General features: G+C 40.6%; 11 protein-coding genes, 1 long non-coding RNA gene and 1 pseudogene across 12 annotated transcripts; 5 read left to right on the forward strand and 8 right to left on the reverse strand.

Moving 5' to 3' along the window:
- Nucleotides 1-42,674: 42,674 nt before the first annotated feature.
- Nucleotides 42,675-43,485, reverse strand: LOC127753998 (dirigent protein 22-like). The gene has a single exon (XM_052279452.1). It carries the CDS (start codon nucleotides 43,324-43,326, stop codon nucleotides 42,796-42,798), a length of 531 nt encoding a protein of 176 aa, XP_052135412.1. The 5' UTR covers nucleotides 43,327-43,485; the 3' UTR covers nucleotides 42,675-42,795.
- A 2,343-nt stretch (nucleotides 43,486-45,828) lies between these two features.
- LOC127755069 (dirigent protein 22-like) lies at nucleotides 45,829-46,663 on the reverse strand. Its single transcript, XM_052280705.1, has one exon. The coding sequence runs from the start codon at nucleotides 46,506-46,508 to the stop codon at nucleotides 45,972-45,974; it is 537 nt and encodes a 178-aa protein (XP_052136665.1). The 5' UTR covers nucleotides 46,509-46,663; the 3' UTR covers nucleotides 45,829-45,971.
- A 5,084-nt stretch (nucleotides 46,664-51,747) lies between these two features.
- LOC127755307 (dirigent protein 22-like) lies at nucleotides 51,748-52,686 on the reverse strand. Its single transcript, XM_052280961.1, has one exon. The coding sequence runs from the start codon at nucleotides 52,570-52,572 to the stop codon at nucleotides 52,039-52,041; it is 534 nt and encodes a 177-aa protein (XP_052136921.1). The 5' UTR covers nucleotides 52,573-52,686; the 3' UTR covers nucleotides 51,748-52,038.
- Nucleotides 52,687-56,215: 3,529 nt separating this feature from the next.
- On the reverse strand, nucleotides 56,216-56,899 carry LOC127754645 (NAC domain-containing protein 77-like). The gene has a single exon (XM_052280217.1). The coding sequence runs from the start codon at nucleotides 56,897-56,899 to the stop codon at nucleotides 56,216-56,218; it is 684 nt and encodes a 227-aa protein (XP_052136177.1).
- Nucleotides 56,900-59,976: 3,077 nt separating this feature from the next.
- LOC127755538 (dirigent protein 23-like) lies at nucleotides 59,977-60,670 on the reverse strand. Its single transcript, XM_052281212.1, has one exon. It carries the CDS (start codon nucleotides 60,653-60,655, stop codon nucleotides 60,119-60,121), a length of 537 nt encoding a protein of 178 aa, XP_052137172.1. The 5' UTR covers nucleotides 60,656-60,670; the 3' UTR covers nucleotides 59,977-60,118.
- Nucleotides 60,671-66,685: 6,015 nt separating this feature from the next.
- On the forward strand, nucleotides 66,686-67,327 carry LOC127755605 (dirigent protein 2-like; annotated as a pseudogene).
- Nucleotides 67,328-79,479: 12,152 nt separating this feature from the next.
- On the forward strand, nucleotides 79,480-80,533 carry LOC127755404 (dirigent protein 2-like). Its single transcript, XM_052281079.1, has one exon. It carries the CDS (start codon nucleotides 79,504-79,506, stop codon nucleotides 80,056-80,058), a length of 555 nt encoding a protein of 184 aa, XP_052137039.1. The 5' UTR covers nucleotides 79,480-79,503; the 3' UTR covers nucleotides 80,059-80,533.
- A 914-nt stretch (nucleotides 80,534-81,447) lies between these two features.
- Nucleotides 81,448-81,936, forward strand: LOC127754646 (dirigent protein 21-like). Its single transcript, XM_052280218.1, has one exon. It carries the CDS (start codon nucleotides 81,448-81,450, stop codon nucleotides 81,934-81,936), a length of 489 nt encoding a protein of 162 aa, XP_052136178.1.
- Nucleotides 81,937-98,827: 16,891 nt separating this feature from the next.
- On the forward strand, nucleotides 98,828-99,690 carry LOC127754472 (dirigent protein 22-like). Its single transcript, XM_052280020.1, has one exon. It carries the CDS (start codon nucleotides 98,917-98,919, stop codon nucleotides 99,472-99,474), a length of 558 nt encoding a protein of 185 aa, XP_052135980.1. The 5' UTR covers nucleotides 98,828-98,916; the 3' UTR covers nucleotides 99,475-99,690.
- Nucleotides 99,691-101,634: 1,944 nt separating this feature from the next.
- Nucleotides 101,635-102,450, reverse strand: LOC127754473 (uncharacterized). The gene is made up of 4 exons (XM_052280022.1): nucleotides 102,298-102,450; nucleotides 102,125-102,191; nucleotides 101,929-102,026; nucleotides 101,635-101,835 (listed from the first exon to the last, which is right to left on the reverse strand). Exons 1-4 carry the CDS (start codon nucleotides 102,448-102,450, stop codon nucleotides 101,635-101,637), a joined length of 519 nt encoding a protein of 172 aa, XP_052135982.1.
- Nucleotides 102,451-108,414: 5,964 nt separating this feature from the next.
- LOC127754471 (protein-tyrosine-phosphatase PTP1-like) lies at nucleotides 108,415-114,958 on the reverse strand. Its single transcript, XM_052280019.1, has 9 exons — nucleotides 114,686-114,958; nucleotides 112,932-113,022; nucleotides 112,754-112,836; nucleotides 112,462-112,602; nucleotides 111,304-111,429; nucleotides 109,779-109,921; nucleotides 109,555-109,696; nucleotides 109,043-109,126; nucleotides 108,415-108,901 (listed from the first exon to the last, which is right to left on the reverse strand). Exons 2-8 carry the CDS (start codon nucleotides 112,936-112,938, stop codon nucleotides 109,055-109,057), a joined length of 714 nt encoding a protein of 237 aa, XP_052135979.1. The 5' UTR covers nucleotides 112,939-113,022; nucleotides 114,686-114,958; the 3' UTR covers nucleotides 108,415-108,901; nucleotides 109,043-109,054.
- A 10,261-nt stretch (nucleotides 114,959-125,219) lies between these two features.
- Nucleotides 125,220-137,225, forward strand: LOC127754931 (DEAD-box ATP-dependent RNA helicase FANCM). Its single transcript, XM_052280540.1, has 22 exons — nucleotides 125,220-125,348; nucleotides 125,437-125,866; nucleotides 126,373-126,516; nucleotides 126,623-126,705; nucleotides 126,810-126,924; nucleotides 127,458-127,549; nucleotides 127,707-127,761; nucleotides 127,838-127,959; nucleotides 128,037-128,150; nucleotides 128,298-128,491; nucleotides 129,133-129,260; nucleotides 130,672-130,729; nucleotides 131,945-132,021; nucleotides 132,359-132,408; nucleotides 132,481-132,646; nucleotides 132,754-132,875; nucleotides 132,960-133,277; nucleotides 133,365-133,425; nucleotides 133,839-134,927; nucleotides 135,097-135,151; nucleotides 135,279-135,437; nucleotides 136,069-137,225. The coding sequence occupies exons 1-22, from the start codon at nucleotides 125,286-125,288 to the stop codon at nucleotides 136,586-136,588; spliced, it is 4,215 nt and encodes a 1,404-aa protein (XP_052136500.1). The 5' UTR covers nucleotides 125,220-125,285; the 3' UTR covers nucleotides 136,589-137,225.
- A 2,897-nt stretch (nucleotides 137,226-140,122) lies between these two features.
- Nucleotides 140,123-140,551, reverse strand: LOC127754152 (uncharacterized). Its single transcript, XR_008012776.1, has 2 exons — nucleotides 140,512-140,551; nucleotides 140,123-140,383 (listed from the first exon to the last, which is right to left on the reverse strand). It is a non-coding gene; the product is annotated as an uncharacterized LOC127754152 (long non-coding RNA).
- Between the last annotated feature and the right edge of the window lie 3,628 nt (nucleotides 140,552-144,179).

Here is a 144,179-nt window from a genome sequence, read left to right on the forward strand (position 1 = left end):
TTCTTGAATACTTTTCTTTAAAATAATAGGATTAAATCTGGCCATTGCTTCAAAGAAACTACAACCAATTATATTCTCTCAAAAAGAGCAAACATTCAGGCAACAAAATAACTTAGATAATAAAGCCAAATATAAGGAGTAAACAATTATTGAAATCTATTTGTGAATCTCCCTCCGTAGTCGGCGAAAATATGCATGACTGTAACTTCTAAGTTTCGACATGTAGAATATAGGAGCTCCTTGTTCTCTTCACACTTTTAAAGTTGTGACTAGAACCGGAGCCAGTAAGTTGCCCTGCAGAACACCTGCATATAAGATTTAGTTGGAGATTTATCAAAAACATCATTAATTTCTACTTAACCATAGAGCCCAACATAAAGCAGAAACTTCAACAAATATGAGATTCTTAGTTTTTGACTCAACACCACTAAGCCAATTTCCAACCATATTAGATATACTATCAGGGGGTTTCAGTCCAAAGGAAATATAAACTATTCTCCAAAGAAATTTTTGCAATATGACATTAAAAAAAATGATGAATAGTCTCATTATACAGACAAAAATATCTTTGACTCCCATTCCAAATTCTTCTCGCTAAATTATCCTTGGTTAGATCACAACTTTTTGAACAAAAACCACAAAAGTTATTAATCTTAATTGGAACCTTTAATTTCCATATAAACTTGCTCCTCTCAATAAAACCATTATTAATCAAAGATAAATATATTGATCTAACAGAAAATTATCTATTCTGATGAAGATTCCATTTGAAAGAATCATTAGATCCATTCAAACTAGTATACAAAATCAAGACAATTAAATTATACCAGTTAATTCAGTTCTGACCAACCAACGTTCTCCTAAAAGAAACATTAAGCGGAACAAAATTTATAACAGTTGCGATCGAGACATTTCTCTTACGAAAAATGATATATAGAGTTGGAAATTCCCAACCCAAACATCCCCCAAGATCTTACTTATTCGCCCCTATTTACTACCCAATTTCCAGAAGTAAGGATTTATCTTTAACTTTCATAAGACCCGACAAAAAAAATGAGAATCTCCTTGTTTTGACCCTACTTGAGTAATTGAGTGTTTTTTCAAATATTTTCTTTTCTTGCCAAACAACCTGTTCAGTAATCAGTTTGAAGAACCATTTGCTTAGTAGACACTGAAATACATAGTATTGATTTCTTATTAGTAAGATATATTTAGTAATTGAAATTAAGGTAATTTCCAGGGAGCTTTATATGTGTTGAGGGGATGATTGGTCAGATTATTTGGATTTTGGATCTAATGGATCAAATTGTGTATCCAATACCAATAAGAAAAAAAACCAACTACACCTAGATACCTTCAAATTATATTAATGGCCAGTACAAGTGTTCAATGGAGGAGACCAAAGTCAGATGTGCCTTTTTAATGTATATGCTTAGCAAACAGAGGGACCAGGGCATATGTACGTATAATTAAGCTAACCTAGTTGATCCTTCAGAACCCTAGAGGAATAGAACTTATATGATCTCCTATATATGCATGGAGTAGAACAATCGGACGGTGTCTTTCTCTATCTTAGCCTCTTTTTTTGAAGATCAATGCTTTCTTAGCTTTCATATATATGCCACTTTATTCCCCAAAGATGGAAGCTTCTTACTAGAAACTAATTAAACACACCACCATCAATGATGATGTACTAAAGACAACTAGAAATTAACACACATGCAACACATATTAGGGGGTGTTTAGCTCCAGGGGTGTAAAGTTTTGGCGTGTCATATAAGGTATTATATAGGGTGTCGCATGGGTGTTCAGGCACTAATAAAAAAACTAATTATAGAATCCGTCAGTAAACCGCGAGACGAATTTATTAAGCCTAATTAATCCGTCACTAGCAAATGTTTACTGTAGCACCACATTGTCAAATAATAGAGCAATTAGGCTTAAAAGATTCATCTTGCAAATTAGTCGTAATCTGTGTAATTAGTTATTTTTTTAGTATATATTTAATACTTCATGTAGGTGTTCAAACGTTCGATGTGACATGGTGAAAAATTTTGAGGTGAGATTTAAATAGGGCCTTAATTAAAGCATGCCATTAGAAAAAGTAACTGAAGCTAGCACAGGACAAAGCCATGGGCATATATAAACAAAGGAAACATGCATGTATTGGTACTATATATTTTGTGCCTATATGATGCTCATGATCATTTTGAAAATGATGATCACCAAGAAATATATAATTACACAGAGCATTAGCTAGCTACAACCTAGGCATATATATGTTTGGATTAATGGTCAAGCAAGAACATGATTCCATAACGAGTTGGAAGGACAGATCGAAGATGATCTGCCTACTAGGACACTTTGCTGTCATATATGCATGCATGGCCATCCATCCCAAATATACGTTTGCAACTTTTGTCTACAAAAAAAACTTGGTTGCTGCTGGCCTCTCCTTGATCTGCATCCTCTTTGGATGGGACCAATGATCTACTATTCTTTAACTTAGACACCCACTAACAAATTATCGCTTTGTACAAATTAAGCTAGAATTGTGATATATATATATATATATATATATATATATATATATATATATATATATATATATATATATATATATATATATATATATATATATATATATATATATATATATATATATATATCTGGTCCCGGCACAGGAACAAAATATTTGTGTGTACTCTCGTTGTAAAAGAAAAATTTTAATTTATATGCATCAACATTTTCCATCCATCCAGGTGCTGTATTTCAGAAGCACTATATCGCCAAAAAAAGATATCACAAGGAAAGTAGCAAATTAAATTAAGTTCATTTGTGCTCTCAGTGACCATATATATACATATATGATTATAGGAGAAACGGTGGGCGATGCTTCATTTTATACAAACACACACGATGACGAGAACTTCATCCATAGTAAGAAATTACTCTCTCCATTCTATAATATAAGGCACAACCACTTTTTTAAATGTTCCATAATATAAGGTATGCACGCATGTAGGCCATTAACTATGACCTCTTATCCATTAAATTATTACTTTTTAAATCCTCCATTCTCATGTTCTCCAATTCTATTAGATGCATGCATTGTATCTGTTAGGATGATCCAAACTACAAGATGACATTAATTATTTTCTTGGTATTTGGGTTAAGAGTGGTTATGCTTTATATTTTGGAATGGAGGGAGTATCCACCAACACGTGATTGTATACTTCTTTAGAAGGAGGTACTTTTTTTTTTAAAAAAAAAATGATATCTATCATCAGTACCTCAGGTATCAGATGTCTTACCTCTTAAAAACTGTAAAATGTCTTTAATACCACCACAAATGTTCCAATTCATTCTGTTCTATCATTGCAGATAACGTTAATTGATGCATCCAGGATTTAATCATACCAGTTCCAAACCATTAGCTCTGTTCTATATATTAGTGCAAATATTTATTTATTCTGATTATAGTAACAATGATAGGTTTTTTAAAAACACAGTACAAACACAGACATTCATAATATGCGTACGCTCGTCTCTATAAATACACACGCACACCTGCCCCTATGAGCACCTCCACAAAACTGTGCCGGCATATTTTAAGATTGATGAAGTCATCACACACGCACATCCTATCTCTGTGAGCATCTCGAGAAGATTATGCCGGTATATCTTGAGATTGACGAAGTCATCATAGGCGTCTCACTGTTGACGAGTATGTCGTCTACCACTGAAATATAGTTAACCTTAAATACGAGCACCCGTGTTAAATATAGAACTTGAGTCTTGGTGCTAGTTCCACCACAAGGAAAACCATGCAAACCAGTTAAGCTACGCTCACTTCGTACAAATGATAGATATTGTTTGCCCATGGCATTGGGTTGTAGAATTCTTCAGCTCATAACTGGCTTGAACCAGCAGTACTGATGCTTCAAAATCGATCACCATATATTCATTCAGCTGGTTAATTCAATCTAAAGCCAACAATTTAACCTGATGGCGATTTATATGAACCGACAGTGATAGACCGGTTTGGATTATTGATGTTTTTTTTTACAAGTGTCTTTAGGCCCGCCCATATGTACAAACATCTTTAATTTCTTTTCTAGATGGATGATCAGGATATACCAGAATCCAAATCAAAAGCAGACTGATCATCATCAGCAAATCAACATTCCAAATGTCAAATTCATTTCATCTAAATGTCAAATTCATTTCATCTCAATCGGCATCAATCATATGCATGCACACGCCTGATCGATTTGATCGGACTACTGTGCAACGTGTAGGTTCTTTTTTTGTTCAATATTGTATTGTACACGTGTCAACTGTCAACAAGTGATCGATCATCTATGATCTGATCATCAGGAAGCTGCTGGGCTAGAACAAATGTACAGATGTATGGCTGCCGGCCATGGACGCGTCCAATCTTGCTAAAGAGGGGAGAAGCTGGGACACATAGCCCATGCTTGTGGTTGTGTTAGCAACGTACTGCTGCTTACTACAGTAGTAGCTTTAATTTTGATCTCGCCTGATCTCGATGGATCATCTGAACATGCTGTCATGCATATCCATCAGCTAAATAGCTTTAATTAGTTCATTATTACACCAGTTAATTATTTGGTTAAGTCAGAATGAAATGTTTATGGTAACTCGATCTTCTATTAATAAATCATATATATTACTCTCTACAGGGGAACATATTAGATTTGATTCTAAGCCCTATTGTAAAAGTGTGAAGAGTACAGATACAACACGCATGCAAGTCGTTGTCCTTGGTGGCTGTGTATTATAGAAGTTGGAGACGATGTAATCCATTTTCATTATTAAAAAAATGAAAGTGGTCTTTAAAACAATGGTCACGAAACATTTTACGAATGAAGATTTGGCAATATTATTTATTTTAATAATGTCTTGTCATTCGAATTATTCGAATTATGCTGAACTTAATTTGTTTTAGTGATGTAGACGAAAGTTTTGCTAACTTTGAAATAATTTGGCTCTAATTTCTGATGAAGTAAATGCTAGGAACCCTTTCCCATTATCTTAAAAAAAAAGTTACACCAATTATCTTTTATGTCTCGATGATCTTTATCGATACTAGTACTAGCTAGCTAAATGCACGCAAAAATTAAAAGATGCGCAGCTAGCTTTTGTGTCATCTAGATCTCGATCGATCGAAAATGCATGCACTGATGATATGCACGCAACAACAAATGCCCAATTAGTAGTACCCAAGTTCATGCATGAATGAGCTACATAGCTACATGCCGACAGATCGATCTAGCTTGATTTAGTGTTCCTCCTTTTTTTTAATGGTGCCATGAAAATGTAAAGATTAAGGAGACTGAATCTGATCACCTTCCAACCCAAAGCACAGAGAGAGAGAGGGACAAAGTTCAGAAATGAAAAAGGAAGTGATGTACATGTACTCCATGCAGGGAAGAAAGCATAACAATGTCACTGCAACTACGCTGACACCTTAGCTGAAACAATGAACTGGAACGAATCGACAGAACACGATAGATATCCATGTCAAAATACTTTAGCACGCAAGAAGTCAAGACGAAAAACAACTGCTGCTTTGTGATTACCTTAAGAAGTCGCCTCTAGAAGTTTATTTTAATTTGCATACAAGTTTTGTTTTCCACCATTGAAAATAGAACATTTTCAGTCATTTCGGTTACAGGCAGTTGCAAATACGCCTGCGCGAATGCCCTTTTAGTCACGCGTACAAATTTTAATTACCACACTACGTTAGATCGATCCGTACTTAATGACAATGAACAAGCATTAATAGAAATATATTTTCTCCGTCCCTCCCATAAAAATTCAATCTAAAACGAGTTACGACGTTTTCTAGTACAACGAATATCTCGTCTTAGGTTGAATTTTTATGGGACGGAGGGAGTGTGACTGTACGAGGCAACAACCTATATGTAAGTGCAAGCGATTTGCTTGCCGACCATATGGAGAATCGACATATACACATGAAAGATGATTGGCCAGCTCGTGTGGGGAAGGATGACCACCGGTTCCCAGTGCCTCCTTCGCTCCTTTGTCTACATCGTGAAGGGACAATGTCTAAGAGCCCACAATATATTGATATGAGATTCTAGCTAGGGTATTAGTATCTTCGACTTTTCTCATCAAATATATAGTTCAGATTCTCAAATGTAGCTACAGAATCTAGAAAAAAATTCATAGCCAAAAACTAAAAAATCAGGCTTATCTAGATTCTTGCCCAAAACTTCTTAGAATTCTCATATCTCCCAGTGGCAGAAGCAGCGTGGGGGCTGGGGATCTTTAGACCCCCTACCCCTAATAAACCATTAGAGCCCCATTAAGACCCCTCTAAAATTTAAATCCATATATCTATTGTAAGAGGGCTAAAATAGACTTTGTTTGAGATTGTTATAAGGCCCAAAAGATTGAGGAGCCACCACTATAATTTTATCCTCGCTCTGCCACTGCTCTCTCCTAAATAGGCCGCTAGTCTACACATCTCCACACCTTCCTATCAAATTACTTTAATGAAGAAGGTTGGGCATTGCAATGCGTAGCCGCAACTACGTGAAATCTATTAACTACAGGGACATGAGGAAAACTAAGGCTGTGTTCGAATGGACATCTTGCCTAAAACTTTCAATGACACGTAAAAGGAGACTAGTCATTAGCACATTATTAATTGAATATTAATCATTTCAAATTTAAAAAATAAGTTTGTTTGATTTTTAAGAACACTTTTATATAAAAAATATTTATAAAAATCATACTGTTTAGTTTGGGAAACGTGATTACGATAAACGAAGGGGTAGTTTAGCCTATTGTAGAATTTTCTGCGTGGAAGATTGGTAATTGGACACTTTTACACATCAGCCAAAGATCCAAATGCCCGATAAAATGGACAAAACATGACAATGCATGCGAATTACAAAGAAACACAAAAACGATGACTTAGCTTATACAGAGAAAGATCGTTGCTATTAAGCCTAAGTAAGACAAGCACATCCAGACGCTCGCGTATATATTTTGATTGAATTCTATTATCGACAAAAAAGAAAACTTGCATATTCGAGATATGAACCAATCGGAACGATGATAGAGGCTGATAATGGAGCCCACATGTTAGGGTACACGTGCCAAATTAAGTTGGTCCCAGATAAGAATATTTCAAGCAACTAAAATCTTGTTATTCATTTCCTTCAAACAGGTAGTACTACCGTGTAAGTAGACCAACATGTCCCAACATTTTCTAGAACTAAGATATGCATATGGTCTAACTTTTGTTCATAACTAACTTGCACTCGAAGGTTTCCTGCTAGATCTTTTAGATGTTTGTGTATTTATTTCTTGGGAAAATTATATATTTACATTTTTTATGCTCCAAATTCAGGTTTACCCTCAGAAAGAATTAAGGAGCTCTAAGCCAGGGTTCCATTATTGCAGGAATTTTGTGGGATTAGTTTAATTATTTTAGGAATCAAGAAGAATTCCCTCAGCAAAAATATTATTTAGTATGAGCGATGCTTATCCATGTTTTTCTTTCCAAACATTGGGGCGGAATCAAAATGTCACGGATTATGCAATCAGCTAATAAGTAAATGTTTAGTTTTACAAGATCGTCTTAAGGTGAAAAAGGACACAGTGAACACCATGAACATGATCTTGATATTTCCTTAATTAATTAATTAATACAGCACAGCTAGCCCTTATCTTACGGTTTACACTATCCCGAGTTCCAAAGGCTAATTGGAACATTATTGCAATCAGCAAGATCTAGCTAGCCAGCTCTCTGCAGAACTGTAGTGTACTCTACTGTAGATGCTAGATATCCTATGAAACAAGTTCCAAAGACACAAGTCAAAAATAACAGTATATGACTGTGTTTAGAGTTAGGGGTGTAAAGTTTTGATGTGTCACTTCGGATATACGGACACACATTTGAAATATTAAACGTAGACTAATAATAAAACAAATTACAGAATCCGTCTGTAAACTGCGAGACGAATTTATTAAGCCTAATTAATCCGTCATTAGTAAATATTTACTATAACACCACATTATCAGATCATGAAGCAATTAGGCTTAAAATTAAAGATCTGTTTTGTAATTTACACGCAATCTGTGTAATTAGTTATTTTTTCGTTTATATTTAATACTCTATGCATGTATCCAAATATTTGAAAGTCACCAGGCAAAAATTTTTTTGTCAGGGGATCTAAACAGGGCCTATGGATTGCATAGATTGTACCCATTTTGCAGCATATATAATTGACTTTGAATACATCCAAACATTTCTCATAGATTGTACCACCATTTTGCAGTATATATAATTGACTTTGAATTTTTTTTTTGGTTTTTCGCTAAAGCAGGGAGCAGCAGCTAGATAGCTAGCACACGTCCCATCCATTTCTTTTTGCATCGCTGTTTCTTTCTTTAGGTAAAGCTAAAGACGTACCAAAGCTGTGGCGACAGCTCAAAGGATCGTATCTCTGGCCGAATCTTTAATTTTCTGCTGGTATATATATATATATATATATATATATATATATATATATATATATATATATATATATATATATATATATATATATATATATATATATATATATATATATATATATATATATATATGAATATATGCCTAGTAGAATATGAGGTGAAACTTGGTTGGTATAAGCTAAGGATTTTACTAATCGGTGTTAAATAAAGGTCCATATATATATATACATAATATATCTAGGTAGTAAAATAAACAGTACTTCACCGAGTAGTCAACCAGTTTAAAGAAAACCCTAGTTAACTCCTTAAACCTTATCGTCCTTCCCTCCCTCCCTCCCTCCCTCCCTCCCACTTGGTCCACCCATCCCTTCAATTCCTAGCCGCTTTCATGCACTTGATGTGGGACGGCGACACCGGTCGCCGACAACACCGATTCGTGGCTCATCCCACCTCCATAAACTCCCCGTGCCACCCCATTTCTTACTTGGACTCTAGAGAGCCACTACGCGTCGTGTGGGCGGTGCCTGGCGGTTAATTTGGCACCTCATCAGTCTCAACTCGAGTCACCGGTTCATCGCTCTCCTCCTTAGCTCTAGTCCTCCTCCTCCCACTCTTCGGTGACACAGATTGAAACTCTAGGCCTCCCTCCCTATGCCATCCGCGTCGCCGCCATCCAAGGGTCGCGAGCTGGCTCGATCAAGCATGTCAACAAACCGAGCTAAACCTTAATTTTAATTAGCTTGTTCCCCATATCAATCCTAGCCAACCGAATGCCCCTTATTTCTACCAGAAACTGGCTAGAGAGATGAGGGTTAGATAAGGCTATTTTGCATAAGCACCCTTATACTTATCATGTTTACAACGTAATCCCTAGAAACAGAATTTTGTCTTCCATGCATTATATTTTGTAAAAAAAACGAGGGCCATTCCAGATAAAACACCACAGGCTGTCAGGTAGTGGAAGGGTCTGTTTAAAATTCTATATATGCATGAGGAGTTTTTTTTTTCAAAATAACCAGGCTGCGCGCGGCATGTGTGTAAGTTGAAACCGGGTACACACGGTTGGCCAAACCGGACACTATGCAAAGCATATGCAAATGTAAACATGTTCTTGACCGTATCAACCGTTTCTAGGTAGTCTGCTGGCCCAAACAAGGAGCCTGCAACTTATCTTTTCACGTTGCACGTAGTGCGAGTAGCAAAAAATAGTTGAAAAGAACGGAGAAAAATAAAATGGGAGCCGCTGTTATCAGCTGATGATTACTGCAAAAGTTGATACTCCCTCCGTCTCAAGATATAAATATTTTTAATATAGTGTCAAGTTAAATATTTGTAACTTTGACTATTAATAAAAAAATAAAAATGATTAATCTTATAAATTTAATGTTACTGGATTTATCATTAAACAAACTATCACAATATGCAACTCTTTTACTGAAAACATCATACTTTTATAGATATCATTGTTAAAATAGCATCTCGAGGACCGTATGTATCGAAGTTCAAAAGTGCTTACATTTTGGAACGAATGGAGTACTTATTAATTAAATGCATGCAATGCAACACGACATAAATTTGATTTAGATACGCGTAAATCTTAGCGTGGTTAAATACAACTAGCTATAGCTAGCATACACATTGCTATTGGCGTTTAATTTCTAAGTGGATCTAAGAGACACTTGTCAGTGCTCTTATGTATTTATTTATTTATATATGTTTTCTACAGCATGATATGAGCTAGGGAATGGTACACATGTGTCAATCTCAGATGCAAGCCACTAAAATTAATGAAAGGTACGCATAACTTAACTATAGCTAGCTAGCTAGTCCAGTTAGTGTCAAGGAAGATTTATTTAATTGTTGAATGAAAAGAAGCACCAACACTACTACGCATCGGGAATTTATTAATTAGTCAACATTATTCAAATCGCAGTTTTATATTCAGCAGTACGTATATACTTCCTTTGGTTAAAAATATTTAATGTTTAGCACAAGATATGTATAGTCAAAATTTTAAAGTCATGACAATCAATATTCTCAAATACTTATCAGTTACTTTAAAGAAAATGGTATTTAGATTTGCCTTTAAAAATATTGTCAGGATATCATAAATTTATTAGATTTCATAAACTTATATATTCTACTATACATTGATTGCTATATTTGAAAAGGTTAAATAAATCTTGTTCTAGACAATAATTATTTATGAAAAGGAGAGAATAATTAATTAATTTGGAAAAAAGCTAGCTAAGGTCAATGCGGTAGCTAGCTGAAAAGTTATGTGAATTATCTCAGCTACGTAGACCATTTGATAGTGAAGCTGCATTCTAATTAGGTATCATCTTGAGATTCTAGAACAAACATAGTCCTTTACATGCTAGTAATTAATTAAATTTAACCAAGATCATTCAATAATTGCGGAACAGGGACCACAATATGATTGGTCACAATCGATGGTCTTCACCAGAATTCAACACACTTAAGATACTCTACGACATTCTTAAGCTAGCTAAATGCATGCATTATGCATCTACTTGTCAAGACTTGCACGAGCCAATCACTTGATCCACAATGAGTAGTTGTGTCAAAAGTGTAGTAGTCTTCCTCTTCAATTCAGGCTAGATCATGGAATCATTAGAGTAAGGTTAGGCCAAAGGCATTTGCACATTTGGACCGTCCAAAATAGTTGCTAGCTAAATTACAAGTGCCACAATTTCAATGGCACAAGAAAAGGCCCGGATAATTCTGTACTCAGTATTTCATAGATAATGTAGAATAAAGGTCGATGTGTTGGTAGGGGATATTTATCTTTTGCAGTCGAAGAAGGAAATAAAATTCCCATCCAGCTGCTCTAGCTGTAAAGGGATCTTTCCAAAATGTGCATTATTGCATGCCGTATATTTGGCTTTTCCAGAAAAACAAAAAAGACAGAACTATACTATAAGAAATATTCTTCTCACTCCCACTTTTCTTGCATGGAGAAGAAAATATTTTGTACTTTAATTAGATGTAGAAGTAATGTATCTAACACAGACATTCAACCACACGTACGTTAATTAGAATTTCACAAAGTAGTAAATTTACTTCAGTCTTTTTACTTATGGATTTAACTACTAGAAAGTATTAATTATCTTTCGCATCGATCTCGGACCTTTATAAAAATAAATTAATTTCACTTATAAGAACTTATGACAATGAACGCTCATGAAAAGCCAACTTAGATGTTGTACAATACTATATATGAAATGATAAACAAAATAAGAGAAACATGAAAAATTAATACTACACAACATATTTGTTCCCATTGTATATGTATGTAGCATATCTGCTTATATGTTGCTCCCACACGGTAACAATTAATGACAACCTCCAGTTGCAATTATACTCACATATAATATATAATGCACAAGAGATCAGTCATGCATCGACAGCATCATTCTGCAAACGTTATCCAATAGCTAGATAGCACCTAGCATGTATGACACAGATGTTGAGATGGAATTGGACTCGATCCAGAGAATATAATTCAGGACATGATCGATCGATCGATCGCCACCAGTTCGAACAAGAATAAAACAAACCGCATACAGTACTGTGCTAACTCTCATCTCATGCTGACGAAAACTAAACAGGAAGAGAGAGAATATTATCTCACATATATCATGCAATGCATCGATCAGTGCATATGATAATTAAGAAACAAATTAATCAGAGTATATGCCTAGCTAGGGTCTCTCTCTCTCTGCAGGTGTTGTAGTACTGATCAATCAATCACATATATATCATATCTGAGCACAGCATATAGTATGTGTCAAGAATTATATATATACTCTTCATATCAGGAATCGATCGAGAGCTTGTCATGCTTAGACGCTAAGTGCTCTCTCTACCAAGCGTTCGTTGGTCTTAATCATTGGTCGATGCAATGCAAATATTTATATGTGTTTCTAATGTGTAGATGCTACCTGGCTAGCTAGCTTACACGTTACATGCACATATATGCATGCGTTGATACTCTCAAGTTTGTTGAGTTTGTCTTTCTTTTGAAGGTGAATGACATGTAGCCATCCTCCAAAAAGCAGCTTTTTTTTCCCTCTCCTCCCTTTCATCTCTATCTGTCTTAATTTCTGCACTATGCACATGCTAGCATAGCTGCAAGATATTGTAGTCAGTGATGATCGATCTTAATTTGGATGGACAACAGGTTGGCTGCCAAAATATTGGAGGTCAGATGTCTACATATTTCTCATAAGTTAAAGTGTATGTACTTTTCACTAATAAGGTTTGTGCTCAAAATTGCAAAGTTGACAAAAAGCAAACGGTCATACTCCAAATTCTCAGTAATATAGAATTAACTGAGATTTTTTTTTCAAATAGTACTAATTTAATAAAAAAAATTGCAAAGATTGTGTCCGATTTCGCCAATGAGAGAAGACACCTGTTTGCAAACCATTTGCCACAAGAAACCCGTCACAAATGAAATACGGATAGGTCGGTTGCGTTACCCGTGCACTAGCTGCCCCATATAGGCATGTCACAATCAAATTGCCGACAACTCCCTTATATCGGCAGTATTGAGTACTACTTCAGTATAATTATTATATTATTGAAATAATATTATCTAAACATAAATCAAGCACCGAATAATAATCAACCGATCGAAACATAATTATCAGGCCACATTTTCTCTTCTTTTGGAAAAAAAGAAGGAAATAGCTTGCATCTGCTAGCTAGCTAGAATGCTAGATGTTGGAAGCCAACACCGGATCGATCATAGATCAGGTGCTCCATAACATGCTGCACGCATGATCGATGCAGGTAGCCAACCAGCAACAATCCAGCAAAAAAAAAAATCTGCCTTTTTTTTTCTGCTGCTTTTCAGCGGCATCCTAGCTTGCGTCGCTGCACCTGGCCTCCGATCCTTGGTGCCAACTTTTCTGTGGCCGTAGCTTTGCACGTGGAAGGCCGGCCGGCGAAGCCCTGCCCCACCTAGTTGCCGGACAATTCTCGGTGGGAAGAACCGATCAAAGCATCCATAGACGGTCAGGATGCGTGCACGTTTCCAGCCTAGTGGACTATCGATCTCCATGTTCATTCTCACCGTCTGATTGTTGCGCGGAAAATGCATATGTATAAATTAAAGTTATATACAGCCCCCGTTTATAAATACGTGTGACGTTGTTTACTTTTAGACATTATGTTTAATGATATAGCAAGTTATAACAAACTAAACAATAGTTAACTATTTATTTTTCAAGAAGATGAATAGTAAAAACTCATGTACAAAAGTCGATAATGTCATATAGTTAATTTTTATTAAATTAAAGCTAAAAAACACGAATAATAGTGAATGACCTAATATCAAATAAATAGAAGGGGTGAGGCTTCGAACTCAGGCCGGTTAGCCCATCACCTTAATTATGGAGCTAGCTGGAAGACCCGTGTGTTTCTCTATATTAAAGCTACACAATGAGTAAAATTAACTCGATCCAGTAGACGAGTACAGATTTACTTCAACTTTGTTGTGCACCCTTATGTAGTTATGTAGATGTTGACGAAAAAAATCGAGTTACTATATTTTATATATTGACAAGGATCAACATAAAATTAAATACAATTTTTAAAATGTCAAAGTTGTGAACACATCATTTGTTTCACTCCCGAAAGAAAACAAATGACATATAGCATGCCTTGGATTTAGTTAGATATCGATGACCTACATAATGGTTGCAAAAAAGATTGATAGATAAGGGGCTTGCTTTTACTGAAATAGTTCTTTTATTAATCAGAGAAAAAAAAATCCGTACACTCCAAACGGAGTCGTTTAAATTTATAGTTACTTGTTTACACAAGCATATAAAATATATGCACAACTAGTGACGGTGTACATTTATATATTTCAATCGTGCTGGGACCGGGCCTGACGTTTCGGCATCATATCACAAGCAGAGAAAAGGTGTGAAAGAAAAAGCTAAAATCATGCAAAACTTTAGTAAAAAGAGTAGATTAATTCCCATGGTGGAGGACCCTCTTCCTCTCACTCTCTCTTTCTCTCCATTGTAAAAATTAGGATATACCAAATCAATAAGGGTAAATTAAATGACATGCGCAATGATGTCATTTTCATGACCCTTCTTCCAAGCAGATTCCATGGTGGGGATCAAAATCGATTTTGTTATCACATACACAACAAATAATATTCAATATATATATGGGGGACAAAAGCTCAATTAAAGGCAAAGTCATGCTCTTTTTCTCTTTAGTATTTTCCAGAGATTATGCCCTTGAATCTCCTGTGTGCTTGACCACAACCAATGGGTGATTAGTTTAATCAAATAACCAGGAATTAAGTGGAGTAGTAATTATTAATTTTACCACCAAGCCTTTGTCCCATTGGAGATGTCAAAGCTATAATTTGGGCATATATGATATAGTAGCTAGGAAGATATAGGTTATCATGTATATAACCACCAGCTGCACATAATATTAGTTGCAGAGTTTGACGACATATCACTTTCACCTCTCTCTCGCCCATTTGTTAATCTTTTTGTGTCCTTGATGGCTTGACCACACACATTGTCATAGGCTGATGACATGCTATATCTAATTAATTAACTGTTCATCTGAGATTGACTGCTCGCACTTTACCTACAGTATTACACTTAATTAATATAACTACCACGACGAAGGCACCATAGAAATATGTTTTCACAGTGGGGTCGAGCTCGTGCGCTTGGTGACGTGGATAATTAAATGCAAGTTAATTAATTTAAAGCAGCGCACAAGATAGTCGTAATGGTGAAAGATGTAGTTACCTCTAAACAGAAAGGCTAGAAAGAGAAACTTAATTAATTAATTTTGTTTCTACACTTCTGGTTTATTTGGATCTTGCATGGATTCCTTTTTCTTATTTATGCAAAGTGGTTTATTGCAGCAAGCTGTAGATCGGGGAACACCATTTTGGATGTGTTCAGCTCTCATGAGTGAAGGTCTGGCAACAGCAATTGTGAAAATTGAAAATTGGCATTACTTCATCTTGTTGGCAACTTGTTACTTTATTTATATTAATTTCATTTATTGTGTAGCATTTGCAAAAATGTATCCACCACTAAAAAAAACCAATTTTCACAACACCCCTTTTTATTTTTGCAGACGGCATAAAAAATACACACATATAGAAGTCGATCTTTATAGGTGGTTAGGCTAGGAGAGTTGTCTGCAAAAATAACTATATTTTTATAGGCGCTCACTACTACAGGAATGATTTTTCGTACGGGAGTCATTTTAGATTGCAGATGGACCGTAAGTGGTCGCGTCTGTAAAAATCGTGTTCCATTTTCGCGTGCGGCTGTTTAAAATGACCGCACGGAAAAATCAATTTTCGCAGGCGGGCCACTTAACAGGTCCACACGCAAAAATAGGCTTATTTTCGCGTGTGGACATATCAAGTGACTTGCACACAAAAATAGCCACCCACCTTTTAATCCCGCCGTCGCCGCCCCACACCCACTCCTCCCATCTCCCTCTCAGATCCCATCGCCCTCTCCGTCCCACACCCACTCCTCCCATATCCCTCTACGCCCCACACCCACCTCCTCCCTCTCCCTTTCGCCCTCCTCCTCCCATCTCCCGGCAACGGCAGCGGTGGCGGCCTCGGCTAGGGCGGCGGAGGCGGCGGCATCGGGTTAGAGCAGCGGAGGCAGCGGCGGAGGCGAGTGCGGCATCAGCCATGGTGGAGACAGCGGAGCGGATCCGTCGCCGGCTACCGCGGGGAGGCTAGATCCGTCGCTGGCCACCACAGGGAGGCCGGATCCGTCACCGGCAATCACCGGGACGACGACGGCGGGCCTCGGGCAAGGCGGCGATGACGACGGTGGTGACGGCAACGACAGTGGTGACGGCGACGATGGCAGTGACGGCGTTTTTGATTTTTTTTTTTGTTTTGATTTTTTATTTTTCCCATGCAGACGACTTAAGTGCCCGCACGTAAAAATCGTGATTTTTGCGCGCGGGTGCGTCACCCACATGCGAAAATCGCGATTTTGCAGACACCTCGTTCCAGACGGGTGGAAGATCCGCATGTAAAAACCGATTCCGACTACACAGAAAAATCGTTATTGTACTAGTGGCTCCTCTCAAAGTAAAACAAGGATTTTTGTAGGCGTTCCTTTAAGATGGTTGCCTGTAAGAATATTGTTACGTTTTGCAGGCAGGTCTTCTAACCCAACCGTCTGGAAAAAGAGATGTGCATTGTGAAAACAATAGTCCCTCACCCATGACCTCTCACCATCCCCCTTCCTCTCTCCATCACCTCTGGTACGTGCTCCAAGCCTCCCACTAGGAGTAGGGTGGGGGTGGTGAAGGGGAGGGGAGGGGTTGTGGTTGAGGAGGCGGATCTAGCGTGGCGGTGAGGCGACGTTCGTGAGTGTCAAATCCGGCGACTCCAAAGGGCATGAAGGGGCAACAATAGCGGCAAAGGGGTGTGGCTCAATCCCTCTCTCGACGATTAGGTCCAAGGTGGCGGTGTTGGAAACTGGGTGAGGGGAGAATGGGGCAGCCATGACGAGGACCCTGACGACCGCGCTGGCCCGATCAAGGCCACTAGATTCGGTGGAGAGGGCTCAACAACTGCGGCGAGTGCAAAGGGGAGGAGCGCGGTCGAGTCAAAGGGGAGAGGCAATCTCATCCAGCTGGAGCTCGGGAAGGAGATGGCAACCGCTTCGGGGCGTCTAAGAGGGTGGCGAGGGCTATAGCTTGGTGGCGGGCACCAGATCTGCCGAAGGTCATATAGCTCAATGCTAACACGTTGGCTGTTGTTAGTGGTGTGACCTAAATCCACCGGCGGGAAGGCCGGGTCGGTGCATGCCACCACCAATATATGGGGCTTGATGGGCTGGTCATCGTCTCTCGCCCCTACCTACAGCATTGGTTCTAGCAGGCCCACGCATGTACAACCTCCACTTCTCTATGATGTATTCTCTCTGTTGTCAAGACATTGTGAATTTGTGATATGATCGATGATTTAGAAATCCATGATGAAATTGTGATGTATTCTCTCTGTTTGTTATGGAACTGCATATGTTTTTTTTTCAATTGTATTTTTATTTTTTCTAGCTAAAATAAATCACTGTGGATGGTCAACTTAACCTACCTGTTTTCTCAGGCGGGTGAAGCCTGCCATGTGAAGATCATCGATTTTCACATGCTTTTGGTCATAGGTGAGTCGTCTAGTCACTTACAGAAACTTGTTTTGGCATCCTACAAAAACTTGTTTCATAGTAGTGATCTTTGGTCTTTCTGTCTTTGAGTAGCCGCTTTGTCTACAGGAATCAAGTTAATTGGCTCATATGAAAATATGCCAAAATTCAATTGTTACGGAGGCTTTCACTTTTTGTTAAGCTAATTGGCTAAGCCATTTATATATATGCTACTAATTCTTCTTAATTGAATATGAACAGCTATTTGTCTATTCTCTTTTTCAAGAAAAACGAATCCAAACTAATATTTTCTTATTTATTTAATAAAAATTAGAGAAATCTAGACAAGTTAGCTTAAGCGCCTTTAATTTGCTGCCATCTAAAAATTTGGTTGTTTTTTAAAAGAAGTTCTGTTTCACTGCATGAATAGAAGGATCCTTGTTAAAGTATATATACTCCCCTCCGTCTAAAAAAGAAACCAATATAGAATTGAGATGTAACATAATCTAGCCCAACAAATATAGATATAAGCAGTCTGTCTAGATTCGTTATACTAGATTATGTATCATCATAATTCTAGATTGAGTTTTTATGGGACGGAGGGAGTAGCTAGGATCGTTACAATAATTAAGGAGATGAGGAATATGGCATATATGCATATATACATGCATGAATGAAGATTTAGCATGATTTTACCAAGTCACTTCAATATATTATCAACTGGCATCTTATTATCCCTTGCAACCAAATTTTGTGGTGCATCATACATAGAAAGATGGAAAAAATTCCTATTTCCAAAACTGCACTGCTTACATATTCCTGGGGCCGGCAAAATTAAACATATGTGATGTGTACAGTTCATTTTCATCATGCATGCATGCTGGGATAAAGCAAAGATGCTCACAAATCCAGCAAGCACTGTACACAACTAATCAACATACAAAAAAGGCTATAATACATGTACATCTCCTGACATCCTGTACATAGAGTACCTAGCTCTTTTGTAGGATGAGGCTAATGCAGGTTCCAGGGCTAAGGGGGCAAGGTCTCATTGTTGGCCCCCCAAAGATACTGGTGCTAGATCATATATATAAATATTCATTTCACACTATTACCCAAAACATCTTTCCATACAGCTAAAACTAATTTTACAGACGGCCAAGCCAACCATCTCACTCTAATCATTTGTAAAAATCACTATTTTCACGTGTGGATCATGTCACAACCACACGCGAAAATAACTTTTCACAAGTGGCCTCCATGGAGGCCACCTGCGGAAAGCGATTTTTCAAGTGGGCATATTAAAACACCCGACAACAAACTTTTTTCTGAAAAATAAAAAAAAATAAAGAAACGCTATCCCAATGTCTTGAAGAAGCTGCCACTACATTATGCCGCCTTTGTCATAGCTAGTAGCCCGCAAGTCGTGGTCGTTGTAGTAGCCCACATTGCAAAGCCGCGGCAAGATCCATGATCGGTCTTGGATCCGCCTAGGCTCCACCACCGCTGGATCCGCCGCTCTCCACCGTTGGAAGTCTCCCACGCCGCACCATCCCTCCCAAGGCATCTATCGGCGGATCCATCACTCTTGAGGCCATAGGTGACAGATCTGCTGCTCCCGTCACTGCTCATGGGTAGATCCGCCTGGCTCATGGTTGTCGCTGTCGTGGCCACCGTCGCTCCAGAAGACTCCTGCGCGGCCGCGCTGCTGGGCTTTCCTCTGTTGGCATGGCTGCTGCCACTCTCGAAGCGCGCTGTGCTACCGCCTGAGCCTCCCGTCGCCATCCGGAGAAGTGTGGAGATAGGCTGGGAGTGGGAGATCGAGGGAGAGACAAGAGTAGGAAGTGAGAGAGATGAGGAGTCCAGGAGTGAGAATTAGGAGACAGTTCGCACATTATCCTCGTTTTTGTATCGTTCTCTACTTTTCAAGCAGTAGTGTTGAGAGCTCCGCTTGTAAAATAGCCATATTTTTACGGGTGAGCCTCTTACTACCCACTTAAAAATTAAAAAATAAGGATTTTCACAGACGAACTCAAAATAGGTTCTCTTATAAAAAATGGCATTCTATAAAAACCAATGTTCAAGTGCGAGCCTCGACCTTTCACAGGTGACTCTTCTTTTTATCGCCCTATGAAAATAGAGGGGGTGTATGGGAAAATGATTTTTTAAGTGTTTATGCCTCCAAAACGACATTAATCCGTTCCAATAATGTAAGGCTCAACCATGTAGGTATAACATCTGGCTTACGCATTTATTCTCGCTTTGTGTAAAATGTTTAATCCAAGGTTACTACTATATGTTTGATGCACAGGATTTTGACATATTAACCAATTTACTGAAAAGCTAGCTAGTAATTGAGCCTATATATACAAGCCTAACCTCATCATTTTTGAAATATATACGGAGCATAAAAGTATAATGTTATTGATCTGCACGCGCACAACATTCTGCTTCTAGACTGAGACATATTGCGACCAAACTCTCATGATCAATATATAGCCCTAGATAATTCATACATATATCGCCCAGTGGGCTTAATAATTTGGAATCGATGGATGCCAATTTCATTCGTACGACATTTCTATCACTTCATTGACATATAGATACAGTGGTTTAGGTATATATACTTGGGCTAGCTAGTAATAAGCTAGCTTTTGTTGCTTTGAACTTGTCACAAAAGTGTGCGTGCATGCGTAAAATAATAGGCCCACGATGATGTTTATCACACATAAAAAGAGGACAATTTCTAGCATACACATTTGATATAATTCCTTGATACTTTTCCTCAATCGATATCATGGATTGATATTATGTAACTTTTCTTTCTGTACATAATTATATGTATATATTTTTAATATACCGTGGGATGCCGCACTGTTTTCAGGTTAAAAAAATACCTTGATAATCTTGCGACAGTAAAATATTTACATTTTATATTAGTATATTTCAGTCGTTTTTAGTGGTTAAATCTCTAGTGCGATGTATAACCTCTTCTTACTATGCATTTACTACCTTTTTAGCCTTCGAATTTTAGTTTATTTTTTACCATAACATACAAAACCACCCTCACTTTTGAACCTGAAGAAAAAACTCATTGGTACCTTTTTTAGTGGTTTTGTTTGAAATATGGGTGATTTTGTTTCATAATTAAGAAAGGTTCGATCGGAGACAAACACTTCTCATAAATCGATCAGTACTGATCCACAAGCCGGCCAAGCTTTGGCAAGAAAAGTTAACCATGGAAATTGAAGACAATGATTTGTACTGGCAGCTGGCTGAGTCATCCCAGCACACACATATATAAACTAAAATTTATCTGCCATAATTTTGTAGTATTTTTTAGTTAGCATGTCTGAAGATTAAGCACGTACGGCAAGTGATCGATGGCATAGGGGTAACAGTGCAAGTTCCCTAGAATTTCCTGTCCACAAATGCTTAACTCCACATATCCCCGAATCTTCTCGTATACTCCCTCCGTATTTTAATGTATAACACCGTTGACTTTTTAACAAACATTTGACCTTTCGTCTTATTCAAAAAATTTATGTAATTATTATTTATTTTATTGTGATTTGATTTATCATCAAATATTCTTTAAGCATGACATAAGCATTTTTGTATTTGCATAAAAAATTAAATAAGACGAATAGTCAAACGTTGGTTAAAAAGTCAACTGCGTCATATATTAAAATACGGAGGGAGTATCATTTTATCAGAAATTAAAGCACATTAATTGTTCTTTTCTCCAATAGATTGACAATGAGATTGTACCGAGGTTGTAACCACACATGCAATCGGAGTTAGCCAGCTAACTAATCAGAGTCACAAAACCAAAGTGTGCATCAGATAAATCATTCAATGTTGTACACATAAAGCTCGACCTCATTGCTTTTGGTTACATCTTACATGTCAATTGTCATATCTGCAATGAATGGATAAATACATAGAGCCGTACATAATTGGATTTATTAGCATGTGTTTTGTTGAGACGCCACATCTGTTCCGACATGCTTTATCATACACTAGGTTGAATTTGATTTGTCGATAGATAGAGGCGTACACAATTGGATTTATCATGCATGTTAATGAGAACGTCTAATCTGTTCCGACAAGCCTATACGTGAGGTTGAGTTTGATTTTTGGGTAGATTATTGAGTCTGATTTTTTACAACAGGTTCTCACACGTACTGCCTTCCTCCATCTCTTAAAAAACAACCTAGTACCGCATATGATACATGTTGTATTACGAATCTAGACATACATATCTTGAGATTCATTGTAATAGGATCTGTCACATCTGATTTTAAATTTATTTTTTATGGGACGCAGATAGTAGGTTGGTAAAATATGTTTTTCTCCTTACGGTTTTCATGTTCACAAAATCTGGTAGTGAATGTATCGCCATATCCTTGGAACAACTTCCTGTTACCGGCCGTTTCAAACCCTAGCTAAATTTAATATCTCTTTTTTTTTTGCACGCGGGGACACTTATTACTTGTATTTTCAATAAACTGCCGGTTAATTAATTAGTGTCATGGATTTTTTTTCTTTCTTTTTTCACATTAAAAATTACATTTGTCTCTATCTCTTGGTTATCTTTTTCAATTTTATAGCAGGACCCACACACACCTACACAATCTAGAGGTGAGTGGCCTAGCTATATAGCATTCTTATTGATTTGGACTCTTGCAAAAGACAAAATTAAACAAACGGAGAAATGAATTGTGATGCCGACCGGGCAAGCACCAAGCTTGCTAAGCCACCAATTAACCGTTTGATCTCAGATAAATCCACGTACTGCATGCGTGGCCACCCTGCATTACTTGACAACCTGAAATAATATCTCACTTTCACTGCCCAGTCACTCTCCTGTTATCAAAGTAGCCCATGGAATAATTAACTTTAATCCTTTTCCTCTTCTTTTTTCCTCACCGTAATTTATGTATGCTAGCTAGCTAGGTCGATCTGGAGCGACTACTGATCAATCGAATCTTTTATTGGATCATGATCTCTATCAGTTTTGTTGATCAGTGACACAAAAGGGATTGATCAAGTAGCAGTGTACCACTGCAAGTGTGTGAATGCCTCTCATATTCTGTCCAGATAAAATTAAAGATATTCATCAATTCACATCAAATAATGTGAGAGTATATATACTACTCCCTCCGTATTTTAATGTATGACGCCGTTGACTTTTTGGCCAACGTTTGACCATTCGTTTTATTCAAAAATTTTGTGCAAATATGAAAACATTTATGTCATGCTTAAAGAACATATGATGATGAATCAAGTCACAATAAAATAAATGATAATTACATAAATTTTTTGAATACGACGAATGATCAAACGTTGGATAAAAAGTCAACGGCATCATACATTAAAATATGGAGGTAGTAATATGAACACTTGTTTTTAGAAACATAAAGAAATGGCTCACAATTTCCAGAGTTGCGAGTAGAAGTGGCTTTTGTTGATATATCGATCGACAGAGTACTTTGATCCAATCCGGACCAGAAAAATATCAGAAACTTGGCCTCTCGTGTCGATCCACGGACAACGTTGCTATCTATCTGTTCATCCTGTTGCATTGTGCTAATTAACTACTGTAACTATCTACAGATACGATCGATTGCAGAGTGATGAGTAATAATTTATGTGCGCGCGTGTTCATAGATCGTGCAGGCTCACTAAACCATGCGTAATTCATATCTTGCATTATTGTTAATATCTGAATCGATGGCATAGTAGTGCGACATCTTTCCGATGTAATCAGTGCTTGCATTGGCGGCTGCTTTTATTTAATTTGCATGCAACATATATATGAACGGCTGCACTTCTAGCTAGGTAGCACCATGACCGATCAGCATGCAAATATATGTAAACTATGACTTATATGAATTAATATATGCATACCGATAATTAGAGCAATAGCTAGCTGACCATAGATTTGGTCTATGATCGTGCTCTCTGAGCATCCATGTTATTAGAATTGAGGGAAAAAAATTACACAAACAAAACACTATGATCGATAAAAGGCAGTTAGGTTGGTTATACACTAGATTGTACATCAAGGAACCACGCACATGCACCAACCACACATACACATGCCATGGAGAGGGGAGCCTAACACCTAGCCAGTGCACTATGTGTTGCCTATATCAGCACCCGGTTTACAACAACACCACAAAGCGGAGTCTTAAAAAACGATACATCCACGAAGGTTGCAACGCCAAGGACACTATCGCCGCCCGTCCAAGGAAATGGACATGATTTTCACCTAGATATTCTCGCCTAGAGAGGGAGGAAAGAGTTATCTTGACAATGTCCCCGGGTGGGTTGACGTGCTCGAAAGCGTAGCCGCTATCAGCCTAGTGAATTGTTATGCTAGGCTTTGTCCTGGAACTCTTGCAACCCAGTTGCCGCGATCCGTTGCCCATCATCTTAGGTACCACACCAACAAAACATTGGTAGTGCATGGCCTACCACACCGGACCAACACCTCTCCGTCAGCCGACTTCCAGTTCTGTGTACGACTAGACTGCCATTTGCACCCCGGGCACTGTCTCAAGCCTCCTCTGCCTCACCGCCCACGAGGCTACTTGATGGATCTGACCAAGGAGAGCCTGGAATTGGGTGATATCATCTCGGCAGCCCAAGCCTTCCCTTAATAATTGATTGTTGCCTTCACTCTACCAATGGATCTCCCTATAGAAAGAGGGGAAGAGCTCCTCAAAGGGAGAGGGTGCTAAGCCGATGGGAAGTCTGATGCTCATTGGTCTTCCAACAGGCTGTTTTGGATAGCGGAGTAGGAAGAGGGATGGAGAAACGACAGTGGTAGAGGTTAGGGGGCTGGGTGCCACCCATGCTGCCCCTATCTCTCATCCATTTCTCGTGTTTTTTCTATGGTCTAATCAGACGTGTTTTTCCTGTGTTCTACAATCTTCTGCTTTGCACTTGCATTCCTATCAGAATCCTACATTTTTTATATTTCTCTATTTTTTTCATTCCTGCAATTCAAAATGGCCCTTAAATTTTCTAATACCATAACCTGTGTAACGTGCGTAGGCCACACAGCTCCTGATTCATAATATTTTGATGAATCATTTTGTTCTTATTTTAGATAAATATGAAACTAATGTTTAGGTGCTTGAATACCATAACCTGTGTGTACATGCGTGAATCTCGGATGCAAAGTGCTGCGGGGACTTATGTGGTGTTTGCATCTATGGACTAAATTTTAGTCCATATCACATCGGATGTTTGTACACTAATTAGAAGCACTAAACGTAGACTAATAATAAAACTTATTGTATAAATGAGAGCTAGTTCACGAGACATATTTTTTAAGCTTAATTAATCCATAATTAGCACATGTTTATTGTAGCGTCACATAGGCTAATCATGGATTAATTAGGCTCAATTGATTTGTCTTACGAATTAGTTCAGGGTTATGGAATGGGTTTGTTATTAGTCTACGTTTAATACTTCTAATAACTAATTAGTGTCCAAATATTCGATGTCCAGGGATTAAAATTTAGTCCCTGAATCCCAACACCACCTTACTAATCTTTGCTTCTTTTTTTTTCAGAACTTACTAATTAGTCTTGCTATAACGACATTTCTGCGAGGCTGCATATATATGTTTCAGCTGGGTGTAGTGGACCTGTGGTTGGTAGTGTGGAAGATGCATATATACATATGGCCGGCCGTGACCACACCGGCAGCTCCAAATGCCGGCGGGGACGACACGCGGAAAGCACCGCACTGACCAGACCACCCGCCGCCGCCGCCGTGGACAGCTGGCGCCGTGGCGGCTCCGGATCCACCGGCGCCGGCAGCCGCTTCTTCGTCTCGGATGAATTTAATTGGATGCTGACGTAGGCGTACGTTAATTCCTACATTTCGTATATATACTCCAGCTGTGTGGTGGCCGCTGCGTTGTCGCATACGTACACTAGTCGTACAACTTTCTTCAATATATAATACTAACAAAGTGCAGGGTCGTAGAGGTAGGCCCAGTGTACACGCATGTACATTGTGGACGATTTGTATATGTATACTGCCGAATTTAGTGGGTGCGTCTTTAATTAAGTTTCGAACTTTCCGTGCAACACGATCGATCGACTGTATATATATATTTGCTTCTTTTTTTTTCTTTTGGCTTAGCTATAGCTTTTTCATGTTTTAGATAATAAAATAATAAATAATAAATTTAAATTTTTTTAATAAGACGAGTGGTCAAATGTTGCAAATAAAAACTCAAAATCCCTTGTATTATGGGACAGAGGGAGTATATATGTAGCATCTGTCGCTGTTAGAAGTAGTGGAGGAGTTTTTGCTTGCCATAGTAATTAATATATAGGAGATCAAAAAATATATATAGATATATGGATAGATAGATCGATAGATCCCAAAAGATAATGATAATGCTGCAATTTGACAGCCTACTCCCCCAGCGTGTGTAGCTAAAGTGAGCGTTGAATTTTCAGCTGCGGTTTTGTTTTAGCTTTTATATATACATCTTTCAGGATAGGCTTACATACCATCACTACCTACGGCTGGCTGCATATTAAGTACTATATATACTAACCTTTTCATTTTAAAATAAACAAATTTATTATGAAAGTGACATATTATAGTATTATGAATATAGACAGAGAATATATCATATTTTATTTATTTTAGAACTGATAGAGTACTTCATATAATTTCGTTGTTTCTGTTAGGGATCAAATGCGTATGAAGCACACTACAAGATAATTGAGCTATTGCCACCAAATTATTGCAACAAAAAATAATTCGTAGCAATATATTATACTATTGCAATGATAATTTTTCTGTGGCAAATAATTATTTTTTATTGCAACGATCTATAATCGTTGTTTTATTTAGTACTTTTGTTGCAATAGAAAATGAGATATCGCCACAAAAAATCGTACTGTTGCAAAAAAAATGTTCTATCGCCACAATTTTAATTTTTGTGGCAATTTATATAGTACATGGTACTTTTCACTATTTTTTGTTGAAACGATCAACAAATTCGTTGCAATAAAAATGTTGTCTCATAATTTAACTTAATTTTTTCATATGGACACGGATTGAGACAAATTTTATATGGAAATTATAGTTCTCGACGAGATCTACAATTTTATAGGTGATAACTTTTTCATTTGAAATCTTTTAGATATTCAAATCTATGATTCAAATCTCATTTAGCTAGGCTCAAATGGAACGATATGCATTTTCCAACAAAATTGATGCGTAGATGAGTTGGTAAAGGAGAGCACGCGTGAAGGATAGGTCTTGGGTTTGAATCTTAGCCAAGACACAAAATCAAAAAAATAAGTAGATAAATAGATAGGATGATAGATTAATATTTAAACATTTAATTTGGTACGTAAAACTAATGCCACATATAGAGTGGTGGCAATAATTTTTATTACAACGATGTGAAGTGTTGCAATATGACTTTTTGCCACATCCATTCCGTGGCAACATCTAAATTTATTACCACAAAATAAAAATCGTTGCAATAACCTATTACCACGTTGTTTATTACCACGGCTAGCAATGATTTTACAATTGTGGCAACATGTATCTATTGCCACAATTTTAATATTGATCCACGATTTCTTTCGTGGCAACAAATGATTTTTCTAGTAGTGGCAACAACATCATAATTAGCCATAGTAAATGTAGGAGTATCCTATATATTTATATAGTTCATCCCCACTAAGTGTATTTAATGTTATTTCTCTCTTCTCTCATTAAGCCACATCACCATAATTATTTCTAGCCTTTGAATGATAGATCTATGGTCCAAATTGTCTCTTCTTTCTTCTCTCTTAAAACCATGCAATCTTAATCTTTTTTTGCTCAAAATTGTATCAAATTGTTTTAGTTTTGATAATCAAATTATATCTTATTTATACATACAACTTAATTTTACGCAGCAACACGGTGGGGTATTCATCTAGTTTTTTAAATGAACAGTGTCTCAGATAAGGATGATGCACCTTTAAAGGCCCAATAAGTCCAAATTCAGCCCATCAGCCCTGTACTACTGAAACGATCACCACAAAAGTCCCATTAAAAGTTGTAGCTGTGAGCCGCATATTTATATTTACTACATCATTTCAAAATGTAGTCATTTCTAACGGTAACTTATTTTAAAATAAAGCTATTTCTCCACGTTCCCTTATTCTAAATCAAACATAATTATTTTTCATTTAATTTATTCACCTCGTTTCTTATAACTTCTTTAATCTTTTCACCTACTTTTTTTTAATACATGCATGTATATCCGCTTCAAAATACATTAATTCTAGAATGGAGAAAGTACTGTTACAACTTACTAGTATAAGCTAATTAAGGATAGCGAAATGTATATACGATCGGCTAGAGCTAGCTGTCTCGGTTATATCAGAGTTAAGATTCCATGGTCTCGGTTATAATTAAAAGAAATATTTAGGAGGCTTTTCAATGGAGGGAGCTATATATTCCCACCCATAGACGACCATAAGGAGCTTGGTCAGAGTATATATTATATATGAGCATTATCTGAATTGAAATCAACATTATATGAAATCCAAATATAAATCTAACAATACCTATTTATATCACTAAACCTATAAATATGTTTTGACTAATTATTGTTATTCGAGATTAATGAAGTTTGAATTTTAAAATGTGTGCATGCCTTTATAATTTGAGACATTGGGAATAATTAAGAAGGAAAGTATGAGAGAAAACAGCAACAAACCTATTGTCAATGCTAGTCACAATGAATATCCGATCGACATCTCATCTTCCAAATTTTGATGCGTGCCATTGATGGAGTTGGACAGTTCGTTTTCAAAAGTTCACACAGTATGATGACGCCCATCTAGCCTCAATGTCGATCGGTCGCCTTCTTCTGCCATGCATTTTATCATTTTGCTGTGAACTATATGGTGCAAAGCTTATTAATTGCTTCATTTTAAAATAAAAGGTCGTACAATTATTGAAGTTCTTTTATACTTTAATATATTAGTTGTACTATGCTTTTATACTATTATAATATAAATGCGGTATGTATTGTATTCAGTTATATTTTATCTTATCATACGAGCATTTCCGTCCCATCTATATTTTAAAGACACGTGCCAGCTAATGCTCCTGCCATTCTGCCACTGCACACCCGCACTATTCTTGATATGGTACGCAGTTCCTAAAATTCCGTATAAATATAATCGTCAACATTCAACAATAACTATAGTACATTGTACAAGCTACATGTGATTGTACAAGCTACTCATACACATGAGACAAGTGAAAGAGAAATCAAATTAATGGGTGTACGTACCTATCAGTGCAAGAACGTGCGCCTCTAGCTTGATCAGTGCATGTCTCACAGTCCACCATAAAAAAAAATGCCCACCCAATAGAAGGCTGGAAGGAACGAGGATGAGCACTCAATGAGAGTGGATCTCTGCTCGTTATTTGCATGTCACTCAAATAGTTATAAATAATTTTTTTAAAAAAAAATTTCTTAAACATGTCAGTTAAAATTTAGCTTCTACATGTCACAACGAAAAAAAATAAATTTGACTTTGAATAACTAACTGTAGTTAAATTTGTTTTTTTTTCATTGCGATATGTAGAAATTGAATTTTAACTTGTATGTTAATTTGTAGAGTGATATAGCACATATTAATACATCTTCTCGATTTTTTTTTAAAAAAATTATAACCATTTAAGTGACATGCAAACAACGAGGAAACATCCCCTCAAGAGTTTAGAATAGTTCCCGCACTCAATTTCATGTCTGCTGCAGCGGCTGACATGCACCGGCGCCGGCAGGCCGGCCGGCCTCCTCTCCATCATCGAGATGGATAGCGTGAAAGAACTCATTGCTGCTGCCATTATAGTTCAGATAGTGCTATCTATATAGTGGATGAGCCTTTCCATCAGTAAGGCTGAACACCATTAGCCGTGTGTTCATCTGTTCGTACAAACCATAGATATAGCTGCTGGCTTAAGCTAGGACCCAGCCTAGCTTGGTATATTAATTATCTGTTCAAATACACGCTCTTTTGCCAAAATAATGTTCGGTCATCATTAATTATTTTTTTAAGTTAAAGAGAGAGCTTTATTAACCAAGGAAAATAGAGATTACATTCCTGATTTAGCAAATCTAGGATATATACTTGCTGGAGCACACAACATCCACTCCTCACAAGATCTCGAATTCATAGCCACTTTAACAAGAGTATGAGCTACTCTATTAGCTTGTCTTTTTATCTTATGCACTTGCATACTTTGGAACATTGCATCACTCTTATAGTGAAACTTTCTTATACTCGACAATATATATTAATAATTCCACATTAACCAAAAGAATTGTACTACTACAAAGTTTTAATTCCTGGAACCTCGTTTTCATTAAAAATAAATTAATAAACCATGGACCCCAAGATTTCGTGTGTTCAACCTTCAACACGCTACTATCTCTTAATTATTCGGCATCAGATTCCTCATAGAAAGGTCTGATGGATTCATCGTTTGCTGTTTTTTACATCACAAGTGAACACACGGGCAATCAATTATACTCTCTCCTTCCCTAAATATTTGATGCCGTTGACTTTTCTAAACATGTTTGACCGTTCGTCTTATTCAAAAACTTTTGTGAAATATATAAAACTATATGTATACATAAAAGTATATATATATAATAAATCAAATGATAGGAAAAAAATTAATAATTACTTTTTTTTTGAATAAGACAAACGGTCAAACATGTTTAAAAAAGTCAACGGCGTCAAACATTTAGAGATAGAGGGAATAGAAACAAATTGATAATATATATATTGCTCATCAATATGCTTCATGGCACATTCTGCAATTTTCTACGTTACTGTAACCACATTCCCCCCTCTATCTCTCTATGCTTAGCCTTGATTGTGACAAGGCTATCATTTCCACCATTATTTCACTAACCCATTTGTTATTTGCATCATGTGTGGACCAGCTAACTAAAGTACGATCATCATGCGAGTAGCTGGGAAGTTTCTGATTATAATGCATTATTAGTTAGTTAGTTTCTATGTCTGACTCAGAGATGCACCAATTAAGAAACTACACATGAATGCACATGCGTGTTGGATCAAATCATTTGGTACTTACTACCAAGATTAGCCAAATTAAGTGGTCTATTTTTGTTACACACGCTGTTGTATATATATCCCACTTACGACCAGTCAAAAAGGGAGGCAAATTCGTTTGTTAGCACACAACGCATCTAGATGTTAGATCCACGGTAAATTTAAAATCTGTATGTTAAATTACATAGCGTTTAAAAAAATTAAATTATTTCATTTAAAATGGGTATAAAATTATTTATCAAAATATTATCGACGTAATCACACATCTAAATTCACAAATGTTATGTAACTAGGAATGGCCCAGCTCTAAAAAAAAAACATCGGGAACCATGTCAACCTTATTCTCCGTTCGTAATTGGCTTAACTAAATTTAATTAGCACCCATTATCCTAGCTTGCATGTATGTGCTATATACCCTTCGTCTTTCCATTTATATATAAAAGCTAATTAATTTTCTTTATTTAAATGAGTATGCAAACTGTGAATTAGTGTACACATTACAATCCCGTATATGAGTGTAGCCTCCACGTTTAATATAATTGCATATAGACATTGATACAATTTTCCACGTTTCAAACGAGAGAAATTAATTAAAGTCAAAGTATAAGAAACTTATGGAAAACGACGACATCTGCACGTACGGCCGCATGTATAATTTGACTGACGCATATATCCATATATGGAGAAATCAATGGAGACTCCAAGCTAGCGTGTCGTTATATATACACATGAGACAAGACCTACATATGCACTCTCGTGAGGAAAAGGAAATTCATTGGTGATTTGTCAAAAACTCGTTCGTGTGGCCACACTGCAATACTTGATTGATTGATTAATTCTACCTAATAATTCAACGAAAGCAACTGTACATATGTACCTAGTACTACCTACGCATCCAATATGCACGTGGCTTGATGGCATAGCACGCGTTGTTAAGATATGCTCGCTCCATCCTAAAATAAAACATGTATTGAAACGATGTGTGGACGTGAGTATAAAATAGATCGAAAATATGAATAATTATGGCACATATATGTGGTTAAGATGGTCAGAAATAAAAAGGTGTTGGAAAAACATGTGTGGTGGTGGAGTTGTGGGTGCATGACTCTATCCACCATTACGTACGCACGTGCAAGTGAGCTAGCTTTTAACAGGATTTTAATGAGATTGGGGATATAATATGTCGCTAGTGATCTGTTTCTTAGAGTATGTGTTAGAGGCGCATTGCTGAATGTATGTAAAGTGTAGTGCTACGTGTGTAGCGATGTGTGTATGTGTCTACAGTACAATATAAAGAAAATGAAAAGTGGCTTTCTTCATAAAACTCACTCGTGCAGTGAAGCAACCAAATTCAGGGAGGCTGATTTATACATAGATTGTATAAGCCCATGCCTGGAACTGGAAGGCCCAATTTAAAAGAAGAGCGAATTAAGGAATAAGTCCATTTTGCCTCCCTCATCTCTTGCGCTTGTGTGAATAACATCCCTCAACCGGAAAACCGGGTATAACGCCTCCTTCATCTCTGAAAACCAGAGCAAATCACCTCCCTCGGTAGTTTTGCTGGCGGTTTCGTCCGACGTGGCATTGTTGACCCGGCTGACAAGCTGACTCAGCGTGATGGGACCCACATGTCAGTGTGTAGCGCGCTCTCTCTCCCTTATCTCTCTCTTCCCCGGCCTTTCTCTTCACCCAGTGCGGCTCGTCGACGTGTGTCAGGCGCAAGGCGGCCGGGCGGCGCGTTGTGACGGAGAGAGGTAGCCGTGCGGCGGCAGTGATGCAGGAGAGCGCACGGCGGTGGCACGACGCGGTTGGCCGGCGGGGCTCGGCCGTGCGGCGGCTAGGCGTGGTCGATGGTGGCCTGGCACAGCCATTTCGCGGACGCGACGCAGGTCACGGAGGCCTTTGCGGCGTGGTGCGCGGCGGCCGCCGGCAAGGCCAACGGCCGGCGATGCGGGCGCGGCGTGGACGGCGATGTGGCTAGGGAGGTGTGACGGCTGGCCGGATCGGCGCCTTCTTTCCTTGGCGTGACGGCTGGCCGGATCTTCCCCCTTTTCTTTTTTTCACTTCTTCTCTTTTTTGTTTCTTGTTGCTCCTGTTGCATGCTGAGTCTTGTATATGTAGATGCACGTGTGCTGCTGCAGTTTGTCGCCGGCGCTGCTTGTCGCACAGGCCCCTTCTTTGGCAACGTATCATGAGGTCGACGCGCCGAGGATGTCGTGTGGTGGCGGACGAAGATGGTATCATGAGGTCATGTGGCAGCGGCAGGCGGCCGGCCGGCCGTCCATCGGCAGGGCCCAGGCGAAGGCGGCTTGGAGAAGCTGCGTGTATTCGTCACCGGCGAGTGCGCATGGTTCCGCCGCAATGATGGCTTCTGATGTGGTGGCTGTCATCACGAACAGCATGTAGGTGGCTTGGTAGAATTGCGTGGCGACGGTTTAATGTTTGGATTCTGGCGAGGTGGTTTCCGGCGTCGTGGCCGGAGAAGATGGAGAGGACGCGGACGCCATCGTGGATGGCCGCGTCGAGCGCAGCGAGGATATACGATATCGGCGTGAAAGCGGTCGCTGCCGCTGACACGGCATTAGTCGCTGGCGCCTCTCCCCGCCGGCCGCCACCCCCTTCCCGTCTCCCCGCCGCCAATGCCCAGCTCCTCTCCGCCAGTCTACTTCCCCGTTTGTCGCTAGCGAGCGCCGCTGCCGCCAACGAGGGCCACTGCCGGGCGTTGCCCACCTCTGGTTCTATCCTGTGGAAAGTTTCTGGGAGAAACAGCAGCACGAGTGCTGTGCGCTGGATGCGTGTTGATCAGATGGGAATAGCCCCCATCGTGGCTTTTACATATATCGCTTCAAGGAAACAGATCCCTCAAAGCTAGGAAACAAACTGCATGTGATAACAATCAAAACAAATCTTATCTATTCTAACTACCGGATCAATATCACATGTGGCGCAAGACCTATCTTCAGCTGAATCAACCGAACCCTTATCATGTCATTTAACACCCTCTCTCAACCTTGGCCGGCTGAGGTTAAGGTTGTATTTGAACCTGTCCAGTAACCTTTCTGACAACGGTTTTGTAAAACCATCTGCAACTTGATCACCAGAGGAAACAAAATCAATCTCTAAAAGTTTATGACTTACCCTTTCTCTGACAAAGTGATAGTCTACTTCAATATGTTTAGTTCTAGCATGAAACACCGGATTTGCTGATAAATATTTTGCTCCAAGATTATCACACCAGATCATTGCTGCTTGAGGACTTTTAATCCCCAATTCTGCAAGAAGAGTTTGTACCCACATAATTTCTACTGTTGCATTTGCAATTGCCTTGTACTCAGATTTTGTGCTGGATCTAGATACCGTGGCTTGTTTTCTAGCACTCTAAGATACTAGATTTGACCCAAGAAACACAGCAAACCCACCTGTGGATCTTCTGTCATCCAAACTACAGCCCAATCCACATCAGAGAAACCACTAACTAGAGTAGAACCTGACTTATGGATCTTAAGTCCTAAACATGTACATTGTTTGAGATACCTAAGTATCCTTTTAACTGCTACCCAATGTACAGTTGTAGGTGCATGCAAGAATTGACAGACTTTGTTAACAGAAAAGGTTATGTCAGGTCTAGTAAGGGTTAAATATTGAAGAGCACCAACTATACTCCTATACTGGGTAGCATCACTATCTCCCAAAAGAGATCCTTCATGCAACAGAGAGAGTTTATCACGTACTGTCATAGGAGTGTTTGAAGGTTTGCAATCTGACATACCAACCCTTTTCAATAGATCATTGGCATATTTGTCTTGTGTCAAGACAATACCATTCTCAACCTTGCTCACTTCTATACCAAGAAAATAATGCAACTCACCTAGATCTTTTAGGGCAAACTCCCCTTCAGGTCTTGAAGCAGAGCTGCAGTTGCCCTCTCTGAAGAACTGGCTACAATAATGTCATCAACATATACTAGAACAAATATAGTGACACCACCTCTATTCAGAAAGAACAACGAGGTATCAGCCTTGGAACCACTAAAACCAAGATGAGTCAACTTTTTACTTAACCTTGCAAACCATGCTCGAGGAGCCTGTTTCAGTCCATATAGGGCCTTGTCAAGTTTACAGACAAATTGTGGTTTAGTTGGATCCTCAAATCCAGGTGGTTGTTGCATATACACTTCTTCTTCAAGGTAAGCATGAAGGAAAACATTTTGTACATCTAGCTGTCTAAGACTCCATCCTCTAGACACAGTTAAAGACAAAATAATTCTAATGGTAGCAGCTTTAACAACTAGACTAAAGGTATCCTCATAGTCAATGCCATATCTTTGCTTAAAACCTTTTGCTACTAGTCTAGCTTTATATCTGTCTAGAGTACCATCAGCTTTCCTCTTAATTTTATAAACCCACTTACAACCTATGACATTCTTCCCTCTCTGAGGTGGAACTAGGTGCCAGGTTTTATTCTTTACTAGAGCTTCATATTCAGCATCCATTGCTAGTTTCCAGTTTTTATCCTTTAATGCTTCTATATCAGTAGTAGGTTCACCAGACTCAGTAAACCAGGAGTTTTTGTATTTAATAGTGCCATCAGTGTATACCTTTTCTTTGCGAACCCCGTTTTGCAACCTGGTGCGAGGTCTAACATGGTCCTGAGGCACATCGTCTGCAGATGTCACATCGACATCATCAGCGACATCATTAGCCCCTCCTGTCGGCTGTTGTTGCTCTGCACCCCCTGTCGGCTGATGATGGGAGCCGATCGGATGCTGCCGCGCGTGCTCCATCGTCCGGGAGTGCCTGCCAGCGTCGGGGATGGAGCCACCCGTGTTGCCACCGGATTGGCCGGTGTCGCCATCAGGTTGGCCAGTGGCCAACGTGTCACCCGACGATTTGTCGCCAGGAATCATGTCGCCAGAGCTACTGCTGAGATCTGTGGGCGCTGAAATTGATGGCGAATCAGGCTGGAGGTGAGCGCCGTCAGCCCCGGTGGGATCTTCTACATCCTGCCGCTCTGCATCGCTTCCCTGGGACTCATTCTCATCAGAAAAATCATTAGGGTGTGGATTAGTCACATGGTTAGACGGTTGTTCATTCCCCCTAGAGTGTACCGCCCAAATAAATCTGATGGTAGGAGTTCTATCTCAGACCTAAGACGAGCGCCGGCATTGGCATGAAGCTCAGAAAAAGGAAATATTGTTTCATCAAAAACATCACGAGAAATATAGACACGGCCAGTGGACACCTCTAAGCACTTGAACCCTTTGTGCATATTACTAAACCCAAGGAAGACACACCGCTTAGATCGAAATTGGAGTTTATGGTTATTGTAGGGACGGAGATTTGGCCAGCAGGCACAACCAAACACTCTCAAGGAGGTGTAATCAGGTTTCTGATGATGCAATTTTTCAAGAGGACTCATATTTTGGATAACTCTGCTAGGAACTCTGTTGATGAGATAGGTGGCAGCCTGCACAGCTTCATCCCAAAATTTTAAAGGCATAGTCGCATGAGACAAAAGAGAGAGAGCTACTTCAACTATATGACGGTGTTTGCGTTCAGCAGACCCGTTCTGTTGATGTGTATAAGGACATGATACATGATGAACTATCCCGATTTTAGTAAAGAAAGAATTGAGAGACTAATATTCACCTCCCCAGTCAGTTTGCATAGCCAAGATTTTTCTATCAAATGTACGTTCTACCATGGCCTGAAATTCTTGAAACTTTTCAAGCACTTGAGATTTGTACTGTAAAAAATAGATCCAAGTAAATTTACTGAAGTCATCAATAAAACTAACATAATATTTCTTTCTCCCAACAGATTCTGGAGCAGGGCCCCATACATAAAAAAAAACAAGTTCTAAAGGATGCTGAGAGACACTTGTTGACACAGGAAAAGGTAATTGATGACTCTTTGCTTGTTGACAAGCATTACAAACTGACTCATTTGAAGCATCTAAACAAGGAAGGCTAAATTTATTGACGACTTGTTTAACAATAGGGATAGATGGATGACCCAAACGACTATGCCACCGCTCTAGTGAGGGTTTGACGACATTGTAGGCTTCCTTCAAGGATGATTGCGGCAAGGGATAGAGTCGGCGCCAAGACCTCCCACTAAGAAGCGTTCTCCTGGTGATTCGATCCTTAAGAAAGAAATAATCACGATGTAATTCAAGGAAAGCTGAGTTATCATCTACTAAGCGGTGTACAGAAATGAGACTTTTCTTGGTTTGTGGAACATATAAAATATTCTTTAGATGAATATTTCTACTAGGGGAATGAACAACAGTATGACCAATGTGGCTTATATCCATACCTGCTCCGCTTGCGGTGTGAATTTGTTCTCCTCCGTTGTATTTTTCCTTGACAGTAAGCTTGTCCAGCTCCCCAGTAATATGATCAGTGGCACCCGTGTCGATGTACCAATTTGTGTCTACACCATAGGAGCTGGTAGCCGCTACTGCAACATTCTTATTGTCAGGGACAAAATCTTCATCATACCTATACCAGCAGTCGGCAGCTGTGTGTCCTCGTTTGAAGCACACTTGACAAATGGGCCTCTTGTCAACGCCTCCTCCAGACGTGCGACCGCGACCTCGTCCTCCTCCTGGGTTGCCGCGACCATGACCACCTCCCGGATTGCCGCGGCCACGGCTGCTGTTGTCGCTGCGCCCACCTTGGCTGAAGTTGCCGCGGTTCGCAAGATTGACCTCTTGCGTTCCACTATAAATGGCTTGTCGTGCTTCGAAGTTGAGAACCTGTGAATACAGATCACTTACAGAGATGGGCTCTACCTTTGCGCAGACGGCTGAGATGACCTCACTGTAGCCTTCTCCGAGTCCAGTGATGATATACTGGATCAATTCTTCCTCATCGATAGGGCGGCCTCTAGCAATTGCCATCTCATCTCCTAGAGATTTCATTTTAGTGAAATACTCAGGAGTTGTCATGTTACCTTTCTTCGTGTTGGTGAGAGCGAAGCGCGTGTTGATGCACCTAGCGTGAGTATGAGTGGAATACATCCCCTCAATGGCGCTCCAAGCCTCAGCTGCAGTTTCACAGGTTGAAACCTGCATGAGCACCTCCCTCGTCAAGGACGAGAGAAGGAACCCCAGAACTTGTTGATCAGTGGCTTCCCAGTCGTCGTACGCCGGGTTCGCCGTCTTGTTTGTGGCGCCATCTACGGTGACGCTGATCTTCGCCGATGGCTTCTTCGTCGCACTAGTCAGATGGCCTTGAAGCCGTGCTCCTCTGACGGTGGCACTGATTTGTACCTTCCAGAGGGCATGATTTGCCTTCCCGAGCTTCTCTGTGATCGGGTGGCCTTGAAGTGGATTGGAGTTCGTCGAGCTAGACGACGACGCCATTGGAGACTGATCGCAAGGAACGGATCAGAGCTCTGATACCATGTGGAAAGTTTCTGGGAGAAACAGCAGCACTCATGCTGTGCGCTGGATGCGTGTTGATCAGATGGGAATAGCCCCCATCGTGGCTTTTACATATATCGCTTTAAGGAAACATATCCCTCAAATCTAGAAAACAAACTGCATGTGATAACAATCAAAACAAATCTTATCTATTCTAACTACCGGATCAATATCACATGTGGCGCAAGGCCTATCTTCAGCTGAATCAACCGAACCCTTATCATGTCATTTAACATCTCCGCCCGTCGTCGGCTGCGCCCCTCCCCCGCCGCCCGTTGCTGAGCCCCGCCGGCCAACCGCGTCGTGCCGCTACCATCAGGCCGTGCCAGGTCGCCACGTGCCGTGCCCGGCCTCGCCATCCGCTGCCATCTGCCTTACCCGCGCCAGGTCGCCGTGTGCCCCGCCGCCCGTAGCCGACCAGCGCATCGTACGCGCCGCTCACCGCCGTGCGCTCTCCCGCATCACCGCCGCCACACGGCTACCTCTCTGCGTCGCAACGCACCGCCCGGGCGCCTTGCGCCCGACCCACGTCGACGAGCCGCACCGGGGTGAAGAGAAAGGCCGGGGGAGAGAGAGATAAGGGAGAGAGAGATAGCTACACACTGACATGTGGGTCCCACCACGCTGAGTCAGCTTGTCAGCCGGGTCAACAACGCCACGTCGGACGAAACCACCAGCAAAACAACCGAGGGAGGTGATTTGTTCTGGTTTTCGGAGATGGAGGAGGCGTTATACCCGGTTTTTCGGATGAGAGATGTTATTCACACAAGCGCAAGAGATGAGGAAGGTAAAATGGACTTATTTCACAAATTAAAGGCGTATTCGAGAATATATCAGCCCAGTCCAACAGGTTAATTACCCGTTTCTCAATAATTCACCTCGCCGGATGGGCTTAAATCCTTTTTGGCCCAGCGCGATTGATGAAAATGCTGATTTTTTTTCATTTTAAAATTTGTATTTTTTAATATTTACAGAAATATTATATCATCCAAAATATTTACAGAAATGGCCCCTGCCACCCAAGTGGAGGGTGGCAAGGTATGCGTATTTTGCATTGAGGTCCTTTGCTGCCCTCTGCAAAGTTTGCAAGTGGGCAAATGCAATTTTTACCCTGCCAAAAAATGTATTTTTCTAGTTTTTATTTTCATCTTGTCCGTCCCTCACGTCACCCTACCGCTCTCAGGGAGGGCGACAGGATCTACTTCTGTACAACTTTTCGCCGGTACAATATTTCTGTAAATATTAAAAAATAAAAAATTAAAAATGAAAAAAATTCCAAAAATGCTCAGATTTACGTGTCAATGTGATCCATGCATGCAGATGAGGAACATGAGTTTTGGACAAAGTACAATTATTTTGTCTTCAAAAACTATCGATCGGCTTTTATCTGAGTGCAGACCCTCCCAACCACAAAACCGGATAGAGAGTATCCCCCATCTATTAAACCAGAGTAAATTGGATCTCTCAGTGGTTTCGTCCAATATGATATGTTGACTTAGGCTCTATGCACCTACTTCCTCCGCCCTAAAAAAAAAGACAAACCCTAGCTAGGTTTCCGTGTCCAACGTTTGACTGTCCATCTTATATAAAATTTTTGTATAATTAGTATTTTCATTATTGTTAGATGATAAAACATGATTAATACTTTATGCGTGACTTGTCTTTTTAATTTTTTTTAAATAAGATGAACGGTCAAATGTTAGACACGGAAACTCAGGGTTTGTTTTTTTTTTTTTTGGGACGGAGGGAGTACGTGACAACATATCACTATAAAAAAAAAAACATCTCTACCCTGTTTTCTCCCCGTATCTCTCTCCTGATCCTTAACCGATGTAATCCCAGAGTGCAGAAGCAGCAACGACATCGGAGGATGCGTGGTGATGGCATTGGAGGAGCTGGTCGTTCCCAACGACCTTCACCGACGTGCGTATGGCAACGGGGACGAAGGAGAAGGCAGTTGTTGTGTCGGTCACGGAGAGGCATGCAGACCGTCGGCGGCGGCGCACCCCCCAGGATGAGCATGCAGGACGTCCGTCACGGCAGCCTTCCCTCTCGGCGAAATTTCGGACTGAAATTGATGGCATGGCATGGCGACGGACGGGCGCGCGTACGTCTTCCCTAATCCCGATAGAACAGAAGATCGCCCCTGCCAAACCTGCACAGCGGCGTCGCCATGGTCCTAGACGACTCGACGGCATCGCACGTACGTACGCACGGATCGAGCGGCCGGCGTGCTCCTCTCCGCGCTGCTGCGTCCGTCACTGGCTTCAACTCGCCTAGCTTCCAGCTGCTCTCACCGACAACTTGCTGCTGGGGCTCGACGTCCGTCCACCATCGCCACCGCCACCGCCGGCCGGGTGAGCTCTAGATCGAGCTCGTCGCACGCCGGTGTGAAGAAATTAGGAAAAGGTGGTGAGGATGCTGACACCTGGGTCCCACATATCTCTTCAGGTTCAGGGGAGCTGCCATGTGAGCGCTCTACGTCAATACAGATCGATGGACCTAGTCAACGTACCCATATACTAGTAATTAAAAGTTGGGGACCTTTTATATCCGGTTTTAATTTCTGTTTGACGGACGCAATTAAACTCGACCAATTGTTGAGGGATTTCAAGTGGACTTTTCTGTGCAATAATTTCCTTTCGTGTGTGAGAGTGGCCCAAAAAATGGCCCATGTAGCCCAAGTTTTAGAGCATTGCAGTACGTGTCTATGGTCACAAATAAGATGGCACGTAGGATTAAATCCGTATGACAATGCGAAGTGAGGGTAGCTTAATTTGTTAGTTAGGTTCCTTGGGTTAAAACCAGTCCAATCAGATTTAAGTCATAGAATTGATGTTTGTATTTACGACTAATTACGCTTTCGGTGATAGGTGATATATCTATCGATAGGGAGATGCTCGTGGTGACTTCGTCAATCACAAGCAGGGTTTGAAATTCGTTTCGAGATTTCCGAATTTTTGGTAATTTCATCCCCCTCGGCAAGCTCATATCTCGCCCGAAATTTTCGGGTTTTTACATTTTTTTTGTCAATTTGATCAAATTTTATTCAAATTTATTCAAAATTTTAAAGTTTCCGAAATTTTGGTCCGCGCCCCCCCCCTACGGCAAAAAAAAATTTCAAAATTAAAAACCCTGATCACAAGATATACTGATCTAACCTTCCAGAGGTGTTCATATGGGTAAGGTGTACATGTGTGGGTTCGTAGAAGTGAGTGTGCGCGTCTTTATGAACATTTGTATCTTGTTTCTAAAAAAGAATGTACGGCACCGTAGAAAAAAAGAATGTACGGTAATATACTCCCTCCGTACTCGTAAAAAAAGTCGTTTAGGACAATGTTTAAGTCAATCCTTGGGAATATAAATCATGAATAACTTCCAAGTTATTGAGTTTGAAAATATAAAAATTATATGAATAGATTTCTCTTGAAAAATACTTTCATAAGTATACATATATCATTTTTCAATAAATATTTTTATAGAAACAAGAAGTCAAAATTATGTTTTGGAGACCGTGTCGCTGTCCAAAACGACTTCCTTTACGAGTACGGAGGGAGTAGTTAATACGGTGAGCCTTAAAAAAATGTTTGACTCCAATCCCTGATAAATTTGAGTCGCGGAGATTAAAGACAACGTTTTGACATAAAACAAACAATTGTTATAGCATGGTAAATCTCAGTCATCTGGGCTGCAGAACATTATATAATACTCCCTCCGTCCCAGAATGTTCGACACCGTTGACTTTTTTAAACATGTTTGACCGTTCATCTTATTAAAATTTTTTATGAAATATATAAAACTATATATATACATAAAAGTATATTTAACAATGAATCAAATGATAGGAAAAGAATTAAAAAATACTTAAATTTTTTGAATAAGACGAATGGTTAAATATGATTAAAAAAGTCAACGGCGTCAAATATTTTGGGACGGAGGGAGTAGTATATATTAAACATACCATATGCTGCCATGGGCCGGGCATCATTGAGCCACCAAGCAAAGTGAGGAAAAGCGAGAGCAACCATCAGGCCCTAAAAGAAAAGGCAAATCAGGAAGAAAACGGCACAATTGCCAGCCACAATAATGGAGGCATCGTTTGGGGAGTACTATTCACCCCCACACACCCCACAAACGAATCTGGACACCGACAACCCAACGAATCGAATCCTACTCGATTGTAGTATTCTTCTATAATTCTATTACTCTTAATTAGTTTATTACTACTCCTACTCCCACCTTGAATTGTTCTTCCATTGACTAACTAATTAATTAGTTAATTCCGTACTCTACCAAACACTTATAAATCGACCTATTCAATTTATTCAAACAAAATCGATTCGCCCTCCAATTAGATCAACTGAAACCCAATCAGAAAATCAACCAAAGATGATGATAAACAATATTTAATGCACTCGGAATGAAAAGACTAATCAATTAATTAAGCGCGTACAAACACGGCGCTCAATAATTGCTAGTAGCGTTTTAATTTGCAGGTAGATCTCTCTTCTCTACGCCTTGACGAAGACGGTGTACTCGACGATGGTCTCGCCGGAGTTGGCGCCGGAGTCGACGGTGCGGGCCTCGACGTAGCCCCTCGCCATGCGAAACTTGCCGGAGCCGCCGACGATGCTCATCTCCCTCACCGCCGAGAGCACCTCGTTCCGGCCGACGATGGCGAGGGTGCTCCCCTTGTGGTCGCCGGCGGTGAACACGAAGTTCATGTTCATGAGGAGGCCGAACGTCTTCTGGTCGGCGAACGTGTAGCTCCCCTGGGCGCGCCCCACCTCCGACGACGACGACGCCGCGTCGGTCGTCAGCGGGTCGTCGATGGCCACCACGGCGCCGAAGAAGGTGGAGGAGCCGTTCGTCGACGCCGCCTGCGCCACCCTGATCGCCGTCGGCTTCGTCCCGCCCACCACGTCGTGGAAGTACACCTTGAACTTGGTCATCCCCGCCGCGCCGTCGTCCGCCGCCCGCGCCACCGCCACCGCGGCGCACAGAAGCACGGCAAGAACGAGGAAAGCCGGTGACGCCGCCATGGCCGGAGCTGAGCAAGACGAGGAGGAGGGAGGAGGTAGCTAGAGCTAGTGAGAGATCGAGTACTTATGAAGCAAGAAATGGAGATTGGAGAGTGGTTGGTGTAGGAGATGATGAAATTCAGTGAGATAGAGTGGATGTGGCAGAGCAAGCATATGCAGGTTGCCTTTTCTAATGGGGTCGGTAGGTGAGGTGAGAAGTGGTGGCCAAGCAGTACTTAATTATAGTACTCCCTTCGTTGCTAAATGTTTACCACCGTTGACTTTTTAAAATATATTTACCGTTCATCTTATTTCAAAATTTTTGTAAAATATGTAAAACTATATATATGCATAAAAGTATATTTAACAATAAATCAAATAATAGAAAAAACAATTAATAATTACTTAAATTTTTTTTAATAAGACGAACGGTCAAACATGTTTAAAAAGGTTAACGGCGTCAAACATTTAGTACGGAGGGAGTATAAATTTGGCAATTAAGTTTTCTGCTTAATTAATTTATTAATAATTAACTAATATACCTAATTAATGTCCAGACTAATGAGGTGATTAGTCCTAGTATATTAGTACTGGGAGTTCCGTATAGTGAAGGCCAGCTACTACCACCAAGAAGTGACCTTTTGTAGCGTGGGCTGTCATGAGGTTAGTTAATGAGCTCATGCGTGCCCAACTCGTCAGCTAACTAATTAACCTACTTTCTTGTACTATACTAATTGTAGTAGTATAAGCTACTTTGTACAGGGAAGCAGATGTGTAGTTTGTACCTGCAGATTGGGAGCTGTTGCTCTTGAGGCAACTTAGATTAACTGTCTATGAATTAGACGGGCAACGATATGTGTACTACTTCTTTTATTTCAGATTATAAGACTTTCTAACATTGCCCATATTTATATAGGTGTTAATGAATCTAGATATTTTTAGATTATAAGACTTTCTAGTATTGCCCACATTCATATATGCATTAATTAATCTAGACATGAATATGGACAATGCTAGAAAGTTTTATAATCTGAAACGGAGGTAGTACACTTTTGAACTTTTTACACACATTGAGGTATCACATTACGGTTAAATCTTGATTATTATTTTTTACAATTTTCAGTTGACTAAATCAAATGGTTAAGATTTTTTGTTAGAAAGAAGTTTGTATGGGATTTTTGTTACTAAGAAATTTGTAAGAAATTTTTAGTATGTGCAGCCACCACCGTTGTCACTATCGACACCATCCTCGAGCCCTAGGGATGCCAGATCCGGCGTCCCCAGGTGGGGGGACGCCAGATCTGATCGGCCCCAACCTCGTGGTGGGTCGATTCGGCGTTGGTTGGGTTTTCTCTTCACTCATGAGCATCGCCACCACCTCCACCTTGAGCTTCGGCCGCCCCCAAGCACCGGCGGCAACCTCTCCACCTACGAGCTCGGTTTGCCACCGCCACCACCACCTCCTTCATCGAGCCACAGGGGTGCCATATCCAGCCTCCTCGAGGTTAGGAGGTCGGGGGGACACTGGATTTGACCGCCCCCAACACCGTAGTGGCTGGATCCGGTATTGGTTGTGTCATCTCTCCCACCCACGAGCACCCCCGTCCCTCCGCCTCTACCTCAAGCTCTGGCTGCCACGATCATCGTCTCCTTTGCCCCCAAGAGCCAGTGGACGCCTCTCCATCCTCGAGCTCTGGCTACCGCCTCTTCCACCCCAAGCTCCACCTGCCCTCTCCAAGCTTGTTGTTCAACTTGCAAAAGACCACGACGGATGGTGGTAGCGGTGGAGGAGGAGGTCCTGGCGGTTAGTTGCAATCCTTGTCGACAAGCTGCCGGATCTAGCCATGCGAGCCCCTATCGGCCATCCTAGGTCTTGTCTACCTTATGAGCCCCTTCCGAAGAGTATTGTTTCCACAGAAATTTCTTATGGTTCCTCATGTGAGATGTGAGATTATGTGATTGTGATGATCGAGATCTTCCATGTTTTTTTCCGCAAGAGATTTTATTGCATTTAGTTTGCAGTGAGAGATCCAAATGATTGATTTCTTTCTGTTTGTAGTTTTTTGACACTGTGTTGATACGACAACGATGAACAAGGATTAACTTTTTATTTTTTTGCTTTTCCACATTAGTGCATATAAGTGACGGGTGCTAACATGTGAACTGATTTTTTTCCCTATTAAGCAGCTCATTGATGGGTGATAATATGTAGTCCGTTAGAGAACAATATCACCTGTGACGGGTGAAATTTTACGATCTGTCACATGTGACGGGTGAAATTTTACGACCCGTCACATATGATAGTCACCACTAAAGGACGCCTCCACCCGTTAGAGGCGAGAGGAGACATCACTGACCACTTATCTCTGACGAAGGTTAAATCCGTCAGAGGTGATGTTTTGGGCCTGTCACTGTTGATCTGGACTACTGTAGTGGCTGGACCTCTTTTCCTCTTAAAGCTTCCGATTAAGCTGTCTCCTATGTGATCCTTTTGGGCTTTCTTGGTCAGTGAAGTCAACTGTTTAGGTTAAGATCCGTCGTAGCAAGTCGGAGCTGCTTATCTTATTGTAAGCTTGATAAACAATCGATAAATCAAGCATGTTACAACAACAAACGATGTTTAACAAACATAAATGTGCTTATGTATGTCGCTCATCATCTTCTAGCTACGCCTTGACGAAGAGGGTGTACTCGACGATGGTCTCGCCGGACTTGAAGCCGGAGTCGACGGTGCGGGCCTCGGCGTACCCCCTCGCCATGCGGAACTTGCCGGAGCCGCCGACGATGCTCATCTCCCTCACCGGCGACATCACCTCGTTCCGCCCCATGATCGCCAGGCTGCTGCCGTTGTGGTCGCCGGCGGTGAACACGAAGTTCATGTCCATCAGGAGGCCGATCACCCTCTGGTCGGCGAACGTGTACGTCCCCTGCGCGCGCCCCACCACCTCCCCCGCCGCCGCCGCCGCCGGCGAGCTCGTCAGCGGGTCGTCGATGGCCACCACCGCGCCGAAGTAGGTCGACGACGCGTTCGTCGACGCCGCCTGCGCCACCCGGATCGCCGTCGGGTTCGGCCCCGCCACCACGTCGTGCCAGTACACCTTGATCTTTGTCATCCCGGCGCCGCTGCCGCCGCCGTCGTCCGCCGCCCACGCCACCGCCGCCACGCACAGTAACAGAAGCAGCTGGAGAGCCGCCTTCGCCATGGCTGCAGCTGGAGCTTGAGCTGATCGAGCAAGCTGAAGGAGGAGCTAGTGAGAGGATGAGTGCTGCTAATATATAATTAATGTAGCTACTACTGCTGTACTTCCTCCGTTCTAAAAAAACTTAGCTTAGAAGGAGATGTGGCACATCTTAGTTATCCAAATTTATTATATTAAAAAAGATCATATTTTTTTTAGGTTGAGTTTTCGTGGGACAAATGAAGTATTTTAGATGAAAGGGAAGCAATAGATATAATGCGATGGGAGTGGTTGGTGTAGGAGATGAAGTGATGAAGCGGCATGCACGTGGTAGAGCTTTTTCCCGTGGTAGAGCTTTTTCCCTTTTCTAATGGGGTTGGTATGTGAAGTAGCCATCTCCTTGATTTAACCTATATTTAGCATCTCCTTAATTAGCCTATAGTTAGCATTTCTCTGTTTAATTATTCTGTCTTTTTTTCTATTATATATACTCCCTTCGTTTTTAATGAGACATTGTCAACACCTAACAATTCATCATTCATCTTATTTAAAATAAAATAAGTACAAATATATAGAAAATATAAGTCATATATACTTGAGCCGTGTATTTCATTCGTCCTAAAATAGTAACGTTTAGTCTTCAAAGTTTATTTAAAAATATAACAACATCTTTATCCATGTTCTTTTCCCAACTAATTACAACACTCCACAAATCAATTTCCTCACTTATCTTCACTCGCATCCAATCACAATCTTCCCTATTTAATTCTATCTATTTTGTTAATAATTGTGTTCAACCCTAAAAATCCTAATATTTTAGGATGGATGTGGTATAAAACAAGTCGCAACAAAAGAAATAATGCTTATATAGTTCTTTTAGCAAGATAAATAGTAAAATTCTATGTTCAGAAATCGATAATTAACGTCACACATTAGAAAACGGAGAATGTGTATAGACTAATGAGGTGATTAGTCCTTAATAGTACACTAGTAGTGTCAGTAGTACAATTCATGCCACTACCTCCAAGAAGTTACCCTTTTTTAGCGTGGACTCGTCAGGTTAGTAAATTGCATTACGCGTGCACATCTCATTAGCTAATTAAGCAAGCTATACTTTATAGTGCTGTAATATTTATTTAGTAAGCAACTATTAATTATTGTTAGTGACAGGCTGATAGTAGCAGGGAAGAATGTTAAGCATGTGAATTGTTTGTACCTGAAAACTGGGAGTAGTCGGTGTTAAGGCAGACTGACTGCGACTAGCTAAGATTCTTCAGACATTGGGGGTGGTTGGATGGTGGTGAAACTGAAGAGAACATTATTCATGCAGGATTTCAGAAAAGGAGTTAACAATATGCAGGGGTGATTGGCCTGCTTAATTACATTTTGATCAACTGGTTTCATTATTATAGATATATTGAATTAATCATCCAAGTTATAGATATGCCACCTGAAGATTTTAATAATTGAGAAATTAAAATTAAGGTCGTGGTGTCAACGTGTCATCACTGCATTGCAGATCTGTAGTCACTGTTTGTCGATATGCATCTTGGTTCTTCTAGTGTGTTCCTATATTATATCATCTTCAGGTTTGGTGGGTGTAACAACAGTAATATGATAAGGAGAGAAATAATTGATCTGCCTTTTGCAGATAACCAACTTCACCAACACAGATTCGTTCTTCCTAATTTTGTTTTTTTTATAATGAGAGTTTTTATTGAACCAGTTAATTATATCAATTTTTTTTCTCTCCTTACTATTTCAGAGATTTGTTATTACGAAAGCTCCCAGATTTAAGCAAAACGTAAATAAATTAGTCCAATTACTCATGCACGGTCCTGTACCTACTCATGCACGGTCAGAGAGTGCACATGATGGACTCTTGCTTGCAGCTAAATTTACACTCGCAGAATTAAGGAGTTGTAATTAACAAAGTACGGAGTTTTTCATATTATTAATCTCTGCTTGCGTATACATTAACACAGTACTAGTAAGTTAGTTGCGTCAGAATTATCAACTTCACCCGTAGGAATTAATTCCTCTCTTCTTACACATTGGAAGAATCAGAATGCAATTATAAGGACTAGTCCAAATACAACAGGTCAGATAAAGTCACTCCAAACAAGTTATATTTAGAGCTGTCTCAGAGGACAGAGGTGTTTGTTTGTCATTGGCACATTAGTGTGTGTGTATGTGTGAGAGGGATGCATATATACTTGAATTATTAGTTTCCTGTGTCAAGGAAGAGAAGCTAAGAACAAGACAGGGAGAGAGAGAGAGATTCAGAATTTTCAGACATGAGAGTGACTCAGTGGCACGGTGAAAGTTCCCTGACAGAAGTTTCCACCGATTATGCTGAGTTCTTTAGAGCTCATTGAGAAAAAAAAAAGCCGAGAAAGCTATTAGCATATAATTAATTAAGTGTTTTAAAAAAATATCTATTTAATTCTTTAAAGAAACTTGTAAACAATTTCTTTTAAAAATACTGTTTACTGGTCAGCCCAAAAAGCTCAAAAGAACTAATCTTTCAGAGTTTCAGACAACAGTGACTCGTTTGCCAAGGTGAAAGCCATAGGAAAGAAGTTGCCTGCAGCCATGAAAACATGATTGACCTGTATGACTACCAACCAAGGCTTTCAGTGCTGATCTGTCTGTCAAGCTATGTACTCTACAATTGATGATCTTGGGAGTAGTTTTTCTGGCCATGATCATCTGTAGAGGTTCGGTGGTGTGCGTAAAAGATAATACTCCCCTGACTGGCCGACCCTACCTAATTTTGCAGGTAACCAGCGTGTACCTTTGTCCCACCATGTTGCCATCGTTGTAAAGCTTTTGTTCTCGATCGATTTTCAGGTTCCAAATCCGATCGAATTTAAGCAAACAGATCGAACAAATTCCTCTGTGATAAAGAGCATAACTTTTCTCTACCCATTTCTCCATCTCGTTTTGTTCAGCAAAGAGTTTATTTGTGATGTTCAGTGGTGGTACAGAGGTTGTGATGATGTTCCAGTTGAGATCAGAGGTTTTGGAGATTCTTAGTTGGTATAATTGCGCAGTGGCACATATACTCTCTCCGTTTCAAAATATTTGACACCGTTAACTTTTCAGGTATATGTTTGACCATCCGTCTTATTCAAAAAATTTAAATAATTATTTATTCTATATCATTTGATTTATTATTAAATATAATTTCATGTACACATATAGTTTTACATATTTTACAAAAATTTTTGAATAAGACGAACGGTCAAACATGTGCTAAAAAGTCAACGGTGTCAAACATTTTGAAACGGAGGGAGTAAGAAACATGCGCAATACGTACGAATTTTGTTTGGTTTGAAATGGCGAAAGATTAGCACAAATTAATAAGCTTTGCGCAGCTGTGGTGCCACTGAGCCTCTGAAGACTGAAGGAGAAAGAGAGGGTCGGAGAATTAAACTCCGTACGCACTGCGTAGTGGGCCGCAGCTTCACAATTCGGCAAATTGCACCGCGTTGGGCCCGACCCACTTCACAGATGGGCCTTCAGATTATGGCTGCTTCTCTACTTTGGAGGCCTGAAGGGCGATGGTCCAAACTGCATGCGGCCCAGTCATTTTGACAAGTGCTAGATAGATGAAATACTCCAATACATTAATCTTTTTTTTTAAAAAAAATGAACGCAAGCATGTCCAGACTCCAGAAACCAGAATGACATGTGCGTATGAACAAAGTTATTGGCCGGTCGATTTTCATGGAGCAGGAGATATGGAAAATAACTGCGTACGGATGCTTATAATTTGGAGCGAGATTAATTCTTCTACCTGATGGCGTACGTTTATGTGTTAATTAATTTGGATCTAATTTGGAGTTGATCGTTCTTGTTCGAAAGGGGGTAATTTTTAAAAAAATGGATTATTTGAATTTGACCCTGAAAGACGTGGAATGCATTGACCAGCTGCCGCATGCCGCGTTTCTACTTACCCATCACGTGGCCATGCATACGTTTTTTCACACTATACTACATCCGCCATGGAAGCTTCCTCTTCCGGGTGCACTGCTGCTGCATATGATTAATTGAGTATTAACTATTTTAAACTTCAAAAATGGATTAATATGATTTTTTAAAGCAACTTTTCTATAGAAGATTTTTGCAAAAAAATACACCGTTTAGTAGTTTGAAAAGCGTGCGCACGGAAAAGGAGTCGCAATCTCCCCTGTCTCCTGTGAACGAACGCAGCCTAAGGGTGTGTTTGAGAAGAAGGGGATTGAGGAGATTGGGAAGATACGCAAAACGAGGTGAGACATTAGCGTATGATTAGTTGAGTATTAACTATTTTAAATTTCAAAAATGGATTAATATGATTTTTTAAAGCAACTTTCCTATAGAATTTTTTTGCAAAAAGCACACCGTTTAGTAGTTTGGGAAGCGTGCGCACGGAAAACGAGATGTTTTCTCTCTCAATCTCCCAGATCACCTGGGAACGAACGAAGCCTAAGAGCAGGTACAATAGCAAGCTATTAGCTAGCTGCAAACATATTTTAATGAGATAAAAGATGAGAGAGAAGAGCAGCGAGCTACAGATCTATAGCCAGCTGCAGCGCGGAATCCAAGACGCAATGTGTGTATGACATGTGGGACCATATATTAATAGTATAGTAAGCAACTATTGTATGAATTGGCTATTAGATTAGTTGTAGATGAATTGGAGCTAGTAGTGGGCTATACTATTAAACTTGCTCTAAGGGTGAGTTTGAGGGATAGGGGAGGAGAAGATTGGGAAGATAGACAAAACGAGGTGAGCCATTAGCGCATTATGAATTGAGTATAAACTATTTTAAATTTTAAAAATAGATTAATATGATTTTTTTAAAGCAACTTTCCTATAGAAATTTTTTGTCAAAAACACACCATTTAGTAGTTTGGGAAGCGTGTGCGTGGACTATGATGTACTTTCTCACCCTAACTCATCAGAACGAACGCTCCCTAAGGATAGAAACGGATAGAACTGGTAGCATCTGTTCGAAAAATATTATCGATTAATCTGGAATTGACCAACTATTTAGTGTCAACAAGAAGATCGAATAAATTAGAAAAAACTAAAATTTATATATTGTTAGAGTCGGAAACGGCAACACTTGTGTGGATACGACGCTCGGTTAGTGGGGAAAATTTTCCATGATTATTTTGAGTATATGTTATCTTGACGGGATGGTCAGTGTTAGGTGAACCAAGGGGTGCACAAAAATCCTGGAGGAATATTACCATCCATCAAAATAAAAAATTGTAACAAAGGTAAGCTAATGAAGCTCTCATTATTCTTAAACACATTAAGAACTTATAAACAATAATCATCCTCAAGAATACACCCCTACCAACAACAACAACAACAACAAAAATCATAGCTAGCTTTTTTTTTACAGGGAAAAAAAAAAGCATATGACACCACACCCAGCTTATATATTCTAGTAATCAACTGGTCAACACACAGCAAAAACCGGCAGTAAAATGAACTGATCAACACGATCATCATCTTCAATATCATCGTCTCAAGTAATGAGAATGAATGAATGAATTAATCGAGGCGGAGATGGATGTTGTACTCGACGGTGGCGTCGCCGGTGGTGGCGTTGAACCACCGCGTCGTCGCCTGGCAGTAGCCGCGCGCGAACCGGAACACGCCGGTGCCGCCCACCACCGGCATCTCCCGCACGGCGCGCTCCGCCGGGTTGGCGCCGAGGATCGCGAGGCTGCTGCCGTTGTACGGGCCGTCGCCGGCGAACACGAAGTTCATCGCCATCATCAGCGACAGCGCGTCCTTGCCGGCGGCGACGTACATCCCCTGCGCGCGGCCGACCAGCCGCGAGGCCGTCAGGTTGGGCCCGTCGGTGAGCGGGTCGTCGATCACCACCACCGCGCCGAACCCCGTCGCCGAGGCGTTCGTCGTCGGCGCCTCCGCCACCTGCGCCACCGTGGAGTTGGGCCCGCCGCTCACCACGTCGTGCCAGAACACCCGCAGCTTCGTCTCCCTCTGCGCCTGCGCCGCCGTCGCCGCCGCCAGGACGAGGAGCGCCGCCGCGAACACGAAGGAGGAGGAGGAGGCAGCCATTGCTTGGTTCGGATTAAGCTAGCTTTAGCTGTGTGATGTGATTTGCGACGACGTGTGCATGGGTGAATTTAAAGGGGGAGGTCGGGGGTGTGGTTGGTGTGTGCTGGATTCGAAGGTTCTTCGATCGTCGTCTACACGGCGAGGAAGGCGACTGCAAAAATGGCCGGATATATGCAAACAGTCAGGTTAGAAATATAATGGAGGATAAATTAGTTAACACTAGTTGTGAAAGGGGTTTTACTCCCTCTTCGGAACCCCCTGTACTCCCGGTTTTATAACAGGGAGGACGAATCTAGGACTAAAGATACCTATCTTAGTATCTTTAGTCTCGGGTGAAATAACCGGGCTTAAAAATCCATCTTTAAATATGGATAGAGGCCACATCCCAACTGTTTTTTTCTTTTATTTATTGTTTTTTTTTTGCTGCTTGTATCTATTCCCCTAGCCAAATCCACACAAATCATCAATCATGCACAATAAAATTTTCCACAAATCAAGCACAACAAAAATCATCCACAATACATACACATCCACAATCCACAAATCTTGTGAGATCATCCCCAAATCAACAAAAAAAAATATCCAACAAAATATACAAACCATTCATCATCCACTACAAAAATTCACAAAATAAAAAAAATCCAGTCGCTATTGCCGCCGCCCGGCCGTGGGCCGCTGGCCTCCTTGCACCCGGCCACCGCGCGGGCCACCGCCGCCGGCCGCCGCCAAACAATACGTCTCCAATCCAGCAAGTAGATGAAAGAGCAAGCCATTCCTTGCCATGGCGGTATGCACTACTACAGAAATGATTTTTCTAGACAAGATCCTCTTTAGATTGCAGACAGACCGTAACTAGTCCAGTATGTAAAAAATCGTACTCCATTTTCGCATACAGCTCCTTAATAGGACCACACGCAAAAATCGATTTTCACAGGTGGTCCTCTTAAGGATTCGCACGCTAAAATAAGCTTATTTTTACAGGCGAACCTCTCAAGGAGACGCCCGTTTCACAGGCGGGCCTCTTAAATATATTTTTGTGGCGGGTGACGCGGCTGACAACGAGCAGCGGGCTGTGTGGTTGACGGCAAGCAGCGAGCGGATCCGCCTACGCCGGCCTCGTAATAGGCGGCGGATGGCGTGGCTGACAGCAGGCGGTGGGTGGTAGTAACAGACCACGGAGGCGGGCTCCCCCGCACGTTGAAGGAGGCAACGACAGCTTCCTTGCACAGAACAGTCGGGCGGCGAGCGGCAGTGATGGAGCACGGCGGCAGGCTCCGTCACGCGTCGAATGTGGCGAAAGCGGCTCCCACGCGGATCCAGCAGGTGGCAGGCACCGCCTGGATCTGCCGGCAGAGGGAGGAGCCCGGCGGCGGTGGCTAGAATTTTTTTGCGATTTTTAATTTTTTTCAGATTTTTATTTTTAAGTGCGGACGATATAAACACCCGCATGCAAAAGTTGAATTTTCGTATGCGGGTGCTCCACTAGCATAGAAAAAGAGAGATTTTTTCATAACTTTCCTGGTAGACGGGCCAGAGTTCCGCACGTAAAAATGATCACTTTTGGCCCATCTTGAGATATCTAAATTATTTACACATGAAAATTTTGGTATCATGGAATATCTAGCAGTTGAAGATATACCAAATTTTACATAAAAAATACGATATCTCATAATACCTTCTCTAAAAGATGAAAAAATATATTATCTTCTGACACCTTCTTAAGGTTAGCTCTAGCTGATCGTGTGTTCAATTTAGACTTTGATTAATTTACATTGCATTCTTCAATAATTCTTGCATACTTGGATTAACTACATGTAGAAATTCTTATGGCATTCTTGCGTGCATGCATGCAAGTTGGATATGTTAATTTATTTTAAATTCTTTTGGCGTGTGAGAGGGTAGGAATGGACTGGGTCGGTGATCGGACTTTTGAAGAAGCTGGCAACAGATGCAGTAGGTGAAGTGCTGACTGTGAATTGGTACGTATGAACTACTCGCATCGATCTCTGGGGTTTTCTTCTTCTTTTCTTTTTTAAGGTGAAATTAGCACGCGTAGCCGCGTATATAGGTATTTGGTGAGATGAAGGCATGCTTGGTTTAATTAATTTCCAAGCTTCTTCGGTATATATGTTCTAGAAATCTATTGATGTAATTAAATATGCTCCGATCATCACCTTTGGTCTTTGGAACGTCTGTACGTGTCTATCCAAATTGTGATAACAGAATTATATCAAAGTTATGTTGCTTCTGTATGTTCAAAAATCAACAGATTTTTTTTTTGAACGCTTAGAAGTTCTTGCTGACAAGGCCTCTAGTTTAACTTCGTTTGTGCTAAGCTTATTCCGGGTCAAGTCGGGTCAACAGAAAAACAAATCAGTTTATAGTTCAGTCCTAAAATATTTTGTCTATAGTCCAAGTATTGGCAATTAAATCGTACAGAATTTGTAACTGTACAATACTTATTTACAGCTCGTTAAAGCCAATGTCTACAACAGACAACACTCTAAAGAGAAAGGCACTCCTACAGAAAGCTTTTTCTCAAACGATCATATATATTCAGCTTTTTCAAACAGACGCCAAACATGTATAAAAATACTGATTGTTATGGGCTGGCACCGTAACCACATGCAAAATCTTATTTTCGTAAGCGGACATGTGAAGATGTTCTCCTGCAAAAGAATTTTAGCCATAAAATCTCCAAGATAATTTATACCCCTAGCCACCGTCAAATCGGGTAAGCTTGAAGGCTAGCGTCGTAGCTGCCCAAAGCGAGGTATGAGAAGAGGCGATGAAGCTGTCATCATTGTCCCCCACGTCGAGCTCCACCAGATCTAACGAGCCTGAAGCGTGCTGCCACTACCCAAAGCTCAACCGTGGGAAGCGAGGGACGGGGAGAGGCGATGGAGGTCACCATTCCTGTGCCGCCGACGGTGGATCCGTCACTCCTGAGGCCATTGGAGGTGGATCGACCGCTCTCGAGGCCAGCGACATTGTTGCCGCCCCCCTCCCAGTCAGCTCGCGGCAGCGGCTCTTCCCTGACAACGGCATTGAGCACTCTGGTGGTAGCAGGCCTCAGCTGTCTTCTCCGCCTCCCAGAAGCTGAGAGAGACGAGGAGATAGGGAGTCAAGGGAGGGAGAGCACATGAGTGGGAGTGGGCGCTGAGTTCATAATATTTAGCGTCGTGCTATCCTTTCGCAAGCGGATCTATTAGAAGGTTGTTCTATATTTTTGCAGACCAACTTCTTAGCACGCTCGAGTGTGAAAATTGATTTTCAGGTATTGACTTAGAACACTCTATATATATTTTTTGCAAGCGGATCTTTATTTTTCTCATTTGCAAAAATAACACAAGTATGGGGTGTTAATGAAAATCATTTTTGTAGTAGTGAGAAATGAAAGGAATTCATAACTTAAATAACAAAACTGGTAAGAAGAGGAGAATTAATTGAAATCACTCGTTGACATCAGGTTCAGGCTTCACCTCCCCGCCGTAGCCATAAACGTTATTGCCGTCACAGTCCTCACACAAGTGCAATGGCTCGCCGCCGCCACCGCCGTCGCCGGCCACAAAGCCATTGCCGGCGACCTGCTCGCCGTAACCATATTGGTGGCTCGGACCCGGCTGGTCTGGATAATATTAGACTACACCGCCGCTGCCATAGTTGTCGCCGCCGACGTTGTATTGTTGTGGTTGGCAGTGGCGCTGTCACCGGCGCCGGCGGCGATGTGGTCTGGGTTAGGGCCAGAGCGCTCGCCGTCGCCGTCGCCGGCGGCGGAGGTGGAGCAGGAGGGCTCCTCCTTGATGCACAGCTTCTTGTCCTTGGCCCTGGGGGTGGCCCTGATCCGGGAGAGCACGGTGGCGGGGAGCGGCGGCGAGGTGATCTCGTACTCGTGCATGACCCATCCGGAGGAGGAGCTCTCGCCGCGGCGGTGGAAGCTCAGGTTGCGCCGCTTGTACACCACGTCGAGCTCGCCTCCGCCTCCGCCGCCGTCGCGGACGATGGTGAGGGTCGCCACCTCGCCCTTCTGGATCCGCCACACGCCGCCGCCATTCTTGACTGCGCGCTGCACCTTGCGCCTGCCGCCGCCGCCGACGCTCTCGTGGTCGTGGACGAAGAAGGCGTGCGCGCTGGCGGCGTGGCCGTGCTCCCGCATCAGCGTCCACGGCTCGCACCTCGACACGTCGTCCTGGATGACGGCGGCGTGGCCGCGGCCGTAGAGCGCGCGCGGGAGGAGGTAGGAGGCGACGATGTCGGCGTCGGTGGGGTCGAACTTGAACGCGGGAAACCCGGAGAATCTCGAGAACCCGAACCTCCACGCCTCCATGCCCGCCACCGCAACCCGCTCCTCGTCCTCTCGCACCGCCGCCGGCGCCTCTGCCGCCGACGAGGTCTGGTCATCTTCTTGCAGGCTACGCGCCGAACGTTTCCTCGACGTGGAAGCCATCGAATTCGTTCGGAGATCGATCGCTCGATGGGTCGGTTGCAAATTTACCTTGCAAATTAAATACAGAGAGGTTTACTTCGATTCCTACTCGGATTGTGTAAGTGTAATCGAGCGATACGTTGCTCCCCACGTCGGCCGGCAATCGAGTCGGCGAGCGCGAGGATCGCCGCCGGGAAGGAGATTCTTCCTCGCCGCGGTGACGAGAAGCAGCCGGAACGCCGGCGAGCGCGGGAGCTCGATCGTCGCCGCGGCCATGGCGGTTTCGCTAGCCACCGCGCGGCACCATAGGTCCACAGGTCAAGTGTGATGCAGGCGATGATTCCGAGTCAACGCGAACCGTTCAGATTAGATCTAACGGCTGGCTGTGGTCAACTTTGAGTCTTTGACCATGACGGCTACTTGATGGGCCTAATTGGCCCACATAAAACGTGAAACACCATGGGCTGTCTTCGTTGGTGAAAACGAGCGGTCGTTAGCACGTAATTAATTAAGCACTACTAGCTATTTTTTAAAATAAATGAATAAGTATGATTTTTTTAATCAATTGTCGTATAGAAATTTTTTTTAAAAAAAGAACGTACCGTTTTATAGTTTGAAAAACGTACGTGTGGAAAACGAGAGGGGGAGTCAGGAACTGCTGCAGCTGTTGACGAAAAAATCAAACACACCGGTCTAGGAGATCTGCTTAACTACAGTGCAGGTCCAAAGATTGGTGAGATGCGAGCGTGCCAGTCAGTTTGATCCTGCAACTGATAAGATAAGCAAATAGTAGATCAAAACAGCCGATCGGCTGACAAGCCGATGGAGTAGTTCCAGCCGATGCCGATAATAGCCGATGCCGATACCAACCGATAGCAATAGGGTTTAAGCAATCGGCTATATGTCCAATGTAGATAATGATATAAAGGCAATCGGCTGACGACGATGTAATAAAATAACAATATAATCCAATATAAACCAATCAGCAAATAATGATATGATAAATAAGCATCGATCCGAAGGTCAAAGCACACATCGGCTGGAGGTCCGATGTCATGAAATCCACAAGATTAGATTAAACAGTGAAGCCTTTGTTGTCATCGGCTAAATCCAACTTATATGTATATGCAATCCTTATGAGCCGATGCAACGTCCAGATAACTCACCGGCTGAAACCCCGATGAAACCCTTATTGGCAATCAAGAAGCAGGCTAGAGATTATGGTTCTAAGCACGACTTAGTAGATCAAACTTAACTGATGCAGCACTAAGTATGAAAAGAAACATAATATCTAGACAATCAAGCCGTTGACTGAGTTTTCAGGGTGGTAGATGTCTAAGCTAATCTAATCTAGCAACGCGATTTAGCCAATACCGGCAGAAACCCTAAAACGAGAAGCAGCCGATAGAGCTAAATTGATATGCTAAGACTAGATTAACAAAGACATATGATAAATGGGTAGGCAAGTATATCATCAAAACCAGAGCAATCCAAGAGGTCCAATGTACTGATGCAGCCTTAAACGACGCCGACGTTAAGGATACAATTGCCTGGGCCGGCGGAACATTGGACTTATCCCTTCGCCGGAGATCGAAGATGATGCAGCCCCGCGTCGGGTGCCAAGTTCCGCCAGAACGTAAAAACAAAAGTAGAAATAAAAAGGGTGGCGATGCGCCGAATGTATTGATCGTGGAGATAGATTACATAGATCCCGGGTGTACATATTTATACCCAGGGGTTGATACAAGTCTTTGTCGGACAAGAAAGAAACTAACCTAAAGATAAAAATAAAATATAAAGTCCTTATCAGACACTAAACACACTTTCCTAAAGATAAAAGGAAACTAACAAACTATTCCTAATTAATAGATAAACTGTCATGCCGCATCCTCTTTAAACTCGGTAACTTAGGGATAAGCTCCCTTTAGTAGATTGATTTCCTTAACCGAATATAGCAGGAATCCGACTATTGGCGACTTGATAACTCCCATCGGCTGATTCCGAGATGCTGCAGCCGATAATGATTCTAAGCCGATGTCGTCTTTACCGATTACCAAATTTCACTGTTAACAGCCACCCATATCGCTTGACGTATCTTATTTGAGGTCAAAGTTTTAATCACGATACTCAACGGTAAAGTCAGCTATAATATATTTTCTCATTAAATAAAATGTCAAAATAATATCAAGCTCGAAGTATGACTGACGTGACGCCTATGTTAATAAGGAGTACTCATTACAACGTAACATATTATCTTAATTTGTTTTGTTAAAATGTTGATGGTTGTTTTGGGTTCCATGCCCGCATGCAACATGTAGCTAGGATGCGGATTTTCATTCCTCGACGGAACATCCCTTCGTTATTTATATGCCATCTAAATATTTATAAATTTTTTTTAAAAAAATTATAACATAGATTAATACTAAATATATCACTCCACAAACATGCAAGACCAAATTCAACTTCTATAAGTTACAACAAAAATAACAAATTAAACTAAAAATAGTTATCGCATATTCGCAACTATATTTGTTATTTTTGTTATAACTTGTAGAAGTTAAATTTTAACTTGCTTATGTTTGTGGAGTGATATATTTTATATTAATCTATGTTGCTAATTTTCTTTTCATATTTTTTATGACTATTAGGTGGTATGCACGAAACTAGGGGATATCCCTCGAGAGATAAAATCATTTTCCCCATGTACCTAATACTATTCTCATCCTAAAATAATTTCATTTTTCATCCATCTCATGTATACCAATATAAAACCAAGAAAACTAAATTACTCTTAATTTATCAAATCGCAATGTAACTATTTTTCACTTTATTTTAAAATAATAATTTTTATTATAATAAATTATGATTTAATAATTACTCTAAAAATAAATTTATTTTATGCTAAATAGAAGGTGCTAATTAGAATGAACTTTATTACGGGATAGAGAGGTAGTACATGATACAGTAGTAATTGACATACAACGTATCGCTACCTGGCTAACTATTTACTCCCTCCGTTTTAAAATATAAACTTGTATGATTGGATTAGATATTTCATACGTCCTATCCGATATTAATTAGGTTCTTATATTTTAACACAAACGAATAATAATAAATCAGTTAATCGTGGCGGATATGGATATCGTACTGGACGGTGGCGTCGCCGGCGGCGTTGTACCAGTACGTGGTGGCGCGCAAGTAGCCGCGGGCGAAGCGGAACGCGCCGGTGCCGCCGACCACGGGGATCTCCCTCACCGGCCTCGCCGGGTTGGGCCCGAAGATGGCGACGCTGCTGCCGTTGTACGGCCCGTCGGCGGCGAACACGAAGCTCATCGCCATCAGCAGCGACATCGTCTCCTTCCCGGCGCTCACGTACATCCCCTGCGCGCGGCCGACCAGCCTCGACGGCGCCGTCAGGCTGGGCCCGTCGGTGAGCGGGTCGTCGATGACGTACACGGTGCCGAACACCGTCGCGGAGGCCCTCGACGTCGGCGCGTCCGCCACCTTCGCCACCGTCGAGTTCGGCCCGGTCACCACGTCGTGCCAGTACACACGCATCCGCGTCTCCTTCTGCTGCCCCGCCGCCTCCGCCGCCGCCGTCACGGCCAGGAGGAGTAGCGCCGCCGCCGCGAGCACGAAGGACGACGAGGCTGCCATTGCTTAATTAGCTAGGTTAATTTATCGGTATAATTAAAGCTAGGTAGCTACAGGGTGATCTACTTAAAAAGGCAAGGGGGTGGTGGTGGTTGTGTTTAGTTCGATGATTTCGTCGTCGTCATCGTCGTCTCTACTCCATAGACAAATCTCTAGACAAAGACGAAGACGAAGACGAAGACAACTAGCTACTAGAAAAATGGCTGCAAGCTAGCACATCTGCACATGCGGCATGCAATACATCTAGCTAGCAATGGAGGATTAGTTAATTGATTTTAGCTGATCTTGTGTGTTCATCAGTTTAGTATTCACTTTACATTACAATTCTTTTAAGGGAAAACAGCACGAGATTGTGCCTTTACATTACATGATTACACTGATCTTGCATATGATGGGTAATGGGTTAATTTGTAATGAAGTAATCCATAGCCCATACTAGATACTTTTATGGCATGCACGCTGCAAGTTGGGATATATATGGACTCTGAGGAAGCTGACAGAAGTAGTAGATGCAGTAGGTGAAGATCAGCTGGCTTGGTTTAGATTTCTTCAATCTTGTTTAACACTTATTTTCTCCGTCCCAAAATATAAAAAGGACTATGATATTCGATGAGACACATTCTGCTACTATGGGTCTGTTTAGGGGAGCTTCTAGCAGCTGCAGCTTCTCCTAGAATCTCCAGTTACCACTTGCCAGAAGCTCACCCAAACAGCCCAGCTTTTTATCCAAATTCTAAGAATCTGTGGTTGTAGAATCTGGAAAATGAACTAGAAGCCAGAAGCTGGGTTTCCCAGCTTCTCCAGATTCTCACAAGCTAGCTTCTCAGTAGCCGCTTCTCAAAATCTTAAGCTCCCCCAAACAAGCCCTATGAATCTAGACAACTCTCCGTTCATATTCATGGTATTAGGATATGTTTTATTCACCAAAATATTCTGCCTTATATTTTAGGATGGATAGAGATACTTGGTGGAAAAGCATGCTTTAGTTATTTAAATTTTGATGCCTCTTCTACACGTGCCTCCATTGATCGGCAGGGGTATACCGCTATATATGATATATCTGTGGGCTTGATTGTAACAACTCACCTTCTCATGCATCGTACGTGCTGTCGTTACTTCTTTTTTTTTTGTTTTTTTTAAAAAGATCAAGATTTTGTTTGGTTTAAAATTAAGCTGCCGTTGTAATGCTTGCCAAATAGAGATTATTATTTGGTGTGTCTATTCCAGCCAACAACTCTTGTCTCGCACTAGAACGGATACCCTCATCTCAATCGGGCGGTAAGCCCCATCTCAATTGGGCATGGCGTCCGTCACAGGCTAGAAGTCACTGATGTGAAGAGCTATCTCAATCGGGCAAACGGCCGTCACAGATGATTCTATCTCAATCGGGCCCTAAGTAAAGCCCGTCACCGATAATTTTGACCCAGACGACCAGTCAAACTATAGCCCGTCACAGATGACCTATCTCAATCGGGCCACAACTAGCGCCCGTCACAGATAAGACTATAGCCCTTCACAGATGAGTCATCTGTGACGGGCATTAATTATAGCCCGTCACAGATGAGTCATCTGTGACGGGCATTAACTTATGCTAGAGTTAATGCCCGTCACAGATGAGTATATTCCAAAAATAAATAAATTTTATTTTTTGGCTACCCCTCACTCGTGTGCACCCACGCGGGAAGTTCAAACTTCCCAATCGGTCACCCATCCCGAAATTGCTCTAGACCAAGCACACTTAACGTCAAAGTTCTTAAGAGATTGTGGCTTCTGGAAAAGTAATTGTAACATGTTAGTATGAGTATTCTATTAATCCTATTATGCCCTAAGCTAGGATGTTAAATTGGGGTTATTAAATGATTTCAAATGGAAAAGTCACCAAAACCAAAGTTGTAGAACTCATCGAGGTGCAAAATTTTTATTTTGGTCATTTCTCCATCTGACTCTATTTAAACAATTTGAAATTTGAAATTCAAAGTTTGAAAAGTTCAAATAGAATTTTAGATCAGTGAACGACTTCAACTGAAAAAGTCATCAACAACAAAGTTGTATAACTCATCAAAATCTATAACTTTTATTTTGGTCATTTTTCTATATAACATTTTTTGAACCGTTTGAATTTGAATTTGAAAATATGACAACTTCAAACAACATTTTCAAATACTAAATGATATCAACTGAAAAAGTCATCAACAACAAAGTTGAATAACTCATCAAGATCTAAAACTTTTATTTTGGTCATTTCTTCATACGACAAAGTGATAGTAACATTATTCACAAAATTGACATATCTCTTATCTGGTTTTTTATAAACTATAACACATATATGTAAAATTTGTGAATAATATTACTAACATTTCGTCAGATGAAGAAATAACAAAAATAAAAGTTTTAGATCTTGATGAGTTATTTAACTTTGTTGTTGATGACTTTTTCAATTGAAATCATTTAGTATTTGAAAATGTTGTTTGAAGTTGTCATATTTTTAAATTCAAATTCAAACTATTCAAGAAAATGTTATATTGAAAAATGACCAAACTAAAAGTTGTAAATATTGATAAGTTATACAACTTTGTTGTTGACATTTTTTCCATTTGAAATCATTTACTACCCGTAAAATTATTTTGCTATAGTCAACTTACAAATATAAACATTTCATATGAAAAATGGAAAAATAGTCATCGGTGACGGGCTTTAGTTAATGCCCGATAGAGATTAAGTATATAGCCCGTCACCGATGAGTCATCTGTGACAGGCCTAGTTGTTATCTCAAACGGGCCTCAAGTTGGTGTACGTCACAGATGATGGTCATTTGTGACGGGCCACAACTTGAGGCCCGTTTGAGATATGGAATGTTATCTCAAACGGGCCTCAAGTTGTGGCCCGTCACTGATAGGTGTCATCCGTGACGGGCTTAAGTTTTATACCCATCTAACATGTCTGTGCGACCATGTCTCAATCGGGCACTTTTCAGCCCGATTGAGATGACTTCCTTGTGACGGCCCGGTATTTCTAAACATATTAGAGCCCGTCACAGATAGAAAGATCTGTACTAGTGTCGATCACAGATCTTCCTGTAACAGTAATATTAAGCTAGGTAAAAAATTATCTAAATTTTATAAAACCCCACTTATCATGAGCCAATTTACATAAAACCATAGATTTTAGCATGTGACACATAATTATGGTCCAAAAGTTTTCTAAAACCACACTATTAGTGTTAACTGTTAAGGATAAGACATACCTCTTATATTTGGGTTTGTGCTATACGAAAGTATCACATACCTAATAATATACAGGAATATATAGTCAATTAAGGTAATACGGTGATCCGAAAGGAAATTGTTTTCTAGGGATAGAAGATGTCAAAGTCATATTCAGAGAAAATAAGGTCTTCTTGGACCGTATCTAATTCAGGTTCTCTGATTTCTACTTTGAGAAAAAGATGATCATCCCTATAAATACAGGGTCCCAATAAGGGGAGGATATTGAATTACAAGCCATAACAAGAGCAATATCGAGATACAATTCGGAGGAAGACGAAGCCCTAGTCGTTGATTGTAATCTACTTTTTCCCTGATATACATATAAATGGAAGTAGGGTTATTAGTCATCTTAAGGCCCCGAACCAATATAAACACTTGTCCCTTGTCTGCTAGCTAGATACAATCTCAACGTTTTTCATACTCTACAAATATCATAGGTGGGCACCATAGTCCATCAACACATGGCGTTAACCAAACGACATACTCCTATATCAAAATTCAAAATTGTATGTTTACATGTATGTAACACTTATATAAGGAATAAATAGCTTATAATTCAAAATGATCAATAGTGTGGTTTTGTAAAACTTCATGGCCATAATAATCAAGGTTATGTGTTATGTGCCAAAACCCACGTGGTTTTGTACAATTTAGACCATAATAGTACATGGGGTTAGTTGAAATTTACTCTAAATTAATTTGAGTCTTAATTCATGGGTAAGGTAAAGATCAAATATAAAACGTGTTTCCTCCGTTTCACAATGTAAGTCATTCTAGCATTTTCCACATTTATATTAATGTTAATGAATCTAAATAGATATATATGTCTAGATTCATTAACATCAATACGAATGTGAGAAATGCTAGAATGACTTACATTGTGAAACAGAGGGAGTACCGATGAAACGGCCCATATCTCAGATGGGCCTATTTACGGCCTCTTCCGCGCCGACGAGCAAGACAGACCGTGCGGAAGAGGGCCATGCTAGTGTCGGTGGCTGTGGCGCTGGCGGCCGCCGGAGATGCGGGCATGAATACAAGAAAAAAAAAATCCAAGCAAGCAAACACTTTAAAATTTGTTTGCATCTTATGATGAACTGTTTTCTTGTGAGATTTTCTTTTGTTGCTTCACAGTTTCTTGGAGACGGTCACCCGGGCCAGGTGGTTTCCAACTGAATTAAGCTCGATAGATCCATGTGATGTGATGTGCCGCAGTCACTGCAACCAGCTGCAATAGATGCTTAAATTCGTAAGTGAACTCACAATAATTCTTTTCTTGAGCGAACCTTTCAAACTATATCATGTTGCCATTGGATTTTCATTAAGTTGTAGTGTTAAGGTACTGCCTCCGTTTTAAAATACAAGAGATTTTGATTTTTTTTAATCATCTTTTATATGTGCAAGTTAATTTATGTCCATCCTGCTATTTTTTTCCCCGCTTAGGTGTGCAAGTTAATTTATCTTTCTCAAGAAAACGAGATAAATTAGAACAAACTTTTGTTAAGCCACTTCATCAAAGCCTCGTTGTAGAAACGGGTACAAAATGCATATGTAAACGATTATGAAACCTGGATGTGAACAAACTGTTTTTTTTAGAACGATAATGCCAACCATGCCATATTACAGAAGTTTTTGTGATTGTCTCGAGTAGTCTGAAAATACAAGTTTTTTTTTCTACAGAGACAACAAGTTCGTTAAGGGCCTTATACAGCAATTTCATGGATGTTTGTTGCCAAATGTTAACTATTTCCTCTGCATACTCCTACACGCAAGTATAATTATATTGCTTGATTTTTATAGAAGTACTATCTTCGTCCCATAATAATTGTATTTCTACCATTCAAATTTTATCTTAAAATAATTGTATTTCTGGTAAGATGGGACACAACAACAAATGGAATGTGTACCCCCAACCTTCCTTTTAATTAAGTTTACATATCGAATGTGTTGCTCAACTTTCCTTTTAATCAAGTATATACATATGGAATATGCGCATGCAGTGTAGTTATTAAATATATATGGTTATTGTGATAAATTGTGTTTGATGTTAATCTATCTCTAATTTCTAGAAATGTAATTATTATGGGATGGAGGTAGTACTATGTGAGAAGTGTAACGTAGTACATTCCACATAAATAATATCTTCACAATTGTCAATGTTTCCATTTTTTTACAGCATGTTTTTTTTTGTGCTTAATTTCTTTACCATTGCTTCCTGTTCATTTATACTACATTGTTCGCGCTGAAAATCTTAATGCATCACGCAATTCATTTTTTTTTTCTAGGATTTGGTTCAAACATATATTTTTTCCCTCTAGGAGCATATTTTTGTGCACAACTGATATTGCACCGTGTGGACTTTGGGCATTGATTGACTAGCTATGATGCTGCTGGTTAGGACCTTGCTTTCAGTCTTTCCTTGTACGTATAATGTACCAAATTAACTTAATGCATCCTTCAGTTTGGAGAACTAAAAATAGCCAACTAGTTTGGGGTATTTTAGTGATAGTAACATTTTTCATATATGTACCTCAATACTGTCCACACATATACACAATTTAAATGCAAAACATTACAATCTCTTATTCTCTTTCGGTTGTTCACTCGGTCTACAAGGACAGGTCAATGAAATATCCATTGCTCATGAGGAGACAATAGATATCCATGATTCCCTCAATCACTGCTTCACACTTGTCCTATCCCTTGCCTCTATAAATAGGTCATGAGTATATCATCCACTCAACACAAATTAACACAAATTCAATTCTAAGATCAAAATGGCAAGAGGATTGGCGGTGATGAGTGTACTCTTATTTGTGTTGGCCACTACTACTAAGGCTGACATGGAAGGCAGGTCTAGGCCCAACGCCTTAGGCAACAGTTCAGCTCCGACACACCTACACTTCTACTTCCATGACAAGGTGACCAGCCCGTCACCGTCAGCGGTGAGGGTAGTAAACCCGCCAAACAACATATCGTTGACCTTCTTGGGGATGGTGGTTGTCATGGATGACCCATTGACCGAACGGCCCGATCCCGCATCAAAGCCCGTGGGCCGTGCCCAGGGCATGTATGTCTCGTCTGACCAAACCCGGATAGGCTTCTTGTAGGCCATAAATATCGTGCTCACTGCTGGGTCCTATAATGGAAGCGTGGTCATAGTGCTTGGCAGCAACCATATATCCGACATTATCCGTGAGATGCCGATTTTGGGCGGAACCGGCCACTTTCGCTTCGCTCGTGGCTATGCCCAGGCCCGCACCTACTTTCTCGACCCAAACGGACTTGATGCCATTGTCGAGTACAACGTTTATGTCTTCCATTGATCTTCATGCTAGATTGGCTTAATTGTTGATGCTATTATTCCCTCCGTTCCCTCTTACTTGATATAAGATACTATTCATGTATAAACTTGGACCACTCATCTTTATGAAAAAAAGGTATAAATATTCTATTATCAAAGTACCAGTCCTGACATTCCATATGGCTTAACAGTTTAACATGCACTGTGTTGACTAGTGCAAGCCATATGGAATGTCGGGAGTACTAAATTTCTACCACATATGTGCCCCGTGTAATAAGGAAGACTTAATTTATGCAAGGTTTGCTTTAATTACTAATCTTCAAAGTTTGAAGATTGGTCTACGACAACGTTGTCCATTTCGGGCCAACGCACTGTGACACCGCCCATCTCACGTCCCGCGAGACCGTGGCGCTCTTCGTTGACTTGTCACGCCATCGTTATATTCGTGCAAAGATTTAGCGATATCGATGGTATATTTGTGCCAAAAAAATTACATCCTAATATATTTCCAAATTTAATCATCCTTCTAGAGCGTATAGATTAATTTGGAACAAGAATTGTACACTACAGAAAAGGGACCAAATTAATGCTAGCCCCGCGACACCGCTGCTTGTCGTCGCGCGCACTGCGATACCACGGCGACGAACTCAGGTGGGTTTCCATCAATTAACTACTCTAATTGATATCTGTTCTGAAAAAAATATTGATATCATTAGTAATTAATTCATTTATATTAGTTACCGATGACATCACGCCGCACATATGGTGTGGCTAGCGCCGACCAGCTCAACACCTCTTGTTTGGCGTCGAGAACGACCCGTGCGGCCTCGCCATAGACGCAGAGCTCGGGCACCGCCCATGCGCCTTGGCTCCTCGCCTCCCTTCACCACCGTGGAGCGGGTGATTGAGCTCCTTGGCTCCTCACTTCTGATGACATCGTGCCACGCACATGGTGTCACCGGTGCCAACCGGCTCAACACCTCTTGCTTGGCGTCGAGGACCCACACGGCCTCGCCGTAGGCGCTAAGCTCGGCTGCCACCCATGCATGTACAATATCGTCCCCCGCCTCCAAGAAGACCAAGAAGAGAAGAGGAGGGAGGAGAGAGAGAGAAAAAAATAGAAAGAAGAGGAGGATGCACTGACATATGGGTCTCACACTGAATCAGCCGGTCAAACTAAGTCAATGAGCTACATTAGCAAAAAACCGCTCTCAAAACCATCAAGGGGGTCATTTTGCATCGATTTTAATAGTTAGAGGATCAAGATATCAGATATTGCGATTGAGAGATAAGAATTAGATTAAAACTATATATATTTGAGGAAGTCAATGTGAACTTATGCCAAAGTGGAATATATTTGATTGGGCCGCATGCGTAGCCCAAAATGTGTGGCATCTGATGTGGGATAGCCATGCCGGCCCCAAGCTGCAGCAATTGTAGTAGGGAGTACCTATGTTTCTTTCGAAAGATTTTTATAATCATATCATATAGATTTTTAATCCTTAGATTAAAATCCAATAGACACAGTAAAATACAAAAAACAACTAAGAAACACCATAATGGACACTATATTTCCATATCTTCAGAAAAAAAAGACCAAATCCAATATAAATTTCAAAACGTATATGCGAAGATTCAAAAATTACACTGTAACTTACAAAAGTTACAGTGTAAATTTCATAAATTACATTGTAACTTACAAGAAAACACACTGTAAATTTGAGTGAAAAAATCGAGTGAGAGATAAGAAAAAATCTTTCGAGTGAGATATAGCAAAATCGATTGTAGTAAGCAAGCGAAGCAACTGTGGCATCTCTCCTTATATTCTTAGAGCAAGGCTAATAGTATAGCCAAATACTAGCTTCAAATCATCTATAGCCAATTTATACAATTGTTGCTTACTATACTATTAATACTTAGTCTCACCTGTCATACACACATTATGTCTTGGAGTCCGCGCTGCAGCTGGTTACAAATCTGTAGTCCGCTGCTCTTCTTTCTTCGCTTTTATATCTCTTTAAAACATGTTTGTAACTGGCTTATAGCCTGCTATTGTACATGTTCTTAAGTTAGCTCACAGTAAATTGTTTCCAAGGAAACCCATTAAACTACAATATTTGATCTTGATTTCTTAAGTTATAATTTTATATATTTTTTCTAAATAAGGAACATGTGCAATATACTTAGAAAAAGGGATTTATAAGATTATTTGGCGAAACTTATTTTCTTTATGGTGCTCTCTATCGATAGTAAAACTTCATCCAAACCGTTAATTTATTTTCTATATGAAAAGGTTAGATACTTATATTATACTAACACCTCCATTAAGTCGTTAACGGTAGCAGAAATTATCAACGGAAAAATCGGTTTAACAAATAACGGCATGGAGGGGTAAAATCTTTTGTCGCTCTCGTTCACAATCACAACTCCTGGGGCAGCTCTCCGCCACTCAGCAAATCGGAGGGGACTCGACTGCTGTATTCTCTCTCTTCAGCCATCGGAAAATTTCTTCTCTCTCTTTACCACTCTTCCATTACTGTGTACTTTTGTTTTGCCATCACTTCCTAGTCAGGTTAGTTGACCGTTAAGTTTGCAAAAAATAAAGCAGACTATTATGCCTTGTAGATGTTCCAACAATCAATAGCACTTAAAAATATTTTTCCCAACAATAGTCTATACTAGGAATTTTGAAATATTGGAAGCTATAAGGTATTTATATGTGGCTGTGAAAAATGATTTTTCTCTAAATATATTACAAAGTTATATAAACCTTCCAAACGAATTGAATTTTTTTCCAACAATTTTTTTACAGCATAAATATTTTTCCTACAATTGTTTTATACAACTTCTGAAAATTAAAAGATAAATCACATTTTCATTGGTTCTCTTATAGTAACTTTTAGCTACACAGGGGCATATATTGGTTTTTGTGGACAATATGATGGTCAACTGACATTGACCACAAGAATGGCAAAAGAGGATGGGGCACTAATGGAGTAGTGGTAAAAGAGAGAAATGCAAAATTTTGATGGCGGGACGAAAAATACGGTTTCAATAAGTGGTAGAAGAAAAAAATTCCCAACTTTAATCGACATGCAAGATCTTGAGGCAAAGGGATTGACTATGTAACATTCACAAGAAAATGCTTCCTCATTTCAGTCACTTTTGGATGCCCTGGATTGCTTTAAGATTCGTACTATTACAGTTCTTCCACTTTATCATCTTCTCTGTCGTTCTCCTTTACACAATGCTTCAAATCGCGCCTAATCTCGACGATAATGTCGCCTCCCTCGCCGATTGCGCCTTCCCCGGCCTTGCCCTCATCAGAAGGTGTTGGAATTAATGAATGGGCCTTAGCCCACTCGAAGATTAATTCTTTGGAAAATCACAAAAGCCCACCTCATGAGATGGCATGCATGTGGAGTTTAGTACCACCTTGCTTATTCTAGGAGAGGGGGACCTCCTTAAAAGGGAGGATGCCCTCCTAGCCACTTGAAGCATGTGTGGTGGAGAGAAGAGGGGAAACACACGCGCGCGCTCGCTCGGCCTGGCAGGCGGCGCGCGTGCACGATGTACGCGTCGAATGGTCCGAAAAATTGGCTCCTCACCCTTGCGCAGATGCAGCCTCCTTTTGCAGTTTTGTTTTGCTGCAAATTCGGATTCGTTTTTTGTTTTGGAAACGTTCCGAAAAATCCGGTGCGTGCAAACGGCGTGGAGTCCGGATAAGTTACGCGCGACTTATCCGGTTCGGTTACGCGCAATAGAGATCGTGCGGGCGCCCTGATCAAGCGATCCTTCTCTATATAAACTGACCCGTCGTCTTCACGCAACACACGCGAAATCAATCTAGGGTTTGCCTCCTACTCTGTACTGCGCCGTCGCTCGTAGACTACTCCATCTCGCTCGCCGGCGTGCACCGGCGATCGGGAGAGCAGGTCTCCGGAACCTCTGCCTTCGACGTTCTGCATCGGGAGAAGGCGGCAATAAGGTTTTTGAGAAGCGCTTCGCGCGACTGCTCCCTGTTCGTTCGCGATGGCTCGCCTTCCTCTTCGCTCGCGTGTTTCGTGCCTTCGTAGACGCCTGCGAAAAGTTTCGACCAAGCAGTCGATCTTTCCGTCACCTCGGTACGTGTTCAATATGTTGCGCATATTTGATCTGTTCATGTTATACTGTGTAGTTTACATGTGTAGATCTAATGATGCGTTCATGCTAGTTTTCATCTGTAATGTCATGATTTATTTATGGAATAGATTAAATCATTATATGCCTATAATCTCAACAATCCAAAAACCTTATTATAGGCACTGTGATTTTACTATGGCTGGTTTTGCCGATGCACTGAGGCCGGATAAATTCACCGGTGTGCATTTTAAGAGATGGTAGATCAGGGTCACTCTGTGGCTGATAGCTATGAAATGCTTCTGGGTGAGTACTGGCAAACCTGAAGGAGTTCTTACTGCTGAACAGCAGAAGCAATTCGAGGAAGCCACTACTCTCTTTGTGGGATGCATTCTTAGCGTTCTTGGCGATCGTCTGGTCGAGGTGTATATGCATATGACCGACGCTAAGGAGTTGTGGGATGCACTGAATACTAAATTCGGTGCTACTGATGCTAGCAATGATCTGTATATCATGGAGCAGTTTCATGACTACAAGATGGCTGACAACCGTTCTGTAGTCGAACAGGCTCATGAGATACAAACCATGGCTAAGGAACTCGAACTCCTTAAGTGTGTCTTACCCGACAAATTTGTGGCCGGGTGCATTATTGCGAAATTACCTCCATCTTGGAGAAGTTTCGGTACTGCACTCAAACACAAGAGACAGGAATACTCCGTTGAGGGGTTGATAGCGTCTCTTGATGTTGAGGAGAAAGCTCGGGAAAAGGATGCCGCGTCTAAGGGCGATGGTGGGCAGTCCAGTGCCAATGTTGTGCACAAGGCCCAGAATAAGAGCAAGGGGAAATACAAAGCTCAGCGGACCACCAACTTCAAGAAGCAGAAGAAGAACAACAACAATCCTAATCAGGATGAGAGGACTTGCTTTGTGTGTGGCCAAGTTGGTCATCTGGCTAGGAAGTGTCCACAGCGCAAGGGGATGAAGGCACCTGCAGGGCAGACTTCTAAGTCTGCTAATGTGACTATTGGCAACACTGGAGATGGAAGCGGGTATGGTAATTTACCTACTGTTTTTTCAGTTAATCAGTCTACTAATTGGTGGGTTGACACTGGGGCCAATGTACATGTTTGTGCTGACATCTCATTGTTTTCTTCTTATCAGGTCGCACGGGGTTCTACCGTCCTAATGGGGAATGGGTCACATGCTTCTGTTCATGGTGTTGGCACGGTAGATCTGAAGTTTACTTCGGGAAAGATCGTGCAGCTGAAGAACGTGCAGCATGTCCCTTCTATCGACAGGAATCTTATTAGTGGCTCCCGTCTGACTAGAGACGGATTTAAGTTGGTTTTTGAGTCTAATAAAGTAGTCGTGTCTAAACATGGATATTTTATTGGTAAAGGTTATGAGTGTGGAGGCCTGTTCCGCTTTTCCCTTTCTGATTTCTGCAATAAGTCTGTGAACCATATTTGTGGCAGTGTGGATGATGAGGCTAATGTTTGGCACTCACGTTTATGTCATATTAATTTTGGCTTGATGTCTCGACTTTCCAGCATGTGTTTAATTCCTAAGTTTTCCATTATCAAAGGTTCTAAGTGCCATAGTTGCGTGCAATCGAAGCAACCTCGCAAGCCTCACAAGGCTGCCGAGAAGAGAAATTTGGCACCACTAGAACTCCTACATTCAGATCTTTGTGAAATGAATGGGGTGTTGACGAAGGGTGGAAAACGATATTTCATGACGTTGATTGATGATGCTACTAGATTTTGCTATGTGTACTTGTTGAAAACGAAAGACGAGGCTCTAGACTATTTTAAAATTTATAAGGCAGAAGTTGAAAATCAACTTGACAGAAAGATAAAAAGGCTTAGGTCTGATCATGGTGGAGAGTTTTTCTCGAACGAGTTTGACTTATTCTGTGAGGAACATGGCATCATACATGAGAGGACGCCTCCCTATTCTCCCGAGTCTAATGGGATTACTGAAAGGAAGAACCGCACACTGACTGACTTGGTGAATGCCATGTTGGACACCGCGGGACTGCCTAAGGCATGGTGGGGGGAGGCATTGTTGACCTCAAATCATGTGTTAAACAGAGTTCCTAACAGAAATAAGGACAAAACACCATATGAGATATGGATTGGGAGAAAACCATCACTTTCTTATTTGTGCACATGGGGGTGCTTGGCGAAAGTCAATGTACCAATAACGAAGAAGCGCAAACTTGGACCTAAGACTGTGGACTGTGTCTTTCTGGGATATGCTCATCATAGCATTTCCTATAGATTTTTAATAGTTAAATCCGAGGTACCGGACATGCATGTTGGTACAATTATGGAGTCTCGTGATGCTACCTTCTTTGAGAGCTTTTTCCCAATGAAGGATACACATAGTGGTTCGAACCAACCCTCTGAAATAATTCCCAGTTCAATCACACCACCAGAACAAACTGAACATACACATGAATATGTCTCTGAGGAGGATGTCAGTGAAGCTCCTCGAAGGAGTAAGAGACAAAGGACGGCTAAGTCTTTTGGTGATGATTTCACTGTGTACCTCGTGGATGACACTCCTAAGTCAATTTCAGAAGCATATGCATCTCCTGATACAGACTACTGGAAGGAGGCTGTCCGTAGTGAAATGGATTCCATTATCGCTAACGGGACTTGGGAGGTGACAGAGCGACCCTATGGGTGTAAACCTGTGGGGTGCAAGTGGGTGTTCAAGAAGAAGCTTAGGCCTGACGGTACTATTGAAAAGTACAAGGCTCGGCTTGTTGCTAAGGGCTATACTCAGAAATAAGGCGAAGATTTCTTTGACACTTACTCACCTGTTGCTAGATTGACCACAATTCGTGTGCTACTTTCCCTAGCAGCCTCACATGGTCTTCTCGTTCATCAAATGGACGTTAAGACAGCTTTTTCTTAATGGAGAGCTGGATGAGGAGATCTATATGGATCAACCTGATGGGTTTGTAGTTGAAGGTCAAGAAGGCAAAGTGTGCAAATTGTTGAAGTCTTTGTATGGTCTGAAACAAGCTCCTAAGCAATGGCACGAGAAATTTGACAAAACATTGACATCTGCACGCTTTGCAATCAATGAGGCAGATAAATGTGTGTACTATCGCCATGGTGGGGGTGAGGGAGTTATTTTGTGCTTGTATGTTGACGACATACTGATATTTGGGACAAACCTTGAGGTGATAAATGAGGTTAAATCATTCTTGTCTCAAGATTTTGATATGAAGGATTTGGGAGTATCTGATGTTATCTTAAACATTAAGCTAATTAGAGGTGAGAATGGGATTACACTCTTGCAGTCCCATTATGTGGAGAAGATTTTGAATCGCTTTGGCTTCATTGATAGTAAGCCTTCTCCAACACCTTATGATCCTAGCTTGTTGCTTCGCAAGAACAAGAGAATTGCTAGGAATCAATTGGAATACTCCCAAATCATTGGCTCGTTGATGTACCTGGCTAGTGCAACTAGGCCTGATATCTCCTTTGCTGTGAGCAAGTTGAGCCGATTTACCTCTAATCCGGGAGATGATCACTGGCGTGCGCTTGAGCGAGTAATGCGCTATCTGAAAGGTACTGTGGAATTGGGGCTTCACTATACTGGGCATCCTGCGGTACTGGAGGGTTATAGTGATTCTAACTGGATCTCTGATGTGGATGAGATCAAAGCCACTAGTGGATATATCTTCACACTGGGTGGTGGTGCTGTTTCATGGAGGTCTTGCAAATAGACCATTTTGACGAGGTCAACCATGGAAGCAGAGCTGACGGCACTGGATACTGCTACTGTTGAGGCAGAATGGCTGCGTGATCTATTAATGGATCTGCCTATTGTTGAAAAACCGGTGCCGGCTATCCTTATGAACTGTGACAATCAAACGGTAATTGTCAAAGTGAATAGTTCTAAGGATAATATGAAATCGTCTAGACATGTGAAAAGACGATTGAAGTCTGTCAGGAAATTAAGAAACTCCGGAGTTATAACGTTGGATTACATCCAAACAGCGAGAAACCTGGCAGATCCCTTCACGAAGGGACTATCACGAAATGTGATAGACAATGCATCGAAGGAGATGGGTTTGAGACCTATGTGAGTTATACTATGGTTGTAACCCAGTCTATGTGATCGGAGATCCCGTGAATTAGATCCTGGGAAGAACAAATCATTAGTAAACTAGAGGAGAGTACCAATATATACCCTCTCCAAGTGAAGATGCATGTACTCTCGTGAGCTGCAAGGCAGGTTGGTTATGCCTTAATGAGTTCTGTTGGCTTTAATTAGCGAAGATATTGTCCTGCAGAGCATTCTTGAAAGAACTCACCATTGTGAGCTTGACTGTTGGTCGCAGTCTATGAAGATTTTGGGTGAATCTTCTAGGAAGCTTACTAAAGACCTGGGAGTATGACTTATACGCTCCACCCGAGGGGTAGTCTACAGACGGTCTAGTACTAGATAAGACTTTGAGTGAAACTTGCTTGCACAAGACTTGCAATTCAAGGCGTAGTCCATTGTTCAAGTTGTGAGTAAGTGTAGCTTGGAGTTCTAGGTGGATGTTCAACCTTAATCGGTCTCCATCGAACCGCTGGTATATAAACAGTACATTGGAAAAGGCAAATCTCAGTGGGATTTTGAGATTTGGTGGGGGATTGTTGGAATTAATGAATGGGCCTTAGCCCACTCGAAGATTAATTCTTTGGAAAATCACAAAAGCCCACCTCATGGGATGGCATGCATGTGGAGTTTAGTACCACCTTGCATATTCTAGGAGAGGGGGACCTCCTTAAAAGGGAGGATGCCCTCCTAGCCACTTGAAGCATGTGTGGTGGAGAGAAGAGGGGAAACACACGCGCGCGCTCGCTCGCCTCGCCTCGCAGGGCAGGGCAGGCGGCGCGCGTGCACGACGAATGCGTCGAATGGTCCGAAAAATTGGCTCCTCACCCTTGCGCAGATGCAGCCTCCTTTTGCAGTTTTGTTTTGCTGCAAATTCGGATTCGTTTTTTGTTTTGGAAACGTTCCGAAAAATCCGGTGCGTGCAAACGGCGTGGAGTCCGGATAAGTTACGCGTGACTTATCCGGTTCGGTTACGCGCAGTAGAGATCGTGCGGGCGCCCTGATCAAGCGACCCTTCTCTATATAAACCGACCCACCGTCTTCACGCAACACACGCGAAATCAATCTAGGGTTTGTCTCCTACTCTGTACTGCGCCGTCGCTCGTAGACTACTCCATCTCGCTCGCCGGCGTGCACCGGTGATCGGGAGAGCAGGTCTCCGGAACCTCTGCCTTCGACGTCCTGCATCGGGAGAAGGCGGCAATAAGGTTTTTGGGAAGCGCTTCGCGCGACTGCTCCCTGTTCGTTCGCGACGGCTCGCCTTCCTCTTCGCTCGCGTGTTTCGTGCCTTCGTAGACGCCTGCGAAAAGTTTCGACCAAGCAGCTGGTCTTTCCGTCACCTCGGTACGTGTTCAATATGTTGCGCATATTTGATCTGTTTATGTTATACTGTGTAGTTTACATGTGTAGATCTAATGATGCGTTCATGCTAGTTTTCATCTGTAATGTCATAATTTATTTATGGAATAGATTAAATCATTATATGCCTATAATCTCAACAGAAGGCGCCAATGGTGCCAGTGAGGCCATGTCAGCCATCATGCACCCCATCTCCCCCTCTCTCCCTCTCCTTCCCATCATGCGGTGGTAAGGTGCCCCACCCCATTGTTTTCCACACCTCCTAACTGGTCAGGAACCCACACCCCCGCTACCAATGTTGGCCAACCACTTGCTAACGATCCCGTGGCTTTAGCTCCACCCACATGTTCTGCCACCCACGGCCGTCTCGCTAAGCCCTGTGAACTTCCCCCGTCCCCCGTCCCCCCCCCCCCCCCCCCCCTCCCCCTCCACCCCAACTTTGAACCCTAAACCTAAATCGGTTGGGCTGTCGCTAATTTCTTGAGTAAGAGGAGAAGACCCCGGCATGAATCTTGTGGCGAATGGGACAGCAGAGAATCTGCAAAGATTCCTCTAAAAAATCTATCGAATTAAGTCTAACAAATATTTTTTAAAAGGGTTAATTATTTTTTAAAAGGGTTAATTGGATCCATGTGATTACGAGTTTGCCGTATTAAATAGGGTTAATTGATATGCTTAACTATCGTGTAGGAGTATTTCTTAGCTCAGCTTCAGCTCCAATATTTGAAATATTCACGAGCATCCAGTATTCACTATTCAGAACGTATCGTGTGTTTTGTGAAGTCGGATGATTGGCGTTCGTTATACCATATCCCCATCGATTCTCCAAAAGAAAACATTAATAGAGCATTCAGAATTCTTTAAAAAAACAGAGCATTCACAAGCAAAGGATCCCCTTAATTAATTCTTTCAGATATAAAAACAACCAGCAACATTCATTGGGTCATCAGAGTAGAGGAGGGTTTGGTTTTTTTTCAAGTTCTAGATTTGAATGATAGACGATGACAGCGATGCATCTACGACGACTTCTTCAACCTCAAGATATACCAGTCAAATCTCTCAGAGGTCCTTTAAGGGATAGAGTGTGTATGTGCCTTTATAAGGCTAAGTGTGTGTATGTGAGCGCCTAATGTGTTTTTAGAAAACAATTATTTGAAGAGGGAATTGATACAATTTGTTTCAGTGTGTCTTCGAAAATTGATGCCATCCTTCCTCTTTCACCGAATCATCTTTTATATATTTGGTTCCCTTCCTTCGTGTGCAACTTAATTATTTGTTTTCCTGTTTAGAGGTGCAAGTTAGTTAGTCCATCTTTCTCATGAAAACAAGATGAATTAGAACAAATTGGTTGAGTTGCTGAAAGATATCCACTCCAAGCTGGCTGAGCTGCTTCAGAAATGCTGGCAAAGAGATCGATTGAGAGGCATTGGAGATCCTTCAAGACTCCTCAAATGTGCCATTTCTTTTTTCTTTTAACACAATATATATGTAGGTGCTTATAACACGCACATACTCTCATTTCAATAAATGCACATGCACATATTCTATCTCTGTAAGCACATTTAAAGACTGGGTTGGTATATCTTAAAATCGATAAAGTCATATGACATATGTCTCACTGTCGATGGTATGTTTTAATGCATGTGTATCTTAATTTGTTATTACTCCCTCTAGTCATTTTTACTTCATGTTGGGAGAGTTAAGCTTAGCCTTCCCCGCATCAAATTAAAGTGATCGGAGGGAGTATCTAATTATGGCAAATATCATCAAGATTGTCAAGAGCTTCATTTTTTTTACAGTATGATATTTTTGCGCTTAGCTCCTTACCTTTGCTTGCTCTTCAGTATATTATGCTCCAGAAATCAGAAATGTACATTCTGTTCTAGCGTCCGATGCTGGCGCTTAAAAGCTTAATTCATCACGCAATTCGAAATTTTTTTCTAGGACTTCGTTTACTCCCTTCGGGTTAATAATATTAGTCGTTTTGGACAAGGATAAAGTCAAACTTTAAAATCTTTGACTACAAATAATTTCTAAAATATTTATCTTAAAAATATAAAAACCATATGTGTAGATTAGTCTTAAAAAGTACTTCAATAAAACCATATATTTATATTATAATAGAAAATAGTTGTCAAAGTTACTTTTTAGACACCGTGCCCTTGTCCAAAACGATAAGTATTATCAACCCGGAGGGAGTAATTTAGTTTTCTCTAGGAGCACATTGTTGTGCACAAGTGATATTGCACCGTGGACTTTGGGCGTGGTTGGGCCCTTGCTTTCAGCAAACTACAAGGCATCGTCCTTCGGTTTGGAGAACTAAAAATTAATTAACCAACTAGTTTGGAGATTCGGGGTACTTTACTGAAAGTAACATATATATTTCTTATATGTGCCTCAATGTTAACCACACTTAATCATACACAATCTAAATGCAAATTAAGTAAGCATTACAATCTTTTATTCTAGTCTTTCGGTTCAGTCGATCTACAAGGACAGGTCAACTAAAATGTACTTCCAATTGGTCATGAGCAACAATTAATAGATAGCCATAATTCCTCCAATCGCTGCTCGCCACGTGTCCCTCCTCCAACTCATATATAGAGCCCTAGAGCTCCCATGCCTCTATAAATAGGATGCGAGTGTTATTCACTCAACACAAACTCTAAGATCAAAAAATGGCAAAGGAAATAGTAGTGATGAGTGTGCTCCTTTTTGTGCTGGCCGCCACTACTAAGGCCGACACGCAAAGCGGGTATGGGCCTAGGTGTAGCTCCTTATGCAATAGTTCAGCGCCGACACACATACACTTCTACTTCCATGACAAGATTACCGGCCCCTCGCCATCCGCTGTGCAGGTGGTCAGCCCACCAAACAAAACATCACCAACCTCTTTCGGGACGGTGTATGTCATGGATGACCCATTGACCGAGGGGCCTGACCCAAGGTCCAAGCCCGTGGGTCGAGCCCAGGGCATGTACCTCTCATCAGACCAAGTCCGGATAGGCTTCCTACAGGCTATGAACATCGTGCTCACTGCTGGGCTGTACAATGGCAGCGTGATAACCGTGCTCGGCAGCAACCACATATCCGACAGTATCCGTGAGATGCCGGTTGTCGGCGGCACCAGCGCTTTCCGCTTCGCTCGTGGCTATGCCCAAGCCCGCACCTACTTTCTTGACTCAAATGGACTTGACGCCATCGTGGAGTACAACGTCTATGTCTTCCATTGATCTTGATGCACGCTTAAGTTTATCTTAGTTAATTACTGATGGTGTCAAGAGAAAAGCTTTATTTAATTCTACCACATATCTTGTGTAATAAGGGAGAATTCATGCAAGGTTGGATTTAATTGCTATTCTCCAAGGTTTGATGTGTATAGTAGGATATACATTTGGTTCCTTTTCTATGGACTGGTACAACTTTTGTTTCAAATTGAACCACATATATGGTACAGAAGTACTACTAGACTAGCTTCTATCTCATTAGTTAGGTTATAAGTGGGTCAACTCGTGAATCCACTTATAGGCTAAATAAGTAGTAACCCTGGATTTAGTCTTTAAGTGAGTTACAGGTTGACCCTGTTACAATCTTAGGTCTCAGTCTTTGACAGATCGACAGTATAGGGTGTCTGATGTAATACCCTTGTGTTTGTTTCTTTTTCATGTTCAAATATATATGCAAAGAAAAACCATTAATGAAACAAAATCTGAGAAAAAATATATATTATGAGGAATTTATAAGTGGCCATAGCCACTAGCAACTTGCCAATAGATAAAGACTCTGAATTAATGCTTGCGGTCAAATCTCGAAATTTTAATTCACGGTAAATAAAATAATTCCTTCTTGTAATTGCTTAAATATTTATTTTATAGTATATGATTTTCTTAATAGTACTGGGACAATTGCTAGCTTTATCTTGTGCATCAATCTTGTGTTCTAACTAATACATGCATGTATGATGTATGCAAGTTCTTTTATACTCTCTGAGACTCTCTATGGCTCAGCGTGCATTTAACTTTGGGTGTGGTTAACAGCTCATTAGCAACTTGCTTAGAGGCTTTCCATGTCCATGTAATATTTGACGAGGAAAACAAATACTCCCTGTTTTCAATGTTTGACGTCGCTTATTTTTTAACTTACTTTTGACTACCTAATCGTCTTATTTAAAAAATTTTGTACAAATATAAAAATATAAAAGTATAAGTCATACCTAAAGTACAATAACAATAAAATAAACCGTAACAAAATAAGATTAGTTACATTTTTTTAATAGGTCGAGTCTCCAAATATATGTAGAAAAGTCAACAATGTTAACTATTAAAAGCCAGACGGCATACTATTACTCCTATACTTAAGTAACCAAACCAAGTGTATCGGAGTATTTTACCTATAGTCAACACTGTATGGATCGATGTGCCTCAATACTGTCCACATGTATATACAATCTAATTGTAGGTTTATATTTAAATATCACTCGATCGATCTACAATAGTTACAAAGTCAACTAGAAAACTTCCATCTATCATCGTCCAACCCTCTAGCTCTTAGGGCTCCCCATGCCTCTATAAATAGCTCATGGTCGAGTTATATCACTCAGCACAACCACTCTAAGATCAAAAATGGCAAAGAGATTAGCACTAATGCTTATGATCTTCCTTGTGCTGGGAGCCAGTTGTAAGGGCCACACACATGGCGGGCCTGGGCCTAGCCCCTCAGGCCATGGCTCCGAGCCGACACACCTACACTTCTACTTCTACGAGAAGGTCAGCGGCCCTTCCCCATCGGCGGTCACGATGGTGAACCCGCCGGACAACACGTCAAATACCTTGTTCGGGATGGTTGTGGTCCTCGACGACCTACTAACTGTGGGGCCCAATCCGAGGTCCAAGCCCGTGGGCCGAGCCCAGGGCATGTACGTCTCGTCAGACCAAACCCGGATCGGGCTCCTGATGGCAACAAACAACGGCAGCATGATTACCGTGCTCGGCAGCAACCACATAGTGGACGATGTCCGTGAGATGCCGATCGTCGGAGGCACCGGCGCCTTCCGCTTTGCTCGAGGATATGTGCAGGCACACACCTATGTAGGACCAAATCATAAGAACTAAGCCAACAAGAGGGGGGGTGAATGGTTGGTATACCCTAAAACCGAAAACTTTTAGCGGAAATAAAAGTTACCCTCGAAATCGACGGAAGTCGGTCTGACCGAGTGGATGCCGCCGGTCTGACCGGTGTTGAATCTCCGGTCTGACCGCCGAGATCGCCTGCTGCGCCTGTCACCGCCGCTGGTCTGACTGCCGCAATGCCACCGGTCTGACCGCCGCAATGCCACCGGTCTGACCGCCGGTGACTTACCGGTTAGACCGCCGAAACCCGGTGAAACACAAATCGAAGAACTCTAAAAGTAGATGACTTTATTGATTATCTCTGTGTTTACAAAGTGCACCAACAGCACTCCTTACAAAAATTTCGACTAAACTCGAAATCCTAACTCAAAACTCAACTCAATTGCTCTCAAAAGCGATACCGGGAAGCCTCACGCTCCCCCTCTATTTATACATGAGGTAGGTAGCCTAAAACCACGAACCAAACTCATACTAAGAGTCCTAAACACCTTAGGAAACCCTCTAGTATAAGAAAGAAACTTTACATAACCAATCGTATCAAACTTGGACTCCTTCCAAATTCGACTCCGCATCCCATACGCACACAATACCTCCATCGTATGCCATATGGAATCCCTATCAACCACGTGCATCAACTCTAGCCTAAGTATCCCGCATAATCTCTGACCACCACGGACGTCGTCTTATCCCCAAGTCGACTCCCGGTCCATCACCGCAAATACTCTCCCGAGACATCAGGTCACCTACACATGAAATAAACAAAGAAACTACATTCCAAGACCAAGCTATCTCCAACTTGACTCATTAGTAGCAAACAACAGTATTACATACGTATAGTATCCATCTAGAAGTCATAACCATGAAATAATCACGGATATCCAAATAAACAACCCGAAACCGAAACCGACACAGCGTCGGCCGGTCAGACCGCGGGCCGGCCGATCCGACCGCTCGATCACCGCCGGTCTGACCGGCACACACTGCCCGGTCTGACCGGTAACATGAAATAACAGAAGTATCCTGTAGATTCACCTGTGAAATCCAATCATCTCCAAAACCACTTCGTGAATAAATTCCAAATAACAAAACCAATAATCTCCAATGCCCAATTGTTCATCACAGAATAATAATCAAAACACCTTTGATTTTACAATTTCCCCCTTGATGAACACATTGGCAAACTCATAAAAAATGTTTTGGTGTTTGGAAAAATAAAAAACAAAAGTTGTAAAAAGCACACTTCGTACAAATGTAAACATCGTGCTTGAAAATCCAAAAGAAATATTCTCCCCCTTTTTAAAAAAAAGAAATTCCCAATTGAACCAAAAACATGCTCTTCTCAACAACTCTTCAAAAAATTTTCCTTGCTTCTCCAAAAATCCAAAAATCTAAAAAAAATTTCACATTACTTCTCCCCCTTTTGACAATGATTTCATCAAGCATAGGAATTATGTTCATTAATGTATAAGAGCTTAGCATACATATAGCATATCAAGTCATGTGTTGCAATTAAAAGAAGATGAACTCATCTATAATAGAACAAGCATGCATTAAAGTATAACCATGAACCAAAGATTTTACAATTAAGCTTGAATCAACAATCAAAATTCATAATTTCATACAATTTATAATGCAACATCTTAACAAGCACATAGGTTGAAAAATAAACACTAAACACATATACCTATTACATTTATCACTCTTTCTCAAATAACCTTTAGCACAAAATAACCAAGAGAATTTTTGAATTTTTTCTTTTCTTGAGCCTTTTTGCTCATATTTTTCTCTTTTATTCCGGGTACGTCCCTGTCGTCAAGACTGTTTCCAGGGATTCGGCACCCATTATTTTGCTCACATCGAATACGTCCTTGTCGTCAAGACTGTTTCCAAGGATTCGGTATTCATTTTTTTCATATTTTTATTCTCTTTTCACAATGAGCAATTAAAGCTATTTAAGGAATAACAATTCAATAAAGCATATATATATATAGCATTTACAAATCAAACCATATGCTAGCATCAACATTGCATATTTGCTTAATTCAAGTATAGAATTTAAGTGTCATGCATCATCTCCCTTAAAAGCGAAATCTAAATCTCATGAAAAGACTAGAATACATACAAGCTATGCTATAGACAAATAAACCTTCAAAGTATTGCTAGCATGCACAAGAAAATACCATATGCATAAACAAAGCTCTCTTTTATCAATTTTTCTCATTGTCATATTATTGCTTGATAAAACCACGAGGTACAAACTCCCCCTCAAACCATGCCAAAAGGATGAATTATGCCCAATTCACCACGAAGAAAAGCAAAGCGATTAGAATCCAAAGGTTTAGTAAAAATATCAGCAAGTTGCAACTTTGTGTCCAAAAACTGCAATTCAACATCTCCCTTCTCAACATGATCCCTCAAAAAGTGAAAACAAATATCAATGTGATTTGTGCGTGAGTATTGAACAGGATTCTTAGCAATATTGATAGCACTAGTATTATCAAAAAAGAGAGGTACTTTCTCAAAAGTAAGACCATAATCTTTCAAAGTAGATAAAAGCCAAAGAATCTGTGAACAACAACTAGCAGCAGCAACATATTCAGATTCAGCACTTGATTGAGCAACACTAGATTGTTTCCTAGAAGACCATGCAATCAATGATGCACCAAGAAAATGACATGTTCCACTAGTACTTTTCCTATCAATTCTACAACCACCAAAATCAGCATCTGAATATCCACTTAAGCATATAGAAGATGAAGTAGAATACTAAATTTCAAACTCAAGTGTATGATTCAAATATCTCATTATTCGCTTGACCGCTTGACAATGTGAAGCACGAGGAGAAGCTTGAAAGCGTGCACACAAACACACAGCAAATTGTATGTCTGGCCTAGAAGCAGTTAGATACAACAAAGATCCAATCATACTTCTATACTCTTTTTGATCAACAACTTCACCATCTTCATCAGGACCCAACACAGCTGTAGAACCAATTGGTGTTGAAATTGGTTTGCAATTCTCCATCTTGAACCGTCTCAAAAGATCCTTCGTATACTTCGTTTGATGCACAAAAGTACCTTGAGGTGTTTGCTTAATTTGCAATCCCAAAAAGTACGATAACTCACCCATCATGCTCATCTCAAATTCCCTGCGCATAGTCTCAGCAAAATCTACAACCAAAGCGTGAGTCGAACAACCAAAGATGATATCATCCACATAAATCTGAACGAAAAGTTGATTATCACCATGCTTAAGAACAAAAAGCGTTTTATCAACCTTTCCCATTGTAAAACCTTTCGCAAGCAAAAAGTTCTTAAGCCTATCATACCATGCCCTAGGAGCTTGTTTCAAACCATACAAAGCTTTAGACAATTTAAAAACATGGTTGGGAAAATCAGGATTTTCAAAACCTAGTGGTTGTTTGACATAAACTTCCTCCTGTATAAAACCATTTAGAAAAGCACTTTTCACATCCATTTGATACAATTTAAAACCTTTTGAAGCAGCAAAAGCCAACAAAAGTCTAATTGCCTCAATTCTAGCAACAGGAGCAAAAGTTTCATCAAAATCCAAACCCTCAACTTGAGTAAAACCTTGAGCAACAAGTCTAGCTTTATTTCTCACAATCAAACCATCCTCATTTTGTTTATTTTTGAAAACCCACTTGGTTCCAATAATATTATGTCCAGAAGGTGGTTCAACTAAAGTCCAAACTTTGTTTCTCTCAAAATTTTCAAGTTCTTCATGCATGGCGTTAATCCACGATTCATCAGTTAATGCATGTGACACATCTTTCGGTTCAAAAGAAGCAACAAATGCAGAATTTGCACAAACATCATGAGTCGTTACCTTAGACCTTGTAGTCCGCTCACCTATATTACCAATGATTTGTTCCGGCGGATGTCGTCGTTGAATGTGCAAAGGAGCAGCGACTTCTGAAGTTGATCCACATTCTGTATCAGTACTGGTCGAAGTTGTAATCTCTAGAGGTCCATCTCGATCAGCATCAACAGTACCCGAACCCAACGACCCTGGCCGGTCTAACCGCACGTCCTGCGCCGGTCTGACTGGAGGTGTGCCGGCGGTCTGACCGGCCTGGCGCCCGGTCTGACCGGCCGAGCCGACCTCATCGTCGTCGTTGTCGTCGCTCTCGTCTTCAAAAATACGACCATCCTCCCCCTGAACCTGTGACAGTGTACCTGCAATATCGAGTCTAGTACCAGGACTAGCCTCATCAAAAGAAACTTCGCAAGTCTCAACGATTTTGTTAGTCTCCAAAATAAGTACACGATAGCCATGAGTATGTGCGGGGTAACCAAGAAGCAATCCATCGGTAGAACGTCCCACAAACTTATCCAAATTTCCAGATTTCAAGACAAAGCACTTGCAACCAAAAACACGCAAATGTGAAACTTTGGGTTGATGTCCAAATCGAAGTTCATAAGAAGTTTTTCCAAGTTTAGATCTCAAGAAAACCCGATTTGAAATATAACAAGCAGTGTTAATAGCCTCAGCCCAAAATTTTCTAGGAGTTTTATATTCATCCAATATCGTTCTACAACACCGTTTTGTTGAGGAACACGAGGAGAAGAAAATTCATGTTCAAGACCTCTTTCGTTGCAAAATTGTTCAAAAGAAGCATTTTTAAATTCACCACCATTATCACTTCAAATTCTTTTCAAAGAACTAGGAAATTCAAGCTCCAATCGAAGAAATAAACCACAAAAGTGTTGAAAAGCTTCGTCCTTAGTTGCCATAAAGAAAACCCAAGAATATCGAGAAAAATCGTCAACAATAACCAACACATACAACTTTCCTCCAACGGATTGCACTCTAGCCGGACCAACAGTGTCCATGTGTAATAACTGTCCCGGTGCATCCGTCATCATAGAAATAATAGGAGCATGTGAAGAAGCAACCATCTTAGCATGACGACACGGTGTACAAACCAAATCAAGATCTTTCTTAGGTTTAGGCAAACCACGAACAAGATCCAAACCACTTAACCTAGTGAGATGATCAAAACCAACATGTCCAAGTCTACGATGCCAAAACATCACATCTTTATCAAACTTAGCAACCAAACATGTTATCACAGGTGAAACAGGATTTTCAAAATCAGCTTTAAACACTCTTCCATAGCGAGAAATATTCAACACAGAATCACCACAAGAATCAAAAACTTTACTTCCAGTTTTCTTAAAGTGAACCTCAAAATTTTCATCAACATTTTGTGAAACTAAAAGCAAATTATACTTTAAGTCCTCAACCAAAGCTACATTCTTCAATTCAAATTTCTCATTTACCTTAACCATACCTGTAGCGAGAACGGCACTCGTAGCAGCATCACCAAAAATAATCGATTCAGTCTTAGATGCCTTCTTTAGGGAGGAGAACCAATTTTTATCACCGGTCATGTGCCGCGAACAACCAGAATCCACGATCCACACGTTCTCCTTCCTTGCCACCAAAGCCTACACACAAGCAGAAGTCGAAGCCTCAGTACTAGGGTTAGATGACAATAAAAATTTAGGAATCCAGTACAGAGACACACGACCAGAAGATCCAATAGGCATATATCCACATGCAAAATCAATTTTAGAATTTTCAGAAAAATTCCTCCGAGGCCGGTCTGACCGAGGGTGTGCAGCCGGTCTGACTGAGGCTTCACCGCCGGTCTGACCGATGGTTGGTCTGACCGGTCGCCGGTCTGACCGCGGAACCCACTGCGGTCTGACCAGTTTCCTCGAGGGAAAACCAGATTTTTGCCACTTTGATTTTGCAAAAGCAATCTCTCTCTCCTTTTTCTGTTTATGAGCTAATCTGAAACAAAAACCAACAATATGTCCATCTTTGCCACAAAAAGAACAAGTATATTTTTCACGATGATTAGACACATTGGTAGAATTAGAAGATTTAGCAACACAAGCAACAACATGAGATTTTGCATGCACAACATTGGATTTTGAAGAAGATGCACTCATAGTAGATATGATACCAGCAGATTTAAAAACAGTTTTGTTAGTATCAGGTTTAACCAAAATCTCACCCCTTCTAGCACCAACACCTAACACAACAGGAGGATGTCTAGAATTATGAGCATAAAGATTAAAACCTGAACCACGATTATGTGTGCTAACCTTTGATTGATCCAAAATCATGTTGAGGTTCTTTTTACCATCAGAAAATCTTAGCAAAGAATTTTTCAAATAAGAAACCTCTTTTTCCAAATTAGTACAATTTTCACAATCTACCATGACACCTTTGCTTTTACGACATTTAGGGCAAGAAAGCACTTCATTGTTTTTCACAACATCTTCCATGTACTCAACACGACCTAAAGCATCTTTCAATTTCAACTTATTCAAATTACATGTTGAGCAATCCAAAACATCATGAGGTTGTTTTAACTTCTTAGCAGAAACCATGTTAAACATCAAACTAGCATGAAAAGCAATTCGATATTTTTGCAACAACTTTTTAGTTAAAAACAACTCATCCAAAGTGCGTGTGTGCAACACAAAACTACAAGCAAGAGAATATCTATTTTTCAAATCATGTGCAGCATTAACATCTCTAATTTTTGAAATCTCATTCATTAAAACCTCACAATTTGAGCAATCATCATCATTAGGAATAAGAGATTTTAATCTAGCAATTTCAGATTTAAGAGATTCAATGATAAATTCCTATTTTCTATACATCTTCTCACACTACTTATTTTTTTTCACTCAAAATATTAATAGCTTCCTCAAAAGCACTTACCTCATTATCTTCATACTCTGTGTCAGATTCACCACGCGCCATGAAGCAAACATCGGAGATGTTCTTTCCCTTATCATCATCTCCACTCTCACCATCTACATCACTTAGTGGCTCAAACGCGGCGCAAACTTGTTGAAAAACCTTCCTAAGATTCTCCATCTTCCTCCCTTGGTATGAACCCTTCGGCTTGTTGTTGTTGTTGGTCTTCTCACCATCTTTGTCTTCTTTTTTGCCTCTCCCAAGCTTAGGACAATGCGAACGAAGATGATCAATTGAACCACATTCAAAGCAACGATTTGGACCACCTCTTTTCCTGTTCCTGGCATTATTCATAGCTCGAGCAATTCTTTTAGCAACCAAAGCCAAATCCTCCTCCTCGATCTGTTCGAGTTGATCATCGGATGTGGCATTAAAAACAGCAAGAAAAGAAGGCTTAGATGAAGAAGCATCAACATCCAAAGAGGAAGAAGAAGAAACTAAAGCACTCGATTTAGAATCAACTTTTCGAGAAAGAACATTCATCTCATGTGTTTTCAATTTTGTATAAAGTGAATTCAAAGTCAAAGTAGACATGTTAACAGACTCCTGAATAGATGTAACTTTCATCTCCCAAATAGACATGTCAAGACCATTCAAAAAGTGGCGAGAAATCTCAGATTGTGGATAATTAGCATCATAAGAAGAATCAACAGATCTAAGATCACTCAAAATTTTATTAAACCGAGAAAGATAGTCATCCAAAGCTTCTCCAGGTTTCATCTCAAATTTAATATACTCCTTTTTGAAAAGATCACGACGAAGTTCTTTAATATTATTTGTTCCTTGATGAAAATTACTCAAAGCAGTCCAAATCTCATGAGCAGTTTGAAGATGGGCAACACGATCATAATCCGAACGAGAAATACCACTCAAAAGAATATTGCGAGCTTTGCAATTTTGTTCAAAAGCAGTTTTTTCAGCAGCAGTATTAATAGCTTCAGGAATCATATAAGGATAAGAAACTTTTCTCCAAATATCATAATCTTCAGCCATAATATAAGATTGCATCCTACTACACCAATGAGAAAAATCAGTTCCATCGAAAACATGAGGCTTAGTTGAAAACCTAGCGGGAGTAGCCATGGCAAAAACTCTAGATCGATAAAAATCCAAAGAAGAAAACAAGGCTCTGATACCACTTGTAGGATCGAATCACAAGAACTAAGCCAACCAGAGGGGGGGTGAATGGTTGTTATACCCTAAAACCGAAAACTTTTAGCGGAAATAAAAGTTACCCTCGAAATCGACGGAAGTCGGCCTGACCGAAGTTGTTCTGCCGGTCTGACCGAGTGGATGCCGCCGGTCTGACCAGTGTTGAATCTCCGGTCTGACCGCCGAGATCGCCTGCTGCGCCTGTCGCCGCCACCGGTCTGACCGCCGTGCTCCCGCCGGTCTGACCGCCGCAATGTCGCCGGTCTGACCGCCGGTGAGTTGCCTGTTAGACCGCCGAAACCCGGTGAAACACAAATCGAAGAACTCTTAAAGTAGATGATGACTTTATTGATTCTCTCTGTGTTTACAAAGTGCACCAACAACACTCCTTACAAAAATTTCAACTAAACTCGAAACGCTAACTCAAAACTCAACTCAATTGCTCTCAAAAGCGATACCGGGAAGCCTCACGCTCCCCCTCTATTTATACATGAGGTAGGCAGCCTAAAGCCACGAACCAAACTCATACTAAGAGTCCTAAACACCTTAGGAAACCCTCTAGTACAAGAAAGAAACTTTACATAACCAATCGTACCAAATTTGGACTCCTTCCAAATTCGACTCCACATCCCATACGCACACAATACCTCCATCGTATGCCATATGGAATCTCTATCAACCACGTGCATCAACTCTAGCCTAAGTATCCCGCATGATCTCTGACCACCACGGACGTCGTCTTATCCCCAAGCCGACTCCCGGTCCATCACCGCAAATACTCTCCCGAGACATCGAGTTACCTACACATGAAATAAACAAAGAAACCATATTCCGAGACCAAGCTATCTCCAACTTGACTCATTAGTAGCAAACAATCGTATCCATTAAGCTAGCTTTTGTGACTTGGAGGGCTTATATTAATTTTATATACTAACAGAAAGAGTAAATTGTATTGGTGATACATAAACTTGTTAGGTGGGTGCAATTTAGTACATAAACATGTAAAACGCTCGTTTCATTACATGAACTTGTCTACTTCATGCGGACAAGGACCAAAATAACTTGTAAATGTTAATTTTACAAAGTTGATGTTGATTAGGATGTGACGTGTATACGTGTAGTAAGCATGCATAAGACATGCCATATTTATAAATTTGGTATCTACTTTATCCCTCATTATGGAAATGATGAATTTCATATATTTCTAACATTTATATCATTGCTTGCTTTTTTAAAATTTTTCTACTATCACTATATCCTATTCTATTTTTTTTATTGAAGAGGTGTATATCTAATAGTAACCTTCTCAGATATATGTTTACATAGTATCCTAATCATCCCCTAAATCAATAAGATTAGCCATGTAATGTCCTTTTTGCCTTCCTCCGCACGCACCAAATAAGTTCATGCACCAAAACAAGCGTTTTACAAGTTCGTGCACTAGATTGCCCCACCTAACAAGTTCGTGTACCGGCGATGCAATTTACTCCTAACAGAAAATTTTCTTCTTGTGTAATGTAATGGGGGAAGGAATACGATGTGTTGCTGTGGGCTGTGGCCTTCTTTTTTTTTCTTTTTTTCTCTTATGAGAGTAGTGGTTTCCCTGCAAGCCCAATTGGAAGAAATATACTGGTCCGGAAACCCATAGAGAAAATGGATTTGAATGAATGAGCTTGAGAGGCCCATCTGAACAGTCATTGCTGTTTCTTGCCTTCATGTGGTACTGCTTTTACTACCTCGGTTGCACAATATACCAATCGAGTCATGCCCAGATTCATAGCACTAAAATGTGTCATATCATATATACAAGGTTATCATCTGGTACAATGGCCGGTGGTATGTTCACCCAAAGATCAAGGGGGCCTGGGGATCCTGGATTTGGAATCAATGAACAAAGCTTTGTTAGGGAAATGGATCTGGAGATTGGAAAATAAGGTTGGTGGTAAAGCTTTTTGACCAGTAAATACATGGGTTGCAAACCCATATCTTTATTGAAATTTAAAAATGGAGACTCCCATTTCTGGCATGGGCTCATGGAGATCAAAAACATCTTTCTGAAATTCTGCTCCAGGGTGATAGGCAATGGTGAAAAGACACTTTTCTGGGAGGACAACTGGATAGGGGGCAAACCTTTAAATGAACAATTCCCCAACCTTTACAACATCACTTTGACAAAACATATAATTGTGGCAAAACTGAAACAAAAAGGGATAAATTGCATCAAGTTTATGAGAAACCTGAGTGGAGGGAGATTGAGAGATTGGCACAAAATTTGTACTAGTTGGGGTGATGTGCAGTTAAAAGATAACTGCAATGACAAACTACGATGGAATTTAACTAAGGATGGAACCATGAACTCTTTCTACAAAGCTTTGAAGCTACAACAAGTGCATTTCCCACAGAAAAAAGTTTGGAAGTTCAGAACTCCTTTGAAGATTAAGGTTTTTTTGTGGCTCTTCACCAAAAATAGGATCTTAACAAAAGACAATTTATACAAGAGAGGCTGGAGAAAAGGGGATAAAAAATGTCAGCTCTGTGATAGAGAGGAGACTGTGCAACACTTGTTTTTTGACTGTCCCCTGGCAAGATTAATGTGGAACACTGCAATTTGTGTCCTGAATCTGAACCCAGCCCTTGATAGTCAAAACATTTTTAGAGATTGGTTGGAAAAACTTGATAAGAACATGAAAGACTTAGTTATGGTAGGAATGGCTGCTATAATTTGGGCCATCTGGAAATCTAGAAATAAAGCTTGTTTTGAAAAAGTTTATCCAAAAGACCCCACTGATGTGATCTTTTTGGCTTGCCATTGAGTTGATTCCTGGGCACTACTGCAAAAGGAGGAGGCAAGTCGAAGAAGACTGCTACTGGGATCCAGACTCATAAGACAGGGCGGCAAATGAAGTCTACAACTCGCAGTTCGGGTGGAGAATCAACAATAAAAGGATTGAGGGATGAGATAGATATAAGTGATGATGTTTTGTAATTCCCTCTCCTTCTTTTTTGCTGTTAGATATCTGTTCAGGCAAAACTTCTGAAAAGAGTCAGGAACCCCTTGTAATAGGGCTAGCTTTTGAATTCTTAACCCCCATTTCTCTGTGGGAGGTTCCGTTTTTCTTTCCTGTTTCTTTCTGAAGACTACTGTAGCTCGATGTTTCATTTCTAATAAAAGAAATGGGAGCCGTCAGGCTCTTGATAAAAAAAATGTATACAAGGTTATTATATTATAGGATGGCAGGAGTAGTTAGGCCATTCACCGAGCTTCTTGTTTGCATTCAGCCTATGTGTGACACGTTGGAGATTTGGTACCACATCCATCTCTGGCGCTACCCACCTGAAGTCCACGCGTCCAAATAAGGGCACTTATTTTTCAGCTAACTTAGTCAGAAAAAGCAAGGGAGACGAGCCTTGGGAAGCGGGTACGATGGATCCGAAGTTGCCGCTCCTCTCCTCCAACTTTTCCGCAACCACCGCGAGGGCTTGGGGACGCCACCGCCTGGACCACCTCCTCGGCCAGATCCGGCGTGTGGGCTCAGGGAGGTCGCCGCCGCCACAGCGTGAGCTCGAGGAGGCTGCCACTGCGTGGCAGCAGCAATGAGGAAGATAGAAGGTGGAAGAAGGAGTCGACGAAGAGAGAGAGAGGCCGCGCCACCGAGGTCGATCTGGAGCCGGCAAGGGAGGCGACGGAGAGGGAGAAGAGCCTCCCGAGATCCGCAACTCGGCGGCGCCGTCATCCGCATCTTTTGCCTGCCCGACGTGGAGCCCCGCCCGGCGTCGTCACCGCTTGGGCCACGCCACCACCTCTCCTCTACGCTGCCATCGTTGTGGCTGTGGCGGCGGCCACTGCCGATGTTGTTTGGGCTTCTAGAGCTGCGGGGGCAGTGCCCCAACGCTCGCTTGTGTTTGGTGGTGTCCGGCTCATCGGCAGGGATGGAGATGGACTCGCGGAGGAGCGGGAGGTTGAGCAATGGCTTTGGCTCCGGCAGCTTTGACCCACGGCGAAGGAGGCAGTGGAGAGGTTTGGGCTCGGACGATGACATCGCTGCCTCCGGCCCTGACGAGGAGAGGTGGAGGTGTGGAGCCCTGCTTGCCACAGGTGCCGCTTCGCTTCCTCCGCCCGAGAGAGAGAGAGAGACTGGTGGGAAAAGTGAGAGGAGAGAGAGGGGGAGAGATAAAAGTGAGGAGAGAGATAGGTAAGACCCACTATAAGTAACATGCATTGTGGAGTATATAGCTAATATGGTTCTTAGTCTATGTGGTATATGAGGTCGGTAAAATTTTGGGACGCATTACTATTGCTCTTAATCATGAAGAGCGGTACACATATATATCATGAATATAACTTGTCACATGCATATACTTTCAACAACTCAACATATCTGAATTGTGGCAAACGTTCTGGTTCAGTGATAGCATAATTCACACAATTATATGCATAGGCCAACCAATTATAATATATGCATGGGCGGCCCAGGCCCGGCGGCACTCTATGCTTCGGGCAGCATCGAAAACTCATGAGCCACAATCAGTGACAAAGCCAGGATTTGGCTAAAAGTCTTGCAGGGGACCTAATTATATAATTATTAATACACTAATTAGGTTAATTACCTAATTATAGATAGGTGATTATATGTGAAACTATTTTTGTTGGAGGGGGCCAGGCCGCTCCGCCACTGGCCACAATGATTTTTTTATCACGTATGGGCAGGTCATTTTAAAACACCCGTAGACCGGCTAATACATGGACGATAATTGTAAGACAATATGGGGTATCTGACCAATAGCCACCATATCTATCCTTGTGTCCTCTTTCACCTTTTTTTTTCTCCAAGTTGCTCCAAATTCCTGCCACCTAACAAATTCGATCGCGATGTCACACCGTTGTTGTGTGCGATATATGGCCTCATTCAATTCATCTCACGCACATATTCACAGTACTCACCGGTGATGACGAAGATACCTTAACCGCTGGTCTCTTCAAGCGGTTATTATCAGCCAGTCCCCGGGTTGTGTCGTCTTGTGCTCTGCTTTAGTGCTTCTTTTGCACCATACGGCTTGTAAGACAGAAAAGGGGAAAACATACAAAGATATCTCACACATCGGGGTTTTTTAGGATTTTTAAAACATATGAATTTAGTGGCACTTTGGATACAGGGACTAAATCCCTGTCACATCGGATGACTGGACGCTAATTTAGATTATTGAACATAGACTAATTACAAAACTAATTACATAGATGGAGGCTAATGCGAGACGAATCTATTAAGCCTAATTAATCCATGATTAACACATGTTTACTGTAGCATCACATAGGCTAATCATGGATTAATTAGGCTCAATAGATTCATCTCGCGGATTAGTCCAGGGTTATGGAATGGGTTTTATCATTAGTCTACGGTTAATACTTTTAATTAGTGTCCCAACATCCGATGTGACAGTGACTAAAATTAGTCCCTATGATCCAAAAACCACATTAAAAGATAGCGAATTTGGATGGTCCGTAGGAAATAAAACACATGAATTTTAGAGGAACTTGTTTTGTAGGAGATATACTAGAGAGGAAAGGCGAGAACACATCCGACTTCTCAAAGGGAAAAAACATGGGGTATATATAAGATCTTGTCATATAGCTTGGTTGTAGCCAGGACAAAGAGCCTATTTAGGGGAGCTTTAAGATTCTGAGAAGCAGCTGCTGAGAAGCTAGCTGAGTAGCTGATGAGAATCTGGAGAAGCTGGGTTAGTTCATTTTTCAAATTCCACAGCTACAGATTCTAAGAATCTGGATAAAAAACTGGATTATTTGGGGGAGCTTCTAACAGCTGCTGCTACTAGAAGCTCCCTCAAACAGGCCCAAAGAGGCTTAGAGACCTCCTACCTTGCTAACATAGACCGCTCTCAGCCATGTATAGTTTTCTCTTTTAACCCTTAGGGGTTTTACTTTATTACCTCTATATTTTAATGAAATAGCACAATATCATATTGATTCCTTAGAAAAAAATGTTGTATAGCTTATTCGTCCCAAAAATTTAGTATAATATGTAAAAATATATGTAAAATAAATAATATTTTCTTTTTTAATAAGATGAATGATCAAACGTTATGTGAAAAGTAAGTGGCGTCGTATGTTTTGGAACGAAGGGAGTATATTGCTTAGGAGTTAAAGGGGTTATTGGTAAGAAAGGGTTTTTTTTCCAAAAGAAGCTAATAGGGAAATTTTGGTAAGAATCGAAATCCTTCAAAATTTATTTGTAATTCCTTTTATCTAAATGAGTGTTAATGGATTGAATCACAAAACTACATATTTGACATTATTTTTTCACAAAAAAATAAATTTAAAGTATTATATTAGAGAACTACAAATTTAAAACATCAGTTTTATCATAAACTACAATTTTTTTCCAACCTCAATAATACTATGGATATAAACTCTAAAATATGTTTTTTTATATAACTTTATCACTAAATATATAGTTTTGTGATACGATGTTTTAAATCTATAGTTCTGTAATAAATTTGACGTTAAATCTAAGTATTTATGGCTATATAAATTTACTCTTCTTTTAAAAAGATATATACGGCGTTGAGAGATAGGAGGTGTCACTGTCTGTGTGGGCCCATATGGCCATGGTTACCAGATATATGTCGGCAACCAGGTCAGCACGACGTAACCCATGCGTCATGCTCGACTCTCTTTAACCTGATTACTGTTGTTGAATGTTGATACATTTCAGAATTCAGCTGATACAAGTTCAGTACTAGGTCTAACTATATCAACAAGGAGTATTTTGCAGCTAGTTGAATTTCTCTAGAGAAGTTTTGTGTCACACTGACAAACTCCTGAAAGAGCTGAATTCTTGATGTTGTAGCTGGAGCATCATTTGAGAGTATGCCTCAAGTGATCGACCTGTTTGTTGTCAGATAGGGGAAGGAGTAACAGACACTACTTCAAAAGCATCAGTTACTCACATCTGTACACAAAGAATTTCAGAATCCGGTTGCCTTCAAAGTTTATCTTCAGCCTCAGCCTTCGTTACGATCCGTTCAACTCGTTCTATCCTGAAATATAAAAAGTCATGTTTTCAACAATGTCTATGTTTAAAAATTTTGACTAATAGTGTTGTACATGCATGTATCATTAGATTCGTATTTAAAAATACATTTTCATATGATGCATAATATATATAGAAGTATCATGATAGTAGAATTGAAATTAATAGTCATAGATTATGTTGGAGACCGTGTAAAAAGCTAATACCTGACATGTGTTACGGAAGGAGGGTTTGTTTGATTTGGTACTATGCCAAAAAGATGGCAATGTGGTATGTTTTGGTAGTGCCATTGTTGGGGAAGTAGCTTCGACCTCAACAACTTCCGGAGAGCCTCCTAATGCGTCGAGGGGGGCCTCCGCTTCGGAGGTATCCTCGGGGGACCCAAAAGGAGGATTCGGGCTCCCCACCGGAGCCAAGTCTAAGGATTGTGGCCTGGCTGACTGGCTCCAGAGGGGAATCCCCTGTCACCGAGCCGGAGGTGAGGCTCCATCAGGGCTTCGCAACAGCTCTGAGGGAGACCAGCTTCGAAGCATCTCCCTTCCTTGACGGAGCCCGAGGCATCAGCAAGGATGGGCGTTCATTAAAGCGCACTAGTAGCCGCCAACCACCCTCGGACACCCAGGTGCGGCTGGTGAGGCAGAGACCGGAGCTCGCCATGGACTGGGGGAGGGATATTACCTAAGTAATAGCCTATAGCCGGGCCATCACGGGAACCCCAAAGTGAGCCAAGATGCCGCCTTAATGGGTGCCATCCCTGCATTTGTCTCCCAGGAAATGACTCAGTTACCCCCTAGATGGGCCTATCTGCTCACTGGGAAGGGTTGAGGTCTGTAGGGTTACGAATGTAATTTCCCATGTCTTGTACATACTATAAATGTGTACATAATCCCCAAATTGAAGAGGAGGAATGCAACAGAAAAGGCTAGAATACACTAGTTGGATTTGCTCCAACACCATTTTTTTTATCAAAATGTGTGTTCTTGGCACATTTTGATAGCAAAACAAATACTAACAAAGTACTATTAAAAGGGTCAACAGTTTGGTATGACTTGGCTTCAAACCAAGATGGTCCGGAGTACAATTTTGTTTCATCTATTTTGTGAAAACAAATTCATCTAGTGATCGATCTAGTATGCGCCTCAGAGCGCATGAAGAGCGTCTGACAGAGATAGGAGAGCAGTAGTAGTAGATCACCCTATAGTCTATTCCCTCCGTAAAAAAAAAAACAACAACTAGTATTGGATGGGATATTTTCTAGTATAAGATTCTTCGTTATACTAGAAAAATATTTCATCCCATACAGTTTGGATTTTTTTTATTTTTTACGGAGGTAGTATAGCTTAGCTGCTTTCAAGCTTCAACGACTACTTCTACCAACATCTGAAACCAACATCCAAGTCATCATGTCCAAGATGTCTCCCTCAACAAGAAAGGCAAACTATCTGATTTGATTTGATTTCGTACGCCAGTAGCTTCAACCCAGATCATCTGGTCCCTCTGCAATTAGTGGCAAAGAAATTGTACTAGTAAAATAATCCATATGATCCATAATGATCTTAGCTTGGTGATCAGTTTCTTTGACACAATCTAGAAGCCGACCAACCACAAAACTTTTTCCAGTGTTTGCTCCACAACCACAGGCAACCAATCGATGCCTCCGTTTGTGCCATTCCAAAGGTAAAGCCAACATTGCATCTGTGCTCATCAACCCTACCACTTGTGATCTTTTCTCTTGCTTCCAGTACTACAAGGTCACCTGGAATCACCAGCCTTTGAGACCAATCGCCGCCCGCCACGTGTCACCTTCCCTTGCACGCCATAGAGCTCATCACACCAAGACCATGGTGGCACTGCTATATAAGTAGCTCATGAGCTTCACCTGAACAACACATCAAGTAGTGACACTCACTCACACGATAGCAAGAAGCTAGCTTGGTTGCTCACATTGAGCTCAACAATGGAGGCCAAGGGAGTGGTGGTGATCACCCTTGTGGTCACACTTGCGGTGGTTGCGAGGGCGGCCCGCCCAGAAGAAACCGGGCCAGGCTTGGCCCGCCGCGGGTCAGCATCCTCACCGACGACTCACCTGCACTTCTACTTCCACGACAAGGTGAGCAAGCCATCACCGACGGCAGTGCGGGTGGTGGACCCGGTGGACCCGTCATCGAGGTCCTTCTTTGGGATGATCAACGTCATGGACGATCCGCTGACGGAGGGGCCCGAGCCCGAGTCCAAGCCCATGGGCCGGGCCCAGGGGCTGTACATGGGCTCAGACCAGGCCAAGCTGGGCTTCCTCCAGGCAATGAACCTGGTGTTCACCGACGGCACCTACAACGGCAGCGTGGTCACCGTGCTCGGCCGCAACTGCCCCTTCGACGACGTCCGGGAGATGCCGGTGATCGGCGGCACCGGCGCCTTCCGCTTCGCCCGCGGCTACGCCCAGGCCAGGACGCACACCCTGGACCTCAAGACCGGCGACGCCATTGTGGAGTACAACGTCTACGTCATGCACTGATCACAACAAGATGGAGATGATGCTTCACACAAAGCGTTTGCATTTCTCTGAATTTTTCACAAGAGTGTTTTTGCCTTCTTCCTCTCTGAAAATAATGGCCCTTGTTGAAAGTGATTCACTCAAGAACACAGGGGAGTTTAGTTGCTGCAGTGTTGATCTTGATACAAAAAAAATGGAGTTCTAGAATCTCTATAAAAGGTGGTTCTTCTTGGTTTAGTCTTTCAGTAATAACTTTCTTGGTTGCAGTAACACACTATACCGAAGAACACAGACAACTTTTAGTTGCAGGCTTAACAAACTTCTGTCATATAATCCTGATTTCTTAAACCAGTGGGAGCTTTGTTTGTGATGCATAATGCATTTATTTATTTCCTTACCTGAAAATGTGTGATGCACATTTTTACTTCACAAACTAAGTTCAGTCTGCAGAGACTGCATTGATGCAGTTTTGGTTAGTCAGCTCATTGCTAAACAATGGTGAAATCATATACTAGTATCTCATTGAGTAGAAGAGTAAACAAGAAAGCATCAGCACATGTGTTGTAGACACATTATGTTGTTCATCACCATTCAATTGAGAAAGTGTTCATGCTAATTTAAGCCCCTGCAAGATGCAAGTGTCAATTTTGAGGAAAAAATACTCATCGATTTGCCAATGGTGTTACCCTCAAAAATAATTTGCCAATGATGGTACCTGCAAACAAGTAATCGTATAGTCTGCACGCGTGCAACATCCATGACAAAAGTTCAGAAATCTTATCAAGGTTATGTTGACATTTTTTAGAAAAAAAAAAGAGCACTAGCTATTGCTTTAAGCATGACTGCTCCTTTCTGCCATCCCCACTATGATCTTAAGGTGAAGTGGCCCAAAAAAGCATCCCTGCTTCCCTGCATAAGCATGATCTTCAATTATTGATCACACTAGTATATATGATATTGGAGAAGAAATTCTGATTATTTGGAGGAAAAATGTTCAGCACATTTTCTTCTCTCTTCCAACCATTTGCACAAAATGTACATGTGAGCTCCTCAAATACAGATTCATGAACTCAAGTATTGCGCGAACATTAAACCAACCTTGTCTAGTATCTAAAGAGCTATAAACTAAATTTCTGCATTATCTCAGTTCTCAGCTAAAACCCTCTCTATTTTAAGGCATCCCTCTCCCTACATCAGAATTTGCAGGGAATCTACACCTAGAATCTAATCGATCACGGCGATGAAATCTTCATCGATATCTGACCAAGTGGTGCTAATGTTACCGAAGCTGGTCGATCCACTGATGCCTGTGCTAGCCGAGCTGGTTGATGATCCACTGGTACTCACTGGTTGATCAAGAGGACCGCTATGGTGCGGCGCATCGGCCCTCAGTCTCGCGGCTTTTATGAGAAGATGAAGGTCCATCACCATGTCAATGATGCAGCCATCAGTCTTCATCTTATCAGCATGGTACAGTGTCTGAACCTTGAGCATCTTACGTTGATCACGGTCACTGAGGCTCCTACAAGAATTTCATGAGGAATTATTAGTGAAATCAGCAATTGTGCTTTTGCATATTGTTCATGACAAAATAGACATGACAGTCATAGTTATATACCCTGATACCAGGCATTCTCTGATCATTCCAGTGTGCTGAGACAGCCTGATGTTCAGATATGTACAAGGTGAGCATCAGGTTATTATTCATTGAATGAACCTGGTGTATATGGCAAGAGATTACAGTACCTTATTGTAAATTCTGCCATTGGGTAGAGCCATTCAAGTCTCCTGGTCATCTCATCGGCGATCTGCGTTTCTGTCCTCTGCAATAAGAAGATGCAAAGTTCAGAAAGAAATGAAGATGAACAGTATATACAGGATACACATTTTTGTCAGGTAATCGGAATTGACAGAAAAGAGTGGTCACCTGGTCGTCAAAATCGCCGTGTCTCATCCTAGGTAGCAAAACTGATCTGATTCTATAAGGCAGTGCATGGAACAATGAATCTACAGCGCATTGCGGAACCGATGATGCGACAGATACCTGCGATTGAAACTTTATGAACAAATAAAATCAGTTCCGACATTTCAGTTAGTGTGCCAAATCAACTGAAAACCGGAAATATGTTTATATCATGCACGACTACACTTGATCAATGACCAAGATCCTAGAACGATGGCCTAATGACTGTCAAAGAATCTTACCAAAACTTGTATGGCGATAACGATCCTTGCGTAATTCAGCTGGAGATCAGCAGACCCTAAAGTTTGCTGAGGGCTCCCATTAGCCTTCACAGATCTATCCTCTTCATGTTCCTTGTAGAAGACACAATTGATCTCAGAAGGCAAGTAATGCACAACGTACACAAGTTCCTCCACAATCTGCAACAGAAACAGCATTTGTGTATTTAACATAAATTCGTTATTGAAAAATGTGATAAACATTAATCATCATATCACACAGTTTTTACGTACTTTTTCAATCTTCTTGACCCAAAGTGCTTTCTTCTTTGCGCTTTGCACGATTTCTTTTTCAATGTTCACCGCATTTTGGAAAGTCTCAAGTGGCATACCTGCACATATAAAAAAATGTTAAGAACTGATGTGAAGAACATAAATAGACATATTTCTGATTAGTTGTGCTGATCACACAAATGGTTTTGGGAAGCACCTGTCTGCTTGGCTTCCCTGTACATCTTCTCGGAGACTCCCAATCGGCGCAATGCTTCAAACAGTATCTGCACAGAAGAAAATAGAACAGCAACATCATTTCAGTGGTTCCTAAAAAGAAAATGTGTTGAACCAACAGTGGTAATGACATTAGAAAATATGTGACTAACACACCTTTGTCTTAGTCACAAGTTCCATCAGATCCTCCATCTTGGATGCTGCTTTTTCATGGGAATACTCCTGAGTTATGGGACCATACTCCAATCTGCGCAGTGACAAGAGGCACACAAATGAACACTCAGATAGAATAAAATATGATTGAGCCATGAATTATACAAGAACAGTAATGTGGTGGCAGCTAAAATTTTACCCAGTGAAATGCTCATCAAGATTGTGCCATTTGGGATCCCTGCACATGTTCCCAAGCCTAGCAACAGATGCCGCAAAATCTTTGAACTGTTGTCTGCATAAACCAAGCCCAATGAATGTAAGAAATCTTGAAAAACACATATAAGTAATAATTTATATAAATAGTAAAAGCATTGAAATTTATAGAAAAAGTCATTAATTACCTAATTTCATCCCCAACAAGAGCAAGCAACTGGCTCTGATCATCTGAGATCAGACTTTGGACGCCTTGGTTCTGAAGCACAACACGTTTCAGGTACCTTATGTTTTCCTCGGAGAGGAAGTTCATCAGGTTGGAACCCATGGCAATTGTGTTGGCTACCTCAAAGGCCAGGATCTTTATTTTTCTACCCTTTTTGGTAGCAATATAGTTCCTTATGCTGCCGATCACGGTCTTCAGTGTCGGAGATTTAGCCACTGGTTTGTTGGAATCCTCTGATGGATTGCCTGATATTCCTTTGCTGGTTCTCCTGACAGAAGTGTCCATTTCTGATACCTAAATGATCAAAGAAAGATTTAGTCTAATTGATGCACGATGTATTGTTCTTGATTAGCCACATCACAAATATTGAAATAGATAGGTTCCTTTTAAAAGGAAATGGTGCATTTTCATGAATGATCCGCAAAAACATAACCAAACTGTGAATATGTCTTCCCCACAAATAAAAAAAAAAATCTATTAATATGTCTTCCACACACACACACACACACAAAGCTGAATATGTCTTCCCCACAAATTAAAAAACTGTGAATGTGTCTTCCCCGCAAAAAAAAAATTGTGAATATGTTTAAAACGTAGATCCTAAATCCCACATTTATGATGTTTCTTTTTATCTCAACCCAGCATATGCATGATGATGCCCTAGCATATTCTTCTCCCTGGAACACCACCATTTCTGAAACTTTCATCCCAAAGAAATCAAATCAATGCATCAAACCACTGCATCAAATCCAGTGTTTAACCACAAAATTAGCAAGCATCAAGAAAGAGTAGCATCTGCTCTTCAAACAAGAAGATGAAGACGAACATGAGTAGTAACCTATAGATATCATACCTTCTCTTTGCCCTTGTCGAGCAATGCTGTCTTCTTGGATGCCGGTGGCGGCGCTTCACCGCCCGCCTTGTGCTCGCCGGAGGCCTCCGGCGCCGTCTTCCTCCTCGAGCTCGAGCTCTTCCCAGAAGACTGCGCCGTCGTCGTCGTCGTCGCCTGCTGCTGCTCGCCATGGGAAGCAAAAGCTTCATCGCCTGAAGACGACGGGGAGCCGCAAACGATGCCAACCACAGAGCAGAAACGACTCATCTTCATGATCTGATCACAAAGAACTCAAAAACTATACCGTGTGATGATGCGGACGAGATCCTATCTGACCATGGACGAACACGAGAGGTTGGCCATGGAGAGCATGCAAAATGATCATAAAAACAGCTCGGATCGATTATATCAAGAACCAGGAATAATAATTCCAAGAACGTGTTTATATGTTCAGAGATGAACATCGAAGGAGGAAAAATGGAGCAGATAGCAAAAAGGAGGAAGCGATTGAAGAGGCGATTTAATGTAGAGCAACAGGGTGGTGGCAAAAAAGTCTACTCAGTAAAGAATTCGAAAAATTAAATCCAGGTTTATTATATGTGTTCTTCTCTCTTATTAGTTTAATGGTTGACTGCTGGTGTATCAGGCAGAGAACAGGACATGGTCAACACCCCCCCCCCCCCCCCCCCCAAACACACACACACATATCAGATCTGCTCTATTTTTCTCCTGAATAAAAATATATGAGTAGATCGAGCATACTTCTCTGATCATTTCCAGTTTTGGTTAGTCATATGCCAGAAGAGCTAGCTAAGTATGCACTGCTGAAAAAAAATTGTACTACCCATGGCATGTTTCTAAGCAAAACAAAGGTACACATACTAGATTGCGAAAGAGTGCATACTAGATTTAGAAAAATCGAAGAAACCTTTTGTTTTCCCCGTGAAAACCACGCCTGCGGATTGGTGAATTCTTCGGGATTAGTGCTTCGACACCCCCTCTAGGATTTGTGAAGCCTAGATCTTACCTCTCTCTGAGCGGGGGCGGCGAAGCTTGTGGTCAAAGCGACGGCAAAGATTGTCGGACGAGGGGTGCGGCGCGGTGGAGATAGCTACACTTGTGTAGGAAGGTGGGGATATGATGGAGTGGACAACTTGATGGTAGGTGGGGTAGGAGACGGTGGTGGGGACCGAGGAAGGAGGCGGTGGTGGGACCGAGGAAGGAGGCGGTGGTGGGACCGAGGAAGGAGGCGGTGGTGGGGACCGAGGAAGGGTGTGCGTTACAGTTAATAGGCATGCGCCGAATGCTTGGTAGGGTAACGATTAAGTAAAAAATAATATTAAATATTTTTTACTTGAATGATATTAAATGTTTGAGAAAGGGCCGGCGGTCACATAAATGAAAAACCTTATTACAATCAATGATGAAATCTACCTCCGAGATTATGATGAAACATTAATGGTGGAGGATGCTTTGCCGCACCTTACCTCTCTCCAAACAGGGGCGGCAAAGCTCATGGTCTAGGCGATGGCAAGGACAACTGGACGAGGGGTGCTGCGTGATGGAGATAGCAACACTTTGTTTGGGAAGGTGAGGATATAGTGGCATGGACAACTTGATGATAAGTGTCTATAAGGTGAGAGTTGGGTAAGAGGTCACGGTGAGGGTCTGAGGAAGGACGGGCAATACATTTAATAGTCACGTGCCAAATGCTTGGTAAGGCAACAATTAAGGTGAAAAAAATGTGACATTAAATGTTTGAGACACATAAATGAAAACCTTGTTACAATTAATGATCAAATATACTTCAAAGATTACAATGAAACATTATTCACGGGGGATGTTTCGTTGCATCTAAATGCACCAAATATTAATAGCGAAAGATGCTTTGCCACATATAAATGCACAAAATGTATGTTATGTTCCCACTTATTAAACACAGTTGAATTCTTTTATGAAAAAATAGTGAAGTCGATACAACTAGCATCAACTATCCGACACAATTTTAGTTTGAATTCCAAATCTGATCCACACATTAAGAAAAAAATAAATCCAGTTTATGAGTAGTAATGTGGTTGTAGGAAATGATATGTGGTGGATTGCCAAGGGTGGAATAGGGGAGGGGGGTTGTTGTCAAAAAGGAAATCAATTGCATTAAAAAACAACGATTTTTATGGTGATGAGATAATGATTATTAAAGACTTATATTTATAGATAAAATGTAACAAAAGTTCTAAGCATGCTATATTCCATATTCTCATATCATTTTAAGGTGATGGAAGTAAGTTCCCCAATTCTAATCATTTTTATTGGTGGAACATTTTCTTTGATACAATAATTAGATAGCTAGATTATCTATTATACAAACTAGTTGCAATGAACCCAATGATCGTGGAAATCAGTTTGATTTGTCCACTGAATCAACACAGAATTTGAAGGTTCGTATTAATTAATTGTAAAATTTTATATGGGTATGGAAATAAAAATACAGATGGGTAAATTTTATTTTTAGCTAACCTTTCCTTTTCTGCTTGTACTAAATTCCTATATCCATTGTACATGATTCTATAGACTCACATCAACTTCCAGCAATTGTAAGTACTCTTTTAATTTTAAAGAAAAATTAGGATTGTTTCATGATGTGCATTCTAAGAAAATAATAACAATTTTCATATCACAAAATTGCCTATTAACATTCTAACTTTAGAATTGTGCTCTTTATGGTAAATGATGTCTAAAATGAAATAAATTAACACCTTCCCGTTCATCATCCTGTATTCCAGTTCGGTGCTAAATGAGACAAATCAGAAATCATTCAACCAATTTAGTAATCTCATTATGTGAAATGCACTAGTTCACAATTTAGAATTAAATACAACCCATAATTGAAATGTTCCTGTAAATATTCATCACCAAGAAACAATTCCTAAAAGTTAAAGCGCTGCCATTGTATCATCTATGCATTTTATTGGAGCTTTGTTGTAATTTAAATCTACATACAATTTACTTGATTTGGATGAAACATTTAGCTAAAGAAAATATTTTCTTTTTTGCTTCAAAGTCTTGAGGAAATATAAAATGTTTACATTCTAAAATAAGTATAAGAGTTTATAAAAATAAATCCAGTAGGTCTATGTATACTGTATTTATGGAAAGTACCCAATAGGATGGATGCTATTAAATATTAAATAATGTACTGATAGCCAAGATTAGCACTTCGGAAGAAGAATGAAAATAATGTGCATGTGCCAACCTTGTGAAACATTGAGTGAAATTAGCACATTTCTTACACACGCAAATTAAAAACCATGTTGTTTTGCCACCCATTGTTTGTTGAATTGGCTGGGTGTGGATAATGAAATTAGAGGAGAAAAGCAAAGAAGATCCCTAAGTTTATTCCATTATTCCAAAGTAGTATATATGGAACCTTATGACTTCTCCTAATTTATATTTGCACTAACATGCACACCATGCATCTCATTGTTCTTTCATCCATAGTAGGTTACTTAATTCTTTGCTTGAGAAGCACCTGCAGTACTGTGCTAGCTAGCTTTTGATTACTTATACCAGGGAAAATAAACTAGGTAGGGATCAATAGGGAATTATTCCCATGTGCTTTTCACAGTCAATGGACTTAGTTATTAAATAAGCGTCATCATGTTTGTATTACTTGCCTAAACACATCTTGTGATGTGATGTACTCCCTTCGTGAAGGTACTCTCACCTTTTCACGAAGAATTCATTATAAATTTTGCACCCCCTGATCTGAACGGAACCTTTCACATTATGAGCAGAAGTCAAATGCTAGATTAATTTCCCCTTTTGCACAATTTGAATGTCAAATATTTTTTTACTGGCAATCTAATCTAGTAGTTTGCTTCTCGTCAACTGTTAGACAAAATGGACAGTGGGTCTAATTAATTAAATACCTTGAGTTTTTTCCTGTCTTTGTTAATCTTCAACTCGCATAATGACGTTTTAGCTTAAGTGACCGCCATAGCTTAAAATTTTACATGCTGGATTACATCACTGCCTTTTAACTCAGGGGACTGGTAAAATAATGAGCAAAACAATGTGCATGTGCTGCTCCTTTGCAGAAGCCGCCCTCTGGAACGTCTCATTGATTAAATTTAATTACCCCTAAAATAAACCTCATTATATCTCCATTCACTGTGCATTACTTGAACGACCTTGGCAATTTTTGTACATACTCCTACAAACATTAGAAAGTCGCTCCTGTGATATGGGCATGTAAGCATGTGTTTGATTTATAAGATGAACAGGTGAGTCTACTTTTGAATGAAGGTATTTGGTTAGAGAACAGGTGGAACGGGATCATTCTTGAAATCAAATATTCTTAGAAACTAGTAGACCAATCTAACTTGTTTTTCTCTTTCGTTAACATATAGACTATCCATCCCCTCGCTCATAATAAACGGTTAGCCAGTACAAGGTAGGGAATATCCATAGATGAGTACATTCACGGTGATGGTTTTGTGTGTATATATGTCTTTCTTTAATACACAAATTAGTAACATGTCCGCGCATTGCAATACGACCATACCACTTAGAATAGGGACGTCAATCTAGCGTAAAGCACAGGATCCAATGGTTTTCTTTTCGGTCTTTGCGTTTTCGTACTAATTACGGCGTTTAGATGGTAATTTTTTCTTTTCACCTCTGAAAAACTCGTGTTCTTTTTTGCGTTGGGCTGGAGCCTGGAACCCCACTAGCCCATTCCGCTACCGTCCATTGCCAGATAACAACAAAATCATTTCCAGATGTGTGATGCCATTCTGCTTGGCAACACCGGTTTCAACTCCTCAACCCCCAGAAAAAGACAGTCGTAGAGATAGAAGAGAGCATCATCAAGAAGTGGCTGCATTTGCAGTAGCAACAGCCGTTTCAATCTTCTCCAGACATTTGACCTCACACACACACAAACAAATGTGGGCAGCGTCACTACAGCTTGGAAAGTGACAAAAGCTGAGTCTTAAACCTTCCGAAAAATTTCATCATCACATGCATGATGCGTCTACTGCTAACAGACAATCACAAAGTTAGGTGTGGGTGGGCAGGAGAATCACCACTGCAAATTCCAAACCTTGTAGCAGCATCATCAGCATCGGATACAGAGCCAGGCACAAGCATAATAACCTGGGATACACGTGGTTATTGGTGTGGAGAAGTTAGAGAAAGCTTCCTGCTGAAGCATGAATTTTTCAGTCTTCATGCTGTACATCATCAGTATACATGAATGCTGTTAACTAGGCTTAAAGAATTGAGGGAGTTGAGGGGTGACAATCTGTCAGAAATACCCGGGGCACTGATTGTTCCTGCAGAGGAGAAGATATGCAACGAGAATTGAGACATGCAATATTTCGAGATTACTGATGCAAACAAGCATATGTTTGTACGGCTTGTGATACCACGTAATGGATAGTGCGTATAGTAAGGTCCTCGTGCAAGAAACATACCATAGAAATGATTCAGTGTTTTGAATTTGATAGCAGATCGTTCAGCTCATCGACAATTGCGGTATAGCAAAACTTGTATTGATCCTGCAGAGTAAAATGTTGAATTAGGACAGTATCTGCAGTGATCGTTGTTCTGTGCTACTCTTAGGTAGTCTCAGGAACTGTTATTTCCATGGATAATATTCTGACAATCCAACTAAAGCACATCTGTAATCCGGAAAACCCAACTAAGCCTTAAAGACAAGAAAGTCATAGATTGCTGCTTTCTGCATACTGTCCTTACAAAGCAAAAGATCAACGGAGCACCATATTTTGTTTTAAAAAATAAAGGCTAAGCGTCAGATTTAGAGTACAGTTGTCACTTTTCACGAGTCACATGTTCACTAACTGCAGTTCATAAAATAAATAACATAATACTTCTTCTATGATACATATTACTCCACTATACAGAAACTATTGTCAAATTCAGAGGATTTTGTAGCAGAGGCAGAGAAATAAAGAGCCACCCGTACCTCTGTTTGGACCATTCCAGGTCGCTGGGATCTAAATTTTTTGACAGTTTCAGAAAGATCCTTAGCAGACATGTCACCAAGTAAAATCCTCTCTATAGTGTTGTGGATGGTGATATAAGCACCAGTTCTCCCAATACCTGCACTGCATAAAGAAAAAACAATAGTATTGAGTTTGTGTAGAGGGGTAGGTGCACATGGAAGAATGTCATTAATTTGAATCAAACCTGCAATGTGCGACTATTGGATGCTCTTTTGGAATGCCATATAATCTTTTCAAAATTTGTCGTACAGAAGCACTGTTATATGGCACCCCATGGTCAGGCCAGTCAGAATACAGAATGTGGAGAACATGGCGAATTGTAGGTGACTGCAATGTCAGAAATTAGCAGTCAGGAGATACTCTGGTCATAACTCTTCAGCATAGCAATGGAACTTTTCTTATGATGATATCTTAAGGAGATAGAGAGGGAAGCAAACATGGAGGAAGAAGTACAGAAGGAGAAAACATGGAAGCAATGAGAAGAAAAAAAAAGTGAGAAAATAAGATGGGTTGCTTGTTTCCAGCTACAGAATATGCAACACACGTAGCAGTAGGAAGCTTGATAATATATTCAACTAAAGGTAAATACAACTTGTATGCCATGGATAATTTGTCGTCTCACTCAGAAAATTTAAACACGAGCATCCTAAGGGCCTGCTTGTAAGTTTGGTAAATATTTACACCTGACAAAATATTACAGTTGTAATTTCCTATGCAGTAACACCCCCTCAACATGACTGTTTACCTTGTAAAATACTGTTTGGGAACTAAGCAGTACTTTGCATGCATCGAGCACAGATCTTGAGCAAATTTGACTGTGTATTGCCCAACTGCTTTAGAAGTGAGTACACAACAAATGTTTTAGAATCAAGGAAAGCAAATTCTGAATCTATACATGCAACAACACAACATAATTTATACTCACTGGTATAAAGTTCAGACCAAATCATTGAAAAAGCTATGCACATCCAAGGATAGAGATGATAAGGATGAGGCGTGTGCTACGCTATCAAAGGCAGAGGAAATCCACTCAGCTCTGGCAGAGGTCACCCGCATCGTCCTCTAGAGTAACTAACAGAGTAACCGCTGCTGCACCTGCTAATGGATTTGCCGCCTACTTCCAGGAGGGCTGTATCGAGAACAGACGACATGACAACTTGGATCACCAATATGAGGGGGGTGGTGGCATGGATTCAAGCTGGAGGAGGCCCACGTCGCTCATTCAAGCCAGGAGGATGTTGGGGGTTACTGTAGAAGTGGCAGTGGCAATGAGGCGAGGAGGGTGGAGCACGCTCGAGCTCAAGGCAAGCCTGAGATTTCTCAGAAAAACTGTGTGAAAAATAGTGTGACCTTCCAAGGTCATCCATTTTCCAGTTGTATGGGCCTACCTATTTCAACTTCAAGTCCAGAATGTAAAAGTTTTCTGAAGTGTTTTGCTCGTATTAGGCTAAAAACCGGACTTCCAAGCAGGCCATAACCTGGGGAAATCTCTGAGCTATAATACAAGCATATAGATGTAATTCTTCATTTGTTTAAGATATGCCGCAAAGAGGAGCTCAAATATATCCATCTACGAACAACTGTAATCTTGAAATGGATAACCTATGATGCAAAACATAAGGGTGGAATAGGCCTTGCTAGTATAACCTACCTTACACTTCACTAACAGCAACAAGAAAACATAGCTGATGGCCTTTTAAAATCTTTACCTCATTCTGCTGTACCTCCAAACCACGCAATTCTAAGGCACCGTCGCGTTTGAACTTTGTGATCTTAACACTGAATTTTCCATAATCCCTTTCTTCTCCTTCGTTCAATGGAATATACCTGTCACACTGCCATTTTTTCGAAGTTAATAATTTAATAAAATTTTATTGAAGTAATTAGTTGAAAATAGTCGGAAATTCAAGTTGTATGTCTACATCAATGAACTTAATACATTTTTTGGTATCATCCAGTAATAGACAAATAGTTATCAAAGTCATAGTCTCAAAACAATTATATCAAAAACATAAACTAAGATAGAAAATACTATCCAATCATCATACTGTAATTGTTGTGCAAGTATTTACAGTACTCATTCTGCTTTAATATTGAATCGATTACACAAGGACAATTTGTTAACACAGCAATCATCTTACATGCCATGTTATTTTCTGTACATCAATTTCAAACATGAAATAGACAACCAAAAGTAAATTGTAAATCCAAATCAGATTACACTAAGCACTTCGGCAGAAATCAAAGCATTGCAATATGAGCAGGCAGGATCAACTCATGGTTGAGATCACCATACTGCATTGGCTTTTAGCAAGTCAAAATATGCATATGTGAAGCAATCATGAGTGTATTTGGGTTAAGAATCATATAGAACCTCTGAACCTGACAGCTGTATGTGTCAATCGCAGGCATAAAGATTCAAGATCTTAATTTTCTGTTCATTTTATGTTCTCAATTGCATATGACAATCTAGGTGATGTGTATGTGCCCTCCATAGAGATGCAAGCTATTTCATCTTCCAATGGCCAGATTACATATCAATATATGATGATAACAAAACCATCTGAGATGATGCATACATGTGAGTATGTAACAGCCGCATCCAGATTTGCAACAGTCAACAAAAATTCATGCCCATTTGAACAAAGCAAAAGAGGGGGATCCATGGAGATGTGAAATTAAGACTGCAGCATGACAATGATAATGATAATGATAATAAAAATATTAAAACATGTAGGGCATAGGTGGATAAGTGGAGTTGGGGTAGCCTCAACATAATGCAGGGAAAGAGCAACCCAATAATATGTTGTAAAGTCAAGTAAATAAAACTTGGAAACTGAGAATTCAGGAGTGTACAACATTAGCACCTTAGCACCATCAAATTTAGTGACCATAACAATCACAGGACACTGGTTTTCGTAGACCATCTGCCAGAAATCCCCCAATGTCTTGACCAAGGGACCTTGAGTGGAAATGAACTTTGTATGACTTTGACCACTGCCATCAGTCTGTATATTTTATATACCACATAAATAACCTATAAGGCTATAACAAATCCAGAAGTCCCATGTCCCATCTAGGTTTGAAACATTTAGTTTTGAAAAAGATGGAAACTCGTGTATAACATAAACACCAGGAAATATGCCCCTCTGTTTTTACCTTTATATGGCTTGCATTGATGTAGCCATTGCTTGAAGGGTGATCACTTGGTGAGAGCTTTAAACATACCCGGGTTTCATCAACTAAAGAAGAGAAGTTAAGTTAAGTCAAACTAATAATACGTCATGGAGGTCCCTTGGCTAACATACAGCAGCCAACACAAGTTGATAATGCTCACATGGCATGACATCACTGTAGCGGTTTTTTTCCCTATTAGCAGGATTGGTAGCAGCAGTAAATTTTCCCGTCTGGAATGCTGACTGTATGTCCTGTGAAATATAGAACCAGATATGAACTACTCTCAGTCTTTCACAGACTTTGTAAGAAATGCAGAGCATGTTTAGACCAAAAAAAAAAAGAGTAAGATTCAAAAATTTAACCAATGCTTGCTGCCTCAAATGTTTTATTAAGGAGAAATGAGTTGCAACTTTATATCACTCAATTTCAAAAGAAATTCAGAAGATATTTCTCATACTTGATAATTAGTTTGAAAGAAATAATAATAATTGAGAAATAAATTCCAATATTTCTCAGTACATTAGGTCATCTGAACAATACATACTCCAATACATGTTTATTCTCATATACTCCCTCCGGGTTGATAATACTTGTCGTTTTGGACAAGGACACGGTCTTCAATAAACAACTTGACTATTATTTTTCATTATAATATGTATAAAAGTGTTAACAAATATATGATTTTATTAAAGTACTTTTTAAGACTAATCTATACATGTAGTCACCATATTTGAAAGATAAATATTATAAAAATGATTCATTATCAAAGATTCTAAAGTTTGACCTCACCCTTATCTAAAACGACAAGTATTATCAACCCGGAGGGAGTATATGGACGAGATTGTAGCCAGTTTTCCATTACATTGGGTTGAGTATGGATTTTGGAGTGCAATAACACAACACAAATATAGATTTGAATGAAATTGTCATAAGACTTCTCATCTTCATGAGTTTTGTTCTTCGTGCAGAAAAGAGCATCTAATCAGTTGGTTCATACAACATTTGATATGGTTGAGATGCCACCAGAAAAAATAATTCATAGTTGGTGACCATTGAGGTTACTACTCATCTCATAAAACTATAAATTTGGATAACTTGTATATGATCATTGCAAGGGGTTAGAGACATGAAGAATACAGTTATATACCCCAAGATAATATAAGAAATGGAGCATACATATCCCTAGTCCATATAGGTGATTGTTGATTGTAATATCAAGTCACAGTCGGTTCCAACAATGATGGCTTAATAGCTTTACACGGTACGCAACCCCCAAACTGAACTACTTTACTACATCAAGGTACATGTGATGCAGTAGTTAACTAAATGAGAAGAAATATGTCCAGTTTTGGTGAAGAGACCACGGGACTAGAATTACACATAAAAAGTATTACTCAAAAGTAAATATAGCCTTTTTCATCATCACATACTTATAGTTTGGGTGAAGCATAGGACTAAAAAAAAAAAACTCCACAAAACCAAAAGTATTGTTCCAGTCCATACGTATCAATTTGATCATACTGATATTGCTAAGACAACGGCCCGTGCTAGCTATCTCCCACGAGAAAGATAGATTGCAATTATCCTTTATCCCGCTGAAAAGGCACTGAAACAATGCACTCATTTCCGTATGATGCAATCACATGAATTCTCCACCCTGATGCTTTACTTCAAAGCAATGCAAGTATGCAGCAGACCAACCAAACTTGTAAGACAAAATAACACTAGTTAAGTAGTTCTCATCATACAGTTCGACTAGCTACTGAGTTCATTCCTTAATTCGACAATTCCCAAGGACGAGTAAACGACCCTAAAACTAAACCTATTGCCGAACCAGTTCGCAAATATTTTCCAACCGAGTAAACGAAATAAACGACGAACGCAAAATGGGGGGGAGTTTTTTTTTTGGTTTACCGGGAGAGCATGGAATTCCTTGGAAATGTCAATGGCAGCTGGTGGTTGCTTGAGCTTCTTCTTCAACACCTTGAGCGCCTCCTTGCAGTACTTCACCTGTTCCCGCGTGAGCACCGGCCGCGGCGCCGGATCCGCGAAGAGGACGAAAGGGTCAAACGGCGCGGGCGGAGGCGATCCAGACGAAGGGAGCCGCGAGCCGCGTGGTGTAGCCGAGGCGTTGGCTTGGCGGGGGCCGCCGCCGCCGCCGCCGCGGCCGCGGCCGCCCAGCGGCGAGTTCCCCGTGGCTGCGGCGGCGGCGGCGTCCGGGTCAGGGTCGGGGTCGAGCACGCGGCGGCGCTTGGCGGTGGGGGGCGAGGCGGGGCGGGTCGTCGGGGTCGCCGTGGCGGGCGAAGCGCGTGGTATATAAGGGCGCTTCCGCGAGGTGGGTGAGGCCGTGAGGGGAGAGGCCGGAGGCAGTTGGGATGGAATTTTCAAAGTGGACTTGACTTGGCGAGCAATCGACGTATCGTGATGGCGATGCAGCGGGGGAGAGAGAGAGACAAAGAGGGGTGGGGGAAGCAGATCCGGTCACGGAGGAGGTAATGGCGGACGCGGTGGTCGGCCGGCGGCGACGGCGGCGGCGGTGGCCGGCGATGAGGACGATTGGCAGATACTATTCGAATTTTTGAGATTTTTTTTTTTTGGTTTTGTTGTGTGTGGGTGGGGCCGTGGGGGTGGAGAAATTGGGGAGCGTCTGTTATGATTGCGAATTTGTGATTGACCGCGAACCATGTCAATAGGGTTGTCGTTAGTACAAAACAAACTTTCACGTACAATATCATATTCTCTCCGTCCCAAAATAAACCAACTCCTAAAATTTAAAATTTATTCTAAAATAAACCAACTTCTACTCTCTTACATACCATTTGTTCGCAAATCTCAAAAATTTATTCCTTCAATACCCTTTACCTACCTATTCACCAATATTACTTCCTATTCACCAATATTACTTCACAATTAATTAGAGGTATTTTGGTCACTTGTATCTTTCCTTAAACTCACCATGAAAATGGAAATATAGGGTTTGTGATTATTTATAGTGCAGAGGAAGTACAGTGTTGTTATAAATGTTAGTGATGTGTAATAAAAAATTTGATAAAGTGAAAACATTATAAGACTTAAATGCATGATTTAGATTCATAGCTACGGGATGTATCGTATCTTGTATGAGAGGTTGATTTATTTTAGGACGGAGGAAGTATGTTTAAGTAGCGGGAGGGCAGCGCGATAGACGGCACACCGGTGGGGCGATCATGTGTTGTTAGCTGCTTTCCCGTTTCCCTTCTTCTTCGTTGCCTTTTCTTTTTCTTCTTCAGTCTCGTCAAAGGGCTTGACGAGGATAGCGCGGTCCGTGCCGGTGGCAGAGGACGCCATGGTCGCAGATGGGCTTAAGCGACTCGCCGCTGGTGTGGACCGATGCGGTTGCCCACGGCCGCACATATTCGATGACGGTGGCGACAGTGGTTCATTGGTTTTTTTTTAATTCGTTAAATACTATACGTAGAGTTGCAGTTAGATATAAAGTATTATCTAGATGGATTACATATAAGAAAACCTCCCTAGCTTCGGGAACCATTTATCCAACTAATTTGTCAAACTAACTCGTGAATTGCGTTCATATTGTTTTAAATTCATCATTTATTTTGCTCAACCACTGCTTACGCAAGATGGATCTAGCCATTGTTTTGATTTCTAGTGACACAAAACATAGAACGGGGCACTAGTCTGTTTTATAGTCAATTTAATTTAAAATGAAGATAGTATATATTGACCGTTCCATCGTCAAATCAAATTGTGAACTGCAATTATAATATATGGCCGTCTCTTGCAGTCTTCAAAACAAAAGTTAATTCAAATGTAACTTGTAAGAAAGAGACGGAGCCATTTGGCAAACAAACTCCAAGAGTCCACAACTGCCCGCTCCTCGAGCGGTGAACTTTTTCTTTTTTAAAAAAAAAAAAAGAAGAGGAATGCATGCTACAGTAGACCCAGCCATTTTTCAATTCTAAACGACAAAAGACTGTTTATTAACTAGTACTACTAGTCTATTTTTAGTTATTTTAAGTCAGAAGTTAAGAGTGTTACTGAGATATAAGTCAACTACTAACTTCAAATCATCTATACTCAATGTAATAGCTAATTCATACAATAGTTGATTACTATACTATTAATACCTCGTCCTACCTATCATACACATATTACATCTTGGAGTCCGTGCTGCAACTGACTACAGATCTGTAGCCCGCTGCTTTTCTCTCTCTTCTTTTATCTCTTTAAAATATATTTATAGCTGGCTTATAGCCTGGCATCTGCTCTAACGTGTGCAAGTTGGATTTCAAACTTTCTTGGCGTCAAATTAATTCAAATTATGCGAAGTGGGGATTGCATCCTAGCTCAGCTTGTATTGATTAAGAACCTTGCGTTGAAGTTTGGTTCCTGTTCACCAAGTTTGATATCCGACCCGTTCGAGGTATCGACACGAATGCTCATACTTTTTTTGAAGTTAAATTACACCTTAAAGTAAGTGTAATAATAGACTATAAGTCAGCTATAAACTTATGTGGAGAAGATAAGAGAGAAGAAAGAAGAAAAACGGGCTACAGATTTGTAACCAGCTGCAGCACGAACTCCAAAACGTTACGTGTGTATGACATGTGGGACCAATTATTAATGATGTAGTATATATTTGTAGTTAACTATTGTATGAATTAGCTATTAGATTGGCTATAGATGACTTGAAGCTAATAGTTGTTGTCTATAGTATTAGAGCCTGTTTGGAGGAGCTTAAGATTATAAAAAGCAGCTGGTTGGAAGCCAGCTTCTGAGAATCTGGAAAAGCTAGGTTTCTGAGCTTCTGGCTTCTAGTTCATTTTCTGGATTATATAACTACAGCTTCTCATAATTTGGACCAAAAGCTAGACTGTTTGGGGGAGCTTCTGATTCTACGAGAAGCTGCAGTAGCTAGAAGCTCCCCAAACAGACCATTAAACTTGTTCTTATGGCTGTGTTTGATACAGGAGTTCCCAACTCCCCCTCTCGTTTTCCACGCGCACGCTTTTCAAACTACTAAACGGTGTATTTTTTGCAAAAAGTTTATATACAAAAGTTGCTTAAAAATCATATTAATCCATTTTTGGAAAAAAAAAGCTAATACTTAATTAATCACGCGCTAACGGACCGCTCCGTTTTCCATGTGTGGGTGATGGGTTCCCAACACCCACCACCGAACACAGCCTATATTTGCAAAAATAAGTATAGGTAGAAATCAGATTTTGTACAACTTGCTAAATAGTTATGCTTTGTTACGGATAAATATAAATTGCCCACATGATAGTATTGTTTAGAATATACTTCGTCTATTTCATATTGATCATTATATAAATTTTTATCAAAACCAAGAAAATTTTAACTACCATATCGGGGTAATTAAAAGCAAGGGTGAAGTGCACTCAACCTCGCCATGAAGGTCTGGATCAGTGATGTTGCATTGCCATGGGCTATTGCTGTGTTGTATTCTCCGTTGGTTAGTAGTTCTTTGTCTCTGTAATTCATATTTGATTCCTTTTGCTTTGTGCTCGATGCAATCCTTCTCCATCTCCACAGTGGGTTGGCGCCCTTCTGCTCAAGTTTGAAGCTCCGCTGCCGTGCGGCGCCGACACTGTTTCGCAATTGCAGATGTGGCCAGCAACAGGTAATCTGGGAACCATCTGTCGTCGCCTAGCCAAGGGCCATTTGCAATTGTCTTGCCATTGTTATTTATGGTGTAATTTACTTAGGGGCAATGGATGTATGCAACTTCATCATTAATTGAGAATCCATATGTATAGGTATTTTGGGAACCTTTTTTTTTTTGCCTTTTCCTACTTCCACTTCAATTTTACTAGGTGATATTTTAGTTCCACAATGGTTCACCTTGAACTCTTTTTCTAAATGACGATCATATTTAACGAAACCTTGACTGCATGTTCTGATATGATTGCTCGCCATCATCTCAGCCACTATCTCAAATTGCTTATTACAGTGGTCGGAGGTATGATATTTTGCATGCCTCTTACAAGTAATGCTATGGCCTATGTAAATGTCTGCAAGACTACAAGGAATCTGTGAATCTATCCTGCTCTGCTGAGGGATTCTTTATTTTAGTACAGTAGAGAACTGAGATCAGTGCAAATTGAGGTAATTGATGTTTACTCTCACTTACTACACATTTTATTTGTTGATTAACATTACATATATGCTTCTTTCAAAGAAATGAATGTCCCCGTTTATTAGAGATTGTTTAGGGGGGAGTTGTTTTCTAAATGCCTTTGTGCTTCATTTACATAAGCAAATGTTTATTAGTGTTGATGCTTCTAGCTACATGGTTGACAACATATAAAGATTACCTTGCACATAATGAAACTGAATTGGCTCTTTTTTTTTCCTAAAGAAACTGAATGGGCTAGACCTATTTTCGTATACATTGATATATTCCATTAATTGCATTTTCAAGTATACACTTATATTGGTTTCTAGACTTGATACTTGCTTACTAAAGGTTTCTGGACTTGATACTTGCTCACTAAAGGATTTTATATTGCAGAATTCAGGCTCTATTTCTGCTCCTTAACATCAGAATTGAAGTTATGTGGCAGATTGTGTTAGAACAAAAACCTTCAGAGAAGCTCAACATTTACTAATAGAAGTACGTTTTTGGACTTGTGATGCTTCTGGTGAGGTTTTTGGACTAGACCAACCAATAGCATTTAGGTTGTTGGGCTCGGTGAGATCATTACAAGCACTTGAAGGTAACTCTGTTCTTCATTTGGCCTTTAGGATTTGAGAGGCAAAAATCATTGACTAAAATTACAAACTGTAGGTGTGGCTAAGTAATTGGATGATTCACTGTGGTGCTGATGCAAGTCAGCATTGGTAGTCTTTGAAGATGCAGAATGAACTCTACTAATTTAGGGCTAAGCCATGCTGATTTAAACTGATATATATTTAGTGCTCCTATAGCAATTGGTGAAGAAATTGTGTGGAAGTTTCTGTTACAATGATGAAATTAAGAACATGTTTGGTAATATATAAATACTATAGATTGGATCTGAAACGTGTTGTGGCTGAGCTATGGCACAAAATCCTCTTTCCATGAATTGAACACATAATGGTTAGAGGTCGGAGATTAATGATATGGCCTATGCAAATATCTACCAAGATTCCTACACCCATCATGCTCTGCTTAGGGACACTGCAATTTGCTCCAGTAGAACTTGAAATCAGTACAAACTGCTAAGTGGGCTAATTGCTATACTCTTTCACTTTCTACACAATTTTCTTTGGTGATTGACATTACATTTTTTATTTGTTCTTCGAAAGAAAAATGAACCTTTCAGTTCCTTTCCATGCTGAAATTTCATACGTTGAGTGCCAGTTACACCAAAAGAGCTGAATGCGTGGAGCCACAAGGTTGCAGGCAGGTCAATATACTTTGGAGCTGTGATCTGTTGCTCTGTAGATCCTGTGCAGTCAGAGGTTTGGTTTGCTTTGTAAGGACGAATTGATTTTTTGAAACTAGAAACTCAAGTGAATTTGGCACACACCATTATATTGTTCTTATTTTGCATCTGATTTTGAGGTGAAGTTCACTTGGTCAGTTAAGTTATAGCCACCAAAGGTTCCATATCAGATTCCACATATCTAAATGCTCATTTATATTACATGAAATACTTCATGAACCATTTGTGCATTTTGTAGGTTGTACAACTGGAACCTTCCATCCCATAATTATGGATATGAATTGGTAAATAACTCTGTAAATTAAAGAAAAAATTCCTTTTAAGCTTTTGTACATAACTCTGTAAATATTTTCGTGTCAAAAATTACAGATGGTGATAGTGAAATTATATACAATTGCGGATGTGATAATATGCCTTATATAATCTTAGTAGAGCTTTTTGAAGTATGCAAATGTTTTTTACTGTTCAGGCTACTCCTGAAGTTCGAAGCCTTCACATTGGTCAAATGTTTTCATTGCTTTAGATTCGATGCTCTCAGCGTCTCTCTCATAGTCATGCTATTTGCTCTGCTTTGAAGCTACATAGCTCTTAATGAAATGTTTCCCTATTACCATCTATAAGCTACATAGCTCTTAATTAATGAACGGTAGGGCGCCACAAAGCGCGCCTAAAAGTCCTAGTATTTATTTAATGTGAGCATATATGGTGGAAGAGAACTAAGAAACACCCAGACTTTAAGTCCCACATGCATAGAAAACGAGGACTTAACTACCTATCAATGTCTGCATACATGCATTCCTAAATGCAATATAAGCTACATGTCAAACGAAGAGTCCAGGGTTATATGATGAATGATGATTAATATAGAATAGAAGGAGTATTAGTTTTGAGGATTTTGTAGGATCGGACTGTAAGAACTAAGTTAACCAGAAGGGGTGAATGGTTGAAGTACCAAAAAACTGAAATTTTTAGCAGAACTAAAAGTTACACAATATCTCCATCATATGCCATATGGAATCTTCACTAACCACGTGCATTGATCGTTAGCCTAAGCATCTTGCATTATATCTTGATCGTCTGGACGTCATCTTCTCCCAAGTTGACTCCTGATTCATCATTGGCAACGCTCTTCTGAGGCAAATCACTTACACATGCACCAACCAAGAAACCATATCTGAGTGCAAGTTCTCACCAACTTGACTCACTAATAGCAAATAACAATATTACACACATAGTATCTATCTAGAAATCATAAATATGAATTATCCATAGATATCTAAAGAATCGATCCTAAACTGAAACCAACACAACGTCGGTCGGTCAGACCGCTCACATACGTTGGTCTGATAGGCAACCACTTTGTTAGTAATTCTTGTTCATCACCTGAAAATTCCAATCATCTCTAAATCCACTTCGTTAATAATCTCCAAATATCAAAACCGATAATATCATATGCCAATTATTCATTACAAAATAATAATCAAACACTTTGATTTTACTGATTTTAGAATAATACGTTATTGTAGGCCAAAGCCCCGATTGTTTATTATTAAGATGCAAATTATACATCGGATTCGGTTAACACGTTTTTCAAATTGCTAAACGATATGTTTTGTGTAAAAACTCCTATATAGAAGTTGCTCTAAAATATTAAATAAACCCATTTTTAAGTTTGTAATAATTAATACTCAAATAATCATGTGTTAATGGCTTGCCTTGTTTTATGTGCGCAAAAAAATCTTCACCTTCATCCGGGACAAATGGGAGCATTAGAAATGAAATAAGATAGAACTATGCAAGATTATTTTGTAATATTAAAGTACATGAAGAAATTATCGATATGGTGGGGAGCACATTCAGTACTATCATTCTTTTAGAATGTATCCTGCTTTAACATCAATCATCTCTAATTTAAATTTCTTCATATATTATTTTTAACCACTCTTCTACCACTAAACACCCTTACTCCCTCCATCCCAAAATAACTCAACCTAAAATGAGATGTGACCCATCCTAAGGGCAACATCAATGTTACTTGCCCAACTTGGTAGTAGTATGTCAGTAGTATGGGCCAGGTCTACAGGTAGCAGTAAGCAATCATGCACTCCACAATGTATCAGCATATCAGTGGGAAACAAGGTAGGGCCAGCTTCAGAAAAAATCACCGATGGCAATCTCTAGCCGTGACTTATTTCCATGCATTTTATCAGAAACACCGTGCAAATAAGATAGTTTAATTCCTGTTACCCGATTGTAGCCGTGTTACCGGGCTGCAACTACTTACTAGTCCTACAATGGTTACTACCGGGTAATAAGTGAGTATTTAATGCTTATTACCTGCTGAAATGCTATATTGTGGATACCCTAAGAGTGTATAAAGTTGGAGTAGTAAATGGCTGCTATGTAGATATGTTGAATGGTCCAATCGAATGTAGAATGGTCCCACCACACATGTAGATTGTAGAGGCATATGTGCTCGTCCAATTGAGATCCTCTGCAGTACTGCACATGCAGTACTGCAGAGGACCTGCATCCGTGCTCGTTTGCATGCATTAAAAGTGTTAGTTTTTTTTATCTAGGAATGAATGCTTACTATCAATCCCTAGATCCCAATTTGATCATCCTCTAGTAAAGGTTAACAAGATCAATAACATCAAAATACTTCCTCCATCCCATTTTAATCATTCTCTAAGGGTGTGTTTGGATAATGAGAAATGAGAGGTGGGATTGGGATTGGGAAATGAATGAAGGGTTAGGATTAAATGAAAGGGGGAGAATGAATGGTTAGGATTTAAAGATGTCTTTTGGTGGGTGGGAAATCATTTCCCTATCCTATTTGTCAAACATGGCCTAAGGTTATTGAGGTTTTTCCAAAATGGGCATCATTTAATAAATGTATCTTCGTTTATTTATGTAAACGAAGAGTAAATTCACATCATTAAATATGTTGCATGTAACCAACTAATATTATTTTTTATTAGAGTAACGGTATACTACAATACTTAAAATGGACATGAAGCCATGAAGCACCTTGACCTCGGGATACATTGTTTCCAACTGATATGCTGATACATTATTGAGGGATACAGCACCATTTCAGCCCATATTACATGGACATCTCTTCGTGATGCCTTCCGGACCGAATCACTTGGGCCTCACTTTGCATACGAGCCCATTCCATCCTGTATGGGCCGCACGTAGCCGAACTCCCAGTTCCAGCCCGTCATATTTAGGCGGGAAAAGTACACCGAAGGTCCCTCAACTTGTCGTCGGGATAAAAAATGTTCTCGAACCACAAAACCGGATATCGCGGGTCGGAAAACCGGTTACAATAGGTCACTCGGCGGTTTTGATCCCGATTTTGTCCTGCGTGGCTGCTGAGTCAGTGTAGGACCCACGTGGATCCCACATGTTAGGATGCCACGTCAACGCCTTTCTCTTTCCCCTCTTCTCTCCCTTCTCTCTCTCACTTCTCTACGCTGCGCAGTCTAGCCGACGGGAGGGGAGGAGGCCGGTGGGGCGCGGTCCCGCGGCGCCGACCGCCGCGCGCTCCGCGAGGTGGGCCGTGATGGCGTCGTCGACGTCGCCGGCCGCGCCGTCTCCGGCCAGTTCGCCACTGCTGGCGAGGACGCGGACCCGTCCTCTGGCGCCGCAGCGGTGGCAGCGTCGGCGGCGGGCAGGCGGGTGTACGTGAGGAGGTCGGTCACCGGTGGGGCGAGGCAGGAGTGCAGTACCGCCGCCACTGGGCAATCAAACCGATTTGTTACCATGGTGAACACCCAGAAGCGAGGTTCTCAGGCTCAGCATTGATCCCGTTGTTCAATGGAGGAACCACATTGGCGAGGACGAGCATAGCTTAGCTTAATTAACTAATGATAAGCTCGAGCTAGCTAGCCTATATATACACATGGCACTGGCTCTTGCATCTCCACACACACACACATTCAATTCACATACAAAAACTAAGCTAGCTAAGCTAGCGAGATTATCACAGTATATATGGGATTCACGGTGACGAGGACGAGCAGGTCGCTGGTGGCGCCGTCGTCGCCGACGCCGGCGGAGACGCTGCCGCTGTCGGTGCTCGACCGCGTGGCGGGGCGCCACCTGGTGCAGTCGCTGCACGTGTTCGAGGCCGGCGGCGGAAACGGCGGCGGCGGTGGCGAGCCGGCGAGGGAGGCGCTGGGGAAGGCGCTTGTGGAGTACCACCCGTTCGCCGGGAGATTCGTGGAGGTGATGGGGGCCGACGGCGGCGGCGAGGTGGCGGTGGTCGGCGTCGGACGGTGGCTTGCCGGCTGCAATGATGTGGTGCCTTGCCCCACCGGCCTCCTCACGTACACCCGCCTCCCGCCGCCGACGCCGCCGGCGCCGGCGCCGCAGCGCCAGAGGAAAGGTCTGCACCAGCGGTGGCGAACTGGGTGGAGACGGCGCGGCCGGCGACGACGACGACGCCGTCGCGGCCCACCTCGCGGAGCGCGCGGCGGGCGGCGCCGCGGGACCGCGCCCCACCGGCCTCCTCCCCTCCCGTCGGCTAGCCTGCGCAGCGTAGAGAAGTGAGAGAGAAGGGAGAGAAGAGGGGAAAGAGAAAGGTGTTGGCGTGGCGTCCTGATATTTGGGGTGTCCCACACGCTGACTCAGCAGCCACGTAGGACAAAACCAGGATCAAAATCGCCGAGGAACCAATTGTGACCGGTTTTATATAGTTAAGGGACCCGCGATATCCGGTTTTGCGGTTCGAGAACGTTTTTATCCCGACGACAAGTTGAGGGACCTTCGGTGTACTTTTTCTTATTTAGGCGTCACGTAGCCCACAATCCTCTTCCAGCCTATCCTATATGGGCCGTATTTCTCAGATACATATGGGCCGTAATTTTACTAGCAGTACTGTTCTTTGAGGCCCAAATCACACGGGCCGCCCGTTTCGTCGCGATCACCACCACCAGCATCGCACGCGCGCACCGCCTCCGAAAACTTTTCGTCTCCCCGCCCAAATCCCCTCCGCCTCCTCCCCCTCCCAAAATTCCCCAACCCGCAACCTTCTCGAAGCTCCCGCGCGCGGCGGAATGGCCGCGCCGCCTCCGCCGCCGCCGCTGCACCCCGCCATCATCATCGATGACGACGACGACGTAAGCGCCTCCTTCTCCTCTTCCGGTCACCCCCCCTCCGCTCGCGTTTTCACCTTTGCTCCGGGAAACCCTAACCTCCCCCCCGCAGGACTTCGACTGGGAGGCGGCCGTGCAGGAGATCGACAGGCGATGCGCCCTCGCGTCTTCTTCCGCCGCGTCGGAGTCGGCACCGCCGCCGGAGCCCTCGGCGGCGGCGGCGGCGGCCGGCACGCGGCAGTTGACGCTCGACCGATTCGTCGACTCCTTCACCAGGAGGAGACAGATGGCGGCGATGGAGAGGGGGCCGCCTGTGCCTGCTTCGCCGCCCGCAGCGGCGCCGATCCTACCGAGTGGCGCCAGGGCCCCCCCTGTGCCTGGTTCGCCGCCCGCAGCGGCGCCGGTCCCGCCGAGTGGCGGCTGGGGGCGCCCCAGTGACCGCGCCGGTGAGGGGTGCTCGCGTAGAGCGGACGAGGATGTCGTGCCTAAGCCCTGCGCCGTTGCTCTGGACCACGAGGCAGCGCGAACTTGGATTTATCCAAGTGAGTGTTCTCCATTTCTACCTGCATTTCGAGAAGAATCACTCCGTCATCAGTAGTTTTCTAGAGCATTTTCATTGGCAATTGAAACAGTGTTCAAGATTGCAAGAATAACCTGGTTTAGACACAATTAATTAGTGCATGTTTCAGTATTGGTGTACTAAGTATTTTGATTGCTCATTTGGACCTCAGAATCTTTTTTTTTTTGTATAGCCTTCTAACTCCCAAGGGAACTCTCCTGGACTCCCTGTCTCCACTCTCCAACATAGATGTGCAAACATTCTGTTCCTCAGTGATTAATAATGTAACGATTCCAATATAAGCGAAACAAAAAATAACTTCTGAAACACCACTCAAATGCTCATTTCTGTTCTTGTTGTAGTTCACTTCTGCTGTAATCATGTTTGCTTTGTAAATAGTTAGAGGTTACACATAATAACTTAGCTCTCTAACCAAGGTATCAATGTGTCAGCTGTGTAATTTAAGTGGCTTTTGTTCATGTGTTGCAGCTAATGTACAAGTCCGAGAGTACCAAAAAAAATTTGTAGAGAAGGCTTTATTTACCAATACACTAGTGGCTTTACCAACAGGGCTTGGCAAAACTTTTATTGCAGCAGTAGTGATGTATAACTACTTTAGATGGTTTCCTGAAGGTAATTTTTTGTACCATGCTGGAACTTTTTTCCTCTTCTGTTGTAAATTGGGAAAAACCCTTTCTGACAGTTGGTCTTCTTATCTTGTAAATCTGAAAAAATAAAGGGAAAATAGTATTTACTGCACCTACACGTCCTCTTGTTACTCAGCAAATTGAGGCATGCCATAATACAGTGGGAATACCACAGGTATTAATTTCTTTCTGTAGATGTTCATGCTTATCTGGTATCAGTTGAAGATCACATTTTCTTCTCTACCAGTACCTGGAACTATTGCTTTTTACTTGTTGCAGGAGTGGACAATTGACTTGAAGGGGAATCTAAGCCCTTCAAAGCGATCATGCTTTTGGAAGTCTAAAAGAGTGTTCTTTGTCACTCCACAAGTTCTACAGAATGATATACAATCTGGTGATTATTTCTCTTGTTTGTCCAATTGTCCTATGCTTTTAATATTTTTATTGGATATTTTACAATTGTACTTTGTCTTTGAAAGTTCCATGTGTTGCTTTATGAGTAGTTTAGAATGGCAAGTGGCAACCAAATATTGATTTATTTCTGGAAGAAACAGCATCACTTCTTTTCTCGCATAGTAAAAACACAGTTGCACCAGAGCTTCCATTGAAATGGAGTCAGCACAAAAGAAGGCAGAAATTTTGTGCATAACAGATGCATATAAAAGCCCACACATGACAAGAAGTCATGTCCAAACTTGTAGTTCATATCGCCCCTGCAAATCATGTGTCAACTCAGCTATATAATTTACTCCCATTTGACACTAGCTTCACTATTCTCTTCCACCTTTCATTAAGTATTATTACCTCAATTTTATGTTTGGACTGCCCGCTTCAGAAATGGACCGACCACAGTAGTTTCTTCTTGTTCCCACTATCTTTAATGCTACCATTTCTCTGAGTTGACATTGTTAATTTGGCTTTTGGCAGGGATATGCATGGTGAATCAACTCGTTTGCTTGGTGATAGATGAAGCTCATCGAGCCTCGCGAAATTATGCTTACTGTGTTGTTGTCCGTGAGGTATATTTGATACCCAAGCAATCTCTTTTGTTGGTTATCTTTCATGGGTTTCCTCCATATCAAGCTCATTTGAAGAAGATGATATCGGTAGGGTGTAAATGAATGAGTCGTTCTGACACCTGCTTGTTACTTTTCTACTTTTCTGCTTTGTTGACAGTTGGAGGCAGCTCGTGTGCCGTTAAGGATTTTAGCTCTGACTGCTACACCAGGATGTTAGTCTCCTCAAAATTAAATAGAAGTGCTGAAAAATGGAGATGCTTGCTAATTTTTCAATCCTGTTTTATTCAGCAAAGCAACCAGCTATACAAAATGTTATCAACAATTTGCGCATTTCTGAGTTGGTTCACTGTGATGAAAGTGATCCTGAAGTCAGCCGTTATATTCAGAGGCGCACAGTTGAACCTTTAGAGGTGTGCATGGACAGTGATAAATTTGTAAGTTGTCTATGCTGTTTCTCTCTTCTGAAGGGTCACTTGTTTCAATGCAGATACCAGTTGGCGATGAGGCTGAACAAGTCAATGATAAGCTTTTGGATGTTATACGTCCACATCTTGTTAAATTGCGTTCTGCTAGGGTCATTGATCACAGGGATGCTTCAAATGTATGTTTCATGCTGTCTTTAATACATCGATCATCTAGATGCATTCATTTTAGGTGAAGAATTTATCTACTTCTGTCCTGATGCTTTGCTGCTCAGGCACTTCTGATTTGCTACTCATGTGCATTATTAATTGCTTATTTTTTCCAGTGGAGTCCACACCAGTTGCGCATGTTAAAGGACAAATTTGATCAAGCACCCCCGCCAAATATTCCTTTAGCAGACAAAAAGGAAATTGGTATATCTTTTCAAGCCCTAACCTTACTTTATGGCATTATGAAAATGCTTTTGAGCTATGGTATCAAGGCAGCACATCAGTCAATCGAAGCCAAATATAAAGAAGGGTATTGCCTACACTCTACAAACACTTCTATTACAATGTTTCACTTGCATGTCATCATAGTGCATAATTAGGCTCCTAACTGTGGATCTTCTGAGCATCATCCCCTTGAGCATGAAAGAATATCCTTTACGCTTTTACTGATTATACTTTTGCAAAGCAGTAGCAGCCCTAGTCCATTCTGTTTAGAACTTCGATATAATATACCAATATAGTGAGAATTCAGGAGCTTAGTCAGTTCGTTGTATTTGAGCTGTTCCATATACACTTCTGATGATAGTACTGTTTTTGGTAGGTTGAATGGTATATGTAAATAAGTACCTGAATGAAGCTTGTAGCCTTGTACATCTCAACAATATCATTCTTCCAGTTCCTGTTCCCATCCCATCTAGATTCTTTTATTTACCCTTGCTACCTTCTACTCACCAACTACTGCACCATCTGCTAGAGACAATCTCATCCTCCGGTGAGCCATCCCTACACTTGAGCAGTGAACACACCCACATCTCATATAAATTAATTGATCGATACACTAGACTAGAGATCTCACCCTTTTTTTTTCTTGATTCTGTGCATGCTCTACCGAGTTTTACAAGAAAGTCTTCCATGCGTGCTCAAATTTATCATGGCTTTTGTGTAATGAAGATCATGGAAGGTGCTTACAAGAAATAACACATTTTTGGAAGTAAAGAAAACTATGGAGAACTTCTTATCTCAAGGCATTCTCAGTCCAAAAGTTCGGACATTGGTAGAAGTGTTGCTAGATCACTTCCGTAAGTAACTTTCTCGTAATGTGGTTCATATTTCTTCTTTGTCTAGTTGATCAATAATTCTATAATGTATACTGCTTGCTATACAACAACCTACTCATTCTGTAGGACAACTAATAGCTCAATCTATCAGAATAAAGTTTAGTGCATCATTCCGTGGAGTTGTATTTTTGTAAGAATAGTAACTCTTTTGTAGTATAGAAGTGTTTTGTTGGTGAAACTTTTCTGTTTAGTACTCCCTCCGTCCCAAATTATAGGGCGCCCTCTTTTTAAGGAAAATCAAACTTGGTAACTTTTGACTAATAACCATATTAACCATATATATGCTAAGTATTATGCATGTTATATCAATAGATTCATATTTTAAAGTACTTTCATGTGATGCTAATTTTATATTTGTTGGAAACATAACATGTAATATATTAATGGTCAAAGTATGTCATTGAAGACCGCGTAAAAGAAAGAAAAAATATAGGCCTTATAATTTGGGACGGAGGGAGTATTACAGTGACACCTGAATATTTTTCACTAGTATTCTTGCAAATGTGGCACTCTGTCAGTTCCAAAATACAAGAATTTCTTGGGGTTTTACTGAAGATTAATGTTGAGTAGAAAAGACTATGATGCCCTTTATTAAATGAGGTATCCTTGGGGAGTTGGGGGTGGAGGGTGGTTGGGGGTAATATGGGAATGAATGAGAGGTGGTTGATGGGACACACACTACTCTAGAAGTGCTTATATTCCGGTACAAATTCCAAATGCTAGAAGTGCTTACATTTTGAAATAGAGAGAATACTATTTTGTCTGCTTGAAGTCATTGAGTGTCTTTTTCTGGAAGATAGTTGGGGTGGACCTTACCAAGGGGTGAGGATTGTATTATTATAATATTTAATGATACTGAGGAGTGTATTTTGTAGCTAGGGCAGGAGGAAAGGCTTTAAGTCTGAGTCTGTTTCATTAAGGAGAGTCATGTCTGAAACTCTGAAAGCAGCATCCTCTTCCATCTGTATTTGTTTAATGGTACTATTGTCAAATAGCAGACAAATATTTCAACAACACAAGGTAGAGGTCTTTTTTGGTCATTTTTAATCTTGTATTTTGAATGGAGTGACAAGTCCCATGGGATGTCACGGAACACAACAGGTAGCACTCAAGTTGTGAGAGAAGAACGGATGGTCTTAGTTTTCTAACATCATTATTTCTCTATAGAGCACACTGATCGGATGTTACATGTTATTTTTTTTCATTCACATGATTGCATCACAAGATACACACACCCTATAGGAAGAAACTTTTATTGATTGACTTCAATATCATTCCGGAATTCATTTCCTTGCATGAACAAAACCAGGGCAAACATTGTGAAGTTTCAAGTTTATTTATGACAACTTTGATACTGGTTATGTTGACGCAGGCAAAAATCCAAAGGACTCAAGGGTCATTATCTTTGCACATTACCGAGAATGCGTCAAGTAAGAAACTATGCAGTAGTCTTTTTCTCTATTATATCAATTTGCAAATTCTTATTTTACACTGAAAATTTGATGCATGCATAATTTTTCTGTGCTGTTCTTTTTGGTTTTGTATTGTTATTAGTTTATTATCATTGTTATTGTTTGCGTGTGGGTAGCTTACTAGCTTATCCGATGATAAATATGTTGAAGGCAGAAGCCATTTGGCACCATGTGTTTCACAGGGGTTAATCTATTAGCAATTCTCTTAAACAACTTTTACTGAAGGTATCATGAGAATGGTATTGACGTGTTCTTAGTGAAATTGGACTGACAGGTCATTGGTCTTTCAGGGTTCAATGCAATGTATGTCATGTGGTTTAACTTGATCTATGGAACCACTGATTATCCTGTACCAATTTTAACAGAATGAGTACTAGATGAAATTGTCAAAGAGCAATATGTAGAGAATGCTAGTAGTATGCTAGTCAGATTACCATACATGTTCATTTTATTCATGCCAGCATTGACCAATACTCCAATAGTTACTTTCATAATGTTTATACATAAACGATACCACTCATGAATACACGATTCACATTTCCAGTGTGATATTCTAAACCCTTGTGCACAAGTATAAAATAATTTATAAATGGAATCAGAGGGAGTACTGAATTAATACATGGAAACCTACAATGTCAGGACAGAAGGAAGTTGTGTTTGATAACAGCAATAGCTCATATTAAACATGGACACCAAATGGATAGTTGGAGGCAAGTCAGCTTGGGAAAACTAAGCTTTACATCTTTTTGTCAACATCTTAAATCTTCTGATCCAGTTTCTTTACTTTTCTTGACAACCAGCTATAATTTATAAACGACAAATTAAGGCATACTAGTGCTGAACATGTCACTATGCACTGGATATGCATATTTACTTTCATTTGTAGGGGTTGGTTTTAAGTCAGTTAGTGGGTCTTGCATCTTTTAAACAGTTCCCTATCAACTATAGCTAGCATTCATGTCTTAGTTTCTCTGTGTTGTTTTTAAGACTCAGGATGCCCTATAATTTTGTTGAATTTTCTGTGCTATTGTGTATATCTCCTTGCTCCAGCAAACAATCTGTTTGTTATTTTAGCTGTGCATCAGAAACAATGTACATTCGTGCTTTGCTTAATTGTCTGTCAGAACCAATCTATTATATGGCTTGAATGTTTTGTTATACTGTGAAACACAGAGAAATATTGTGCTCCCTAAGAAATATTGATGGTGAACTTGTGAGGCCTGCTGCATTCATTGGTCAAAGTTCTACAGGTATGATAATGTGTTATCGGTGATCAGCTGAGATTTAATTGTAGATCACTGATTTCATAGAAGTATGATTTTGAAACATATGATCTATAGTTCTTTACTTTTTATTTCAATATGCTAAGTTCTTCAATTAGAATATGTGTTCTGGTCTGATTTTCATTCTCCAGGAGTTTGTAGCATTTTGGATGGTAATGACCATACGAAATAAACATAGTGGTCTCCTACATTTTCCTTTATCCAAGTAGTTTAGTGGTAGTAATATTCTATGAATGGAGCATTTATGCATTTAAACATATGAATCATATGATGTGTTTATTTATTTCAAGTTTTTTGCCTTTAGGTGATCAACTGAAGGGCCAGACACAGAAAATGCAACAAGCTATTTTGCATGTATTGAACTATATACTCTGCTCATCCATGATTTGCATTTTTTTCTTCTATCTGACTGTAAATTGTTTACAGAAATTCCGGTCTGGGGAATACAATATTTTAGTGGCAACATCAATTGGTGAGGAAGGACTAGATATTATGGAGGTTGATCTTGTGGTTTGTTTTGATGCCAACATCTCCGCATTAAGGATGATTCAACGTATGGGAAGGACTGGAAGGAAGAACGAAGGGAGAGTTGATATCCTTTTTTTGGTTGGTGAAAATTGAAAATTGCCAAAGTGCCGCAAAAATTGCATTTTTTAAATGTATTTCTCTCTCAGCATTGGTTACCTTAACTTCCCAAACTGGTTTTGGCTTGTAGCGGACAGGAGATGAAAGGGTACTTAAGTAAGCAAGGAAATACTAAAACTATGAAGAAGTTATTGCGTGATCGTCGCAGATTTGAATACCATGATAGTCCTAGGATGGTAATTCTTTTTATCATCGTGTTCATAAAGTTGCTTCTTAAATCTGGAGGAGCTAATTGCATAAATTCATGATGCACCCTATAGGTTCCACATGTTTATAATCCAGAAGTTAAGTTTGTTGAATTATCCATAGAGAAGTATATTCCTTGCTCAAAGAAAAGCAAAGTTGATGTGAATGTCGCATCTCCAATCTTTAATAAGATGTCACAGGATGATGGTCGATTGATTGCTCGGTACTTTGGTGCATGCAAAGAAGATTTCTGGAAGCCATCTCTTGTTACATTTCCTAGCTTCCAGGTTTCACCATGTGATATCTACAGAGTGCCACATTCGTTCCGAACAACGAACATGCTAATTGATGCTATGCAACAACTTCAAGATCTTTCTTTCTCTAGGACAAAGGTAGATTCATTGAAGATCTGTGTGACTTCTCTGTAGACATTTAGAAATGAAAACAGAAGTCCTAAAATTTTCTGAACACCTTTTCAGTGTGCAAGCCCTTTGGAAGGACCTGCTGATGTACCAGTTGCAATGGATGAGGCACCCGAAGGTCAGTGCTTGTCATATCCTTCCCATTTTAGTTTACTCAGTTCATTATATTAATTTTGCAATGTTATCAGATTCTAAAAATGGTTTACTGGTTCCATATATAGTTTCTTTGGGCCTACGGTTTCTTTAATAAAATCATTTTTTTTTTATTTGAGAAGATCAAAGAAGAAATTACAGTTTTGGAAGGAAGCAGGGCTGTTTAAAACTAATGCCGAGTAGCCTCCTATAGAGGTTGGGGGTAGTTTTTCCTTGGGTGGTTGGTTCTTCTTCCACTGTCGATGGCATTCTGTCAGTTCCCGGCAAAAAAAAAAAGGATTTTTTTTATTCACTCAGCTTATTATTGTGCATGCAGAGTTTTAAGCTTGCTCTTTTCTGATTGATATATGACATTCTAAACCTGTGAACCATTTATAGGCCTATTCGGTGCTGATGGATCGAAAGAGGTAATTCCCCAGGAATATTGTGGTTTGGAAGTTTTATCCGGTGAAGCTGCATGGAGTAAAAATGTTCTCGTACCAAGTTCACCAATTAAGAAATATCCTGTCCACTCTTTCTTCAGTGGAGATTATGTAGCCGTGGATGTTAGCGGTTATGTCTCAATCACCTTTGTACCTGCTCTACCGAGGACATCTGAATTCCATAAGGATGCCAGGAATGTAAATTGGCACCAAAAGGTCCAGAACAAGACCACGTCCGTCAAATTGGCTGCTGACATCAGTAGACCAACGATTGAATTCGATTGCCTTGCAGGTTTTGCTTATTCAAGTAAACCTATCCTTACAGATGAGTTTGGTTTAGCTCCCCATTCACCTGAATACACTGAAAGATATGGCCGCACTGATGACAGACATGTACGTGGAACTCCACCTCCTAAAACATTGGTAAGTCCAAAAGAAATATGCCACAAACCCTGCAATTCTAAACCAGTGAGCCCAGGTCTGTCAGGTCAAGAAGATATGGAGCTTAGTCCAAGACTAACATATTATATTGAAGAAGGAATTGTTCCTGAGTCTCCGATGCTTGAAGTTGGCCACAAACATTTAGAGACAGACAGTGCTGCAAATGCTGATTTTGTGCAGCAAAAGGTTGATTTTTCAAAATCACACAGTGAGGGAGCAAAGGCCAATGAGTTGAAATCTAGAAATGGACCTCTGAACTTTGAGGGGAAAGGGCAATATTTTTCTGAGATATCCAGACTTGCTGTCTCACCAGGAGAGAATGCCCTAGATCAGACTCAAGCAAACAAAGAAGAGCGGATGCATCCATCAAATGTGAAAATACATAGTCCAGCTGCTCATACTCCAATGGCAAATCTACTATGTGATAGTTTCTCTGATGATTGGCAGCTTAGGTCAGGAGGGGACACACCAGGGTCAGTCCGGGAAGCACCCAAGTACAAAAGACTTTGCAAATATGCTGACAAGATCAAAAGAGTTTCCTCCATGTCTTTAGATGACAGATATGATATTGCTGCTGGAGGAAACCACAATTTTGCTACCAAAAGTATGTTAAACCTTACACACTATTAGTGAGTTGAGCCTCTTTCGTGTAATTCTCTTTAATTTTGCAAGTTTCTATTTAGGCTTCTTAACCTTATACTATAATTACAACTTTCAAATCTCTCTTTTTTTTGTGCATATATTTGATAGATTCCTTTTGATTCCAAATCTAGGAAACAAAAGGAGGGCCAAGATGTGTCTGGATACCTTTATTGATGATGAAGCTGAGTATGATTTCTAAAATCTTTTATATAATATTTAGCAAACAAACTAAAGCTGGTCCTGTAACTATTAGTAGAGCTTACCAATATGAATCATTGTTTAGATTAATTTATAAATGTCTTACATGCACTAGGGTGTCTGAAGATGCTGATGTTTCAGCGGATGAGGGTAATGATCATAGTGAAGATAATTATGAAGACAGTTTTATTAATGACCAGGCTACTCCTACGGGCCAATTTACCCAAAGCGTACATCGTGGTGAAAACAGTGGTGACATGATGGCCTTCTACAGGTATTATTACTTGATCAAACAACACTTTTTTCTTTCTACCCATGTGTTTGTTTTGAACAATCCTGCTTGTGTCATTCTTTCTGCCCCCCAAAAAAGTGCTGTTGGACATGTCCCTTGTGCAGTTGCAATTTCAACTTTTCATGGTTCGATATCTGTGAAGTCATCAGTACAGTCCCAAATTACAGTATATTGCTTTACAACCGATTGGTTGTAGTGGAGCTGTACAATTGCCAGTTGGGCTTTGGGCGCATCTGCGATTAGATTAATTTGAATAAGCTACTCAGTATATAATGCAAAAAACTAGCAGCATTTCTATGTTCGCCTAGAAGTTCTGAAGTTGTAATCAAGTATATAAATTTATTTAAATTTTTGTACATTGAATACCTAATGACAAAGTGGCTATTATGACACAAACTAGCTTATCTTATCTGTAAGAAGTTTGTACATCAGCCATGTTGGAAACTCGGAACCAGATAAATGTGGAGTGAGCATTATCCTTTTTCAGTTCAACAGCAGCCAAGATTTTTGTATAGATGAGCATCGCTGTGGCCTGTGTTCATGTTTCTGTACTTTTGATTAAATTTGCTGAAAGAAACTTTGAAACTCAATTTCCATCTGATGTTTTTTGCAGGCGGTCGCTGCTTACTCAGACCCCAATAGTGCTGCCCTCAAGGTACCAAGATGTCCCTGACAATTCTGCTTCAAGAAGCGGAAGCGCAAGTGCGAGCTGTTCTTCAGAGAACTTGCACAATTCTATGGAGACTCCACAAGGGATCCATCAACCACACCATACCATTGGCCCTAGTCCTCTAGGGGACCAACAAAGCTTTGTGGCTAGGGCCAGCTCAATGAAGGAACAAGGTGAAACAAGTCTAGCCCATTGTGAGTCATCCACCACATTAGACTGCAGAAAGAGGAAGCTAAGTTTCCAACAAGCTGCCTCCATCCCTGTTATAAACCTTGAACCGGAACTGGCACCGGCACCGGCACCACAACCTTCCTCACACATTACTACTGGAGTCAACAATAACTTCGTTTGGGACGACGATGATTTCTTCGAGAGCCTTGATCTCGATGCAATCGAAGCACAAGCGACCGAACTCTGGAGACTCAAGAAAGAACAATCCACACAGAGATCCTTTGGGAACTAGGCAAGCATCAGGGATAAGGATCTGAGATCGTGAGCTCATGCTGGTGAAGAGTCATTCAGAATGTTTTATCTAGCTGTTGGACCAGATCATCCTGGACCATGGTCAGGAATCCTGGGATGGCAACAGCATCAACCTACCAGCCCGATTACTCGTGGGCTTTTCAAGGTTTGAGCTTGCAGATCACAGTATCAGGCAACAAGATATTCAGGTGAATACTGTTTCTCCGCCCATAATTACCATCCTATACCATTGGGATATTTATAGGGAGCTTGGAAGATCAGGACATGATGAAGCGAGTTTTGTAGGGGCGTGGACTGTTAATATGAATGTATGTATGTACATGCATCCCGTACATATTTATACACCCTGTATCACACTAGTTTTCTCTCTGTAAATATAAGTTCTTTTGCTGTATACTTGCAACACCTCGTTGGATAAATGTTCTTCTGATAGCCTAGTGAGCAGTATGGCTTCTGCTTGGATGGAGCCATGGTCGCAGCTCCTTGCTGCTGCAAGTGCTTGCTTTTGCTTGCAAGGTATGGCATAGTATCTTTTTTTTCTCGCCTCATGTGGTATATAGCAATAGTTGCTGGTGGTTGCTGCACAGAATCAGCAGGAAAATAGCAGTAGTAGGACACTATTATCATTATTCCGTACCTGTCAATTCCGTGTCGATCTTAACGTGCAAGGTTCGGCGACAAGCTCGATAGTGTTGTTGAAGTGTGAACGTGTAGATTCTGGCACACGCATTAATTCCCTCACGCGTTTCTTCGTCTCGCTCTCAACTGTCACAACTCTCGTCACTACATCTATCAACATACCACAACACGAGCGCATAATATCTCAAATCTCTCGCCTCGCACGCAATGCAGGTTATGTTTGGCACGCTCAGCTTAGCCAAACAGTTTCAGCTCAACTAAATAGTTTCAACTCTATCTAAAAAGAAAACGAGCTGGATAGAGTTCTCACACAAAATAAACTAAAAAGGTAGATCTGGGTTTAGACAGCTCCAGAGCTAAATTTAAGAGTTGGAACTCTACCAAACATGCCTGTAGTAATTTACTGCGCCGGCTATGAGCTTAATATTTCTCTAAAAGTGTACTCAGGTCCCGTTCTTTTTCGAGTAAAATATAGATTTTACCTCGATTTCATTAGCATGTTTTTAAACTGTTAAACCGTGTATTTCACGTGAAAACTTTCTATATAAATGTTGCTATAAAATATCAGATAAATATGTTTCCAAGTTTATAATAATTAAAACACAACTGATTATGTGCTAATGGATTTCTCGTTTTTTTAAAGATAACTCCATCTTTATCTTTAGTAGAAACAAACGCCACCTTTATGCTAACAATTTAGTGCTAATAACAACGTTTAACTCTCATATCACAACTTTAACCGATAGTACTTTTTTTATGTTGGTCTAGAGTTATGTTTTGTTGGTACAATAGTCATGTTGTTGGATTCTCTTTCATAGCAGCGTGGGGGACTCATATTAGCTTTCGGAAAAAAAAACAATGGTTGAAGTCAGTATGCTCAATAAAACGTTGTCATTCATTGAACAATGGAGTAAAATACTAAATCCAATATCCATGGTTGCAAAAGTTACTGCAGTATCAAAACACATTGACAGACGACAAAAATAGTACGAGTAGTACGAAGTACTGTACTACATAACTTTGTACTTGTGAAGTGTTCAAACATGGAAAAGTAGTTATACATGTCAACGATGAGAATATGAGGAGTATTCCTGCGACTGCCCCATCGCCAAACATCATACTTGTAAATAAAAAATAATTTATAAATAAAACTTTTATGTATGTGTTCCTAACAATCCAAAAACAAAAACAAAGATGATTGAAAAATAAACTTTAATGAAAAACTTCAAAATCAGCTCCAAATTTAAAGTTAAAAATTTAAATTGTCTAATAAGTACAAGCATAAAATAAAATGAGGCTCGTGGTCTGAACAGAGAGATTCTGGGGTGACAATTACGAGCGATGAAAATAACATTTTCTGATGGCGTATCATGGAGAAAGTTCTTCCCTGGTTTACCAGTAATAGTACGTAAAGCAACGTAATGGCCTGCAAGGAACAGACACCGCCGGCGTTATTTGTTTAATGATCCTTATTTCCATGTTGAACAAATCAATGTGCATGTGTGCTGTTTTGATGTCAGAAATTAAATTGAAGTTGGTTAGAATATTTTGTTTCTGTCGTGTTCAGAGAATAACATGGCACATGGACGACCTGTACTCAGATGTTCTAGCTTGTTCTTTTAACTTGATCTACCTTAATCCCTAAGATATTAGTATTAATACACTACTATAGCCACGTCAAGCATAGGCGCTTCTAGGGGTGGTTCCAGTACCACCCAAAAAATCCTATCCCAATACATATATATATAAATATATATATATATAAATATATATATATATATATATATACATATATATATATATATATATATATTAAATTTATTTGGTGCTCCATGGTGCCCGGGCACCATTGTTGAAATTGAGTATATACCCAATTCAAATGAGTATGAAACTTTTTTAATTACTTAGGTATTAACATTAACTACTTTACTAACTAGTTCAAAGCAAGTTTGAACTGAATTTGAACTTGTTTTTATTAGATTTTGATTCTAGGTATATAGCATCCATACATATAATTAGTTAGGTATGTAATCATAGATTGTGAAATAAATTTAAATTTGAGTTGTTTTGTTGATAGGTATAGGTATGAATTAAATTATTATAACTAGGTATATACTCACAATTTGAAAATTTTGAAAAATTTGAGTGATTTTGTGCATTTGATACCATGGTGCCCGGGCACCATGGTGCCCCATATGAGTGTCATATATATATATATATATATATATATATGCATATGAGAAAATAAATCTTTAAAAAAACTCTTTTATTATTATATTACTATGTATATTTGATTAATTTATACTTTTAACTTAGTTATATTTAGGGTATTTAAAAAATTATATAAGTTAGACCACCCATACAATATTTTTAGATACGCCACTGACGTTAAGTCACGATAGTTTTCTGTAATATCACAAGAAACCTACTAGTACTTCTGCCATTTTCGTCTAATAATCTTCTGTTTCACTTCCAGTAACACTACTAGAATTCACAAGTATCCCTAGAGCCAAAAACCCTAGGGAACAGCCAAAAAACTCTAGGGATCGGGTTTCCCTACAGTGAACCCTAGGGAATGGCCCCTAGGGAAGCGTTCTATGGGAACAAATTGGTTCCCTTTGGTTTTCTTGGTAGAATCTAGGAAAAGAAGCTTTCCACGTGTTCCAAAATATAGGGATTGAATGCCACCTGGACAGAAAAAATCCAACGTGGAAAGTGGTACGGCACCTTAGGGAACATTTTTATTGGAGTAGTTCATTTAGAAATTAATGCAGATTAATTTAGCTCTTAATTAATCGTTGATTAGTTTTATTTGTTTATTTTATTTCTTTTGCAAACTAGCCAGTAAGCATTCCAATCATTTTCGTCAACTTGCTTGAACAAAAAATATATATACTGCATTATAAAGTTAATCTCAACAGTAAAAATTGGGAGTACATGCAAAGTTGCCCATCGAAAAACAAAAGAAAAAAACACACACGCAGAGGGAGAGTACATCCAGAGTTTAAAATTGACGAACACTTAATAGATCGTGGCTTTGCTCTCTCAAAAGACAAAATAAAACACAAATATAGCCTTCTGCAGTAGTTGTATCCAATGCGAATAGTACGTAATAGCACTTCCAGAAGTCATCAAGCTGCAAAATGAGTAGGAAGGTTGAAGAAAATAAGAACTTATGGAAATCTGCAGCTACATATATATATACGTGGGATTCTTTATTTGTTCAATATAATAAGCACATGATTTCTAGCTTTGATTACTAACCGTAGTAATAAGTTCTTGACTTCTCGGCCTTACCGATCTGCATCAAGCACCGAATCCATCAAAAATCAAAACTTCAAAATATGCACAGGAAAATATCTGCTCGAGTACCTTTGCTAAATGCTAACTAGAGAGCAGCTCGGCAACACCACGCTGCACAGGTCGCCGTGGCCTTGATTCACCCCTGTCCCGGCGTCGCCTCTCAGCCGCAAACAAATGCAATCAGCCCACGCCCACCACGGCCTTCAGGAGTGCTGCTGCAACCACCCTCAAAGGTCGAAGCTCCTGTCGATCTCTACTACTTGAGAGTAGATTTGGTGGTGGAGACTAGAGAGGGAGTTGATTTGGGGAGGAAGAGATGAAAGAACATGTTGAAGGAAGAAAAAAGGGGAAAGTTTAGCAGCTTGGGGTACTTTATTACTTTCCAATGGAAAGCGAATATGGTGCACAGTCCAAATTTTGGATTCACAAGGCGGGAGAAACAATTACAACCTTTCCACATGGTTGGTTTCTGAAAAAGTCAGTGGACCCTGCCACCGTGGTTCTCCTATCAGTGCGAACTGTACTAGTTTCCCTATGAGCAAGCAAAAACTCTAGGGATCATCTCAGTTCCCTTGAGTTTTAGTTTCGGCTCTAGGGAACTTATTATCCCCTTGGGTTCTAATTAGGGCTCTAGGGAACATTTGAAAACCCTAGGGACCCCGTGGAATTCCAGTAGTGAAGAGAGAGTGGTGTTAGCAGTTAACTTAAGAAGAAAAAAAGAATTCCTATGTGCCTATTGGTTAGATCATGAAAACTAATTAAGGGATCTAGTACACTCCTACCATAGGTAGCCAAATGGCTGATGCCCACCATCTCTTTCCATAATCTATTACACAATCTTTGTAATGGTATACATCAATTGATTGATCAGTAGACTATTAGCCAACAGTATCCATGCTGGTTAGTTTAGGTACCAAATAAGGGGAAGTTGGTAGGTAGGTAGGTAGGTAGGTACACACCACAGGGCTTCTAGAACCCAAGGAACCAAAAGGACCAGCTTGGAGTTGGAAAAGTTGCTCCAAAACAAAAATGATGAAACAAAAGGACCAAAAAGCATCTCCAAGATTAAATTTGGTAGTAGATTGGATTGTGCACTATTAGGTGAGACATCAGTGTTAATTAGTGGGTTAGCCTAGCTATAGTTGCTGGCCTTTTATTTTGTCCTGAGGCCAACATGAAAACTACCTCAGCTAGCTACAATATCTCTTTGTCCATTTATCAGTTGGAATGGTTGTCAGTACGTCCAATATGCTCCCAACTTGTCCCCATCTACGGTGAAGCTGTACATACATTTGTATGGCCATTCATTATTTCATTAAAGATTACTCGCAAAAAAAATATTATTCGGCTAAAGGATTTCAGGGTGTACACGTATTAGATAATAACTCTATTTCTAGATATAGTTCATGTACGCTCCTTTAGCTGATCAGACGGCTATCCCGATTCAGTGTAAAGCATACACCGTGGATAGCTAAAAGGGTAATTTTACCACCTTGAAAAAGTATCAGGAGGTACGGCACTTTTTAATGTAATATTTGGTACGTATCTTAATTTAGATACTTTGAGATACTATTTTAAGGACTATAAAATTTCTCCATATAAAAAGGTACTGATAATTAGTAAGAACCCTTAACTGTCTAACCACGATAGCTAGCGCCGTTAGCTCTATCACGGAGTACATAAAAGGTAAATTATTGAAAGTAATTATTTAACATATCAACTGCCGTGAGTTGAGCCATCACGTAGTACTCTCTATCCGATGCTCGTTAATGCGTCCATCAATTACAATATATATCTAGCTTCGTCCTAACATAACATGAGTACACATGACTACTGATGGATGTTTACTTCCGTTGTGCTGTGTTTGTTTTTGGGACCAAATTAACCTAACGCAAAGCTCATGTCAAATGAATAACTCTTGTTTCAACGACAACATAAAGTCGCATGCTGTACAATGGCCCGCTTGATTAAGGCTAAAAATCACTGTCCAAAAAACCGTACGATCGATGCAAAACTGTACCATGTTACGGACTTACTGGTAAGGTTTCAACTTTCAAACATTATATCAGCTGGGTCCGTTTAGATTATACAATAATATATATTTCGTACTTATTAAGAAAACTAAAATGTTTTTCAACAAAATTAATGCATATATAGTAAGTGGGGGCCTCGCTCTCTTAATTATCTCCAACCAATATTGATGAGTTCTTGGTTTAATTATGCCTAGTACGACGACCTAAGTGTATTATGTTGTTGTTTGCTAGGGAATTCACAATGATATACCAACCATGTGAAGTCTATCATAAATTCATATTGCATATCATAGGGACATCATTATAGAAGCTGACCTGCCAGTTGCAATAATATTACAAGCGCTGCCGAATAATAAATTTCATCGTCACTTTCTCTGCTTTTTCCCCCCCTGAAACAGGGCAAATTGGATTTAGATAAAAGAGATTATTCTAACCATTTGGTAGAAGGAGACATTTAAGAGCCAAAAATAGAACAAAGAAACTCCAAATCTTGGAACGTTGCGAGAGATATGATTCCGGCATATCCAAAAAGTATATGGAGGATATAAACAACCCTTGTATTCTTCTGATTGATATTTAAACCAGTGCCATCGAATAAATTGGTGACCTAGACTCTAAAGTCAACGAGCCGATTGGATCATTGACAACGTGATAGATAAAACTTCCTATGTCTTTATAGAAGACTATAAAACGTGACAAATAAGTAGGCACCACCAAAGAAAGAAACAACTCTTAAAAAATTAATTCTATCAACACCGTAGAAAAAACTAACTTTTATATATAATAGATCTACCAAAGAATTTATGTGGAAAAAACTTTGGAACTTACTTAGAAACCATCAAGCTGGCTATCAGAGGGCCGGCAGTGAGGCGGAGTTCATCATTTTATTTTACTCTTATCTCTGTTCATTTTCCTCTGATTTTCTGATGTGGAATCACTTTGGTTGGTCACAATACTATATTTATTTAATTGTTTTCCATAAGTTGGTCAATTTCTCTCACACATGCATCCTCAATTCTGTTACCAACTTAGATTGCATCTACATATCACGCCATTAATAACTATGAACACTTTCATCGGGAGTGCCCTAAAGGAACATTATTATCTGGCACAAATCTAGCTAAGTTGTCATTTCTAAAAGAAATCTTGGATGTTTGACAAGATCATTCATGTAGCACGCTTCTTTTGTTCACAGTGTTTGTCTATACCCATCACACGTCTCACTACTTAATTGAATCAAAATAGACGATGATAAATAGATCGAGTAACAACTTTATAAATGTGTATAGCTTAATGCTTAAGTAAACCAATTTTCCACACCTCACCGCCAGAAGGAAATTTTTGGGAACCAATGAAAGTTAAATTACAACTACATCATACCATTCATATGGGAGCACTCTAATCTATCAAGGAAGCTGACTAAGTGACTATCAGTAAACACTTTTACTACTGACACTCGATGTGCCAGCAGAGTCTGAGGGGTCCAACTCTAGACAAAAGTATTAATCAATTATTAGCAGCGGTAATTAAATTCCATGAGTGAGAGAGAAAAGTAACAAAAGAATGAATAACATATGTTCCAATTATTAATAGTGG

Source organism: Oryza glaberrima, chromosome 11 (assembly GCF_000147395.1).
Source record: "Oryza glaberrima chromosome 11, OglaRS2, whole genome shotgun sequence".
NCBI classification, from domain to species: Eukaryota; Viridiplantae; Streptophyta; class Magnoliopsida; order Poales; family Poaceae; genus Oryza; species Oryza glaberrima.

Excerpts from the sequence above, each read along its gene's own strand:
- LOC127754931 (XM_052280540.1), top strand. The coding sequence starts at position 125,286 with ATGGCCGCGCCGCCTCCGCCGCCGCCGCTGCACCCCGCCATCATCATC. Across the intron at positions 126,925-127,457 it reads ACAGAATGATATACAATCTG|GGATATGCATGGTGAATCAA; the intron begins GTGATTATTTCT and ends GGCTTTTGGCAG. Across the intron at positions 127,550-127,706 it reads ACTGTGTTGTTGTCCGTGAG|TTGGAGGCAGCTCGTGTGCC; the intron begins GTATATTTGATA and ends CTTTGTTGACAG.
- LOC127755307 (XM_052280961.1), bottom strand. The coding sequence starts at position 52,572 with ATGGCTGCCTCCTCCTCCTCCTTCGTGTTCGCGGCGGCGCTCCTCGTC.
- LOC127754472 (XM_052280020.1), top strand. The coding sequence starts at position 98,917 with ATGGAGGCCAAGGGAGTGGTGGTGATCACCCTTGTGGTCACACTTGCG.
- LOC127754473 (XM_052280022.1), bottom strand. The coding sequence starts at position 102,450 with ATGGCTCAATCATATTTTATTCTATCTGAGTGTTCATTTGTGTGCCTC. Across the intron at positions 102,192-102,297 it reads AACTTGTGACTAAGACAAAG|ATACTGTTTGAAGCATTGCG; the intron begins GTGTGTTAGTCA and ends TCTTCTGTGCAG. Across the intron at positions 102,027-102,124 it reads CAGGGAAGCCAAGCAGACAG|GTATGCCACTTGAGACTTTC; the intron begins GTGCTTCCCAAA and ends TTATATGTGCAG.
- LOC127754645 (XM_052280217.1), bottom strand. The coding sequence starts at position 56,899 with ATGGAGGCGTGGAGGTTCGGGTTCTCGAGATTCTCCGGGTTTCCCGCG.
- LOC127755069 (XM_052280705.1), bottom strand. The coding sequence starts at position 46,508 with ATGGCGAAGGCGGCTCTCCAGCTGCTTCTGTTACTGTGCGTGGCGGCG.
- LOC127753998 (XM_052279452.1), bottom strand. The coding sequence starts at position 43,326 with ATGGCGGCGTCACCGGCTTTCCTCGTTCTTGCCGTGCTTCTGTGCGCC.
- LOC127754646 (XM_052280218.1), top strand. The coding sequence starts at position 81,448 with ATGGCAAAGAGATTAGCACTAATGCTTATGATCTTCCTTGTGCTGGGA.
- LOC127755404 (XM_052281079.1), top strand. The coding sequence starts at position 79,504 with ATGGCAAAGGAAATAGTAGTGATGAGTGTGCTCCTTTTTGTGCTGGCC.
- LOC127755538 (XM_052281212.1), bottom strand. The coding sequence starts at position 60,655 with ATGGCAGCCTCGTCGTCCTTCGTGCTCGCGGCGGCGGCGCTACTCCTC.
- LOC127754471 (XM_052280019.1), bottom strand. Across the intron at positions 109,697-109,778 it reads CCAATAGTCGCACATTGCAG|TGCAGGTATTGGGAGAACTG; the intron begins GTTTGATTCAAA and ends TTCTTTATGCAG. Across the intron at positions 109,127-109,554 it reads CTGGAATGGTCCAAACAGAG|GATCAATACAAGTTTTGCTA; the intron begins GTACGGGTGGCT and ends TTTACTCTGCAG.